At 44.6% G+C, this 142638-nt stretch overlaps 8 protein-coding genes and 1 long non-coding RNA gene across 13 annotated transcripts in view; 4 read left to right on the top strand and 5 right to left on the bottom strand.

The window, feature by feature from the left end:
- LOC134017521 (probable ubiquitin carboxyl-terminal hydrolase FAF-X) overlaps nt 1–15547 on the bottom strand; it is a 32436-nt gene extending 16889 nt beyond the window's left edge. For 3 of the 4 annotated variants that reach the window (XM_062457210.1, XM_062457211.1, XM_062457213.1), the window contains exons 1-20: nt 15072–15547; nt 12755–13005; nt 11089–11234; nt 10754–10833; nt 10442–10554; nt 9842–10060; nt 7115–7230; nt 6692–6943; nt 6408–6546; nt 6166–6318; nt 5912–6016; nt 5579–5785; nt 5284–5420; nt 4734–4772; nt 3999–4132; nt 3227–3317; nt 1928–2041; nt 1535–1763; nt 300–395; nt 1–125 (exon numbers count right to left, since the gene is read on the bottom strand). The exon at nt 1–125 is cut by the window's left edge and continues 87 nt beyond it. In XM_062457210.1, coding sequence (XP_062313194.1) covers nt 1–125; nt 300–395; nt 1535–1763; nt 1928–2041; nt 3227–3317; nt 3999–4132; nt 4734–4772; nt 5284–5420; nt 5579–5785; nt 5912–6016; nt 6166–6318; nt 6408–6546; nt 6692–6943; nt 7115–7230; nt 9842–10060; nt 10442–10554; nt 10754–10833; nt 11089–11234; nt 12755–12838 — 2579 coding nt within the window. In that variant the 5' untranslated portion in view covers nt 12839–13005; nt 15072–15547. The remainder of the gene's footprint in view (nt 126–299; nt 396–1534; nt 1764–1927; nt 2042–3226; nt 3318–3998; nt 4133–4733; nt 4773–5283; nt 5421–5578; nt 5786–5911; nt 6017–6165; nt 6319–6407; nt 6547–6691; nt 6944–7114; nt 7231–9841; nt 10061–10441; nt 10555–10753; nt 10834–11088; nt 11235–12754; nt 13006–15071) is intronic. The other variant, XM_062457212.1, reaches the window with a different exon arrangement.
- Nucleotides 15548–17832: 2285 nt separating this feature from the next.
- Nucleotides 17833–32373, top strand: med14 (mediator complex subunit 14). 2 transcript variants are annotated; one of them, XM_062457207.1, is made up of 30 exons: nt 17833–18252; nt 18593–18619; nt 18744–18849; nt 19069–19242; nt 19377–19506; nt 19644–19772; nt 19919–20026; nt 20411–20543; nt 20647–20797; nt 21181–21292; nt 21551–21676; nt 21807–21885; nt 23016–23175; nt 23514–23708; nt 23943–24077; nt 24623–24699; nt 24786–24946; nt 25074–25220; nt 25351–25442; nt 25739–25891; nt 26511–26780; nt 27080–27320; nt 27738–27860; nt 28280–28459; nt 28561–28799; nt 29083–29262; nt 29398–29505; nt 29633–29758; nt 30093–30282; nt 31672–32373. In XM_062457207.1, exons 1-30 carry the CDS (start codon nt 18080–18082, stop codon nt 31743–31745), a joined length of 4299 nt encoding a protein of 1432 aa, XP_062313191.1. In that variant the 5' UTR covers nt 17833–18079; the 3' UTR covers nt 31746–32373. The 2 variants fall into 2 exon arrangements, with proteins under 2 accessions (XP_062313191.1, XP_062313192.1); XM_062457208.1 differs by lacking the exon at nt 27738–27860.
- A 14174-nt stretch (nt 32374–46547) lies between these two features.
- On the top strand, nt 46548–47231 carry LOC134016763 (uncharacterized). Its single transcript, XR_009929632.1, has 3 exons — nt 46548–46639; nt 46740–46988; nt 47092–47231. It is a non-coding gene; the product is annotated as an uncharacterized LOC134016763 (long non-coding RNA).
- A 10779-nt stretch (nt 47232–58010) lies between these two features.
- igsf3 (immunoglobulin superfamily, member 3) lies at nt 58011–111901 on the top strand. Its single transcript, XM_062457206.1, has 9 exons — nt 58011–59117; nt 69198–69578; nt 83910–84329; nt 91463–91849; nt 94459–94866; nt 96552–96965; nt 104861–105271; nt 108468–108923; nt 109680–111901. Exons 1-9 carry the CDS (start codon nt 59078–59080, stop codon nt 109928–109930), a joined length of 3168 nt encoding a protein of 1055 aa, XP_062313190.1. The 5' UTR covers nt 58011–59077; the 3' UTR covers nt 109931–111901.
- A 4314-nt stretch (nt 111902–116215) lies between these two features.
- On the bottom strand, nt 116216–119283 carry rpe (ribulose-5-phosphate-3-epimerase). Its single transcript, XM_062457205.1, has 6 exons — nt 119074–119283; nt 118353–118432; nt 118116–118255; nt 117854–117988; nt 117550–117636; nt 116216–117459 (listed from the first exon to the last, which is right to left on the bottom strand). Exons 1-6 carry the CDS (start codon nt 119193–119195, stop codon nt 117337–117339), a joined length of 687 nt encoding a protein of 228 aa, XP_062313189.1. The 5' UTR covers nt 119196–119283; the 3' UTR covers nt 116216–117336.
- A 3264-nt stretch (nt 119284–122547) lies between these two features.
- Nucleotides 122548–124085, bottom strand: LOC134016749 (NAD(P)H dehydrogenase [quinone] 1-like). Its single transcript, XM_062456063.1, has 6 exons — nt 123933–124085; nt 123621–123788; nt 123381–123511; nt 123181–123294; nt 122958–123059; nt 122548–122874 (listed from the first exon to the last, which is right to left on the bottom strand). The coding sequence occupies exons 1-6, from the start codon at nt 123934–123936 to the stop codon at nt 122575–122577; spliced, it is 819 nt and encodes a 272-aa protein (XP_062312047.1). The 5' UTR covers nt 123937–124085; the 3' UTR covers nt 122548–122574.
- Nucleotides 124086–126328: 2243 nt separating this feature from the next.
- Nucleotides 126329–127866, bottom strand: LOC134016739 (NAD(P)H dehydrogenase [quinone] 1-like). Its single transcript, XM_062456054.1, has 6 exons — nt 127714–127866; nt 127402–127569; nt 127162–127292; nt 126962–127075; nt 126739–126840; nt 126329–126655 (listed from the first exon to the last, which is right to left on the bottom strand). Exons 1-6 carry the CDS (start codon nt 127715–127717, stop codon nt 126356–126358), a joined length of 819 nt encoding a protein of 272 aa, XP_062312038.1. The 5' UTR covers nt 127718–127866; the 3' UTR covers nt 126329–126355.
- A 2243-nt stretch (nt 127867–130109) lies between these two features.
- Nucleotides 130110–131647, bottom strand: LOC134016726 (NAD(P)H dehydrogenase [quinone] 1-like). Its single transcript, XM_062456048.1, has 6 exons — nt 131495–131647; nt 131183–131350; nt 130943–131073; nt 130743–130856; nt 130520–130621; nt 130110–130436 (listed from the first exon to the last, which is right to left on the bottom strand). Exons 1-6 carry the CDS (start codon nt 131496–131498, stop codon nt 130137–130139), a joined length of 819 nt encoding a protein of 272 aa, XP_062312032.1. The 5' UTR covers nt 131499–131647; the 3' UTR covers nt 130110–130136.
- A 2428-nt stretch (nt 131648–134075) lies between these two features.
- On the top strand, nt 134076–137518 carry LOC134016715 (zinc finger protein 271-like). Its single transcript, XM_062456038.1, has 2 exons — nt 134076–134390; nt 134980–137518. The coding sequence occupies exon 2, from the start codon at nt 135179–135181 to the stop codon at nt 136457–136459; it is 1281 nt and encodes a 426-aa protein (XP_062312022.1). The 5' UTR covers nt 134076–134390; nt 134980–135178; the 3' UTR covers nt 136460–137518.
- Nucleotides 137519–142638: the final 5120 nt, after the last annotated feature.

Here is a 142638-nt window from a genome sequence, read left to right as displayed (position 1 = left end):
ATGCGGACGGCCTCCTGGCGGGCAATGTTGACGCTGTCCTTGTCCCCGTCTAGCACACACAGTGTGTCGTACGACGCCTTCAGACGGTCAAAACAGGACTGGATGAAATCCTCGTGGATCTCGACCTGCAGACAGCCAGATAGAGAAAGAGGTTAAATGATGGAACTTATAAAAATAAAGAATATTTAGGAGTTTAACACCAGAAATAAAAGGGTTTTAGGACTTACTTGACCCCCTTTCTTTTTAAGTATCTACAAAAGCTATGTTTTCCCTGTTAGTAACCAGATGTTTCTGTGTACCTGGTTGACTTGTAGTTTGGGTCCCAGGTTGGTGTAGATCTCCTTCAGCAGGTCTATGGCTCGGCTGGCGATGTCATCACTTCCCTGGATGACCACCTGTGGGGGCAGGGTGATGAAAGAGATGTGATGAAAGAGATCAGGACTTGTGTGTGTGTGTCTCAGAGTACGCGAGTAGGCTTAAGCTTTCATGGGTCATCAGACTAGTGGCCTGATCTGAAACAGGGCCATTCAACTTCCAGCCTGGAGAGTGAGTGAGCCACAGTGCGAGAGAGAAACAGGGACATAAAGGGCCATTGCTAGGAATTGGCAACCGCCAGCCATCCTAGATCCCCGAGAGGAGGTTCTAGACCCCTGACAGGAGGTTCTAGACCCCTGACAGGAGGTTCCAGATCCCTGAACGGGATGTGGAATCAGTACACATGCCTCCTTCCTCACTCTGGTGTTGTCAATGCATTTTTACACATAGAAGGATTAGAGAGCAATGTAGGTCAACCAAAATGCACAGCTGCTCTCAACTGGGCCAGCTCCTGCTTTCCTACAGCAGCAGGCTTGCAGCTAGCAGTTCCAGTGGTTGCTCTAAACAATCTAATCACCTCTAAACTCTCCAGCTGGAGATAACGTGCGGGGCATTCAGATGCAGCACTCAAGGAAGGTTTCTGAAGATTATTCCCTTGTCGGTTGTGTGTCAAGCCATAGCAGAGACGTCATCCGTTTATCAGGGTTTCCCACAGAAAATGTGTTAGTTAAGGTGGTAGGGTGGGGTTTGCCGTCAGACCGGGGGTCAATGCAGGGGGGTGGGGCTAGTTTGTGCGATAGACTAATGCATTCTGCAGAGAAGGGAGACTGGCTTTTTGGAATGGAAGGGAAAAAACTAAGACAGAGTAACACAGCGGATATCGCTATAAAAAAAAAATATATATATATATATTTTTTTTTTTTCACGATAGTGTTAAGGCGGCAGGCGTGTGTTGCTTAGGCGGTTGCCTTAACTGAAAAGTGCTGTGGGAAATGTTTCACATGGACCCTCAGAGCCTCATTAAAAGGTCAGTACTGTCGTCTGAAATGGTTTCAGTTGATTAAAGATTGATGAAGGTTGATTTCAGGTGATTAAATGTTACACAGGAAACATTTACAGAAGTTTTAGGTGAAATGGGCCTAGCTATATTGAAACTTTGCAACTGCAACACTGTAAACGCCGCAACAAATCTAAAGGCGTATGTGGGTGTCTGACTGACCCTCCAGAGGTAGTCCAGGCCGATGAGCTCCAGGTCATCCATCATGTAGGCCCTGCGCTTGGCCACCAGTTTGCCCTCGCGGCAGTTGACGGCCTTGAAGAACCTCTCGAAGCACTTCATACCATTCTCCGTCAGCAGAGACGGATCCAGCTGCAGAACGTTGTTCTCAAAGAAGTCCTTGTTGATGTCCGGGTCCAGATCAGGTTCATCCCCCATCAGCTTAGAGTACCTAGGTGGAGACATGGCAGCGTTTATCGGCCAGGCAGCTCCAGGACAGGAGGGTCCCTAGAATGGACTGTGTGGACTGACTCAACTGATAGACTTGGATGCGTTTCGAATAGACCAGAGTAGTATTTCCTGAATGTAGGTGTGAGCGTTGGGAATGAGCGCTACCATTTAAAGCAGGCCTCTCGGTCACAGAGGAACACAGCGTTCTCAGCCAGACACTTCCAGATCTGCTTGGCCTGCGGGGCGCACAGCCACAGCTGGCCGTCCTTCAACAGAAACCTGCACATACACACAGCTTCCATGTTATACATCATCACATACACACAGCTTCCATGTTATACACCATCACATACACACAGCTTCCATGTTATACACCATCACATACACACAGCTTCCATGTTATACACCATCACATACACACAGCTTCCATGTTATACACCATCACATACACACAGCTTCCATGTTATACACCATCACATACACACAGCTTCCATGTTATACACCATCACATACACACCGCTTCCATGTTATACACCATCGCAACACACCGCTTCCATTTTAACACACACAGCTTCAATGAGTATGTTTACATGCACACTAATATTTCATTCCGTCATTCCGAATATGACAATATTCCGAATTTGATACGGTCATGCTTAGCAACAGCATATTCCGTTTTGGAAATAGGGAATTAGGAAATGTTCAGAATGTTTGAATTTTCCCATTAAGACAGAAGAGCACACAATGTACAGTACTGTGCATAAGTCTTGGGCACCCAAGAAAAAATAAATTAGAATTATAGTCAATCTAAATTTAATGTTGTTGCATTTTTTCGTTTAAGTGTATCAGATTTGAATGCAACGAAAATATATGTGAAAATATATGTAATATAATTTTGTTATTTGTGCAGCAGTCTAAAAGTGCAATTTTGCTAAACTTTTTGTTAAATTGTTTAATTTCATAAAGCATTTTTCCTTAACCTTTTTTATTTTTACTGTGCCTAAGACTTTTTCACAGTACTGTATGTGCTGATATTATTCCGGTTTGGGAGCTTTACATGTATACAGGCATTCAGAATATGCAACTCAGCTGGGGGTTTTGCGCCCAGTTTGTGACACATGGCCTCGCAGTCAACTCTGTGTTGTACATAAACCAACAAATTAATCAGAGTGAGCTCGGCTGCATATAAAAACGGTTATATTCGAGAAATATTCATTTTTATTATCCATGTAAACAGATGAATAGGGATTTGGTATTTTTCGGAATAAGAGCCAAAACCGGAATATTTTGTGCATGTAAACATAGTTATTGTGTCACAGTATACATCTATACCCACACAAGATCATGATATCACACACATTATAAAGACATACCTTATAACAATAATTTTACCGTTAAACTATAAAATCTTGCACCTATAAGATCTGTATCTCAATTTCAGTTGATGGCCTGAAAATGTCATACCTCAGGAAGTTGAGTCTCTCCTGCACTTCCTGTACGTGGCTGTAGCGACTTCCAGGCCTCACCGTCTGAGGGTCAAACTCCGCCTGCTCCGCTACAGAACACACACATCAAATGGTTCATCTATGTACCATGCAGGAAGTAGGTTAACACACACACACACAGTATAGAAGGTAGGCTACCACATACAACCACACATGCAGGTCCACCGTGTACAAGTACAAACACCCCACTAATTAACACACAACCTACACACAAGTGCTTCCTCTCCCCCTAGATGCACTAGAGGCTACCTGGTCCAGACAAGCAGCAGCCGATCTTGAACTAGAGTTAGTTCTCGCTATCTGGGAGACCTATTACCCTATAACCCTATCTGGTAGGGGTGGTGAAAAAAATTGATTCGCATTCGGGATTCAGTCTTCTAGCGATTCACAAATTTCACAAATCGATTTCTTTTTAAAATTGTATATAAAAATGAGTTTACTAAACTGCAAGAAAAACTGTACATTTCAAGGTTTTGATGCATTGGGAGTTTTTCTTCAACACAACTGGCTATCACCGTCAAATAGAAACAAGTAACACTAAACCGCAAACTGAAATCAAATGTAAACATATATTGAATCGAAATTTGATAAAAAATCGTGAATCTAAAAAATCGTGAATACATTTTTTATCGAAATCGTGACCCCAAGAATCGATTTGAATCGTGAGGAACCAAAAGATTCCTACTATCTGGACCTTGCTTAGGGACCAACCAAGGGGAATCAAGACCAACCTTTGGAGAACAGCCTCATAGTGTCCATGTAGGCTGACAGGCTCTCGGCCACCAGGGTGACCAGCGCGTGGTTGTGCTGCAGCTGGTTGATCAGGTCGTGGCGGTAGAACACATGAGGACTCCTCTGGGTCTGGCTGTAGAAAGAGAGGAGGGAAGATGGAGAGAGTAAGGATGTGTGTATCAGAGAAGAAGAAAAAAATCAAATAAAAAATGATGACATTTGTACAAATGTACATCTCCCAATAATATATCCGATTACATTGATTTTAGACATGTTGATATTTACTATGCGTGTGTGGATATGAGTATGTGTGTACCCTTCTTTCTACCAAAAAGAACAGCAGGTGAATTTGGATCATTGAATCACTATGTTGTTTGTCTTAGGAAATGTGAGTAAGCCCCCGGAATGTGAACTGAAACATGTCTCAGCCTGATTGGAGCTGACAGGAGCACAAACAGAAGAAACCCACGTCAGTCTCAAACCACACCCTGGTCCCACATAGGACCCACCGACCGCCCTTTTAAGGGCTCTTTCTGGACAAGCGTCCCGAGGTCACTATGGGAGACAGGGTGCTGTTTGAGGTCTGAACAGAGGACAGAATAGCTGAAGCAGATCTATGAATGAAAGTTTACATTAGAGATCTGTGTTGCTAAAAATAGAATGAAATCAGATACACAAAATGTACAGTATAGAAATTGTCATAATAATATTCCCCAAATTAGCTGTCAACTTACCCCACTAAGTTCGTTTGTATGTTAATAGGCATTTTCTTTCTGAAAAACAACAGGCATTTGTGCTACATATTTGCTTAATTTACTTGAAACACTATTGCAGTGTTAAAAGTTGATCAGGTGCTATTTACACAAGTCAATGTCTATACTAGTCTTGGTTCTTTTGCTTTTAGTCCCCCCAATATTCATGTAATCTTGGTTTAACAGTTGCCATGTATGCCTGTTTCTAAGAAATAGAATGGATCAGCTTTTCTGGAGATTAGGATGCCATGGTAACCCCTAATGGAGAATAAAAGCCATGCTGTTGAAGACATTGTGGGGAAGAACATTGAATTTTAGAATAAGAAATGGCCCTTCTCTTGTGGGAAGTTAAAACTGTAGATGGATAGAACAATGTCATTTGAGAAACCAGTTTTAAACAACACATCTTGCCAAACCCTAACACCATGATGCGTTATGGCCTCATCTTTATGTTCCAGATCCCCATCAGTGACACCTCCTCTGGGCCCCTCCCTGACCCCAAGCCCAGACCACCTCAGAGCCCTCATCTTACCTGAGGTTCTGAGGAGCTTCTCCAAACAGGCTGCAGATCTCTCGGATCTGTTTCAAAGCAGGGATCACCCACTTGTCATTGGTTCGCAGCTCTTCAATAAAGCGATCGATCCACTGGATCTTTTGCGTGTCTCTGTCCTGAAAGCAAAAACAGACAGTTTGCACTCATTGTTGTGTAGGTCCACAGCAGCACACACACCTTACCAGACGCACACACACACACACTCTTACACACACACACCCCCTCCCCGACACACACCCTCCCACGCACACACATGCTCCCCGACAGGGGTTACCTGCGAGCAGCTGTAGTCCAGGATCTTGATGTGAGCGCTGAGGGCCTGGTCCATGATGTCCACAGGAACGTCATCACTGTGCGCCAGGTTCCACAGCAGGTTGAGCACCTTGTGCGCCATCACGCCGTCCTTGTCGTCCTCCGCCAGGCGCCTGATCAGCTCCAACAGCTTCTCACGCTGCTTCTTACTCGCGTTCGTCCAACTGGCCTGAACACACACACACAGTTACAATGGGTGTGTGTGTCTGAACTACATCTATATGCACGTGCAGGGACCGCCACACACATTGACTGTGAGCAAGCAAGACCTTGTCTAGCATAACAGCCCACTCACCTTGAAGCAGTCGAAGAGATGATCTAGCTGCTCGGGGGAAAAATCCCACGCCAGCTTGGCCAGCAGGTCGTGGACGTTCTTCACTATGGCCTCATGTTTACCAGCCTGGTTACAAGAGCAGCGTGTAGGAGAGTGTGAGATTTCAGAACCCCTCATCAGATCTCCTGTAACTAAACTAGAAGGTCTCCTGTAACTAGACTACCTCATCTCCTTGAACTAGACTACCAGGTACCATGAACCACACACACACACACCTGTGCAGCCCAAATGTTGTCCAGGTCCTGCATGGTTAGAGCCTTCTCCTTGATGACGAAGCGAAGGATTTTCTCCAGCTTCTCTACGTACTGGGGCTGGTGCAGGCTGTCCCTCAGAACAATGGTCAGGATGTGGTTCTGCTGGATCCACTCCTTAAAAGAGAAACATACAGAGATATAGAGATGAGAAGGGAGATGCAAATGAAGTACAAAATACACCCTGACAGACAGACTACACTTACCGCCATGCGTTCCGCAGTGAGCCACTCTTCCTCTTCTGGGTTCCCATGGCGATGTGTGTAGTAAGACACACTTGAGATGACCTTGTTGACCTCGTTTAATGCGTTCATCTTACCATTAAAAGAGGATATTTGCAATAACCTGTAGATTAGAGGATAACCTTCATTAGCATAAACATTTTATGTAAAGCCTGGTGATAAAATGCATCTGTATTGGACTAGGATCATCATCAATTACTAAACATAAATGGACAAAAATTACAGCTGCTTTATAGTTTCAAACTCACCTAAGAATCATTTTTAACCTAAAAATCTCTAAATTCTTCACTGTTTCCTCCTGCCCAGGAACCCTTGAGGCCAGGTTCTTCAGGGACTTGATTATCATGGACAGAGCGTCATTCTTGGCCTCATTCTTGGCCTCCTTCTTCAGCTCGTCATCCGTCAGGTTCTCCAGGAACTGAGGAACCATCTCGATCACCGGGAGGAAGAACTTCTTCACTGTGTGCAGCGTGAGGAACTCGTAACACTGGCCGAAAGGCCTGCAAGGCAACACAACACGGTCAGGTCAAGACATAGCAGTCAAACAAGAAGCACATATCACTACAATGAATAGAAATCCTCCTCCTTTTCCCATAACAGTATGTGGCGAGACTTTAAGACCTGGTTCATGGTAGTCTAGTTACAGGGAGACAGTGACTATTTTTACTCACTTTATAAGTGCAGCGATGATCTGGACGTTCAGTGCTTGGCCACTTATGAAGCGATCGTGCAATATTTGAAACCCGTTTAACATGCCAAACTTATTTATTAAATCCACTAACCAGCCCTGTGGAATGAAGAGGGAAACAGAAAACAGAGTCAAAATACAAACATTTGGATTCGAACTTGATTAAAACAGGCCTTTTACATTTGTGAAAATGTATACATTTTCCCAAAATATTTGTCGACATCGAGCAACAAACAATTATTGTAAACGTTTTTTTAAGTAGCTGATTTCTAGTTCAAGTTGTCATAGAACCTAGCAGAGTAATCCCATCCACCCCAGTAATTTCATCAAAACATACTTAAAAGGCATACGCTCCTTAGGTTTACCGGTCCTTCAGCAGTGTGAAAGATGCTCCAGACTCCTAAACTAACCACAACTCCATATTATACTGTCTGTGCATGATCGATGAAGATGTAACTGTTAATGTGATGGATGCACTACGTATATTAATATGTTTATTGCCTCGTGTTTAACAAAAATTATTATTATTGCTATAGAATAAATTCTATCAAATGAAACCAGTTATATTTCTATAGAATATTCTCATGGACATTCAATGCAATGTGCTGGATGACAGAACCAAAACAGAAAAAAGGCAGCAACTGCACTAAGAGCCAACCCTGAAGGATTTATTTATAGAATGACTTCAACCAGTCTGCCATCTGATCCACCAACACTGACTCAGGCGGTCCACAGCCAGTCAATGTTAGTTAGTATAAACATCATATATTCTACCTAGAGTAGTGTAGGTGCTGCACTTACTATGATTATTGTAAATATTTCTTGCAGAGGCATTGCACATCAAGCATGACACTCTACAGCTAACAATACAAAATAAGAAACCAGTTTTGATATTAGCAGTGTGTTTAGTGGATACGAAACTTCCTGTGGTGGGTCATTTTGGTATACAGTTAGGTCCATAAATATTTGGACATTGACACATTTTTCATCATTTTGGCTCTGTATACCACCACAATGGATTTGAAATGAAACAATCAAGATGTGCTTTAAGTGCAGACTTTCAGCTTTAATTTCAGGGTATTTACATCCAAATCTGGTGAACGGTGTAGGAATTACAACACATTTGATATGTGGCCCCCCCCTTTTTAAGGGACCAAAAGTAATTGGACAATTGGCTGCTCAGCTGTTCCATGGCCAGGTGTATGTTATTCCCTCATAAAGGGAGTTCGTTATTTCATTGACAAGGAGCAGATAAAAGGTCTAGAGTTCATTTCAAGTATGGTATTTGTGTTTGGAATCTGTTGCTGTCAACTCTCAATATGAAGTCCAAAGAGATGTCACCATCAGTGAAGCAAGCCATCGTTAGGCTGAAAAATCAAAACAAACCTATCAGAGAGATAGCAAAAACATTAGGTGTGGCCAAATCAACTGTTTGGTACATTCTTAAAAAGAAAAAACGCACTGGTGAGCTCAGCAACACCAAAAGACCCGGAAGACCACGGAAAACAACTGTGGTGGATGACAGAAGAATTCTTTCCCTGGTGAAGAAAAACCCCTTCACAACAGTTGGCCAGATCAAGAACACTCTCCAGGAGGTAGGCGTATCTGTGTCAAAGTCAACAATTAATAGAAGACTTCACCAGAGTAAATACAGAGGGTTCACCACAAGATGTAAACCATTGGTGAGTCTCAAACAGGAAGACCAGATTAGAGTTTGCCAAAAAACATCTAAAAGAGCCTGTACAGTTCTGGAACAACATCCTATGGACAGATGAGACCAAGATCAACTTGTACCAGAATGATGGGAAGAGAAGAGTATGGAGAAGGGAAGGAACTGCTCATGATCCAAAGCATACCACCTCATCAGTGAAGCATGGTGGAGGTAGTGTTATGGCGTGGGCATGTATGGCTGCCAATGGAACGGGCTCCCTTGTATTTATTGATGATGTGACTGCTGACAAAAGCAGTAGGATGAATTCTGAAGTGTTTCGGGCAATATTATCTGCTCAGATTCAGCCAAATGCTTCAGAACTCATAGGACGGCGCTTCACGGTGCAGATGGACAATGACCCGAAGCATACTGCGAAAGCAACCAAAGAGTTTTTTAAGGCAAAGAAGTGGAATGTTCTGCAATGGCCAAGTCAATCACCTGACCTAAATCCAATTGAGCATGCATTTCACTTGCTAAAGACAAAACTGAAGGGAAAATGCCCCAAGAACAAGCAGGAACTGAAGACAGTTGCAGTAGAGGCCTGGCAGAGCATCACCAGGGACGAAACCCAGCGTCTGGTGATGTCTATGGGTTCCAGACTTCAGGCTGTCATTGACTGCAAAGGATTTGCAACCAAGTATTAAAAGTGACAATTAGATTTATGATTATGTTAGTTTGTCCAATTATTTTTGGTCCCTTAAAAAAGGGGGGGCCACATATAAAATGTGTTGTAATTCCTACACCGTTCACCTGATTTGGATGTAAATACCCTGAAATTAAAGCTGAAAGTCTGCACTTAAAGCACATCTTGATTGTTTCATTTCAAATCCATTGTGGTGGTATACAGAGCCAAAATGATGAAAATTGTGTCAATGTCCAAATATTTATGGACCTAACTGTATGTGAGAGTGCATGTGTATGCGTGTGGGTGTGTGTGTGCGTGAGTGTGTGTGTGTGTATGCGTGTGGTGGTTTGTGTGTGACTGCGTGTGCGTCATACCTTGGGTGAGCGAGGATCCGGGGGTCTGGCAAAAAGCTCGTCTTGGGCCAGCGTGGCCCCAGCGGGGACGGTCTCGGAGGGGCGTGTTCCGTTGTAGATGTGGAACTTGCAGTGGGGGTTGGCGGCCATGGCCAGAAGCTCCAGCAGAGGGAACCAGTCCTGAGAGAGCTTGCTCACACACAGCTCCACTAGCCGGTGTGTGTTGTTGATGATGCATCTCTGGAAGGCAAAAGGGAGGCTTGAGTCAACCACCAATTACAGACCCCTTGCATTAACCCAATGGTCACAAGAGCGGTTTAACCTAGGCATGGGGTAACAAAGGAACAGGGTAACCGAGGAACAGGTGTAACCAAGAAACGGGCGTAAGCAAGGAGCGAAATCGATGTAACCGATCCAGCTAAGGCTCAGCATAGCTTTCCTGCAGGAAGCCGTGAGTCATATACATTACATCCTGTTACTCATGGATGCATGTGTGAGTGGCTATGTGCGTTAATGTGAGAGACGAGTCTCTCCTCCCTCCCTCCCTCCCTCCCTCCCTTTTTCTCCTCACCCTTACCCCTATCCTCCCTCCCCCAGAGCCAGACCGAGGACAAAACTTACATGGATCTCGAACTTCCAGCCACTGACGGCCTCGTCTGTAAGGATCTTGGTGAAGGAGATGGTGAGGCCGTCTCGAAAAAACCTCTGACACGCCTCACACCTGACATCCAGACCTTCAGAGATGACCATAAACAGCACCGACACGTCAAAATCTTATAAAGGGAAAGTGAAACTGAAATTTTTATAGACTTGCCATGAAGTCTGATAAATATAATCGAGTATCCCATTTAATTGCTGTGAACACAAAGGTCAAGACACAATAAAATAGATAAACCTTTAAATGACTTGGGAGCAGTGAGACAGTGTTCTTACCTTTCTTACTAAGATCTATAGCAGCTTCTAGAAGGACCTCCAACTCTCCTTTTGGCAGAACTGGAACAACCCAACGGGGCCTGGAACCACAAATATGTAAATGCAGAAACTTCCATACACACCAAACCTTCTCCTATCCAGCCTAAGGTAGAATTTCAATCCAACTCAATGTTATCCAATTCCTTGTTAGTTCCAAGATCAAATGCTTCGTCTCCACTAGCCTTGTTCGACATTTGTAATTTATGTTTTTTTTAAGAATTCGATGGCTTTCTTCCAATTTCACACCACAGGTCTGTGTGTGTGTGTGTGTGTGTGTATATGTGTGTGGTGTGTACCTGTTGATCATGTCGTCCAGCTTGGCCAGGTCTGCATGAGGAAAAGCAGGTTCCTCCTCCTCCAACAGAGGAAGGCCATCTCCCTGACCCTGCTCCTCCCCTGGGCTTACTGGAGAGGTCTCATTGGACGAATTAGGGGATGATGTCTACAACACACACACACACACACACACAGGTTCATTCTTAGAGCAATCACACACACACAGGGCTTTCAAAGCCAGAGGCAGACCATCACATCCAGATGGACTGGATCTGCATTCACCAACGTTAAGGGACTTCCTTTGGTGTGTCTTGCAAGTTGCAAATGCAGTGTACCTGCATTCTATGTGTGAGTAAAATGCACAGAAGCTTTAGCAGTTGTGAATATTGAGAGTAAAATATTTAATCATATTTTGAGTTTCTGTAGTTCAGATTGTAGCTAGACCATCCTTTTATAATTTAATTTACTCTCAAATGGAAGACTTTCTTGACATTAGCCTACAAATAAAAGCTAAGAAACTATAGACTAACCTCATAGCTAAGATGTTAAAAACTAAAACATGAATAATGCAGGTAAGTAAGATTAGTTCAGGAGGACAATAACGTTGATGACCTGTCAATTAAGGTAGAATTCTCAATGCATGAGAGGGTGTGAGGAGAAGGGACAGGTGTCTCTTGAATAAGCTCAGCTCCCATTTTAGAAGACGCTCCTGGAGTTATCCAGACAATATTCTCTCTAATATTCTCATCACCTTTGTCAAAAGCATTGAATATCCCTGAGCAAGTGTGTAAGTTTGTGAAATGAAGGTTGTGTGTAGCTCTTCCCCGTGTCTTCCTGCTCTGTGTTTATGACTGACTGTGTGTGTGTGTGTGATAGAAAGCAAGGCGAGTAAGGAGCAGAGCTGCATAACTTGGAAAATGTGGGGGTGTATGGACAAGGCTTCTGCTTGGCTGACCTACATAGAAAGCTTGCCTCTCACATCTCATCTCTTCCAAAAGACACTCGCTCTTACACACTTTTGCTTCCAGGGGCTTGTTTCATTGATGCCTTGCGCCATCCTCCCTTCCCTAGTCCCTCCCTGTGTATGGTAGGTTGGGGAACGGACTGTTGAATGAAACAGTGTTGCAGTGTCTTCCCTCCTCCCCCTCCTTTCCTCCTCCCCTCCCCTCCTCAATCACACACACAGCCTTCCAGCTCCTCCATCCTGCAAACACACACACACACACAGCCTTCCTTCTCCTCCATCCTGCACACACACACACACACAGCCTTCCTTCTCCTCCATCCTGCACACACACACACACACACACACACACACACACAGCCTGCCTTCTCGTCCATCCTGCACACACACACACACAGCCTTCCCATTCCTCCATCCTGCACAAACACACACACACAGCCTTCTAGCTCCTCCATCCTGCACAAACAAATACAGACTTCCCACGCCTTCATTCAGCACACACCCTTCACTGACGTGTCAAATTTGTCCAAATACAGTAACAAGGAACACAAGTGTGAAAAAGAGTAGAACTATAATGGCAGGAGATGGAGTGTAAGTTATGAGGCTAGCAGAGTGAAAGTGGCGGATGGTGATGATATAGAGCTAGCCAGTTAGAAACGACAGAATATGTATGTTTAAATATTATTATTGTATTTGCTCGGTGGGGAGCCGGATGTTCTGACCTGGTTCTGTGGGGGCTGGCTCTGAGCATCAGGCGCCTGGCTGTCGTTGCCCCCCACTGGAGAGCCACGTGTGGTGGCTGTCATGCTCGCCACCAGGCAGATCTTGGCAATCTTGGCCTCTTAGCGAGCACTGTGCCGGAGAGAAATAACTACCACCTCAGCCGGGGTGCAGAGGGAGGAGGGCCCGAGCACGAGAGAGTGGGAGACGAGCACCTGGAGGTCTGGACAGACCGCTGAGACCATTGCATTACCTGCAGACCAGAGAAGGAGATGGGAGAGAAAGGGTGAGTAGTGGATGATCCATGAGATCGGTCAGTTATGATGTTGACAGATAAACATCATGTTTTTCAACCTTAAAACTGACCAGATGTTATAATGTACAACTCATTCAATTAGGCTAACAATTTGGAGATTAACTGAAAAACAATACATACGATTAGAAACCCCTACAAAAGCGTAAAGGACTCTACAATAATCTAATTGTCTATTTCAGAAAACTGGAAAATGAATCTGTGGCCACAGCTGAGCAGAGAAGTAGAACAATGTCCCAGAGTGAAGTTCGATGAGATGGGAGTGCTTGCTAAGCAGCTATTGGTGAGGATGAAGCATAGCATTTTTACATTCATACCACCAGCATAGACACCTTACCAATTCTAAGACCTGTTGCACTACTTCACTCCACCTAAGTCTCTCTACCCCTGTACCTCAGCAATCAGCTGTGAACTTGGTGAGACCTAGCCTGAATTTTACAGATGACTGAAATAGGATATGGACTATTCAGCAGAAGTATACAGTCTTTGACCAGTAGAACACTGGTGACCTAGGGTTGTAGGACATGTGGAAGTCGGCATTACTGACCAGATGAAGGCCATGGCCACAAAAACCCTGACATTACATTTGAACTGACTTCACTTTTTCCCCACATGTCCATAATCACATCAATGGTGTCTAATTTCATCATGCTCTGGTGAGGGAAGAAAAATAGATTGTGTTACCTTTATAGAAAGCTAGTAAAAGACACTCAAGAACATACTCTACCCAGTTTTAACGTTTAGGATCGTTACCTTGTTTTTGTCTAACTGAAAGCAAAAGTCACTTGTAGATGCCATATACATCAGCATTCTTACACAGCTTATGTTAAATGTATTCAGTTCACATTGTGAACCTTGAGCTAATTGTTGCAGTGGCTACCCAGTCATTTGGCTTGCTAGCTAGAGCTAATGTTAACTTGCTAACTGATTTGTCACCTGGTCAGAGTAGGTCATTATTAAAAAGCTGGTTACACTACACAATTATGCGGGACCAAACACATTCAAATCGGCTATTACTGGTATCAATGCTATTCTGACCTAGCTATCAGTACAGACTGATACGCCCCTAAGGCCTAGGCTCATTTTCAAAGCGTAGTTTCGTGGCCTGTGTGGCCTGGCTAGTGCTGCTGCATTATAGCAAGATGGCTAACGAACTTTACGTATTACTGTACAACAATAAAAATCGTCCATCTACACCTTTAACATGTTTGCGAGCTAGTGTGATTCTCAGATAACAAGTAGCCTGACTTCTAATAGGTAAAGACAATATGAACCAGCTGGCTAACTAAGCCATGACCGTTAATGTGCTAGTTAGCTAGGTAGGTAGCGACTTCCATTGAAGTGACACTTGCTTGGAAGCAGCTAGCTATCTGTCAGTCATTAACACGGCGCACAATAGTGTCTTAATAGCTTATGGAAAACCTAACCATTTCATCCAATGTTGTTTGACATTCACAGCACGATGTTCTGTGAACAGTTAATGCTAGCTTGCAAGTATCTACGATAATAACACGCAGTAATCGCTGGCATCAGTCAGCTTTTACTGAAGTGAATCCATGTACATACCCGGCTTTCAGTTTCGGAGTAGACGGTAGCTAGACCTTGCTCTGTTTTGTATCCGCTAACAAGTTAGCTAGCAAGCTAACGAGGTAGTGACAGTCCGAAAAATGACGAGGGTGCGTCCCAAGTCAACTAGCTACTAGCTACGCATTTTTAACTAAATTAACACACTAGCCTAGCGACTGACAATACAGTAGATTGCAAATGTCGGCTACTATTAGTTCGCTAGCGGAATGTCTATGTTCCATCAGCTGACAAAAACATTAAATTACAAAAATGTAACTACGCTAGCTGAATGGCTAGTTTTCTGTCTGCACCAGCTGGCGCTTAACAAATACACTGAATGCTAGCCAGTTAGCTTTCTTGCCATAGTCATAGCTCGTACTGTAGTGTAGTTAGTTAGCTAGCTTAGCTAGTGCTACATGGCTACCTAGCTAACCACTTACCAGGAATTTGATATGACTTCCTTCTCTTTACCAGCTAGTCCAGCTTCGAAAGCGGTTGTGTTGTTGTCTTTTACTAAACTTGGCCTGTGTTGGAAATACCAGATCCTGGTTGTTTATTTGTCCGGTTTTGGGTGTTTTCCTGCGTCACTAGCACGGCTGCAGCACCACCTTACTCAAAGTAGTCTGATCTCTTTCTGTCTATCAGTTCAGACCCAGCCAGTCAGTCAGAACTTGCATTCCCTGAACCGCTAGAAGCCCTCAATATGGCGGAAATGCAGGCATGACAACAAATGTCGCTTGTCAAAGAGATGCCAAAATACTTTCAGAAGAACTCCAACGACCACTGTTACTTAGTGGCCAACAATACATTCTGTGAGAAGTCTGCAAATGGAACCTCGGCCGAATGGACAAAACCCTAGTTTAATTAATGGATCTCGATTCCAGGTCCAGTAACCTACTCTGGGCAGTTCCTGGAGTTTTCTCCTACACATAACGTAATGGTGACTACAGCTTCCTCTGTCTCGAGTCTGTCTCTTGTCCAAAATGTGTTGTATTGCGCATGGTGTTAGATATGTTCTACGTGGAGATTAAATAAATAAAATAAAAAAACGTTATCCTAAGTTTCTAATTATTTGCTCATTTCTGTATGCATTTTATATCAGGGAGATGGAAAGGCATTCATAATTTTGGAAGCTGATATTTCCATGCACTACTTAAATCCAGTTGCACCAGCTGATCATGGGCATCACATTGCAAGAAACATATATTGCTAGAGTCTGATACCACCACTGTGAGGCCTATACAGCCGTTCAGAAACAAACCAGTCATCAGAAATTGTGATGGGTCAGGTTTCTAATCTTATCTCTGACATCACACAGAAAGATGCCATACCATACACTGTGTGTCTTTTGTGCTTTCTGTCAGTGTTTGCCCCCTTCTCACAAACTATGAATTGTTTTTACATAATGACAGAGAGAAAGAGAACAATTAAGCCATTGGTTTTCTAAACACTAGCTAAAATCCCTAAAGCCCATTAACCTCACCTTGGAATGGTGAAGAATATGACTTTGGTGGTTGGTAATACAGTTTATAAAAGTATAAGCATATATAATTTTGAAACAAACAATTACTGAATGACTGAACAAACAAAGAACTGGGCAGGGTATGGAATAGAGAAAGACAGGAGCAAGCACAATGAAAAACCATATAGTAACACCCAGAGCCATCTAGTAGCATCCATATAGAATGTGAGACTGAGAGTCTGTGTTGCGTTTGAGAGTATGTGTTTTTCGTGTGTGTGTGTGTGACATAAGTGTGTTTGTGTATCTTGTGTTCCAGCACTTTCCAATTGGATAACTTTACAATTATCCATTTGCCTTTCTCTGTTGTGTTAATGGTTTGAAATGAAATGACAGAATAACTGACAGAACAACAGACACTGATGTTCTTAAAATGTAGGACTGGATGGCAGAGAAATTCTTAAAAAGGCTTACTGGAGGGTCTATATTCAATACATGATTTAATTTAACTACAATAGTGATTTTTTGTGGTTGCAATTTGAGTTGTGTGTTATTGCTCCCTCAAAAACACAACCAAATGTATTTAGGGATGTACAAATGTTTGTTTAATGCTTTTGCTACATTGTGTCCAGATGAGGACAATTGTGGGACACAAATGGATCATGGGACGTGGCTAGCTAGTAGAAAACTTCTCACTGACATTTTCTCAGATCCATGATTCCGAATCCACATTTTCTGTGTAACCACATAATTTTCACTTCCTGTTAGAGTACCATCCTCGATAGTTCCAGATAAAAGTATATCCGGTTTTGCAGACTCGTTTTCAAAATAAGAGCAAGTACTGGAATGTGCCGGAAGACGAGCCCTCGCTTTTAATATTGGCATTGTCCTATCAGCGAACCTCTTGTTCTGATTCCTTACCTGCTTGAATTCGTTTCACTCTCATGTTGAGTGGACAAGAACATATATCCTAACATCTCAAGAAAGTCCATGGAAGGTGCAGTCTTTCCTTAACCCTCGTGCTGCCTTCGGGTCACATGACCCAAAGTTTCATAACGAACCATCGTTGTGTTTACCCAATTTTACCCAATACAAAAACAAATTAAAATAATTTTCTTTTAACCTTTGCAATGTGGGGGGTCTGAGACAGCCCAACGGTTAAAAGAAAATGCTTCACTTTGTCTTTGTATGCGGTAAATCTGTCGCAATACGACGGTGGGTCACAATGACTGATGGGTCAGAATGACCCGAAGATAACACAAGGGTTAATTATGAATGTGGGAGGGTGTAGCACAGTGGTTAGAGTTCTTTACTTCATATTATTTGGTAGCAGGTTCAAATTCCCCTGTACTGTTTGTTGCTTTAGATAAAAAGCTAAATGAACACAATATTATTATGAAAGGAAGCTATTGTAAAATACCTCCCATTCCCATTTTGAGGATAATTGTACCAATATTATACGTATTCCTCGTATCTTCTGCATGAATGCAGAAAATACAATAGCATGTAGCATATCAGTACCTGTTTATATTTTGATTCCTCTCACATTCCTGAATCAGTTTCGCCCATGCTGAAGGGCCAGCCTCACTGTTTAAACTAGTATCTTGCCAGTTTCTGAAGTCTCAACAGTAGTGCACTATACCGTTGTGACATTTATAAATGTTCAAATGAAAAGTAAAAAAAACTAACAGTGGCCTTTATTTTGAACAGTTGTGGGGGGGAAAGAACGGAAATGACATTGCTTATTGAAGCTGGTTCACCCTGCAGCAAAGATGGCGGGTGAACAGTGTTAAATACATTTTCAGAATAAGCTGTAAAATAGTGTGGTTTATAACTTGAATATGGGGCGAAAACGTCAAGAGCCTTAATAATTATTTGAACGAAGGGAAATGTTTTAGCGTTCATGTAGATTTGGTTATCATAACAAGATATCGCGACCCGTTATCATTTTTCGGTGTCAATTGCAGAGGCTCGTATTGTCATTTTAAAATGGCTCCGGTGCAGATTGGATCAGATGGACAACTAGTCCCGGTCGGGGGTCCCACCTCGGCTCCCCAGCCGCCTCCTCCCGGGGCCCCAGCGACGCAGGGTGTACGCCTCAGTCTTCTCATCGAATTTCTTCTGCAGAGGACCTACCACGAAATTACCCTGCTGGCTGAACTGTAAGTCGGGGGACCTTGAATGAGTCAGCTAGCTAGCTTTCTTAGTGACTTTGGTAATCGTGCACCAGTAGTATGCCAAGTGTTCTTCTTAACGTGTTAGCAAAAAAACAAAAATAAAAGTATGCTGTACACACAGAGAATGCAATGTCGTGACTGCTTCATGAATTTGACTGAACCGGCCAGGTTGTACCTGGCTACAGTAGTATTGCAGAGTTCTTATAGAGCCGTGTGAAGTTTTACAGAGGGCTCCAAATAGGTTGGTTGTGTGGTCCGTGCTTCAAGAAGTGAAGCACGGACAAAACTTGTGTTGTTTTGACACCTGCTTCTGTTTGTGTCTTAGTCTACCCCGAAAAACAGACATGGAGAGGTGAGTTTCCCACACGGTTGATTCATGGGGAAAGTGTATTTTGATGTTGGACAAGGGACGTCATTATGATGCTTACGCCTTTATCTTTTCTGCTGTGTGAACAAATATCATTTGTCTTTGATAGGAAAATTGAAATCGTGCAGTTTGCCAGTCGCTCTAGACAACTTTTTGTGCGTCTCCTAGCGCTGGTGAAGTGGGCCAGCAATGCTGGGAAGGTGGAGAAATGTGCGGTATGTGGTCCACAGTCTTCTACATGTCCTGGGTTCTGGGAGGCTTACCTTGATGAAAACACTCAGTCCATTCAGCATACACTGTGTTTTATTTTACCCACTGTAATTTCTTGATCTTGATTTTCTGTTAAGATTTGATTGTTGTTTAATGAATGTATTGTTTAGTTATGTTTAGTCTTAGGGATACATACCTTTAACATCTAATTTCCATGGTAACAGATGATCTCCAGCTTCCTGGACCAGCAGGCCTTCCTGTTTGTGGACACAGCTGATAGGCTGGCCTCGCTGGCAAGAGATGCCCTGGTGCACGCCCGCCTACCCAGCTTCGCCATCCCCTTCGCCATTGACGTGCTGACAACAGGCTCTTACCCTCGGCTGCCCACATGCATAAGGGTAAGATGACTACTACTCCATTGTTCTGCCCACATTCCTCCATGCTACAAGCAGAGCCTTCATGCAAACCATTACATTAAGTTGCTGTTTAGTTGAATCCATCTTTCTCCCCCTCATCCACTCCTCCTCTGTAGGATAAGATCATTCCTCCAGACCCCATCACTAAGGTGGAGAAGCAGAGCACTCTGAACCAGCTCAATCAGATCCTTCGCCATCGCTTGGTCACAACAGACTTACCCCCCCAGCTAGCCAATCTTACCGTAGGTACGTATGTCTTGGGTTGCACTGCCTCATAAGGAAGTACACTGTGTAATCACTGGATTTCAAACTCACCAACCAGTTGGAATTACATGGTAATGCGTGTTCTCAAGTAACACAGTAATAACGCATTTTTGTGACAGCTAATGGGCGTGTGAAGTTCCGTGTGGAAGGAGAGTTTGAGGCCAGTCTCACGGTGATGGGAGACGACCCTGACATCCCCTGGAGGCTGCTGAAGCTGGAGGTCCTGGTCGAAGACAAAGAGACCGGAGGTGAGACAAGCTATCCTTTCTTTCTCAGATGTTATCCTTGCTTGCTTTACCTCTCTTCTTTCCATACTTTCATACTTGATCATTTCATCCATCCAGTTGTTCATCATTGAACTCCATCCCTCCCCCCTCCCCTTCCTCCTCCTTAGATGGGCGAGCGTTGGTCCACAGCATGCAGGTGAACTTCATCCATGAGCTGGTCCAGTCCCGCCTGTTTGCAGATGAGAAGCCTCTGCAGGACATGTACAACTGCCTGCGTATCCTCTCTGACTGTTCAGCCTGTTTGCTTGTGTCAAGTCTCAGGTTATTGTGGATGTTAGTGTGCTTAGTTCTAGACACAGGGCTGGAACAGTTACAGGGCAGTAGAAGTTAGTGTGTTACTCAACAGTATTGACAGTATGGGCAGCCAGTACATAGGTCCCAAGGCACTCGGGATAACGTGTACGACAAGTATATAACAAGTTATTATAGTGTAATAACAAGGGGGACTTGTATTTTACATAATGAGCTCCAATGCTAAGATATATATATATATAGCTTGGTGTACTTGGACATTGAGATGTTTGCAGGTTTATGCGTGTGTTTCTTTTTTTCTTATGTGTGCCACGTGCCTTTAGTTCGTTCCTTAGCTGGGAGTCCAGACTCGTTCTGCCTGTCGCTGCAGCTGGAGGTTCTGCACTCCCAGACCCTGCTGCTGATCAGAGAGCGCTGGGGCGACCTGGTGCAGGTGGAGAGATACATGCCTGCCAAGAGCCTCACGCTGGCAGTCTGGAAGTAGGGCAGACATCCACACACACCTACACACACACCTAGCCTCTGTAATTCTTTGTCTGGTTTCCTCACACATTTCTTGTTTTCTATTCTGTTCTCCCTCCAGTCAACAGGTGTTGGGTAGAAAGACAGGAACAGCCTCTGTCCACAAAGTCACCATAAAGATTGACGAATCAGACGGCTCCAAGCCCCTGCAGATATCCCATGAGCCTCCCCTCCCCGCTTGTGATTCCAAACTGATGGAGCGTGCTATGAAGGTAAAATAGTGTGGGGGGTTTCTGAGACAAATTTTAGTTTTTCATAATGAAACATGTCAGTAGGGCTTGATATAATTTTCAGGAGTGAATAATATCAGGTAGGCTAATACTAAGATATTGTTCAATGTTCAAATTTCCTACATAAGATTTCATAACAATAAAAAGTGGAAAATATGAATTTTAGAGCAAAATAGTCTTCAGAATCTTTTATAATGACATTTTAGGCGACCCCCAAGAATCAATGGTCATTTTGAACCCTGAACGAAGGTATAGCGAGGATGGCCAATCAATCAGACTTCTTCATGCACCTCAGTGACATATCTTGAGGTTTAATTGTTTGTGTATGTGACTTCATATCCTGTGTGGTCCTTGCCCTCTTGCAGATCGACCACCTGTCAGTGGAGAAGCTGTTGATTGACAGTGTCCACGCCCGCTCCCACCAAAAGCTGCAGGAGCTGAAGGCCATCCTGAGGAGCAGTAACCCTGGCGACAACTGTGAGTGACCTACCATTCTGCCAGCTACCCGCAATGTTCTGATCCTTGTTTTACAGCTGTAGATGTAAGCTGTAGATGTAAGACAGCTTATATAATAAAGCTTAAGAACAGCATGACTGCTTACCAAGCCGAAGACCAAGACAAGTAGAGAATAGAACTGTATTGATACCCGGGGAGAAAATGCTCTAGAGTTACTGTATATAAATGAATGATTTAGTTAATGGTCTTTTTCATGGTATGGTTGTCTCTGTGTTTCAGCGTTCATCGAGACAGCCCTTCCCACCCTGGTCATCCCCATCCTGGAGCCCTGCGGACGCTCAGAGTGCCTGCACATCTTTGTAGACCTGCATTCTGGAATGTTCCAGCCAATGCTCTATGGCATAGGTACACTGGGAAACACACACATAGATACATACACACACACACACACACATACACACACAGAAACACATTCATATACACACAGAAATACACACATGTTTACACTCATATCCTCTGTCTTCTCCCTTTCCAGAACAGTCCATGCTTGACGACATTGAGAAGACCATTAATGATGACATGAAGCGCATAATCTCTTGGCTGCAGCAGCTGAAGTAAGTCAACATCAGGACTTGTTCTCACTAAAATAGGCTCAGTTTAGAACAGCACCTGAGCTGAGTTCAGTGTAGAGCAGCAGCTCCCGAGGTAGCACAGAGCAGGAACCTGGTGACATTGAAAACATAAATACCGCATTTCTTCGAATAAACGCCGCCCTCAAATAAACACCGCACCAAAAATGAACATTGTGTAATAAACGCCGCCCTCGATTAAACGCTGCACCAAAAAAAACGGTTATTTAATTGGTAAAATTAAAACAGAAATTATAACAAAAGAAAATCACAAGTGTACAATATGAAATGTAATTCGCCACTCACGAATTCGCATTTCATCAACCCCAAGTTCGACTGCTACAGATCTGTTGTTGCTGGTGAGTGCTTTCTGCAGAGCTTTCTGTTTGAAAGCTAAAGTGTAAGAACGTTTCGGCATGCTGCTTCAGATTTCTACACAATGTGGAACACTTGTATTTGAGATAGTTAAAGTACTACCCACGCACATCTAATTGATAGCCAATGAGAAAGGGAGTTGCCGCACCCATACTGCACTTGTACTCCCGACTAAACGCACGGCTTCAATTTTACACTTGGCTTTGTGTTTGACCTCCTTGTCTATTCTTTGTTTGTTTATGGCCGCACTGCAGCTACAATTCACTAAATCTCTCTTACTAAGTAAACACCGCCCTCGAATAAACGCTGCACCAAAAAAGAACATTGTGTAAAAACGCTGCAGCGTTTAATCAAAGAAATACGGTATGGTATATCAATACAATGAACCACACCTCCCCTTATCTTTCTTTGCTAGTGACATGCTAGCACAGTGCTATGCCCAAATAATATAGATAAGTTTTTTAGAAAACTGTCTTGCATTACTAATTTGCGCGAAATGTGGTTATGACGAATTTGAAATGTTATCCAGCAAGTAAGACAAGTGTGTTCATGGTGCGATACCTGTCTAGAAGTGAACTTTCCTAGACTAGAGAGGCGGATGCCAGATAAAACGGGCATAAACAAGCATAAACGCCTTTTTAGCATAAACAGGATGCCCGCGGTGTCCACAGCTGCCCGTGGATGCATCAGAGTATAGCCTTATCTTTCTCTCTCTCTGCCCCCTTTCTCCACCTCTCTAGGTACTGGTTGGGTGAGCAACGTTGTCGTCAGTCTGTCAAGCACCTCCCCACTGTGTGCTCTGACACACTTCACCTCTCCAACGCTGCCTCCCACCCGGCGGGCAGCCTATCAAAGCACAAGCTCTTCATCAAGCTGACACGCCTACCCCAGTACTACATCGTAAGACCCTCCCCCCTCATAGACACCCAGACAATGGACATCATTAATGATTGTTGTCATTTTTGGGGAGATCAAACTGGAGAGGTTTTCACCAACATTGTAGGATTATCCTCCCTACGTTTGTTTTGTTCTGAAATTAACTCACTAGCATATGTCCTTGATACATGGTCTCCAGTCACAGCAGCCTACTCAGTCATTATATTATTCACCCATATCTCTCTGGCTGCATCCCCTCTCTTCCTTCATCTCGCCATTCTCCATCTTCTCTTCTTACCACCCCTCGCCTTAATCTCTCCATCTTCTCTTGTTTCCTCTCCCTACCCTCTCTCGCTCCTCAGGTTGTGGAGATGCTGGAGGTCCCAGGCTGTCCTACAGAGCTCAGGTACCAGTACTCCTTCCTGTCAGTGAGTCAGCTGGAGGGGGACGAGGGCCCTCCTGTGGCCCAGCTTCTGCAGACCTTTAAACCCAATCTGGAGCAGCTGGTCCTGGACACCATGGCAGGGAAGGGGCTCCGGCCTGGAGCCAAGAGGAAGGTACTATCAAATAGTGATGTATTCACTTCATTTAGCAGACACCTTTTTTCAAAGTGACTTATACCAGCAGGGATTTGGATATCTTGTGAAATGGTCTAGAACTGAGCTATAGCTAGCCCCATGCTCTACCACTGAGCCATACCCCTCCCACCAAAGAATAAGGCTTTCATTATCTGAGTTTTTGTTTTTTTGTTTGAGTGATTGTGTATGTGTGTGTATGTTCTGGCCCTGCAGCTGTCTGGGGACCCAGGTGCCCTGGAGCCGAAGAAGCCCAAGCGCTCGGGTGAAATGTGTGCCTTCAACAAAGAGCTGGCCCACCTAGTGGCCATGTGTGACACTAACATGCCCTTCATTGGCCTCCGTGCAGAGGTACGCTCACACGCCTTTACCCCTACACACCTCCACCCATATACCTCCACCCCTACACACCTCCACCCCTATACCTCCACCCCTACACACCTCCACCCCTATACCTCCACCCCTACACACCTCCACCGCTATACCTCCACCTCTCCACATCTCCATTTCTCCACACCTCCACCTCTATACCTCCACCTCTCCACACCTCCACCTCTATACCTCCACCTCTCCACACCTTCATCCCTATACCTCTACCTCTCCACACCTCCACCCCTATACTTCCACACCTTCACCCCTATACTTCCACCTCTCCACACCTGCAACCCTATACCTCCACCTCTCCACACCTTCACCCCTATACCTCCACCCCTAAACCTCCACACCACCACCCCTATACCTCAACCTCTCCACACCTTAACCCCTATACCTCCACACCTCCACCCCTATACCTCCACATCTTCACACCTTCACCCCTATACCTCCACCCCTACACCTTCATCCCTACCCCATACAACTCCACCTTTACACCTCCACCCCTCTTTTCCTATTTGTAGCTATCCAACATGGAGATCCCTCACCAGGGGGTGCAGGTGGAGGGAGACGGCTGCAGCCACGCCATCCGCATCCTTAAGTAAGATACACACACACACTCACACACACACATTTTTTGTAATCCTGAGTGTCCTGATGCTCAGCCTCCATCCTCTAACCCCCCAGGATCCCAGCCAGTAAGGGTGTGGGGGAGGAGACCAGGCGGGCGGTGGACCGCTCCCTGCTGGACTGCACCTTCCGTCTGCAAGGCAGGAACAACCGCACCTGGGTGGCTGAGCTGGTGCTGGCCCATTGCCCACTCAGCAGCACACACAGCAAGGAGCAAGGTGGGCTCTCGTTTACACACAGATACACACACATACTCACATACACACACACTCACTGACACACACAGCGCCAATAGTGAAGCACCAGGTCGAGGAACAAGACTTAACTTCCCTGTCCCCCATGCAGCCTCCACGCGGCACGTGTATCTGACCTATGAGAACCCGCTGTCTGAGCCTGTGGGAGGCAGGAAAGTAGTGGAGATGTTCCTTAATGATTGGAGCTCCATTAGCCAGCTTTACCAGTGTGTACTCAAGTTCTCACGCTCACTACCAGGTACGTGTGTCTGTCACTTATGTGCTGTCTGTGTAGATATCTATTTGTATTGTAACCTTGTTTGTCACTAAAGGTGTCTCTTTCTCCTGTATCTGACAATAATCCATGTACCCCTCCCCCTCCCATCCAGAGATGCCCTCCTACCTCAGCCACTTCTCAGAGGTGCGGCTCTATAACTACCGCAAGCTGGTCCTATGCTATGGAAGCACCAAGGGCAGTTCGGTAAGTATGACTGGAGGCACAGACCTTGCAGGCTGCTAGAAGTGGGACCGTGGCTTCAGATTCACTCTGTAATATTTAACTCTGGATTTGATGTTGTTAAAACATAAACAAAGAGAAAAGGAAAACAAATTATAAGATCAGTGTCAAAATTGAAAAAATACACTTGAAAGCTAAAAATTTTTTGGGTTGTAGAATATTGGTTTACGTCCTGAACTATTATTCTCCATTTTTTGGAACAAAAAGGAATTGAATCAACAAGGAAGTGTTGAGAATAAACATGCTATTACCTTCCCCAGGTTACCATCCAGTGGAACTCCAGCAGCCAGAGATTCCACCTCTCCCTGGGGACCATAGGACCTAACTCTGGCTGCAGCAACTGCCACAACATCATTCTACATCAGCTCCAGGAGATGTTCAACAAGACCCCCAATGTGGTGCAACTGCTGCAGGTACACACACACTCACAGATATTAAAGTCCGACCGATAAAGGATTTTTAAGGCCGATACCGATAAATATCACAAATATTTGGTGATTTAAAAATCCGATATATCGGCTGATGCATATTATAAAAATAAATCCAGAAACGCGTAACGAAACAAACAGATTTCCCTAACACTTTGCCCGACTCTGGCTTGATCAGCTGGTTGTAGGGTTTGTGGTGTTATAAACACGAGTGTTGCCAACAGGGACATTGTAGAGTGTCCTCTGGTGGACATACTCTGCAACGGCAACATTCATAACATAGTTGAAGGGTGTTTCGTCCATTTTTATATTAATTTATCGGCCATTAGGAGCCTTGATTTTGTACCTTGTGTATTTGTTTGTATTGTGAAGGCATAAAATAAAAGATAAATTCTGATACCGATAGTTTGGAAAATGCCTAATATCGGACGATAATATCGGCCTGCTGATAAATCGGTCTGGCTCGAACAGATATACACACATGCACAGATAAACACACGCACAGATATATACACACACACACACACACACACACACACACACACACACACACACACACACACTGTAGCACAAAGAGACATCCGGATCTCCTTGTCCCACCCAGGTGCTCTCAGACACTCAGGCTCCTCTGAATGCCATCAACAAGCTGCCCACTGTGCCCATGCTGGGACTGACCCAGCGGACCAACACAGCATACCAGTGCTTCTCCATCCTGCCCCAGTCGCCCACACATATCCGTCTAGCCTTCAGAAACATGTACTGCATCGACATCTACTGCCGTGGCCGAGGGGTGGTGGCCATACGGGATGGAGCCTACAGTCTGTTTGACAACACCAAGATAGTGGAGGGCTTCTACCCAGCTCCAGGGCTCAAGGTGAGCAGGAGAGGGAGGGGGGAATAGATGTATGGGTGGAGGGAGGGAGAGAGCGAATGAGAGGGAGGGATAGGGCTGGAGTGCTGTAGCTACTTACTAACCCTATGCCTCTAGAGCATTTCTCTGGTCACTTTTCAGGACAGGGTTTGAGCTCTGAAGTAGCTCAGAATGTTATTTTATTTGAAAATATTTCTAACTCTTCCCTTATTTTCTCTAACAATCCCCATCTCCTCCTCCTGAACCTCATCCCTTCCTCTCTTCCTGCACCTCATCCCCTTCTCTTTTTCTCCACTCCGCAGACGTTCCTCAACATGTTTGTGGACAGTAACCAGGATCCTCGCCGCCGCTCTGTCAACGAGGACGACAACCCGCCCTCCCCAGTGGGAGTGGATGTGATGGACAGCCTCATGAACCAATTACAAGCCCAGCAGCCAATAAGAGGGGGGGCAGGAGGAGTGTACCCTCCCCTTACTTCACCACCAACAGCGTTCCATACCAATGTGGCTCCATCGCCCTCCATGATGCCCACCCAGTCCCCAGGTTAGTCCCGCTACAGTGCAAGAGGGAGAGAGCTTATGCTTCATTTGTGCAACATGAGCTTTGGATTGTTCAACTGAGGAGAAAGACCATACCATGTCTGGTCTGCTCCATCATCCCCCAATCTCCTGGTTTGTTTGGTGCCATGTCATCATGTTGCTAACCCAAACCCCAGCTGTGCTACCATGTCATCGTGTTGCTAACCCTAACCTAATCTGTGCTCAGAAAGGAGACAGCATGCTCTCAGCCCTGCAGCCCCCCCTTACACTGCCCAGCTTTAGCTTGTGTGTGTGTGTGTGTGTGTGTGTATGTGAGAGCGTGTCGCTGTGAGCGAGACACTAAGATAAGTGAGAAAGGTGATCTTGTCGACCCACACCTGAGTCTGACAGTCCCCGTGTGGGTATGCGTGTGTGTATGCAGGGACCATCCATTCCTCCGGCTCCCCTAGTGGAGTACTGAGGGCGCCCTCGCCCTTTGGGCCCACCCCGTCGCCCTCCTCTCTGGGCATAGCTATGGGCCCCAGCAGCTTTGCCAGCCCGCATGGTAAGTGGTTTCAGGCTCCCCTGGAGCTGGAACTGGAGCTGGGACTGCGGTGGCAGACTGGGGCTGGAGGGCTGGGAATGGGGTGGGGTACTAGTGTGGAGGGCTGTGGCTGGGGTGGAGGACTGGGGTTGGAGAGCAGGGACTGGGGGTTTGAGGGCTGGGACTGGGAGTTTGAGGGCTGGGACTGGGGGTTTGAGGGCTGGGACTGAGGTGGAGGCGCCGGGCTTAGGGCGCCGGGCTTAGGGCGCTGGGCTGAGGGCTCTGGGCTGAGGGGCTCTGGGCTGAGGGATTTTGAAACCCTGTGTGAAACCCTGTGTGTATTATTCAATCAATCTTCATCATTATTGAGTCTGACTGGGTTCATAGACTGAAAATGGCCGAAGCGGATGAATCAACAATAGTGTCTTTGTGTCCTCCAGGGGCCCTGGATCCCAGCTCTCCGTACGCCATGGTCTCCCCCAGCCAGAGGGGCCAGTGGCCAGGCTCTCCCCAGGTGTCAGGCCCTTCTCCTGGGGCTCGGATTCATGGCATGTCCCCTGGGAACCCCTCTCTTCACTCGCCAATCCCCGACGCCTCCCACTCTCCCCGCGCTGGATCCAGTAAGCACTCCTCTGGTGGGCTGTTAGTAGATGGGTGATCCAATAAGAATGTTGACACCATAGTCATGTGTCTCTGTGTGTGTGTGTGTGTGTGTGTTCAGGCTCCCAGACCATGCCCAGCAGCATGCCTCCTCCACGAAAGCTGCCTCAGCGCTCCTGGGCGGCTTCCATCCCCACCATCCTCACCCACAATGCCTTGCATGTGCTGCTGCTGCCGTCACCCACGCCCTGCCTGGTGCCGGGCTTGGCAGGAAGTTACCTCTGCTCGCCACTCGAGCGCTTCCTGGGCTCCGTCATCATGAGACGCCACCTGCAGCGGATCATCCAGCTGGAGCCCAATGTGAGTACTCCATCCCTCCATCCCAATGACTAAATGAAATGAAAGCCCTCTCTCCTCTCCATTCCTCTTTCGTCTCTTCCATCCCTCTCTCTCCTCCATACATTGCTCTCCTCTCCTCAATCCCTTTGTCCTCTACTCCATCCCTGTCATCTCCTTTTACCTCCCTCTCTCCTCTCCTGTATTCCACCCCCCTTTCCTCGTCCTCCATCTCATCTCTCCTCAGCTCAGTGTGCTTTTACTGTCTGGCTGGAAGCATTCGTTTCTCCCTGTCTCTGTTCCCTAGCTGGCCATTGTGACCTCTAACGAGCCAGGAGTCATCATGTTTAAGACCGAGGTTCTGAAGTGTCGCGTAGCCTTGAACCCCAAGACCTACCAGACTCTGCAGCTCAAGGTCACCCCAGAGAACACTGGTCCCTGGTCCCAGGATGAGCTTCAAGTCCTGGAGAAGTTTTTTGAGACCAGGGTGAGAGGAAAATGGCCACCACTCACCAATGCGCACACACTCTCACGCATACTAGCATAACATACACACTAAGCACTTTTGTAAGTCACAGCTGTTGTCCTCAAGCTTGTTGTCCTTTGTCCTCCTGCCCACTAGGTGGCGGGACCTCCTTTTAAGTACAACACGCTTAATGCCTTTACCAAGCTCCTGGGGGCTCCCACCAACATCCTGAGGGACTGTGTCCGCATCATGAAACTGGAACTGGTGAGGGCTATAGGCTTAAAGGGATGAGGGGTTGGGGTGGGTTTAATGGGACATAGAGGTCGGTTAGTGTGGCTGTAGAAGAACTGTATATTTCCATGTGCTCATACCCTTCTGTCCCCCCCCCCAGTTCCCTGACCAGGCAGCTCAGTTCAAGTGGAATGTTCAGTTCTGCCTGACGATCCCACCCAGCGCCCCCCCCATCGCCCCCCCTGGCACCATCGCTGTGGTGCTCAAGTCCAAGATGCTCTTTTTTGTAAGTAAACCTCTGGATATTTCAACTCAGCTCCATCATGCCTCAATGATCCTTCCTGTCTGAAAACTCAGTAGTGCTGCACTGTGTCAAGGCCAGTAGGTCAGATAAGTCCAGGTAAAAATACCTGGTACACAAGGTAAAAGATGAACACTGTCTCTCAATTTTTACATCTCCCTCAGACCTTTTAACTAGTTGTTCGTTTTTAACTCAACAGAAGTCCTTTTGCGGCATAAATGGGATCTTCCCCTGAATCTGTGCCCATCTAACACTAACCCCTGGCCCCTAACCCTAACTCCAGCTATTCTTAACCCCAACCTGTCTGCTGTGCCCCCAGCTCCAGCTGACCCAGAGGGTCCCTGTGCCCCAGGACCAGGTGAGCATCATCGTGCCGATCGTTTACGACATGTCGACCGGCCTCACCCAGCAGGCTGACATCCCCCGCCAGCACAGCTCCTCTGGGGCCGCAGCACTCATGGTCTCCAACATCCTCAAGAGGTTCAACGAGATGCACCCTGCCAGACAGGGTGAGACACCAGCCTGTCCAATAAGGACACTTGATCTTTTGATTGTTATGATTTGGTCGTTTCCATTCAAAATCCCCCCCCCCCCCAAAAACAATTGCTTATGTTTCTGCCGTATCACAACCAATTGCACCCAACTCTTTTCTACTTAGAGGTCCCTTTTAAAATATTTAGCCTTCTGGCTAGCTCTATTTTGCACACAACTACAGCTAAAAGGCAGGAAGTCATTTGGTAACAATGCTAAGATTATCTTGATAAAATGGGATTCTAATGATGGCTTAAACTTGGAAGTTGTACCCGATGCTCCAGGATAGTTAAATAGCCACTAGCGAATCACATGAGCAACTAAAATGACATCTGCTTCCCCATTGTCTGATAGGCTTAAGGCAAGTTACCTGTTGAGAAGCTTCGTTCTACCGTTTTTACCTGAATAAGGAGGATAGGGCTACGGCCAGCCAGCAAACCTTTTCTACTGATCTAGCTAGTCAAGTTATCTATGTAAACCCGTTAGCCACGTTGTTTATCCAAGTTGATGCAAAGATGAGGATCTGTGCAAACCATTGCAACCCTCAGAGATTACTACTTAAAAATGTTAATTGTAAAATTATGCAGTTAGATTTACGCTGCTTGCCTCCTCACGGTAGTGCTGGCTGGAAAAAACCCTGATTACCTCCCTGGTTGTTTACATCCCAGGGTGAAACATGATTACTTCACCCGGAGGATCCTGATTCTAATTTCAAGGTTTATTCCACTACAAAGCTTTTTAACCTGTTACAGCGCTGTAGCTATGTTGATCTGTACGACATCATGCATAACAAAACACCTTGTTTGTGCCTCGGTTGAGTTAGGGTTGTGGTATTCATTTGAATACTTATTTTTCTTGTCTTTTCACAAACCATAACTATTAGGAAAAAGAAAAAACAATCATATGAGCTTTTAGCGTAGCAAACTGGGGTGCTTTTCATTAGACTGTAATGTCTAATTTCCTCAATCATAACTGACTCCACCAACACACCAAAAATAGTTTTTTTTACATATCCACATTGCTTGCTGATCCAGTGATGGAGGAAGTGACGGAAGGTACCCTCAAACTGTACATAGTTAGTATTCTACCTTAAGTCCAAAATCCACACACCCTTAAGTGTAACCCAATCAAGTTTGGCCTGGCAAAAAAGCCAAAAAGCCAGATTTTTCTCATAGCGATAGTTCAGTCTTCACACATGTCCACATATGTGCTTTGGTCCCTTTATCTCCTTCCAGATTTCTTTTTTTTATAATTCCTGTGTAGTAATCGCGTGGGGGGAGGAAAAGTGGAGTATGAATGTTTTTGGACGCAGCCCTGGATTATAAATGAGTTAAGAAACTTGACATTGTGTGTGTTCTTCTTTTCAGGTGAATGTACAATATTTGCCTCAGTGCATGAGCTCATGGCCAACCTCAATCTACCGCCTGGTGGTCGCCAGTAGCAACGGATGCTTGCTGGTTGGAACAGTAACCCAACTCTGGATCTGGGACAGATCTAAACTGTAGTCAAAGGATGTCACAATGTAACATACCTTTTCTTGATTCAGCAGTTGGGCACGTTTCTCCATCGGAAAAGGGAGTGGATAATGCTAAATCATGAAGCCTAATGTTTATTCTAAACATGTTTATGTGTTAATTCAAACACACATGTATGTTAGCAATTTGGTGTATTAAGGTGAATCCTCAGAGAGAAAGACGTGTTATTTTTCCCTCCAACTGTAAAGGGTTCACAAATTAAAAAGATGTTTGTTTACCAAAAGATGTACATTATTATATATTTCTGCATTAGGCTGAGTTAGGGTTTTGCTAGAAACTATTATTCACATTCATTTTGATTCTGTTGTTGTATTGGGGATTCTGTTTTAGTACAATATTTAAATGTATCTTCTTTCATTATGTTTTTCTTTCATGATGTTAAGCCCTAAAAGCTTCTTAGTTCAACCTGTCACTTTGAGAACTGTAAAACTGTGAGAACTTTATAAGCTGGCTGTATTTTATGACTGCTTTTGATTCCTACATGAAGAATCGTAGAACTATAGTCTGTCTTTATTTAATAAATAAGTAAAAACATGTCTTGAGTAAAAATGTGCCTTGATGGTACGGTGCTGAAATCCAAACCTATTATGCAGAATGCAGGGTGGTGCAGGGTCAGGACAGCAATTCTGGGTAATTGGGCCGCGTGTAACCCGTTTGCTGTTTTGAGGTGTTTGAGGCCTACTACCTGCCCTGTGCAACCTATCAAAGGCAGTCAGTCGCGTTGGCTAAGTATGCGCATGTTGCGGACGTGGAGTTTTTTGACCGTGGGAAGTAAGAGCGGAAAGTATTAATCGAGGGATGGTGTGCTGCTGCTGATGTTTTCTGATTGGCTTTGTATTCCGTCTAACTCGAGACAGCTAGCATCTCAGCATGCCTACGCCTCGTCCATTAATTGTATATAGCGGGACACCCTTACTTCTCAGCGTGAGAAATGGTTGAAATGCGTGAGAAATAGGTGTTGCTTGAGAGCGTGAGAAATGGTTGAAATGCGTGAGTCTCACGGCAAATGCATGAGACTTGAGAGCCTTGTAAGACCTGCAACTGTACAGTCTAGATCTGTGATCTCTACATCGTGTTATGGTATTGTAGGAGTGTTTTGCTGAGCCTGACTGTGACAAGGTCTTGGGCATCAAGAGTCTCAAATACGGACTACACAAGCTAGTGAAGAACATTTCCCAAGACTATCAGGTCCTCTGGAGCACGTGCAGCAGGACACAGAACCACAGGACCGTAGAGGAGCAGATTAGAGAGATTAGAAGAGCAGAGAGACACATGAAGAAGTGAGGAGGGAAAGAGGGATGAAGGATAGGGGATACTATATTAAGTCAGGATATATAATATTGAACAAATATAGTATTGGGTAAAAGTAAGGCAAGTGAGAGAAAGAAAGATAAAGTGTGTTGTAGAAATTACATTTATTTACATCACTTCAGTTTGTTTTCAGTATTGGTGAAGAACTTTGTGCCTGTTTTGATACCAGGAACTAGCCACAGCACAGAGTCCATGTCTCGCAGACAAACCGCCTCTGCAATAAAGAGAAGGAGTTTGTTGTCTTGTAGCTATGTGTGTCCAGAGAAAATGTTTTAATTTCCAGTGAAAAAGAGACAGAGGGAAAAATAATCCGCTCTGAGCCAATCAGAAAGGTTAATACTAAGGTTAGGGCCTACTGAAAGAAATTAGCTGGATTGTCTTTGCAAAGAAGCACACAAAAAAGTTTTTCGACCACAATTCATGATGTGGACAACTCATTCCTCTACACTTCTCCTCACTGTTGTTTGTGTTTCTCACTGGGGCTCGTATCTAACCCTAACTCTTATCCAACCATTCAAGGTCGGAGGTCAACAGCTAAGGACAACAGCAATGTTGCTGAAGTGTCCAGGTCCCAAACTATGGTGACGACAATGATGGAGAACCGGTCAAGCAGGGATGATGAACACAAGACCAAAGACTCCTGAGTATGAACAATTCACACTCCCTGACACAAAGTTGTTTTCAATAGTTGTCCGATCAGACACACAACTATTGACATGGGAGACGATGATGTGACAGAAGATTCTGTGACCGAGTCTTGACGGCAACATAACAACCCGCTGGTGTCCACTGCTTTGTTTAATCCAACAAATAGTATTTCAAACAGTTTTTTTAACACCCAGAACTCGCTGGAGGAATTATAAATCTCATCTAGCCTGAGGACACCTCTGGATCCCCTAGGAGGAGCTGGAAAGCTTTGCAGGGGAAAGGGACGTCTGGAATACCCTACTTAGCCACCTGCCACTGCAACCCAACCTCGGATAAGCAGAAGATGATGGATGGATATTTGGTCACAATATCGACGGTGGGCTATGGTGACGTTATGGTCACCACCACCTCAGGACGATTTTTTATTAGAATACTCATCGTCCACTGTTTGGTAAAACCCTCCCCACCTGCCACCTTCCTCTCTCTTTCCGTTTACATACCTACATGGAACGATATTCATAGATTGTAATTGTTACTTAAGAAAGCCACTAGATGGCACTGTGTTAAGTGGTCTGGGATCGATACTATGCGATGAGTCACAAAGAAGAACCACTCTACAGAACGTGTGAAGAAGAAATAAAGAACAGACATGTTGAGATTGCACAGAGGTATTATATTCTGAATAAAACAATACATACTGGCACGCTGTCGCTATCACAGAATAAATAGTCGGCACAGCATCACACCATAACCGTCATTTCACGAGAAAACACATTGACTTTTGCAAATGATTTTGGAAACATTCCTTACTGAATTGACCACAGCAGATATGCAGTACATCCAAGTATGTTGGCAGAGGCCGATGTCTGTCAAATTCAGCCATTTTAGAAGCATTGTGGGATTTTGTTAGTGTAGCCCCAGGGTCCGGTTCACACCCCAAAACTGCGAATAATATTTTTGCTGTTAAACCTTTACCTTAAGCTATGCTAACTGTTTGCAGCATAGCCGATAGTCTATGGTTGGCAGCTATCGCAAACCATAACTAAAAAGTCCACTCTTGCTCTGCGCTCGAGTTTCTGGGTTTGTTTGCATCATTTGCATATCACTAGACGATTTGGTCGAATTTGTGACAACAGAAATCCAATTTGTATAGGATCGTTTCAATCTCAGACTTTTCAGAAGTGCAGTAGACTTCCAACTTCAGTAGAGGATTATGACAAAACCTTTCTAGTGACAAACTTTGCACATATACAATTCAGTTTAGTCATGGTCAGACACTTTAGGGCACATAAATATAAGAAAAATTCAGGGCAGAGGGGTCTTCAATCTCTTACTATCTTTCTTTCTCTTTCTTGTCTGGTCATCTGACCAGCAGCATCCACAAACATGCTGCTCAGGCTGGTTTGAGATGTCTGAGCCTTAGAGTGGAACAATGCCCAGCTAAGTCAGAGGCCTGGAGTTTGGAGCCTGCAGCAGACAGCCAACAAGTCAGTCATTCAGTCAACATGTCTGTTAACCAAGTACCAAATATCACCTTCAGCTAGTCACCCAGCATGTAGCCAAGCAGGCCATCAAGCTTTTCATTGCACTGTCATCATGTTTGGCATGTATATTCTTCAGAGTAGCTATTTAATAAATCATTGTGCAGCCCTACAAAAACAAATTCAAGTGACAGAAACATGGGCCCAGTATTAATAAAGCATGGGGCAACATAAGCTATTAATGCACTGGGACTCTACAGGCTTCGCACTGGCTGGCAAAACAAATGATACATTGCCAGCGACCAAAAATGTCATAACAACAATAGAACTCTAAACTGCAGTTAGTGTAGAGAGACGTTTGGGTTTGACACAATTGGGCTTGTAGACTGAACTCAAAAAACATTTTTCTATTCGTTTTTCAGTTTTAGGCTTTAATGTCTTCTGGTGAGCAGATGATTGCAGCATAGAGTAGTCTTTATAGCACCTCACCTAACAATATGATATTACCTTTAGACTAATGTTTTGATAACGTATTAATTTTTCCTGCAACTGTTGACTGTTCAAAGATGATGGAATAGTGTAAGATTGGTGTATCTTATATTACAGTAGAGATAGGATGTTTACTGGGACTTGCATGAGGGAAGAGACCTTTCTGAGATGGATAGCCTGGTAAAAAAGTGGAGGATAAAAAGACCATCTCCTAAAACAAAACAGACAGTAGCCTCAACTCAAACACATCCACACTGCATGTGTCAGTAAAATCTCATTAAAATCTTCACATTGGTCAAATCTCAACTGTGAAACTAAAATGAACTAAAGTGCATATGCAGTATATGCAGGCATATGTTGCTTTTTCTGTTCTGTCTCTGCAGTCAGGTTTAGTGTTTAGTTAGAGTAAAGTCTTCATGTAATCACAGTATGTTATTACATTATCAGCTGGCACAGCTCTTGGATGAGGGGAAGCAAAGCTGTCAGCCGGCCAACTTTGTTATCCATCCAGCTGTGCTATCACAAATTACTTACACCAACACAGCTCATATCTAACCCTTATATCAGCACATAGCAGACCAGTCTAACTTGGTATATGTCTGTCCATCATCCTGATAGTGCTTGAGGCCTAAAGTCACATCAAGCAGTCCATCATGATTTTGGCAACAAAACCTTTTCCTATGCGAAAAAATGGGGGAGGATGATAGGCATAGAGGAGAGGAGGACACATGGAAAGTTGAGAATTGTCACGCCCGTTGTGATCTTAACCGCACGGCAGCCCGTTGCTGATGCTGTCTCAGTGTGAAAGAAGAGGACAAGGGAAAGAAACAGAGTGTTGATCGAATCTAGAAGGAGGGAGGGAGGGGGTATCGTGACAAAAAGAGGGATAGCCAGAGTGAGAATTGTGCGGTTGCCATCTTTTTCTTTCTCTATATCCAGTTGGAAGTCAGGCTGCTTTTCTTGCTATTTGCTGTCAGCATGTCTTTATATATGTCTCAGCTTTTACCTCTCGCTCTCTGTATATAATAGCTGCCTCCTCCTCACTTAACCCTGTCTCTTTCCTTCTCTCTTCTCTCTCTCCAGCTCCCCTCCTTATCCCCCCACTTTCCACTCCCACTCCTTTCCATTCCCCTTTTCACTTGACTGACAGGTATTTTTCAGTGTTTATCATTGTAGTATGTGCTTCTTTCACCTTCCAAAACACAGGTTGGAATTGTCCTATTATCAGTACGTGTGTGTATGTGAGTAAGGTGCGTAACACTGTGAGTCATTTCTGTCACATTGTTCTAATCTCTCTGTTCTCTCCTATAGCTCTCCATTTTACCATGTCCCTGACCTAGCATATCATAATAATGATCAGCGGTGGGGTAATGGAGTTTTCTTCCCCTGAGGCCTCCAGATCCCCATGATAACATGTACAGGACAGGGAAGGTAGAAGAAATATTAACCATTTTCAATGAACCTTTTTCTGAGATGAATGTTTCCAACGGTGTCTCCGAGTTCCTGAGATACAGAAATGCAGACAGAAATACATAGAAACAGACAAAATAAAGAAACAGCGAGACAGGCAGACGGAGCTGTGTTGTGGGCCTGGCCCTGCTCAGCTGGTTTTCTACTTTCCATGCCATTCACACTAATGTGTCAGTTTTGATGGCTGCCTGGGACTCTGTCAGTGAGATGAGGTCTTCATTAACCCTTGTGTTATCTTCGGGTCATTCTGACCCATCAGTCATTGTGACCCACCGTCGTATTGCGACAACTTTACAGCATACAAAAACAAAGTGAAGCATTTTCTTTTAACCGTTGGGCTGTCTCAGACCCCCCACATTGCAAAGGTTAAAAGAAAATTATTTTTATTTGTTTTTGTATGGGGTAAAATTGGGTAAACACAACGATGATTCGTTATGAACCTTTGGGTCACGTGACCCGAAGGCAGCACAAGGGTTAACACGGTTTAGTAGCTGCAGACACCCTCGCACATTTGTTTTTAGTCCTGTCGCTCCATTGCACACTTCACTTCTTGTGTTTCAGAGTCTTTGGTGGGATTGTCGTCTCTCGGCGTATGTTGCTAATTAGCCGACAAACACTACTGCTCGCTATCAAGCGTCTGATCCACTTAACCCTTGTGTTATCTTCGGGTCATTCTGACCCATCAGTCATTGTGACCCACCGTCGTATTGTGACAAATTTACCTCATACAAAAACAAAGTGAAGCATTTTCTTTTAACTGTCGGGCTGTCTCAGACCCCCCACATTGGAATGGTTAAAAGAAAATTATTTGTATTTGTTTTTGTATTGGGTAAAATTGGGTAAACACAACGATGGTTCGTTATGAACCTTTGGGTCATGTGACCCGAAGGCAGCACGAGGGTTAAACATGGGGACACACGCACACACACACACACATAGTATGTCAAATACAAAAGTCTCTCAAAGTCAATTACACACCAAAACATACTGTTCGTTCTCATTATTGTCTCATTGAATGCATAGTTACTACTTTTAATTAAATTATTTTCAGCACAATATACACATTGAGAAAAAAGCGTCTGATCCACTTAACCCTTGTGCTGCCTTCGGGTCACATGACCCAAAGGTTCATAACGAACCATCATTGTGTTTACCCAGTTTTACCCAATACAAAAACTAATAAAAATAATTTTCTTTTAACCTTTGCAATGTGGGGGGTCTGAGACAGCCCAACGGTTAAAAGAAAATGCTTCACTTTGTTTTTGTATGAGGTAAATTTGTCGCAATACGACGGTGGGTCACACGGCTGATGGGTCAGAATGACCCGAAGATAACACAAGGGTTAAACATGGGGACACACACGCACACACACACATAGTATGTCAAATACAAAAGTCTCTCAAAGTCAATTACACACCAAAACATACTGTTTGTTCTCATTATTGTCTCATTGAATGCATAGTTACTACTTTTAATTAAATTATTTTCAGCACAATATACACATTGAGAAAAAATGGGCATGCTGCCATAGCTGCCTCTCCCTGCAGTGTCTGTTGATGACACAGTGTGTGTAGTTAACTACTCACATGCTTCTCTGCATTGCCCAATTAACTTCTCCCCTAGCATCCTTCCAGCGATCCCCTGCATCGCTGTAAAGAGAGAGGGAGAAGGAGGAATGAGAGAGAGACCTGGGATGGGACAGAGGAGAAGAGAGAGATGGAAGAGAGAGGGAGATACATAGGGCAAATAAGATGGAGACAGATTAGAGATCTTTCTGAGGTGAAGTGTTACGGCTGAAGTGTTACGGCTGATTAGTGGACCCAAATGCATGACACATAGCAAACCGATCAAACTGAAGAGATATTTAATCAGGGACAAGGTTAGGGGCAGGCAAGCAGGACAGGTGGACTTAGGCTGAACCGGTAGGGCAGGGAGGGCAGGCAAGGAAACCAGGCTGACGTGGCAGGTGGGACCAGCAGAGCTGTCAGTCAGGTGAGTAGGTGGGAACCGGAGAGACTGCACACGAAAGAAAAATCGGTAGAAAAAATTGGGGGAAAGTTACGATGTAGCTATAAACACAACTGACATAATGTTCAACAACGACCTGGCAGTGAGTGAATGGAGAGCCAGAGTAGAAATACTGATGCCAATGAGGAGGTTGCTTCCTCTTCCCTCACCACCGAAAGCATGCAGGGTTTTGGAGGGATAGAGAAAAGAACATATAGTACCTCAAGTATGTACTGTATGCACAATATATTTTCTAGATTGTAAAACGTCTGTAAATGGCAAACTTCTTATGTGTCAACTAATCACATTTATGTAATTGATTTGCCAGATATTAATATTATAATATAAGATGTATATTATAATTGTAATTACTATTCAAATCATTCAAACATTATTTATGAATAATGTAACGTCCCTTAGACTCTACCGTCTCGGCTGGAGCAGCCAAGTGCGCTTCTCTTAAATTGATGGAAATTTTAATCAAACAGAGAGGATAAGGCGGTCAGGGGCACACCTCACAAAGCTGTGGGGTGCGCCCCTCTGCCTCCAATCAAACCCAGCGGCAGGAGAAAGTGGACACAGCCTTCCTGGGCCCGGCACAGACGGAGAAGTGCTGTATGCACAACCACCGGCTCACCAAGTCCAAGTGGCATTCATTATGCATGGCAATATTGTACTAAAAACACAATTCCAGAAAGGAAGCATTGGATTTTGGATGACTGTGTTGTAGTTTACCTTCCCCGATCCATCCAAAAATCTGAAACAGGTTTTTATGGAATTTGGAGTTGCATGTCATGCCGAAATGGCAAGACCTCTGCCACACACACAGCTTCCTTGACACCAGTGCTTGAAGTTTAGGGTCTATATCGTAGCATGGTTTGAATCAGCTCTGCCTGACTGCAGTTATGCCATCACATAACATGGACTATTTCAGTAAGTGGCCTGAAGTGGCTCCAAAGTAGACAGGGCTGCTGTAATTCGGTTCCTCCATCTTCAGCTGGAAAGGAAATGCACATGAGCTGGTGTCAGATAATGGACCCCAGATCATTTCCTATGAGTTCAAAGTTCCTTAAGCAAAGAGAAATTAGGCACCTTAAAGCATCTTTGTACTACCCTCGCTCCAACAGAGAAGTTGAAATACTTAACAGAGTTCTGTCAAGACACTCACGTATTAATTGAACCATTTATGGCAATGGAAATAGGTTTGTCTTTGGCGATATGGTTCTATCTAATGGGACACTCCCTGCCTTGGAGCATAGCTAGTATAGCACAAGTACATACATTAAGAAGGAAGGAAGATCCCCCAATGGACAGGAATAATTTCAGACATATACTAACAAAGTATTTACTTTTAAAAAATTAAGTTAAAAGGCATTAACTATGTCATGTAGTGACAATACAGAAGGCTGTATGGAAGAGCTGGGGATGATGCAGGCTGCAGGTACATAGCAACGCATGATGTGTGAACGTGTCCGGATTTGTGAATGCATGCAGTATTCAAGTCCTCTAAAGGGGAGGCCTAGGCCCTAAACCTTCAATTAGAACACCTGCAGTCGATAGCTTGAATGACATCAGCTGATGACATGACATGCAGCCCGAGTGCCATGCCAGAACTAGCTCAGCCAATTTCTTATAGACTGTCTACAAACTGCATCCATCTGAAGACTTCACTCTGAAGTCCTGATGGACTACAGATCCAAGTAAAACTGATATCTACTTCATGTAGATCTTATGTAGAGCATTAGAAAAAGAAACAAGAATATGCTACAGTTTTTATGAAAGGGATATTTTCAGTTTTTCTGAAAATTTTCTGTGCTTACATTGCTAAATGTCAACTGCAATTTATTTTGATTAGGCTGCTGAAGTAATTAGTTGTTACAATATTACACAAAACATAAGTGTTGTTTTTTTAGGAGAAGGTGTGCATTGTAATACAATCTCATTCAATAGGTGGCACTGTGATTTCTGAAATGTTTAGTTTGAGAATTACTGCGCATGGATAGGGGAAAAGGAAGTGTGACAAGGTGAAATGAAATGCAATGGAGCGTGTTCAGTAAAGTTGAAGCTGACTTTCTTTACAAACCCAATAGCTTCACACATGCCCTATGTCTATACCCATGACCAGATTACCTATTCCATAACCTTTAATACAAATAATAATCATATTGAGTATAGAGTCAAAAGGATAAATTAACAACTACAAATAATAAACACTAAATAAAACAATTATAATATAATAACTACAAAGCTCATGAAAGAGCTGAAAAGCGAGTTGAAAGACACATGTAGTAAACTTGACACTTGACCAGAAGAAGAACATGGCTATGACTGGACGGATGGAGGTGTGTGTGATTGATGGAGTTAATGACACCTGGATTTTGAATGAGAGTTTAGAGGGGAGAACAGTTTCTCTATCCTCACCTATCCTCTATTTGCTCCCTGCCTCATGTTTAACGAATACAAACTACATTTTACCATTCTGTTCCTCACTCAAATTTGTCCTTCTCAACTGAAGGACAATTTTACCCTTCTGTTCCTTCAGTTGAGAAGGACAATTTTGAGTGAGGAACAGAAGGGTGAAATGTAATTTAAAAGTTCATATTTTGCCGGTGTCCTCTTTATAACCAAGTGCAGTGCCCCAATTGACGTTGTTTGGATAAGAATTTTGACAGAAAATAATGAAAAAACTATTCACCACATCACTGCTGGTAACGTAGGAAACAGCAGACAAATGAAGGCTACATTATAATTTGCATATGCCATTTGGAAATTTGCAATTTGTTTAAAATAATGAGATATTGCTTTTATGATGTGCATAAGTGACTAGAAAAGATGAGGTTGAACAAGTACTTCAGAGATGACAGAAAATTTCATTTTTTGTGATCTGAGAAATATAAATACCAAAGTCACTGACCACTGCACTGTGCCCTATCTATAATTCCAGGAATCTGTGTGTGTGTGTGGTTTGTGTGTGTGCCACCAATTTTATCATTTTATCATGGGCACTGTGCACTATCTATGGTTCAGGTAATCTGTATTTGTATGTTTCACTGACATCTTAAGCACCAACTGCATCACAGGCACTGTGCACTAGTAGTATGAATGTAGATATCATCTACCATTCTAAATAGTATGTTAGTCCATACTAAATAATATTTCAATATGAGTATTGGGATGCACCAACAAAACTTGGGCATAACAAAATACCAATATCAAAGCTGTTTGTGTGTGTGCATGTATGTTTCTATATAGTATATACATTTGCATTATACATTTATAACATATTAGCATGGTTGTCAAGCAACATTTGCAAACTGAGTCTGGATGTAAAGAGTCAGAGAGGGTAATGTAGAGACACAGAGAGAATGTGACGCAAGAATAACCAACAAGACTGAACATGACAAGTTGAACGATTTAAGCAGTACCCAGGACACTGAGCAGACAAGTACAAATAGTGCTGCTTACCTATCCTCACCTTTTGAGCACCATGCACCAGTGATCCCCCACCCCACCTCTTATCTGGCCCCACACCCTTCTCAGGGACATGGGGGCTCAGAGGTTTTGACAAAAGGATGTTCTTTGATATGTAAATTTGTCCTTTTGATTTCAGCAGGCACATTTTAATGGTGAGAGACATTCCCAACAGCTAATGCAAATCAATTCAAAATGTTTTTGCCACCAGCTTGGTTTGGTGTCAACTTAGCTACAAAGTACCAAATTCTCTCTTGTTTTTCCAACGCATGTGTTACCCAAATTTGGCAAGCTGCTCTTTTCGGGGGGTTGATTAAAGTTTTCCCAAAATAACACTGTCATAGCATTACAGTCCTTCAAATATGCTGATTAACACATATCTAGTTTTCAGTTTGTTTGTTCTTTATTTCTCTCAATAGATTACAAAAGTAAGCTTCAGACTTCATCATATTCTACCAGGTAAAATTGCCAAAACAAAATACTTATTATTGTAGTGACCTAATTTCGAACAACGTTTTTTCATTACCCTCATTAACTACACCTGTGTTAGCCTGCTTCAAGCACATTGGGCCACGTCCGATATGGCGGCATTATAATGCCGCACGGATATTCCTACAGTCACTCCCGGTTGTTGTATTATTGTGCTGCTGCCACCCTCCACCATCCCCATCTCCCCTGTGTTGTCTGTATGTTACTATCCATCAGGGGGGATTATTTCTCGATTTGCTCCCTGCCTCATGTTTAACAAATACAAAATTGTCCTTCAGTTGAGAAGGACAATTTTGAGTGAGGAACAGAAGGGCACAATTTGCAGTGGCATCTTAAATTGTGCCCTTCTTTTCCTCAAATTTGTCCTTCTCAACTTTTATTTAGTTTTTTAAGAAAAAGGTGCATTGGTCTCTCAATTCTTTCTAGAGCTGTATGTTGCTCGCTAAAGCTAGAGAGGAAGGAAGTGCTTCCCCTAGATAAATCCACTCTGCCAAAGTCATGCCTATTTCCATGTTTATGGTTATCAATAAATGCTCAATTCAATCACGCCAGTGTCTTGACTGAACTGTAATGCTAATTTGTTATATTAATGTTATATATTTTTACGTTTCTAAAAAAAATCCAGAATGGGATACAGAAACACTGAAACATTGCTTTGTATGTCTGGTACTGGGCTATCGTCATGGTGTTTCCTAACTAAGCCCTGTGTATACACTTAGTTTTTTTACAGTACATTTTATTCATTTAGCAGATGCTAAAATCCAAGGCAGCATAGAGTGCATAATATAGAAAGTATGGAAGAAGGTCAATGATCAGAAGGACATAGTTCTGTTTTGGTGTCAGGGTTGAAGAATGGTCTGTGTTTACTAAGCACAACACAAAGTAACCACATCTCAGCTGCCAGGCACAGTGGACACAAAAAATATCTATTAAACAAGAAAGACATTTTATTCTGAGTGATTTAGTGTGTTACTGCAATTTCTCATGTTCTATTATTGAATATCACTTTGGAATGCTTGAAAGCTGACTAGTTTAATTTGAAAAACAACTTTTTCTCAACAATGCACACATGAACATGATGTCAAAATGACATATTGCTAAGGGATTGGGGATTCCCAATTATGATGTCACATGTACAACTTTAGTTTTAAGTCATTGTTCCAACATTTTCAGACAGTCTGAAACAGCAGTAGTGAACAACTTTCTTATTACAGATATCAATTAGTTAACAGTTACAGCAATAGCTAAGTTAGCTAATAATTGTTTTACATTTGATAATCAAAATAAACATTGGCTCGATGGGTTCAGGCCCAAAGTGACCCAGGGATCTCTTCGGAGAAACCTAAAAGAGAGAAGGGGAAAAAAAATAAAAAGAGGAAAGTCTCTTGGAGGATTCCTCTGCCTGTTCTCGATGCTGAGTTGTGTTGGTAGACCTCTGAAAAAGTCTGCATCCTCATCGAACGATGACACGAATTCTGGTAAGTGTTTGAAAGAGCCCTTGGACTGAACTAGTTGCTGGTTGACTGACCAAATTCATGATATAGTGCTAATTCCATGCCGTTTTCTGTTAAAACTATCAGAAAGTTCCATATCAGTTGATGGCTTTGTTACACACCATCTGGTGAAGGGAGAAAATAAATCAAACAAACACAAACCAAAGACATTGAAACATGTCTTTAGATGGTGGAGGAAGAGCCCGGAAAAGACACCCCCCACTGTAAGGGACAGAGACTTTACAGTTGAGCAACAAAACCTACTAGATCATATCCTATTACTGGTTATAGTTTATAACTATTTTACTTCTATAATGCTTCTAAACCTCCTCTACTGTACTCTTCCTCCTCAGGTCATGGAGGATGATGAGGAGCTGCTGCTCCCTCTGTCTGGACCTCTGAGGCCTGTGTGGCATCCTGTAAGTCTGTGACTAAATGTAAATGTAAGAATGACTAAATGTCTGTCTTGGGGTTAGAAGACCGGACTCTACTCAGAGGACAGGTAACATAATTCAGAACAAATTCAGAGTAAATATTATGGAAGACCCACACTGCTTACACCATTTACATGTATCTATAAGCCAAACAATTCAATGAAAAGAAACATTTTAAGACTGATTTAAAAAAATATATAGCCTATATATAAATATGTATGTATATATATATTTTATCCAATCCTCCTCTACTGTACTCTTCCTCCTCAGGTCATGGAGGATGATGAGGAGCTGCTGCTCCCTGTCTGGACCTCTGGTCCTGTACATGCCTGTGTGGTGTCCTGTAAGTCTGTCTTGGGGTTAAGGGTTTGAGAGGGTGCATCAACGTATCACTAAGAACATGGGCTCATAACAATTGCTAGTAAATGATCTGAAAACTCTGACAATGTCTACTCTGTACAAATAATTTTTATTTGTACAGAGTACAAATAGATTTTACATAGAAGTCCTGAGATTCTCTAATTTTCCTCTCTGCCATGAAGGCTCCTTCATCCACGCCTGTTCTCCAGCTGACATACTGGAAAACTGCTTCTGAGTGACTTGATCATTCTGGACACTCTGGTAACTATTCACTGCACCTTCCATGTTCTTCATCCACTATTTACTGTTTGGAGAAAAAGACACTGGGTTAAACCTACAAGTCAACCTCAATGACGATGATGTGCTTGATTCTGTCTCCATATCTTCCCTGCCAGACGTTTTTCATGGTGTACCTTACCCTGGCTGGGGAAATTAACTTTGAGGACCCAGCCCTTTCCAGAGGACAGGTAACCTTATATCATCAGTGAACAGAATGGGAACCTCACACTGTTTGCATCTGTACTTTGTCTGCCATGGGAAATACAATGAAAGACAAAAATAATTGTTCAGAGTGAACAGTTTGGACATAAATTCCAGAAAGTCAGGATGACTGTTTGGTTCTTGTTGTGCAGCCTTTCTTGATACCTAAGCTTGATGCAGAGAAGGAGGCATCCCTGAGTGAGGAGGAACCTGAGAGCTTCCACATGGAGGAGGTATTTGAGGAAGACCTACCCCTGGTGGATCTGTGGAATGCCTCCGATTTTCATTGCACCAGACGCTCTGCTTGGCGACTGCAGGTAACTCAGACATCTCTGTCTTGAGGACTTCTCTGACTCTGTATCAAACACTATACACACACACACTCACCCTACAGTAGTGGTGGTGTGGAAACACACTTGTAATGAGTCAGCCCTGTCAGTAAGTTACAAGCTCTAATGTCAACCTTGGAACAAACAATGTCCTCTAGGTCGATTGGTCTAGCAATTGGGAGGCTGAAGTTCAGTCCCCAACATATTGCATTTATACCAAGGAACTTTTCTCTTTACAGACCCTGGAGGAGGTCTGCCAGCTAATCTGGATCGTGATGAACAACGGGACCCAGCTGTGGTGGAGAAAACATCTCCACATTGACCTCCTGAACCCAGAGGTGAGAGAATACTGAGGACAGAACAGGCCAATCACCAGAGGTCTGGTTGATCCCACTGTTCCTGGATGAAACTGAATGTATTCCTGTGTATCTTTCTTAGGGCTCGGTGGCTGTTTCCACTATTGAACTGGAGGTCACAGGGGTTCAGGTCAGTCAAGCACCTAATGTTCACAAGCCGACAAACGCAACTTCAGGGTTTTCAGCTTTACACTCAGACTGTGTGTCAGTTAGTTATGAATGATGAGTTCTGTTTTGTCCTCCCTAGCTTCTAGGTGGTAGAAAGACAAGCCACGTCATGTCCCACCATATAAATACATGGAAGGAGTTCATGTACTTTGAGGAAGGCCAGGTGCACCACATTTTCCTTGATGAAACATCACATTTAGTTGACAGTCGTCACTGTTGAACGGTCTACCAAACATCTAAAGATGTTCTGTATTTTCCAATCACAGGAGGTGGACGTGATGACCACCTTTGAGGGTTTTGTCGAGGCAGGGGCTGAGACTCAGGCAACAAGTTGGTCATGCTCCAACACCGAGTCCACCTTCACTGACCCTCCTCCTCGTTCTCCTCACGCCTCACCTCCTTCACCCCCTTTTGAGGAGGTAAATATCTCCACACATCCATGTCCTTATACCTATGCCAATGATCTCACTCGCCACTGAGTGAAAAGCGCCTTGAGATTGAGACCAATGTTGCTTTTATGTTGTAGGATTTTGAGGATGATGTTGTGGAGGAATCAAAGGTCCAAGTACCCCTGATGCAGTAAGTACTGTAGAAACACCGGTTGAAAATAGTACTGCTACTTTGCTGTGGACATAATTAAACAAAAGGTTACTTCAGCACACCTCACTATATCAAATGTTCTTGATACAGGAGCTGTTTTGCCTACAAGGGGATAAATGACTTTGAGGGTAAACTGGCTTCCCTTCGCGATGCCTTTGAGGTAAAGAGAAGCAGTATTTGTCATGAGTCATTGCATTTTACTTTGTGTACATACAGTGTACCGATGGTTTTCCCATATTTTTTCAATGACCAGCTAACTACAGAAATCACAATACTGAGAGGGAAAGAGACAGGGTAATGAGTGTTACAGCATTTTGTAGTCAATAGGATGTTTGAGGTTTGAGTTTTATGATGTTTCTGTGAGGATGTGAGGGAGTTCCAGCAGGCCTATGATCGCCTGGTCTCCTTTGTACACGAGCCAGGAAACACACAGGCAATAAGGGAGGAAATTGACCAAGCAGGAGTAGGTGTAGCCAGACATCAGATCAGATAGTGATTCCATAGAAATGAATGAGGTTCTGATGTAAGATTATGATATCCTTGTCATCTGGTGTTACTTTGTTCTTTAAAATATGTACTTTTTTGATTTCAGATCACACAGATCAATTTCCTGAATCAAAGTGTAGTCCCCCCTTCACATGCTCTACCTGGATAGTGTTAACTGGTAGTGTCTTTGTAGAATTATAATACTAAATGTTGTTGTGTCAATGTGTTGTCTCAGAGCCAGATGCAGTCATGGATGGACGCCATCTTTGATTTTGAGGACCATTTATGTGGCTGTTCCCAGAATCTCTCTGGGGAAGTTCTGGGGAACCTGGAGATGCAGGTCGAGTACCTTTTGTCCTCCTTGGACTAAAAGACGTCAGACTCTACAACCTCCAGAGCTAACCAGAGCGACAGGCAACTACTATAGGACTAACACCATTGATCGTCGTATGCATGAATTGAACAAGTTATCCAGCACGTGGTCAATGCCTTCTTGTAGATACTAGTTTTCAAAGATGATCAGAACTCAGAAATGATCAGTACTCAGGAGTCAGTGGGTATTGCCCAGTGCAGAGATTTTCCTTAATTTACCCCAGCTTCTACTTTGTTTTTGTTTTTTCTTTAACCCTTGTGTTATCTTCGGGTCATTCTGACCCATCAGTCATTGTGACCCACCGTCATATTGCAACAACTTTACCGCATACAAAAACAAAGTGAAGCATTTTCTTTTAACCGTTGGGCTGTCTCAGACCCCCCACATTGCAAAGGTTAAAAGAAAATTATTTTTATTTGTTTTTGTATTGGGTAAAATTGGGTTAACACAACGATGGTTCGTTATGAACCTTTGGGTCATGTGACTCGAAGGCAGCACAAGGGTTAAATATTGTTTTCTCAAATTGTTTTCATCTGTGCCTGTACTACACAGTATATTATTGCACCGGAGCAATGTTTTCCATAAATTAATAAATACACCTGGTTTGCATCCCTGGACTTTCAATCTTATTTTTAGGCCAACCTTACAGTACCATTCTCTTTCTCACTTTCTCTTACATACACACACATTCACATATATGGTTTGTAAGGGTTTTTGTAGCCTGACTGGAAGAGGAAGTATGTTGTTAATAAGGGAGTGTGCCCAAAGCTGAGAGGAAAGAACTGAAAGAATAGAAAGAGAAAAGGCTGAATGATTATATCTGATCATTCCTTTCTTTGCACAAGATGTGTTAATGTGTCATTGGGAAGCGCTATAGTATCACTTGGTATAGAAATAGAATACAGTAGATAACATTTACATTTATTCATTTAGCAGACGCTTTTATCCAAAGCGACTTCCAAGAGAGAGCTTTACAAAGTGCATAGGTCACTGATCATAACAACGAGATAGCCACAAAACATTGCGAGTAGCCAAAACATGAAGCACACATTGTGAACAACCAAAATAAGTGCCAAAGGGAAGAACCATAAGAGCATGTAGTTAAACAAGTTACAATTAAACAACATGAACTGCTATAAGTGCAAGTGTACCTGTGGAAAAAGCAAGCAACAATAATAAAAACAATATATCACAGCGAGTACAAAAATTTAAGTCAGTTACCACTAACCACAAGAGCAACAAGTCTCTAAGCAAGAGTCATTGTGATCCTTGAGGAAACTAACATCGGGTCAAGCGAACCATTCCTAAGTACCGTTGTACTCCCGGAACAAGTGCGTCTTGAGCCTTTTCTTGAAGGTGGAGAGACAGTCAATGTCTCTGATGGAGGTGGGGAGTTGATTCCACCACTGGGGGGCCAGACAGGAGAAGAGCTTGTGTTGGGACTGGGCGGTCTTGAGCGGTGGGACCACCAGGCGGTTGTCTGAAGAAGACCGTAGGTGACGGGTGGGGGTGTAAGGCTGCAGGAGAGACTTGATGTAGACGGGTGCAGTCCCGTTCACTGCTCGGAAGATCAATACCAGGGTCTTGAATCTGATACGGGCCATGATAGGTAGCCAGTGGAGAGAGATGAGGAGCGGGGTAACATGGGAGCGTCTGGGTAGATTGTAGACCAGGCGGGCCGCTGCGTTCTGAATCCTCTGAAGAGGGCGGGTTGCACATGCTGGGAGACCAGCGAGCAGCGAGTTGCAATAGTCCAACTTGGAGAGGACAAGTGCTTGGACTAGCAGCTGGGTGGAGTGCTCAGACAGGTATCTCCTGATCTTCCGGATGTTGTAGAGGGTGAATCTACACGACCGGGAGACCGCAGCAATGTGGGCCGTGAGGGAGAGCTCGTCGTCCATGGTAACCCCAAGGTTCCTGGCAGAGGATGAAGGGGTCACCGTCGCAGATCCCAGGGTGATTGAGAGATCGTGGGAGATGGAGGGTTTAGCCGGGATGATGAGAAGTTCTGTTTTGGCGAGGTTCAGCTGGAGGTGGTGCTCGGTCATCCAGGCGGAGATGTCTGTGAGGCAGGCCTCAATCCTAGCTGAGATCCCCGGATCGGTCGGGGGGAACGACAGGTACAGCTGCGTGTCGTCAGCGTAGCAGTGGTAGGAGAAGCCATGGGAGGTGATGATTGGTCCAAGTGAGGTGGTGTACAGAGAGAAGAGGAGGGGTCCAAGGACGGAGCCCTGTGGGACACCAGTGGAGAGCTGGCGAGGGCCTGACAGTTTGCCTCCCCAGGAAACCTGGTAGGATCTTCCCGACAGGTAGGATGAGATCCACTGGAGTGCAGTGCCAGTGATGCCCATCTCAGAAAGTCTGGCGAGCAGGATCTGGTGGTTAACCGTATCAAACGCTGCAGAAAGGTCCAGCAGAATGATGACGGATGACCTGGAAGCCGCTCTGGCAGACTGGAGGGCAGTGGTGACTGAAAGGAGGGCAGTCTCTGTGGAGTGGCCAGTCTTGAAGCCCGATTGGTTGGGGTCAAGCAGGTTGTTCTGAGAGAGAAAGTTAGACAGTTGGTTAGATACAGCACGTTCAATTGTTTTCGAAAGGAAGGGTAACAGTGATACCGGTCTGTAGTTCTGGAGAACGGCAGGGTTAAGGGAGGGTTTTTTGAGTAGAGGGGTAACTCTAGCCTGTTTGAAGGCAGAGGGGAAGGTGCCAGAGGTAAGAGAGGAGTTTAGGACATGGAGAAGAAAAGTTATGATGGAGGGGGAGATGGTTTGAAAGAGAGGGGAGGGTATAGGATCAAGGGGACAGGAGGTGGGGCAATGAGAGAGAATGAGGTCAGAGATCTCTGCCTCAGACAGGGGAGAAAAAGAGTTTAGACATTTAGTTGGGTCAGTCATGGAGGGTGAGAGGGTAGGAAAGGTGGGTTTAGGGAACCGACTGCTAATGTCGGCGACTTTCTTCTCAAAGAAGGAGGAGAAGTCGTCGGCTGTCAGGGTGGAGGGAGGGGGTGGGGGAGGTGGGTTAAGAAGGGTGGAGAAGGTAGAAAAAAGTTTGTGGGGGTTTGAAGCAGAGTTAATTTTGTTCAGAAAGTAGAGGGTTTTAGCACCAGTTATGTGAGAAGAGAAGGATTTGAGGAGGGAGTGATACTTATCAAGGTCCAGACCGCCTTTGGACTTGCGCCATCTCCTCTCAGCTGCCCGAAGGGTGGACCGTTCTTCACGAATAACATCCGTAAGCCACGGGCAGGAGGGAGAAGATCGCGCAGGCCTGGTTGACAGGGGACAGAGAGAGTCAAGTGATGCAGTTAAAGTGGTTAACAAGGTGTCGGTGGCAGTGTTAGTGGGGTGGGACGAGAACTCGTCCGATGTTACAATAGACTCAAGGATGTTACAATAGAGGAGAAATGGGAGGGGGATAGGGAGCGGAGGTTGCGTCGGAAAGTTACAAGGGGAGGGGAGGTAGAAGGAGTTGGAGGGAGAGAGATAGAGAATTGGATAAAGTAGTGATCAGAAATATGCAGTGGGGTTACAGAGGTTAAGTCAGTGATACAGTTACGTGTCAGGATGAGGTCTAGCTGTTTGCCTGCCTTGTGGGTCGCCGGTGTGCTCAGCAGCGTCAGGTCGAAGGAGGTCAGGAGAGACAAGAAGTCGACGGCCTGAGTTCCTTGGAGGTGGATGTTGAAGTCCCCAAGGACTATCAGGGGGGTTCCATCATCCGGGAGGACGCTGAGGAGCATGTCCAGCTCCTCCACAAAGTCGGCTAGCGGGCCTGGTGGGCGATAAAGAACAATTAAGCATGCTTTGATAGGATCAGTTAGCATCGCACAATGGTGTTCAAATGATTTGGCAGTAACAGGGAGTGGTGTGGATGTGTATTTAATATGTGGGGAAAGAAGCAACCCTGTCCCACCACCCCGCCCGGTTGAGCGGGGTGAGTGAGTGAAGGAGTGGTTGACGGAGAGAGCAGCTGGAGTTGCAGTGTTCTCAGGGCGGATCCATGTCTCTGTCAGCGCAAGGGCATGAAGAGAAGCATGAGATGCAAACGCTGGGATGAAGTCTGCCTTGTTCACAGCAGACTGGCAATTCCAGAGCCCTATAGAAAGAGAGAGGGCAGGTGGAGAAGATCTGGATAGGTAGTGAAGGTTAGAAGTTGACCGTATATACTTTGTGATATATCTACGTCTACGGGTAGTGTAATGAACGGGAATGCTGAAGAAACACATGCTAGCCATGAATATGTTCTAGGTGGATTAGAATACAGATAGGGTGATACTTATCAGAAGAGGTGATCCACCACGTCGGCCATCCTCGGTGGACTCCCGCAGGTAGACTCCCTGTCTTTGTTCGACTCCCGCAGGTAGACTCCCTGTCTTTGTTCGACTCCCGCAGGTAGACTCCCTGTCTTTGTTCGACTCCCGCAGGTAGACTCCCTGTCTTTGTTCGACTCCCGCAGGTAGACTCCCTGTCTTTGTTCGACTCCCGCAGGTAGACTCCCTGTCTTTGTTCGACTCCCGCAGGTAGACTCCCTGTCTTTGTTCGACCGAGTCTTCGTGCACCGAGGCTGCCAGACGAGGCTGCCTCTGCAGTGCTAATCGCCTAAATATGCTAAAGGCGCAGCTGACAATGGCCCTAATTTTGTAAACAAAGCCAGGGTCTCACAAACTCTGGTTACTTACAGTCAGATGGCAGTCACGAAGTACACTCAGTAAGACACTATTAGCTCTGAATCTGATTACAGAAGTCAGGGCTGATTTAACCAAATTCTACAATGGCCCTAATTATGTAAACAAAGCCAGGGTCTCACTCGGCGGCAAGTACCCTGAAACTCGATCTCTAGCTAGCTACCTATTGACCAATTTAGCTGCTATACCCTTACCCTCTGTCCTTGCGGCAAAGTTTTAGCAAAACACAAATGAATGAAACAAACTCTGGTTACTTACAGTCAGATGGCAGTCACGAAGTACACACAGTAAGACACTATTAGCTCAGATAAGGTACATAATTATTTGGAAAAGCAGTATTTATGAAGGGGTATACAACTGAAGTTTATTGGCAGAAAATGTTTGCATGACGAAGACATTTTTTGCATCAGAGGACGTTTGTGTGTGTATGTGTGTGTCTCACCCTGATTTGTTTCACCTGTCTCGAGTTTGTTTCCACGCCCTCCAGGTGTCGCTCATCTTCCCTCATTACAAATTGAATATTTATCCCTGCATTAGCTGTTTGTGGGATTTCAGCTCACCTTGTTTGTCAAGCCTACCTGTGCCTTTTGTCTAGTTGTATGCCTCTTAGTTCTACTGGCTCTACCTGCCCCGATTCCAAGCCTGCCTGCTGCCTTGTACCCACCTGACTGCATTGTGAATTACACTCGCTTACCTTGACTCTGAGCCTGCCTGCTGCCCTGTACCTGCCTAACTACTCTTTTGTCAGCCCCTTGTATCAAAATCAGTATCTAAACAATGCTTTCTCATCATCTGCATTGGGTCTAGCTTGGGTTCTGATCATTTGAGTGAGCTGTATGATTTGGGGTAAGCAGCTCATATTTCCCATCACTCCAGATACACACAAACTGGCTGACCAAAAACAAGATGGCAGACCTGCCTAGTTCTGAAATCTGACCCTACTCTCATTGGTTTGATCACCATGGCAATATCTGCTCTTGTCAGAGGTATCTGAAAGCATGCCACTCCTCTGCTTGGTGCTGGTGTAGGAGTGTGTCAGGAACGAGTGTGTGTGTGTGTGTGTGTGTGTGTGTGTGTGTGTGTGTGTGTGTGTGTGTGTGTGTGTGGGGGGGGGGTCAGTCGACACTCATTGTTGAGTCACTCCACCTCCAAATGCCCTTTGTAAAACTGGCATGCCCACATGTGTGTTTGTACTTTATCATAGACAAACCATTAGCTTGATATTTGTACCTTTTTTGATTGTTCTTTTCTCCAGTGTTTCCTTTTCTGGCTATGCAGTTCATGTACAAACAAGGACCGATACACACAGACTAGCATTTCTGTGACTGTGTTTCCGCATATGCACTTATCAATAGCCCTGTTGTGAGAAGGCTGCCAGGAAAAGATAAAATCTGGTTTGTTATTATTGCTTAACAGCAGGGGGAACCGACCTAACCGTGAACTGTGTGTTTGATGGATTATACATGTGAGTGTGTGGATTGTCACGTAAACACACAGCCACAACCTTCCAAAATACCTAGTTCTTCTTTCTAGCAATAAAAAATGTGATTGAACAGAATGTAACATCCACATGAACGCAGAGAGAGATAGAGGGCATGAATACAAGGGCATGAGTCTAATGGAAAGATAGATATAAATGGTTGGGGCCAGACCTGGGTTGAGCAAGGTTATGAATGTTGCCAGTTGCCAGACAGTGACAGTGTGTCCACCTTTCTGGTTCATAATGAAGAGGGTGAGAAAGAAGAAGCAGTAGTATTCACCAGCTGTTGAAACAACAATGCTCTGCTCCTATTATTCCCCCAGTGGTCCTGTGACCCAGGTGCTGCAGTACGAGTGTGTGAAGTGTGAAACTGCAGGTTTTACAGAAGCTTTACTGGCTCACTTTAACAGGTTTGAGATATTTGGATCTAGACTGGAGAAAAATAACTGGAGTTAGAGATTGAGATAAAGAGATGATAGGTCTAAGATGACAGGTCTAAAATAAGTAGTGTTCAGTCATTTCTCATTTCATATTAATACTCTGCATTAGGAGTCCATAATTAATAATTGATGGAAAATATAGCAATGTGGTTGCTTCCGGTGGTCTACTTGAATGTTAAATCAGCTGTGTGTTTGTGTAAGTGTGTGACAGTTGTAAAACATGTGAGGGTATGTGTTGACTTGTGTGTATCCCCAACTAAACATTCAGCTTGTTCTTTACTTACATTTACATTTATGCATTTAGCAGACACTTTTATCAAAAGTGACATCCAAGAGAGAGCTTTATAAAAGTGCATAGGTCACTGATCATAACGAGATAGCCCCAAACATTGCGAGCAGCCAAAACACGAAGCATACATTGTGAAAAACCAAATAAGTGCCAAACATTGCGAGCAGCCAAAACACGAAGCATACATTGTGAAAAAACAAATACTAAGTGCCAAAGGGAAGAACCATAAGAGCATGCAGTTAAACAAGTTACAATTAAACAACATGAAACTCAAAAAGTGCAAGAGTGTACCTGTAGAAAAATCAACAGTGAAATATTTCACAGCGAGTACAAGAATTTAAATCCGTTACAACTAACCAACAAGAGCAACAAGTCTCTCAATAAGAGTCAGTCTTTATCTCTTCATCTTGATTGTCTGTTCCAGTGAGTGAAGTTAAGAGTTTGTTGCCATGGAGGGTGGAGTGGGGCAAAGGGGAAAACAATGGGAATTTGATGGGTTTGTATTGTACCAATACTGGAGAGAAGTAGAAGTGAGTCGAACCCAGTGAAACTGACAGGACTAAGGCCTGGACCAAGGCATAAAGGGTGTATAAGAAGGATACTAACATTGCGTGCTAGGGCAAATATGTATACATGTGTGTGCCTGTGTGTGTGTATACATGTATGCATACATTTTATAAGATGTAGAAAGAAAGTCTATATGTATCTATAAAGTATATTGAGAGAATGCAGTTTTCCAACATCCTGCTCTTTAACACTGACAAACTCCTGTGAAGAGGAGAGAAATGAAATGAATCATTTATTTACAATCTGGATGGGCTATGAAAAAATGTTAAAGTCAGAAGAAAATATGTTTAACAAATCATTTTTCTCTCGGCAATACCCAGTCTCAACCTCAACTGCAACCCAGAGGAGTCACATAAGTTTTACTTTCTCAGATGATGTTACTCTTGATTATAGGGCTTTTCTCACATGCAGGCAGATATATCATGGCTGGATATCATTGTGGAATGTGAGTTAAACGGTGACTGTGTGATCTCTATTTCCATGGAGACTGACCAATTTGGAGTACCTAGGTCCCCGCTCAATGGTGCAACCTGCCACTAAACCGACACGTGGTAGCTGTGTGTATGTCTGTGTGTGTTTGTGTATTTGGGTATTAAAGCTACCTGGAGCAATAAAGGGCTGGTAGAAGGAACATCCAAGTGTGTGTCTGTGTATGTATGTGAGAGCTAAACATTTTCCTATGAGGTTATTCTTGTTACGGTGCAACAATGTTCAGACCTTAAAAAAGGACTCGTGAGATGAAGGTTCAAAGGTGAGTCGCTCTGGATAAGAGCGTCTGCTAAATGTATTTAATGTCCAGGAAAGTTTGTGTGAAGCTGGGGTATGGGCTGCAGGTCTTCAGGCGAGAGCAGGGCAAGGCAAGTAGCTTACTGGAGAAACGCTGGAGTCTCGACCGGGAACTGAAAATCACAGGGAAAAAAGGTAAGTATGTATCCACAAAAATAGGTAGGAATTTGCAATACTCAGAGACTGAGCGGCCTCGTAGTTCACCATGTGGCTGATGTAACGATCTGGCAGAGTTTTGATGGTGAGCAGGGTTTAAATAGGTCATTGGTTGCTGATTTGCCACAGGTGAGAATGGTTGTCTGTTCCCGTAAGACTCCGCCCATACACACACACACAGGGAAAGTGAGGGAGGAGAACACAAGGAAAAGGAAAACAGAACCAGTGTCACAGCCAGGGGCATGACAATTCTTACTTGATTTGCACACACAGAAACCTGCCAATCTGAGTAGATATAGGATAGAGGTCTAAATATACTGACAGATACCCTGTCATAGTTATAGATGCCCATAGCAACTACTACAGACTTAAACTAATGCTGCACAGCACACTACTACAGCTTAACTGCATGCAATATTAAAATCCTTTATCCCCTGACCAATGATCAATATTTATAATCCCAAATGGATTACGCTAGTTTAACAATAAAGATCCACCTTTTTATTCTATCAAACATAGGCTATATTTTATTGCTTCCTCTATCGTTGTTAGCCAAAGTGTATGGAGACATGAGAGATCAGTAAGATGCCAAATCAACTGACTTGAGTAGACTTGAATAGAGCAGTGGTCTTCAACCCTGGTCCATAAGGCCTGTAGACAGTCCCGTATAGATCTTTCCCTGCTCTCACACACCTGATTCAAATGAATGGGTCGTTATTAAGCTTCTGCAGAGTTTCACAGCGGCATTCATTTGTGTGTTGAAGAAGTTCCTGTTTTTATGTTTCCAGATCATTTTAAAGTAGGCTACGTCTCACCTTTTCTACTATCGTCAGGAAGCTTAGCTTTTCTGAATTTCTTTACCACATTGTTCCTTAATCTGTCATGGCTCAATTTATAATATAATTAAATGCCGTTTTAAAGGCAAAATCCTGTTCTTTCATTAGTATTAAAATATCCGCATCTATGCAAGGAACAGTGTTTCTGTAATAGGGTATTGTGCCTACATTTGCAGTTACAATATTGAATAGCCAAGTGCTCTCTACTTGGTTTTAGAATAATTAACTAAGACTCAGAACTCGGTCGTAACCTACGACTGAGTACGAAAACAGACAATGTGAATTATTGGATTTTTGGGGAGTTTATTCGGCACCCTCAACAGAAAGTGTGCATTGATTTCAAGTCGCTGTCCGCTCTTTCATGGAGAGGTGAGGTGTTGCGCTTCACTAGGTCCAGAGAGGTGGAGCTGGACTTGGTCAGCTCCACCCATTTGGCTCTGCAGTGAGCACCACTTGGTTATTGGGTGGGACATGGAAAGTAGGCTAGCCCCACGCATTGGCCGCGGTGAGACTGTGGGGTGGGAGAAGCCTATGCTAAACGCTGCTTCGTTTTCAAATTACAAATAAGGAAAACAACAGTGGCCCATTCACGATTCGAGACTCATACCAGGAAATATCAAGAAATACATCCACGCCTGGAAATTCGAAAGAAAGGAAACGTTATTTGACTTTGAACTAAGGAGACCAACGACTGGCGAGACAGACGTTGGAGAATATACGCAACTAGTAGCCTTGTGTAGTTTTATTTTTTAGGCGGAATGCCTGCAGGTTACTCCGTACGCAGGAGACACTAAAAGCGTTCAATTGCTTTTACAACTCTTGAATTGTCCTTAAGAATCTGAAGAAATAATATTAGGGTTAACTATGGGCTGGATTTTGTGCACCATTGTCCACATTTAGTAATATACGGAATTAGGTTTATCCAACCCACCGATTTCCTTCCTAAATTGTAAAGGCTACGGTATTGATCCTTTATATGGCATCAACTGAATAGAGAACAAAACCAGTGTCTACCGCCGGAGTAAATTAGTGATTTAGGCTATATAGGCAGGTCAGTGCAGGACAGATTCGCGGAACTTTATATGTAGAACGATAGAGTTTTGGGGTCATTGTAGCTTAAGTCTGTATATGTTATCAAAGCTGATCCTCTTGGACTTCTTCTGAGACTGCTCACCAACCATTCTTTTGAGAATCGCCTCCGCAGTCTCTTGGATGCGTCGGGAAGGGATAATAGGTTGGGTCGCCGAGGCGGAGTTATAGGGGCATGTCGTCATTGTGAACAAAAGCTATCTGAAGGTGATAAGTGAAAGGAATACACGCGCTTCTCTAGTTTAACCTAGGCTACTTTACTATCTCACGGAACGTGAACGGAGGGCATCGCGCGGGCTGCTGGCTGGGCGACCTTTCTTCACAGTGGAAAAGATTTCACTCTCAAAGGGACTGTATAGGAGCTTCCGTCCCACGGTAGTTGGTCAACTGCCACTCGTTTTTTGCAACGAACCTTTGCGACCCGAGACGGATTATAGGCTCCTATAACATTATCTTTGTGGGACTGCAGACAATGGGAATCCGTACGCTCCTTATTGCGTGTTCGGTGCTTGGTAAGTCTCGCCTGTTTGAGTGCTTCTCTTCAATGTAGCCGTGTCGGTCGAAGATACCGATTTCTCACATTTTTACTGAATAAGTCTCTTTCGACACACCCAAATAAGAGCACACCTGGCTGTAGCCTATGTCGACAGAATCCAATCTGAGTAATAATGTGAGTAAGTGTGAGGGTGCGTCGGCCAATACGCCATTTAAGAGGTTTTGGGTGATGTGCAATTTTATTAGTCAATCAAATAACATGCCCATGACCAGTTGTTAGGTTGTGTATATGATATCGACCTGGATGAAAGATAAGTGTACGTATGTTTGTGTGGTATTCTAGGTTAATGTGATATTTGGACGTAAATCTCAGATTAACCCTCTGTGGACTGAGCTCCTCTGTTTAAGGATGAGCAGGATCAAACATGACAGGCCACATAACTGTGTAATCTTGATACACACACACACACACACACACACGCACCTACCTCCATGTCAGAGTGTGTGTGCATGTGTGTTGAATGTCAGATAGTGAGGCTCTCCAGGATACTTTGGCGATGCTGATATTGTCTCAGATATACGCCTGTAATGTTCTGTTTCACCCCTCACTTTTGCTCCCTCACACACACATGTGAATAACCAGTCTCACTAATTTGTCACAACACACACATACACACACAGACACTCATTGCGAACTGTTCCAAACAAACACCAGATGGCTGGTCTGTTTCTGGACAGGAAGCATGTCAGAACGGGTGTGCATGTGTATGTATGTGTGACCCAAGAATGGATCATTGCCCACTAAAGAGCCCTGGTTGGATGAAAGGATTAGCTGTCTTCTTTCAGACGATGATGCACAAGATGATGATGCTGATGATGATACGCACACTCACAAAATAAATACTGTATATGTGTGTGTGTATTTAATGACTGACTCGGTAATGGCCCTTTTCCCTAGGAGAAGGACAGGTATTCATACAATTCGTTCAGTTCATACAAGTCATTGTCCTAGACATGAGTAGAGAACAGCAGTATTCAGCTCTTCAGCTGTACCATTCAGACATGTCCTTTTCAGTCTTGCTGCTTTAGGTCTTATATAAATGCTGAGTGTTACACACAAAGTGGCTGGCTTGGTTCCTCCCATAAACGTATAGCTTTATAACATCAAATTCGCATTGTTAATGCACATTGACCACACTTTACCACCAATGTGGGCATCGAGTTTGTGTGTGTTTGTGTGTGCATTTATGTGTGGGAGAGGAGCAGAGAGATTCAAGTGTGGTTTGTGTATGGGAAAGAAAAGTGAGAGACTGTGTGTAGGTGTGTTCATTTGGTTTGTCTATGTGAGAGCCCAGAGTCTCAGCCATCAAGGTGTTTATAACTAAACAGAGCGTGGTGGGATGTATGACTGTTGGGTTCATTGTTAATGTTCACTCATTACTGTTCTCCTTGTCTCAGATCAGATCAGCCTCTCAAAGCCAGTCAGAACCAATAGATGTCTGATCTCAGACCTCCAAACTTAAATTTGTATTTATCATTTTGCATGCCATGGAAATATCCAGCTTCTCAGCTGTTGTACATGTAAATGTAACTCCATCTCTGCTTAAGCACAAAGTACATTATTTCAGTCTTCATTAGTTTAGGTGTTTTCTTTCTTTCTCCCACTCTCATTATCTATATGGTTACAGTTGTACATTTGTCAAATGCAGACTTTTTAAAGGATAACTCCCTCACATCTAAGCAATGCCCCTCACCCCGAGGTATGTCAGAATGACAGCTGTGTGTCACTCACAGCCCAATTGCCATGTGTTTTCCACACACACACGCACACCCACACACACACCCACACATGCGCGCGCACACACACACACTATCCCAGAACGGAAGGAATCTCATTCCTGGGTCAAGACAGAGAGCTCTGTAAACATGTCTCCATTAGACTTGCTAATGTTACTCTGATGCTACAAGTAATTGGTTCTCTACTATATTTTAGAGTCTGTTACATTTACCCAAAATGTTTGGCCAGTATGATCAAGGCAGTCTAAACTTGGATGGTAATGTGATCAGTCAGCCTTTGTATGTGTGTGGTCCTACATCTGTGTGCATTCTACGGCAGTCAAAAGTTATTTTTGGTTTTAAGTTTGCCTGAGTGTCTCTAGATTTTGTGTTGATTAATAGTTGTGTGTACATGCTGTGTGTATAGTCTGTTTATATCCATCACAGTATGTCTTCAGACATTTTCTTTTAATCAGGCTTGTTGTTTCACCTGTCAACAAATGTAACAGTCATTCCATTCAACGGTGCGATTGCTAGGGTGCTGATCAGCAGCTGCTTATGAATATTCACATGCAGAGCTAATTATTGGTCATTATGTTGTTGTAGGCTGAGGGTGGACAGTCCTGATTTGTCAGGGATTGATAGAGCTTTATGTTAGGGCCTGCATGGATGTCAGGCATGCCTGTCTGCCAACTGGCAATATAACACACAGTGGGTATGCATGTGTGTGGATAGGTGGGTGGGTTTGTGTGTGTGTCATTGTCATGCTTGCCCTGAGGACTGTTTACTCCCCTCCCAAATAGGGTTGTCTCTAACTCCCTCCTCACTCTACAGTCCTCACAAATTGTAGACTGGTCACAACTGACTGTATATCGTTGCTTCTAAAAATGACATCTGTATATATGTGTGTGTGTGTGCACTTTATTCCTGAGGACCAGTCCTGATCAAAGGCTGTAGAAGTATTCTGTTGGCTGCCCTCTCTTTCTCCACAGACACACACACTCCCTCCTCCACACCACTAGAAAGTGTATTGTTTCTCACTGGCTCTAGGAGCTAGCCTAGTTACAGAGCCAGACTTGTCCTGGCTTCTACTAGTTATTGTCAGGGCAGACAGGAGGCCTACTGCCCAGTCAATGTTTTTGTTTATTGGAACATATTCTTACCTTGAAAATGTGTTTTTTCCTGGTAGTACCCAAACACGCTTGCATATTACACACAAAGGCAGATGTGGTGCTGCACACTACAGCGCTGCACAATCTAAACAATGACGTGTTCATTGCCTTGCTTTAGAGTAGAATGAGTAGAAAGAATCTGATGGTGGGTTCGTCTGAGCATAATTTAGCATATTTAAGACTTTAGCTCCAACCAGTTTACAGCATGCTAATTATCTATGGACCAAGGGTAGACCAATATGTCTGTCACAACATACGTAGGGTGCTAAGTAGACAGCAAATGGAGAGATATAGAATAAGGAATGTTTGATCATTCCAAAGACCTCTGTCCATTAAGTCCAAGTATGTGGTACTAGAATTGGTACTTCTCTAAAATGACGCGTGACCCTATTGCAGCCCCATGGTCATCAGGCGATTGGAGTGTTCAAACAGGATCTGGGATTCACAGGGTTTTACTTTTCCACAAACACCCACAACTCTCTCTGCTTCTGTCTCCCACCTATATCCAGCCTTGCTGGTTCACACAAGACGCTGTTGCTATGGTGACAGCTCCCCCACTGCACCCACAACCCTAAAGCATTGTCTGTCTCTCTTTCTTCTCTTTCTATCTCTCTCTCTGACACACCACTCACACAGGCTTACTTATTCTCCTACATTTTAATAAAAACATAAATGATGTAACGTTTATCGTCATCCCACATACATCACCACTGTAATATTTTATCTTATTAAATCTTACACATACAGGCGCACACACACATGTCCATGGCAGCCTATTGGTGTGTGTGCTGCTGTTATTTTAAATATGGTTAAAAAGAAGAGCCAGTTATCATGGGAGTGAGCTAATAAGAGATTGATTGATGGATTGTGTGTGTGTGAATCTTAGGCCTGAAAGTACAATTGATTGACAAAGGCAGAGAAGTCTATTTGAAGAGACTAATTAATAGTTAATTAGTTTCCACTCCAAATCTGCAGCTTAATACACAAACATAAGGAGTGATTGACAACTAGCTAGCGTGTCTATCTCACCCACCAACACACACACACACACACACACACACACACACACACACACACACACACACACACACACACACACACATACAACAACAGAAAAGGACATCATGCTACTGTGTAGTAAATAAGTTATATATTTAATGAACCTATCCAGTGTTTGGGTAGTGTTTGTGAATTACTCTGTGGCCAATGTTCTGGTTCAAAAATAGAGTTATCCGTCGAGTGGTGTGTTGATGGTAGTGAGGTTGGAGAGCAGTGAGAGGTTCACACTACCTTAGTGCTGGATTATGATTTATTGCTCAATTGTTTTGGTGTCAGATTCCAATGTTAACTGGTCACAGTCCTAAACTGAGCTGCATGTGCAAAAGAACATAAAGATGTCAATGGCAGCACACTTCTGTAGTACGTAAGTCACTGAAGCCAGCGGTTTTATGTATAAATTGAAGTGCAGTGGAAGCCACCAAATGATGAGCAGATGATGAGGAGAAAGGGAGACATTTTTTTATTTGTATTCACTGAGGGACTCCTACCAGCATAGATTTGTGACAAATGTTAATCTACAGTTGCATAAAGTTGCAGAAATTCCGATATGATTGTTCAGACTGAAGGGGTGTTGCATAAAATCAGACCCTAAATCAGATTTGGGACCACATATGAAAGTGGCTCATATCCAAATTGAAAATATTAGATTCCATCAGATTTCTGCTATTCACACTGTACATTTTTTTTTATCTGAATCATGACCCAAAATCTTTGATTTGGACCACTTTTGCCTGCAGTCAGAATGTAGCCTTTGTCATTCAGTCTGGGTGTGTTGGATGGTGGATTTGGGAGGGTAAAGGGGGTGGAGACTAGGGAACACTGGGGGATGGACGGACAACAGGAGAGTGGTGTTGGGGTAGGGAGCAGGTGGCTTTAATGGAGTTAATTGACTAGGAGGGCGGAAACTCGTGGCTGAGCTGGGAGTAGATGAGAGAGAGTGTGTGTGCGTGTGTGTGTACGTGCGTGCGCGTGTGACTATAGTACACAGTATATAGACTGTGTGACTATAGTACTACAGTGTATAGACTATAGTGCGAAGCAGGATTTGGGGGTTGGCAAGTTAACTTCAGGCAAGTTAACTTCAGGCTATGTTTGAAATAACAGATCATGACACTTATGACAGCACTGCCTCCTGACCAATCAATTCTCAAAATGGCATCATCATTCTTAGAAGATCCAGTGAATAGTGAGAGGGTCAAAGGTAGGTTAAGAGACCGACAAAATCCTTTGATTATGGCTTTCCATGGTAAGTATCTAGAGATAGACCTACGACCTACCCCCCTATATCTGTAGACATAGATTTTCAGCAGAGGAAATTACTTATTTGTCAGCTTTTTGATCCTTTTAAGCTTATTACCTTACTTTAGATTTGAACGTATGCGTTTTTATATTTGTACTTGATTTGCTCGCAAATCCTGTTAACACTACCAGGGATGCTGCTGAAAGAATATGGCATTGTAATTATTGTCAGATCAACTTGTGATTGGGTAGTGATACTGATAATATAAATGCCTAATAACTTGGTTATTTTTAACAGTCGGTCACTTTTTGCCAACTTTCCATCCTGCCTTTGGCAGCAGCAACTGTTTTGCTTTTAGCCTGGATGATATTTATTTATATATTTTTGGTAAAAATAGCCTATTCCTTTTAGAGCTTTCTCATCTTGTGTAAAATATTTGGCTCTGGTAACCATGCCCGTGTTTGATATTGGTCATATGGTGCAAACACCAACCCTTTTACGTAAACCTGCTCTGATATATGAGGGAGAAAAAGAAGCAACGCTACCCATCCCTGACTCCTCTCAATTATTTATTAATTATAGGATGGCTACAGTGTGGCCCTAAGCATATGTAAGCACACACCCATGTCCTGGACCGCCCCTGCTGCACCTAGCCTGGCCCGAGCATCTGTGGCTGATGGGCCTGCTGGTGTTTTGTGTGAATACGGATGCCCTGAGGGGACATCTTTCAGTGCCGGCTCATAGAGCACCGGGTCTTACTCTACTGTCTCACCGCTCCACTGGAACCACGGCGAAAGACGAACTGCACTCTAGTAGATAGATGTGTGTGTCAAAGAAAGATGGATGTGTATTTATGCTTGTACAGCATGTGAGGGAGGGATACCGGGGCAGTTTGTGTGCATTGGTAAGAAAGAATAAGATAAGGAGAGAGGGTGTGTGCATCTGTGTGAGAGAACGTGTGTCTGTATGAGTGTGTCGGCAGGATTTTACTCCGCTCTTGTGTAACAAAGCTGTCACGTAGGTAACACTTTTCATGCCACCACGGGTGTGTTTGTGGAATTTCTGGAAGTTTGACCAATATTGTCATGGGTAATGAATGCCACTTGGGTATTTTAATGGAGACACCATGGGGCTGTAGGCAACGTGATGGACAGCTAAATGAGCAAACAAGGGAATTGCCACCAAGGTAAAATGGGGACCCTTAACCAAAATGCAGTTTCCTTTGGTAAGTGAATCCCCATAGAAGTAGAGTGGGCATCTTATGTTATTTTTTCCAATAAAGGTGCTGAAGTAGTACTTTTCAAATGGTACCACTGCCTAAATGGTCCCTGGACCAACTTTCACAAACTCTTTTTAAGTATTGTTATAGTATAGTATATATTTATATAGTATAGTATATAGTTAATAGATGAAAAGGCCCTTGTAAGATGCTTATTAGTGTGTTTGCTATCAGCAAGGCATACTATTGTTATCTCAAATATTCTTATTATTAGGGTTCCTCCATCATAAGGAAACCTATTGTTACTGTATTAATAGGTTTCACCGCCAGGTGATAGTAGGCAATTAATAATTGTACTGTTGTTGAGGCCTTTTGAGGCTATGTTCATTTTCAGTGCTTCACTGCTAAAACGTAATTTTTTCATAGAGATTCAGCATTGGTTGAAGGACAGAAACTACAGAGTAGTTTCTCTCTCTCAATCTCTCTCAATGTCTCTCTCTCTGTGAGTGGCCGTAATAGTCAGTAGTTAAAGTTCTCTGCACATCTTTTACTAGCCTTTAATGTCTGCAATTACTGCTGTCCTCTCGTCTCTCCACTGTTTCATTCCACCCTCTTCTTTGTTCCTCTTGTCTCTGTACTCCTCCCTCCCTTCTCTTCTTCCTCTCCTTCTCATTTTTGATTCCACTATTTTCTGTACTCGGAAACGGTTTAACCTGGGGTTTGTAGTGTACAGAGGAAAATGCGCGTGTGCGTGCACGCACACACAGAAGTTGTGTACACCAGTCCCTCAGTGTGCCTCATGCAGTACCCTTGAGACTGGCTCGGCCGCTCTGTCTCTCCTCTCCTCTTCTTCACTCCTCCTCCACTCCCTCCCTCTCTCCCTCTGCCTCTCTGATGATCTTTACAAGACTTCAGTTCTCAGATGAGAGTGAGGCTCCCACTGGGAGGGAGGACACTAGCTCGGTCCTGCTCTTTATTTCCTTCTTTTTTTATTTTAGTAGTGGATGCATATTTCACCACCTTATGCTGCCTTGTCCCCCGGAAAGTATGAGGGTCTCGTTCAGATGAGCTTCTATCCTCCTGTGTGGGTGACAGAAATTGCCCCTCCTGTTGTCTTTTTTGAGGGGAAACAGGATATTACTGTCCTCACTAGCTATTCACATGGACTGCACACATCCCATAATAACAACCTTCGACAATGGTGATTTTCCATGACGCTGGAAAAAAGCATTATGCAAAAACACCACCCATCCCACACACCCAGTGACATCACATACAAAAAGGCAGATGATTGGCCACGCCTCAGGGTCTGATGGGACTCGGAAGTTGAGCCCTGAGATATTGCAATAAGAATGTGATTAAATAAATGCCTTTTATAATGGTCAGGTCACGTAACTTGTCCAGACAAAAACCTTCTGTCAACACAAGTTTAAAATAAACATCAAAAAGGAATGCAGAGATTAACACAATTGAATGTACATATGAATTTACTTGCACGTAAGGTGTAAAGTGGTTTGTAGACCCTGTTCAACTAAAGAGGAATGGGGAGGGGGGGGGGGGCGAGAGAGGAGAGAGAGATCCCAGCTGCTGCATACACAGAGACAAGAGAAGTGGTTGAAGTGAGTGTGCGAACATACTTGCATGTCTAAACAGTGTAAGGTGATACAGATAGTAGGTCCCTTTCCAGTCCAGATGTGCTGTGTGTCACAGGCTAAACTAGTGGTGTGTGTGTGCTTCCTGCTGTTTTAACTCAGGACGAGACACCAACCACAAATGATTGGATTAGTGTTTAACCCCCCCCCGCTCTTAGCATAATCCTCTTAGTAGCTTCCGCTATGTGTGTGTATGTGTGCGTGTAATTCTCAAATCTTCCGTCCCTGTTGTTTGATGGTCAGTATCAGCCGGCAGTGAAGCACAGAGGTCATAACAAAGGTATTTGTGCGAGTGTATACTTTGTGTGTATGTGTGTGAGGAGACAAAGGCTGAGGTTTGTAGACACAAAAATTGGGGGGGGGGGGGGGGGTCTCCAGCTTGATAGATGAGTGGTTGTTTTAGGGCTTTAGCCTGGTAAATGCAGTGCAGCCAGCCAGAGGTGACGAACAGAAGTGAAAGAGGGATTATGATGGAGGGATGGACAGAAAGTGATCAGTTTGAGGTCTGCTTTCGGAACGTCATTGTCAGACTTCCTCAAATAGCCTTCAGAGAGACGGGAGCTTTGAAGTTCCGAGAGCCGCTTATATCCGACACTAAAAGACACAGAGAACCGCAAGGCATGGAAGAGACAGCAGTTTACTCTGGGGTGTGTGTGTGTGTGTGTGTGTGTGTGGGGGGGGGGGGGGGTTGAGAATGAAGAATTTACCCAGAGGGAGGGAGTGGGGGAAGAGAGATGGAGGGAGAGTGTGGCATGTGGAGTGTGAAGAAAGCAGCGAGAGAAGACTGGAGGAAGGCACTAAGAAATAAGGGGGGGGGGGAAGGAATGAAGATGCCAGCAGAGAGAAAGTGAGAGAGAAGGAGGGAGGGACGGATGGAAGATTATTTTTTTATTATTACAAACATACAGTAGTGTACAGTTTCAGAAGCAAGAATGTGGATGATGTCAGTCTCAGGAAATGACACTACTGCTATCAGTAATATGAACAGCCGTTATTTGAGAAGCAGAAATGTAGCAGCATGACTGTGCTGTATGTGGTCAGACGGAGGGGCTCCATGCAAGCACTGCTAATCCTGTTAGCCCTGCTTTTCAAGTTAGCCCTAGCTAGCATTATTAACCATGCTAAATGGCATTGTGACATTAGCATACTGCTACATTAACATCACAAAGCAACAGAGAGCAGGATGCTTCTTGACCTCATACATGAGTTTGTCCCTCTTTTTCCCTTAAACGTCTCTCTTCCTCTTTCTTTTTCTCTTCTTCTAGTTGTGTTCATTTCAGACCAGTTAGTGTGTTAGTAGTGATCCACTGGAATCAGCTGACCAGAGAGTTATTTATGTCTGTTAATTCTTCACTCTTATTGACTGAAAATCCTATTGAGTTGCGTCAGCCAACAACAAATCAGAGATTTGTGACGCTTTGTGAGCGCTTGATCAAATGTGCCAGCAAATAAAATAGAGACAAGTAGGAATAAGAGTATAAAATGGGGAAAATGGAGGCTTCACTCGTAGTGTGGTCAGCCGAAACACTGACCACAGATGTTGTAACTGAGATGTTCCTCTAAGAGAAAGAAAAACTGATCAATCCTGATCCTGGGTAAGGGTTATCCTGATCATGGTGTAATGGTCATTGTGCCGTAACAGACAAAAACCCAGTGACCTCACCCACGCTATACACCCCTTTTTCGATCTCTATCTCCATCTCTCTCTCTCTCTCTCTCTCTCTCTATCTCTCTCTCTCTCTCTATCTCTCTCTCTCTCTCTCTCTCTCTCTCTCTCTCTCTCTCCTTTGCTCTCTCTCCTTCCCTCTCTTTCTATGTCTCTCTTCTCCAGGGAGGCTGCGGGAGCTTCAGTTGGGCTGGCAGAAAACATGTTGACACCAGTTCTGTAACCGCCGTTCTATGACACCTGTCCCTCCTCCCCCAATCTCTCAATGCATCTCACCCTCTGCCCCCCTTGTCTTTCTCTCTTCGCTCCCCAGCTGGAGTGGGCCTGGCCCAGAGGGTCGTGACGGTGCAGAGTGGGCCGCTGGTACGGACGGAGGGCTCCCACGTGACCATCTGGTGCAACGTGACTGGCTATAAGGAGGGGGTGGAGCAGGACTTTGAGTGGTCCATGTACCTGACGTCGGTGCCAGACCGGGAGATCCGTATCGTCAGCACGGCCCAGTCGAACTATGCCTACGCCGTGTACGCCCAGCGCGTCAACAGCAAGGAGATCTACGTGGAGCGCCTCAGTCAGGATTCGGCCCTGCTCCACATCGCCAAGGTGCAGACCAGAGACCAGGGCCTCTTCGAGTGCTACACCCCCAACACCGATGGCCAGTACTTGGGCTCCTACAGTGCACGCACCAACCTCACAGGTAAAACTGTTAGAAATGACGCGCACACACACAGTGAGAGAGCTGGCACCAGTCCTAGAAAAATCGTTCCTCACTGTCTAACCCCCTAGGGTTGTTTTAATGAATGTGTGTGTGCATGTGTGTGTGTGCATGCTTGCATGGGTGTGTGTTAGCCTTGCATTTTGCCAACATCTGTTCCTATGTGCCACTCCCTGAGACACACAAACACATATGCCCACACTCCAATGCCATCTGAACTTTTATAGAAATTCCAGGGGCACAGCTGGTGTGGTTGGATATCCTGCCCCCTTCCTGTCATCATTCTTGAGATGCTGACCTTGATACGGGTCAGGGGTTAAACCCTTGTGGGATTATGGTCACTTAGTTGGGAAGAGTCCTGGAGCAGTCTCTGGTAACAGCATCCTGAAAGCAGTATGAGGGAGACAGGCTTCTTACTGTTGTGCTGCATTAGCTTGTGTTACAGTAGCTTGTATTACTGTAGCTTTTGTTACTGTAGCTTGTGTTACATTAGCCTTTGTTGCATTAAGATGTGTCACCAGAGGCTGTGTTACAGACAGTGTTGTAGATATTTAAGATGTAGACACCGTCTACATCTTAAATATCTACGACAGTATATTATTGTAGTGTTACGGGAATACATGGTACAGTTGTAGTCAATTGTCGTATGGTATTGTAGGTGGTTTTTGTGGTGTATATTGTCATGTTATGTTTGTGTACACTCGTGTTAAGGTACTGGGGTTAAGATTAGGGGAGCTGGGAATCCAAGCTGTCTGCTGTATGAGAGCTATGCTGTCAATGTGGGCCATGGCTCAGATGTAAAATAGTGCTGCAGATAGCGTACCGTATTTATAGACCTGTGTGTGTGAGTTAGGAGGTGTTGAGGGACTGCCTTAACTCAGCCCTTCTATGTATCTCTAACCTCTTAACCCAGTTCGGGGGGGAACTTGCTCTCCTCTTTCGCCCCCAAGCAGCTGCACATGTCCAGACACACAATACCCTTTCTTCTCTCTCTGAGTCTCTCTGTCTCTGTCTGTGTCTCGCTCTCTGTGCGTTTGTACAGAGGACCCTGTCTTACAGCAGGAAGTGTGTACGCTTCGGCTGTCACATGGCCATAGGGAAGTTAGGGGAGAGGTACCGACAGGAGGAGAGGGTAAGAGGAAGGGAATGAGATAATGTAATAAAAAAGGAATTCATTTAGCAGACTCTTTTATCCAAAGCGAAGTACAGGAGAGAAGATAGGAGATCTATCTATCTAAAAAAAAACTGTCTGTGTGTGTGTGTGTGGGGGGGGGGGGGGGGGTGTATGCTGAGTACCAATGACACACACAGAATCTGAACGTGTAATGTGTCATTGGTATCTGTACGTAGTTGATTGATGATGAGGGGAACCTTACACCTGCCGCACTGACAAAGGTGTAAGAAATACAGAAGCACACCTGGCTCCAATCTTGCCTGAAACTGTGTCTACGGTGTATCAAATTGACTGAGTCACTGTCTATTGTTTGACACCTCAGCGGTGTGTGTGTGTGTGTGTGATGCTTCAGGAGATTGATACTGTTCTGTTAGAGCTTTTATTGAGAGACAACTGAGACAACCATCAGTCAACAACATATGTTTGTGTGAATGATGTATTATTATGAGGCTGGCCCTTGGCCCAAGATATGCCCCAGAGATATTATAAGTGAACCTATTTTGGCCTCAGCCTCCATTTCTAGTTCCTATCCCTGCATCTCAAACCGCATATTTCCTTTTTCTTTTAGTACGTACTGCAGCTTTAATTACGAAGTAAGGGCTGTGAGGTACATGCAGTATGCATACATCAGAATCAGAATTCTGATTCTGAGGTACATGCAGTATGCATACATTTGGGACATACTACTTTGTCATTACATTGCACCTTGTACTTGGCCCTCTTGCATCCATCACAGTTCTTAGTGCAACATGTAAATATTGTTGAAGAAATGGTTGATGCTACATCTTTTACAGAGGAGTTGACCAGAGATGCGCATACTGTCAGATGGCAACCAGAGCTCTGCTGTTGTTACTTTGTAATGTCTGTAGTTCAGTTGATGTCACATATCTTCTGCTATGCTGAGGATTGTGGATCAGAATAGCCCGAACAGCCTGCTGGCTTGCATACTGCAAAATGTGAGCGGATGCAGTCGGACATCCTGGTATTGGTTCTAGCATACTAGTATGGTAGGGTATTGACACGCAAGGTATGTTGAAACTGTACATCTAAACAGTTATTTGATAAGCTTTGGTTTAAGATCTTCACATGGCCTTAGTCACACACATACACACACACACACACACACACACACATACACACACACACACACACACACAGAAGGAGGATTCATGGGCAGCTTGTGGGAGACAAGGACAACAGCATGACATGGCCATGAGGACGGTGCTCGTCCTACGCACCAGCCTGTGTGTGAGGCTGTCCAACCCACACCAGACTGTGTGTGTGTGTCTACATGTGTGTGTCTGTGTGATGGAGAAAGATTCTGTCCAGGCTCTGTGAGAATTGAAACAAGCAGCAGACTGCTCTTACACATTGTACCACTCACAGTCACCATCACAAGGGAGCTGCAATGAGTCAGACTGAATTACAGAAGGACAGCCTTCTAGTTATAGACAGGGTACTTTACTGTAGGAAAGGGGAGAGAGATAAGGAAGGAGAGAGGGGGAATGAGAAAAATGAGAGGGTAGTGGAGAAGAAAGACCAAAGGAAGGAAGCTTGCATATGAGGAAAAAGAGAGTAAGAGGTGTGTGTGTGTGTATGTATGTATAAACAAGCATCAAGTACTCCTGAAGGTGTCGGCATGCCCATTCATTTTGTTGAAATATTTAGCCTTTAAATTGAGAAGCAAATGTGTGAGTGCGAGAGGAGATACAGCGAGGGAACACATTGTGGGATGGATTGGGAAAGAAGGATTCAACATGGAGTTGAACAGTACAGCAGATGCACAGGACAGATTTACCGACAGACAGTGATGGAAAGAGAGGATAACGGGTGGTCTTGATAGGGAAGCTGCAAGAGGACGAGAGCTGAGAGAGAGAGGGAAGATGGAGTCGGGACGCATAATCTGTCTCATGTTTGTGTATTGATTACAAGTGCAAGTGGACTGCCTTTGACTGGAATACTTTATCTCTCTATCTCACACAGACACACACACAAACGCACACACTTCCGCTATCTTTCCCGCTGACACTTACTCTGTTGTTCCTTCCTTCCTTACATCCCTTCCTGTACCTTCACTCTCTCTAATATGTTGTGTTATGGGGATATTGTATTTGTACTGTATATGTAATCTGTAATGTATGTGTGAGGCTCTGTACAGACTGTGGCAACAAATATCCATGGAAAAGGACGAGAATCTATTTATGCATCTCACTATCTCTCTGTCTCTCTTTAAATCAAATCTAATTGGATTTGTACAAGCAGTGTCACAGAGGACTTCACATACACCCATAGTACTGCACTTAAATTAATCAACAACAACTCAACCACTCACACACTAATACAGTCCCTAGCAACATCAGCTTTTGCAATGGTGATCTGCCCACTTGTCTGCTCTGAATCCTTCTCTTTATTCTTTAACTCTTGCCCTTTCTGACCACACCTTCTCATTTTCATTTGCTACCACTTCTATTTGACTGTGTATGTGTATGCCACATTGAGCTTGTGAACACTTGCATGGAAGAAAATATTATTAGTCCAGTACTCTGCCATTTCCCAGCAGATCTCATCTCCCCTAACAGACAGATCTGCCTGCTCAATGGCATTACCACTGGTCTGACTCTACGCAGGCACGGAAACACACACACACACACACACACACACACACACATCCATCCACTCTCTCTTTCTCACTCACGCACACACACCCTGGTGGGCTGTCAGTAAAGACAGATTTTCCACCAGTTATTGACTCTAGAGAGCCAGTGTTGAAGAGCTCTCATTGGAACACATTCACGTGAAGCATGGCAGAACATTAGAAAGGGCACAATGCACTCATACACACATGGGCCCAGTAGAACAGGAGAATAGAATGTCTTAAATCAAAAAAACAAATGCAATGCCCGTGCACATGATGCGGGTGATAAAGATGTTGGTTAGTTGATTCGGTTTTATCTTCCTTGGAGTTTGTGTGCATGGGTAAAACCTTTTCTGTTTTATTATAGATCTTTCTGTGCGTCCACATGGATTATCAGTAAATGCATTAATTCGACATAACAAAATTCACTGATCTATGCGAAAATATTCAAATATATGGGGAGTCAGTTGGCTGAGCGGTTAGGGAATCGGGATAGTAATCTGAAGGTTGCCAGTTCGATTCCTGGCCGTGCAAAAATTACATTGTGTGTGGGCAAGACACTTCACCCTACTTGCCTCGGGGGGCATGTCCCTGTACTTACTGTAAGTCGCTCTGGATAAGAGCGTCTGCTAAAATGACTAAATGTAAATATATATATTGCTGTTAGCTAGTCAGCATTTCATCCATAAAAAAACCCTTTTGAAATAAGCTGATTCAAACGGTTGTGCCAGAGTTATCAATGAGCACTGTTTATTTGGCCTCATCTCGCTGTAATACTGATACAATAACGAGCTTCTAAGTAGAACCCGATAATGTATACATTTCCTGGAACTGTAATAATGCTTTCAAATGTAATACATTTGTAATACAATAACATTTGCACTAAACCTTCCTCTTCACTCTCTACGTATATACCACGGATTTTCAACAAAACATTCCTCACAAATACATCCGCAAACCAACAAAACAACATTCAGTACAATGCATTCAAAAGGGGTCTACATAAGCACTCATAACACCTATGTAAACGCTACATAATGCCTGGCAGCATACATAACCTGTCATAAATGTTTGTACCATCTTGTCATAAAGTGTTATCATGCCACTTTCAGTGTCAAATTGTGCCAGTGACAGAGGACAGTTGACATTGACTGTCATATTGATATGTTATGACATTTTCAGCAACAAAATGACAGTACTTTACGACAGTTGACATTGTCGTTCTGCATGTTCCTCATTTAAGGGACCAATCACCCAAACATCTCAAATACATATTTTTCCTTTTACCTGGAGTGCCATTTATCTATCTAGATTGTTTTGGAGATGTCAGTCGTAGAGATGTCTGCCTTCTCACAAACATAATGAAACTAGATTGTGCCTGTCTTGTGGTGATCAAAGCAACAAAAAATACATACTAAAATCTCCTTCGTGTTTGTGTGTCCCAGGGATCCTGGGAGTTGTGTTGTCAAGGGCAATACCCCCTGGTAGGGTCTCCCAAGGCAAATGCACAACACATTTACACCGCACCCACTCAATAACTACACCAATACTCTCCATGGAAATATGGGCTTTTACGATCATGAAATGAATGTGAAATGAGAAGGGATTTAAAATGCTAGTATTATGAGGGTGTTATCCATGTGTGTATGTTTAAATATGTTTCAAAATAAAATAGAAAATGGGCCAGAGAAGCGCCAGTGTTCCTCCGTGTTGATTAGCTTAGCTAAGTGCTAGGCTAACCCTCAGGGCCTTGCTGCCTCCTCTCAGTGGGAGATTAACGCTACACAGCGGCACAATGAATATGAATGCTCCATGAATATGAATAGAAATAGGAAAACTAATGTTACCAATGTGTGCTTTAAAGTGTATATCTGTTAATAAGGCTGTGAGTGTTGGTTTGAGTGTCTAAAGTGAGAGAATGGAGGAGGGAAGTGCCACGTGTCTAGGACAGCGTAGTGTTCTGATGTTTGCTGTTTGTTTGGGCTAAAAGGGAAGCAGGATAAAACAAGGGGTCTGGAGTTTTACTCTTTCTGTCTCACTTTCTTTCATTTATCTCACAATCTTTATTTTTCTCTCTTTTTCTCTGTCTCAGTCTGTCTTTCACTCTCAGCTTTCCGTGTCACTCTCTTTTTCTCTCTCCATCTCTCTCTTTCTCAAACACACCCACACGCCCTCACGCTTGCACATACACACCCGGCCATGTCAAAACCTGTGAGTGTGAACACACACTTAGAGTCTAAAAGACTAAGACTGAGACTAAGACTAAGTCTTTCAGTCTCCCTACAACCTTCTCTAAGGGACTTGTGGATGTTCAAACTCTCTCTCTCTCTCTCTCTCTCTCTCTCTCTCTCTCTCACTCACTCACTCACTCACTCACTCACTCACTCACTCACTCACTCACTCACTCACTCACTCACTCACACTCTCTCACTCACTCAGTATCGCACTCTCTCACTCACTCACACGCACACACACACACACACTCATACACTTTCTCCAAGACAGACGGAAGACATATGCTGCCACCTGTGTCTTAGTGCAAGGGTTGCACCTTGCCTGGGGGGACTGTGAAAGAGAATTGAGAGTGTGTGTGTCCGTGTGTGTCCACATATGTGTGTGTGTGTGTGTGGAGGAGCTCCCCCCTCTCGTTTGCTTCAGCTCAGACAGACAGAAGCTGTCCTCATTTGCTACCCTCCTTGAATGGTGCCTCATCTGCCCACTCATGCAATCCCCATCCTGTGTGACCAACTTCCCAGTCACACACACAAAGAGACACACACAGCATAACAGCATTTTCTTCTTTGTCAGCTAACACACACCGTCCCTAGTCAAGCCCGGCTTGCCCGTTGTCCTCGTCCTCTTCGTCTGACCAGATGAGAGATGCACAGCCTGCCCGGTTTAACACTAATACATGACTCAGTGCTTCCATACCACACACACACACAAACAAACACACAACCACCTTTGAATATACTGACAGCACCTGGTATTGCCTTGGAGACAAACTGATGAACACGTACACACACACACGCAGAAACAAAGCCATGGTCAGATGTCAGGTCTATTACTGTCACCAACCCTCGGGATATCTTTAATAGTTCACAGTTCCTGACCATCTGCGTTTGGGGAGATGGAGAGAGAGAGGCAGCATAGAAGGATGAAGGAAGGAGTGGGAGCGTGGGGAACGTTGTGAGATGGGAGGGATGAGTAGGAGGGGATGAAAGAAAGGAAAGATTTGGGAGATTGAGAGAAGCTGTCAGCTCATTTAACAATGTATTGGATCTGAACATGCTTATGCATCTTCATAAAGGTGACAGGTTCTGATATTTTTGTCCGCATGTAGGTTGTGGTCATTTTTATCAGATCAAGTGCTTTCAAATTATGTTTCATGCATTGAAATCTGAAATGTTTTGAAGGGGAGATATGAATGAATGCTGGTTTGAATGTTGGTACCCCTTAAATCAACGAGCAGAGAAAATCCCCTTGAAAGATGTTGACTTTTTCCAGGAAGGTAATGGGTGAGAACAATAGCTGGTTAACTCAACCCCCCCAATCCCTCCCCATCCCCCTCTCCAAATGGACAACGATGTAGCAAGTGCGCTAGCTAACATAGCTAACAACTATTTGACTAAGGAAGGCACACAGACGCATGGCTATCGATTCTCCGCATGTTTACCACATAACAGCTTCAGAAAGAATATGCAGTCATTTTATTCAGCACGTATCACAAATGTTTCCCTCATGCTCAAGCTTTTTAATGCCACTTAGATGGATATTTAAAAAAACTCACGTTGATAAGCATCTCTGGGACGGTACAGACCCATACACACATGATGAGGAATAGCCTACATCCCTCAGTCCTTTCTCTTGGCTGGCGTATTCAAATTGTATTTACAGTTCGACAATTGGGTGAGACAGGAAAAAGCAAGCGTGGAATTAGGAGGTGGATAGAGTAGAGGGAGATAAAAAGGAATAGAGAGCAAGAGAGAGACGAGTGACAAGGGAGCGTGAGATGGGATAAAATGGAGGGTGAGATTGAAAGTAAATGACGAGGAGACGTGAAGAGATGCAATATTCTATGTTTTTGAGGTATTGATGAGGGTTCCTTTGATGCAATCAGAGGATTCAAGGCAGTGATTGCTTTTCTCCTAACACTCTTCCATGCTCTCAGGGAAATCTGTCTTTCATACACCCACCTCTTTCTTCAAACTACCAAACTACCTCATCTCCCACCCCTCCTTCTAATTGTTCACTTTTCTGTCTCCCATGAATCTCTCTCTCTCTCTTGCTCCTTCCCAAGATGGGGTTCTGTGAGAAGGAGTAGGGTGTCTCTAGTGTGTGTTAGCTGTGTGTGTGTGTTCATGTATGCGTGTGTGTTGTTACACCTAATTAGCCCAGGCTAGTCCAAGCTGGTGCACACACAAGGTTGAATCCAAGGGCCACACCTGAGCTATTTTAATTACCTAATCATGTTAGGTTAAAACAACACAAACGTTATAATTGTAAGAAATGGGGCATAGAATTGACGTGAAAGAAGTGTTTGGCTGTTGGTGTCCTTTTTCATTATACTGCAAAATGTGCTCAATATAATGTATTTGTCCATGAATCCCTCCTATCCCTCTAGTCAGCCTGCTAACTCAACTCCACCACCCCATATCACTCCGTCTATGTTAATACACAGCCCACTGACACTCTCTATGTCTGTCTGATGCTCTCTGTCTGTATTTTTCTCTCTCACACTTTTTTATTCCAATCTGTCTAATACAAACACTGCCTTTTTGTGACCTCTTTTTCTCTAACACTTCCTTACTCGCACTCTCTCTCCCTTATTATATGCACACACACACATGCACTGGCCTGAGGTGGTCCGGCTGTCTTCCTGAGTGCTTGGGTTTGGGTGTGTGTCTGTGTGTTGTGAGTCAATGAGCAGTCCCTCTCCTCCCTATCACTGGCCTGTGGGCAATGGAGGAGAGCGGTGGTGGTGGTGGTGGTGGTGGTGGTGGGGGGGAGGGAGGGAGGTAGTCGAATGGGCTGGGAGGGTTAGATTTCTCTGTGTGTCAGAGCAGCTGTCCCCTTTGGGCTCCCTGCTCTGTGTGTGTGCGTGTTGAAGAGAGGCTTATTCTCATTCCGCCATCTGCCTTGAGGTATAATGAGCGGTAATATCTGCAGGGGTTCTCCTGTCATACAGATACGCGCAGAAATACATTTTCACACTCACCATAAGGCCAGTTCTAAATTCAGTAACGTTGTATTTGGAACTCTTTGAAGTGTGTGAGTGAAGAGCTTATCACTTCTGGTTGAACTGGGCTGGGTAGTGTAGTGTGAGAGGACACAGACCTGCACAACTCTCTCTGTGATAAACCATGGGAAAGGGAGGAGGAGAAGACAAAACAATACAATAACACTTTATTATCCCCAGGCGGGGACATTTATTTGTTATAGCAACAGAGACAGGCGACAAATATGAGTAAAACATGAATAAAATATATATTATTTATATATCATAAGAATATATATAAAAATCCAATGGACAAATAATAAACATATAATATGAACATGTAAACAACAACAACAACAGTATAAACATATAAGCAAACAATATGAACATGTAAACAACAACAACATCAATATAAACAATCTAAAACATGTGACATGTAAAGAAAGCCTCTCCTACTTCACTTTATCTTTCTTTCTGTTCCTCCTCTCTGCTGCACTCTCTCTCTTTTCTTGTCAGATTATAGGAGATTGGACATGGTGTATTTTTATAGAACTGTGTGGGAGACTGAGAGATGGCTAGGTGTATATGTGTCAGAGTGAACACACACACACATGGAAACGTGCAGAATGTGGAGCTGTTCACTGCATCTTAAGCAGGCACACATGTACACACACACACACACACAGATATAGAGTATCAGAGGCATGGCTGGGAGAAAGGCTCATATGGCTGTGTGCGTTGTATTATAGATGCCTCCCTGCTGTGTGGGGGGAGGGAGAGATGGAGAGGGATGGAGAGGGAAGGAGGTAGAGAGACACAAACAGTGGGAGTATGTGTCATCCTCCTCTCCCTCTTCCTCTTCGTCCTCCCTCACTCTCTCTAGAGGGCTTATTCACCCTTTTCTCCTACTCATCATCAGCCTTTTAGAGATGGAGGGAGAGACAGACAGACAGACACAGACAGACAGACAAAATACTTTCCTTCAGAAGAACGGTTTTGGTAGTACAATTTTTTTGGGGGGAGGTTTCACTGAACAGTAGATGACATCATGTAAAATGCTAAGCTACTTAGATTCACGCGCATACCGCCACACTTTGATAGTACTAATCAGATAGTATCGCACACTCTCTGAGAGGGTATCGCCCACTGCTTTTTTTCTCAGCAGATCTCTTTATTTTCCACTGTGCAATTACTGCCAATTGCTCTCTCGTGCCACCAAAGGACCATTCCTTGCATGCACACATGCATACCCACTCGTGCATTCTTTGGGTCTGCATTGGCTCATTTTGTGCTCCCTCTTTTTTCGTGTGTGTGTGCAACTGTGTGTGTGTGCTCAGGAGTACCGAGGGCATGTTCAAACGGCGGCGACCCAAACGGAGCAGGAGTTCTTATGGCGACACAGTAAACAGGATGTCAGATCTCTGACCTGTCTCTCTCTCTCTCTTACGCACACACACACACACCGACTTGCTGTATTTTATTTGTATTTATTTCTTTACTTTTATTGTGAATCACACTGACCATTTTGACCGTAGAACCACCAGAGTGCAGTACTCTTCTGCAGTACCTCTGTTGACTAACCTATAGGTGATGTGCAATGTTCTATATAAGGACTCCTAAGGTCAGCTGAAGGCCCCACCAGCTGTTCAGTCAGACGACGAAACAGACATGACTTACTTTTGACAAGGTTGACCACAATCACTCTAACTTTCAGTTGTAAAGATGGTGGGGCAGAGGGGGAGCAGAGATGTATAGAGATGTTACAGTAATGTTGTGACATGGGGTGGGGGGGGAAGTGTTGTGTAGGAGGGTCGTAATTGCAACAGCAAGCTGTTGCGTAGGTGTGTTGTTATGGCAACAGCAGTGAACCATCTTCTCTTAAGCTCCTTTTCATACAGAAACCCCTTAATATTGCCGTAAAGTAGTCCCGTCATTACGCCGGCATTGCTCGTTTACATTGAAACAAACAAAGCCAGAACCGTGATCAGAGGTGCAACTTCAACGTTGTTGTATATTGTGCATAGTCCCTCCATGCCGGTTCTCTCTTTTACACAGACTTCGAATCAGCTCTGTGACTACCTCCATTGCTGGCTTATTGCAGGGACAAAAATGACCCGGCATTCCGTTTTCGTAGCTTTTATACAGACCTGTGAGGAGGCATAAAGGCGCAACATTCCTATCTTGAACAGGCGTTGTAAAAGGGGCTTTAGATTCCCTAATCTCCTCCCACTCCCACTCCCCCTCTCCTCTACTCTTCCCTCTTTCCTCTCCTCTCTAACAGCAGTGAGACAGTATTCCTTCCCCCCCCCACTCCCTCTTCTCTCCTTTGCCCTCTGCCGTCTCTTTTGTCCCATGCCCTCTCTCGTCTTCTCACCCCTCCTCTCGCAGCACGAGCCTGGATCTCTTTCCTTCCCCTGACCACTCCTCCCTTTCACGCATCTTCTCTTAGTGTCCCTAATCTCATCTCATCTCCACTCCTCTGACAGGACCACCTTTCACAGCCTCTTCATACTCTAAGTAAAACCTTTGTCACGCCTGTAAGCCCCCTTTCCCTTCTGCTGCTGTCAGAATATGTCTGCCTTGCCACTCCCGTCGGTCTGTAAAAGAACACCGAGTCTCACACTGAACTGCTTGCCTTCATCTAGACTGAATCCCAATGTGACATCCGCACAACTTCCCCAAATGTTACTCTCTGCTATTATTTTGGCCCTATGCAACGCTGACATACATTATGCACATATACAAACCAAATAATGACACTATACACTGGTTTGGATCTGTTTCTTAATATATTTTTGTCTTACATGTTTGTTTGTTGCTCCAGAGCATTGCACACTACCTGATTTTGGTCAGAGGAAAATTGAAAGCGGGGTGGGGAATGAGCCTGTGTTAAGTTGTAAACTAAGCAGTTTGCGGACTGTCTAATGTCAACTTACTGTTGTTATACATGGGAAGGAGGATGCAAATTGTATTTGTTAAATTAAGATAAATGGTAAATGTAATTTAGGGTTTAATGTTTGTCTTTCCCCATGTCTCTTGTGGTTTGGCCAGCCTGTATAAAACCCTCATTTTGTCTCATTAGAGAGGAGAGTTCTCTTATGCAGACCCGCTCTTCTCCCATGCATGTGCGTTGTTTGGGGAAATAAACCCTTCATTTGCCGAATTCCACCTACGACTGTTTGGTCCCTCACACTCAACATGGTCAACTCTTCTCCCCCTGGCCTCCATGCCTCACCTCACCTCTCCTTTGCTTTGCTCCTCCCTCCTCCTGTCCTTTTCTTGTCTCCCCTCTCCTCCTTGCCTCGCCCCTCCTCCCCCTCTTCTCCTCCCTTCCTTTTCATGTGTCTCGTTATTGAGTGTAGCTTGTTAAGCAGACCTAACCTGATGTCATCCTCCTCCTTTTCGATCTCTTCTCCCTGATCTCTGTCTTTGTTCCCTTATCTTACTAGCTGTCTCTTTTCTGCTCCCGCTATCTCTTCATGTTGCTCACAAGCGCGTGCACACACACAGACACACAAATGCATGCACGTACATGCTCACCATGGACCGCTGCTTTTAGCATCTGTCCAAAGAGCTGACTTCGGAATTGACGCAATGTGGCCTTAGACATACTGCTGTGTCAATAGAATCCTTTACAATCATCTAAGAGCTTCTGTAGGCTAACACACAAACAAACACACACACACACACACACACACACATGCACACACACACATCTAGACAAAGCACTTCCAATTCCCAGCATGTAGACAGAGCTCAGCACAGTGTTACAGAAAGGCATGATGGCTGAAAGGCTGCCTGTTGTGTCTCTACCGTTGATGCCTTTATACACGCTGTCTGTTCTACATGCGTGTTAACAACTGCATGTGCCTGTGAGTCACCCGCCAGCCAGACTGTGGTCCCCTTCATTAAAAGTGAACCACATCCGAGCCCCAGTCTCTGGCCAGTCCAGTGATGGGCCACTTCCTAATGAGATAATACACACAAAGGAAATGAGTCAAAGACACAGCCAGGCAGGCAGATGTTCAGCGGGCTCGCACGCACACACACACATAGAGAAAATTTGGTACATGTCATCATGCTCCCTCACGGAATAGTCTTGTAGTCAGCATAACCTCGTCTCCCGAGCAACCACAATGTGTTTAGAGCTGTGTGGGGCTGACACGTTTCTGTCCTCATTCTCTCCTCTCGTTTACACTTTCCTTTCTCTCTTTTCTCTGACCCTTTCTATTAATCTTCTGTTCTGCTGTCCTCGTCCCTCTGTTCCCCCCGTCTTACATTCTATTTTTCTTTTCATCATCTCTCCCTCCCCCCCCCTTCTCTCTCCACTCACTCCATCTTCCTTCTGGTTTTACAGCCATAGATAAATAGATGACACATGTCCTCTCGTGCTCATAAGATCATTGCCTGTATATTTAGAACATGTGATCTTTTCAATCTTCAGGGGTGGGTGTGGGAGTGAAAATGGATGGGGAAGGGAGAGAAAGGTGGAAGAAAGATGTTGAAGGTGTAAGATGTGTAGAGAGAGTGTTGATAGGAGTTGTCCATTGTGTGAAGGTGCTCTGTTTTTTCGACTGAGAAAAGCAAGGGGTGGGGGGGGGGTCTGTGTGTGGTGGTTACAGGGGGTGGATGTAATGCGAGTGTTCTACCTGTTTCAACAATATCCTGGGTTTGTACCTGCCGTAATACATTACATTAACACCCCTCGGTAAACATCCAATAACATCATAAATAGCCCTTTATACGAGAACTGTCTCATAGGGCTTCACAGATGGCCATAGATCTGCACCTTTAACCAACCTAAACTCTCAAAAGAAACATTGAAGGAGTATTTCAGTGAGGGATCCTCCTCTAGAGACGGTTGGTGATGCAGAGGAGACCATGTGCAGACCACAGGCTCAATACAATACTGCAGCACAAACAGAGATAACAAAAGTAAACAAGGGATTGGATGGTGAAGACAAGAGTTTTTAATTAGCAGAGCCTTCGTAGTGGTATGGTGTTGGGCAGTTTGGGCAGGGGTCAGCTCCAGGGTTATTAGAGAGACCGGTGTCGACGAGGTCCAAACACAGTTGGAGATAGTGGAGGAGCAAACAACGCTAACCGTTGAGGTTCACGCCTCCTTCCTTCTACCTCCTTGAGGTCCAGCCTCGACAAAGCTGTTATCTATCCTGTCATGTCAGATCTGGGATCTGGAGGTGCTTGAACAGGAACAGAATCACTTGCACTGTGTTCATGTCTTTTTGAACTCACCCGTTTCTCTGTTTCTCTCTCCTCCATCTGCAGTCATCCCCGACTCCCTGTCCGTTACCGCGGCAGCCCAGACCCTCTCAGAGGTAGAAGGCAACACCCTCCAGCTCACCTGCGAGGTCTCCAAGACAACCGCCCAGCACACACACCTGTCGGTGGGCTGGTACCTACGCTCAACCGAGGATGCGGCGGCTCCATCCCAAGAGCTGATCACCTTATCACGGGATTTCGTGCTGCGCTCGGGAGGGCCTTACAGGCAGAGGATGGCTTCCGGGGACCTGCGATTGGACAAGACCAGCGCCACTGCATACAGGCTGACCATTCACATGCTGCAGCCAGTGGACCAGGGCCTGTTGTACTGCCAGGCGTCTGAGTGGATACAGGACCCAGACGGAAGCTGGTTTGCCATGACCCGCAAACAGGGGGAGAAGACACAGCTACGCATCCAACCCACTGGTAACTCTCTCTCTCACACACACACACACACACACACTCGCACACACACACACACACACACACACACACACACACACACACACTATGCGTCCAGCTTACTATGGAGAAGGAGACTCATACACTGTTATGTATTCCACACCACTAGTGAGTAGGGAGTCACACACAGGTATATTCCATACCACTGGTTAGAGGGGTAGATCTGGGAGGGAGAGTGAGAAGAAGCCTTGCCTGTCACTCGGCTACTTTTAGAGACAGAGTCACAAAGACAAAAGACCACCCTCCCGACACAAACACACACAACACGCACAACACACTTGGTCTCCGAGTAATGATCTCCATCTCACACTAAGCTCATTACAGTACTAACGAGGACTTAACCAAACCCCCACAGAGCACCCCTTGTTTTGTGTGCGCACATGTGAATCTGTGAGTGGGTTTCCTGTATAAAGCCTGTGTTTGTGCGTGCGCGCGCAAACAATCATCATATCCTGCAGCTGTTTAACCTGCAGGTCAGGGGTGAAACGCCTCCTCGTCTCCCAGCTTCTTGCTCACAGATTAAAGCTTGTCTCTATTAGAGTCAGTAACAAGGGACGACTGGAGGGGTGAAGGAGAGGAAGAGAGAGATGGTGGGAGGACACCCACCACCCATATTTATTTATCTATTATGCATCATGTTCAAGGTGGGAATGTTGTGCCTTTACCTTGCCTCGCAGTAATGTATAAGTGGTACAAACACGGAACGAGATATCACTGTTATACCGGAAATAAGCCGGCAGCGGAGGTAGTCACAGAGCTGAATTGATCTCTGTGTAAAAGGGAGAGCCGGCATGGCGGAACTACACCCACTCGATGTGACGTCATGCCTCTGATTCCGGAACGCTGGCACGCAATTTAAAAGCACACATGGTGCGGCATTATGCTGACTTTGGTTCAGTGTAATCAAGCAAAGCCAGCATAGTTATGGGTCTTATTTATGCCAATAGGGAGCTCTGTATAAAAAGGGTTAGAGATAGGGAGGGAATGGTGTAAAGAGCAAGAGAGAGTGAGGGTTGGAGAGAAGTAGGGTGAATCAGCTTATGATAATGATCTGGAAATAAGCTGCCAACTTCTTACCCACTGGACAAGGACACACTTACATACTCGCACAAACGCCATAACAAACACCTGTATTGCATAAAACTGTACAAAAGACTCTGCCAAGACTCTCAAGAACACAGGCATATGTGTGGTGCCTGAGTATTTGGAACTCAGTGAACTCAGCTAGCTAGTGTTCACCTCAGAAAGAGCAGCAGGCCCTGAACCAAAGGCAATCTCTCAGCCGATTCTGATCAGGGAGAGGGAGAGAGAAAAAGGAAATCAGACGGAAGAGAAGACAGAGGGTTATAGAGAACTACAGAGCCAGAAGGTGGTGGTGGGGGGGGGGGGGGTAAATATGAAGACACTTACACAGACGCGTGCATGCTAGCTCTTCTCTCTCTGCCTTGTTATCAGTCCCCCATCACTACCATGCTCTCCTATAATCTATAATGAATGAGAGTGTTGTAGCGTGACAACAGGAACAGTGTGTGTGAAAGTGTGTGTGTGTGAATGAGGAACAGAGAGCGAGAGAGAGAGGGTGTCTGTGATAGATGTCAGTATATTTGTGCATGCAAGTGTCTCTGCTTGTCGTGTCTTCAAGTGTTGCGTATATGTTTGTGTGCTTGTGTTACGACCACATGTTAATGTACACTGATCAGCCATAACATTATGACCACTGACAGGTGAAGTGAATAACACTGATTATATTGTTTTCATGGCATCTGTCAGTGAGTGGGATATATTAAGCATGAAAGTGAACATTTTGTCCTCAAAGTTGATGTGTTAGGAGCGGGAAAAATGGGCAAGCGAAAGGATTTGAGCAACTTTGACAAGGACCAAATTGTGACGGCTAGACGACTGGATCAGAGCATCTCCAAAAGGGCAGCTCTTGTGGGGTGTGCCCGGTCTGCAGTGGTCAGTACCTATCAAAAGTGGTCCAAGGAAGGATGAGCGTGCACTGGTGACAGGGTCACGGGCGGCCGAGGCTCATTGATGCACGTGGGGAACAAAGGCGGACAGGGTCCGAACCAACAGACAAGCTACTGTAGCTGCAATTGTGCCAAAAAGGTTCTGGAAAATGCTGGTTCTGATAGAAAGGTGTGAGAACACATAGTGTATTGCAGTTTGTTGTGTACTGCCTAGCCGCAAACCAGTCTGGGCCCTGCTGGCCCCTCTCCACTGCCCAAAGTGCTTACAGAGCATCAGAACTGGACCACGGAGCAATGGAAGAAGGTGACCTGGTCGGATGAATCACATTTTCTTTTACGCCACGTGGATGGCGGGGTGCGTGTGCTTCGCTTACCTGGGGAACACATGGTGCCAGGATGCACTATGGGAAGAAGGCAAGCCAGCGAAGGCAGTGTGACGCTTGGGCAACGTTCTGCAGGGAAACCTTGGGTCCTGCCATTCATGTGAATGAATTACATGTGAACACGTACCACCTACCTAAGCATTGTTACAGACCATGTAAACCCTTTTATGGGAACGGTATTCCCTGATGGCAGTGGCATCTTGCATCAGGATAATGCACAATGGCACGAAGCAAAAATGGTTCAGGAATGGTTTGAGGAACACGAGCTCAAGGCGTTGACTTGGTCTCAAAAATTCCCCAGATCTCAATCCAATCGAGCATCTGTGGGATGTGCTGGACAAACAAGTCCCGATTCATGGAGGCCCCACCTCACAACTTACAGGACCTACGACTGCTGCTAACGTTTTGGTGCCAGATACCACAGCACACCTTCAGAGGTCTAGTGGAGTCCATGCCTCAACGGGTCAGGGCTGTTTTGGCGGCAAAAGGGGGAGACCTACACATATTGTGTAGGTCTCCCCCTGATTCCCCACCTGATTCCCGGTCTGTAGGGAATCAGGTGGCTGAGCGGTTAGGGGATCGGGCTCGTAATCTGAAGGTTGCCAGTTCGATTCCCGGCCGTGCCAAATGACGTTGTGTCCTTGGGCAAGGCACTTCACCCTACTTGCCTCGGGGGAATGTCCCTGTACTTACTGTAAGTCGCTCTGGATAAGAGCGTCTGCTAAATGACTAAATGTCTAAATGTCTAAATATTAGGCAGATGGTCATAATGTTAACTTATGGCTGATCGGTGTATATATTTCTGTCTGTAAAGTTGTGTTGTATATTATTTTTCTCTCTGGTTCTCTTTCCTCACTCTCATTCATAAATTGAGGTGCATATGAAATACATTGGTATTAACGCTGCTGCTGGTAAAACCACTGACAAAGGAAATCTAATAGACATTTGTCACGGAGTACAGTACATGAATAATCAAAATGAAACGACTACTCCCGTGCATAGGTAGGGACAAATGTAGGAAGAAGAAAATGGCAACAAGAGTTTGCTCACCCAGATGATACCCATAGGTCTGGCTCATGGACAATAATACACCTCTATTAACTATCCTTCATCAACCTACCTCCCTCCCTCCCTCCCACTAGCTCTCATCTTTCACTGCATCTCATCAACTGTTCTCTGTCCCTCTCTGCAGGTTTGAACATAATCCTAATCAGGTCTCACTCTCCACCTCTCGCTCTGTCTACATGTATTTTTATTTCCTTCTCTCTCTCTCTCCATCCATTTTCATCAGCTCTCTGTGGCTTCTGGGAGAGTTGAGACTGCATGTCCTTGTCGAAATAGGTCAGAGCTCCTTCAGCTTAGACCCTGAAAAACAATCTTGCATGAATATGTGCACAAACGCTAACTTGAACACACACAGTCCTACAGCCCCCAGGCCCTCAGACAAGCTTAGATGTCACAATACGATCTCCTGCCGGTCCATTGGACAGTACAGGACAGGCCGCCACTGGCCTTTGTTTTGGCAACTGGGTTTCTGCTCTGTTCCTGCTGACCTGTGTGAGTGTCTGTGTGTGTGCATGCGTGAGAGCACGAGCAAGATCTACTTTTTTTGTGATGGGTGTTATTATAAGGCTTGCTGTGTGTGTGTGTGTGTGTGTGTGTGTGTGTGTGTGTGTGTGTGTGTGTGTGTGTGTGTGCGTGCGTGCGTGCGTGTGTGTGGGGGGGGGGTTGTGTGTGAGTAACATGGCTCCTTTCCCACATCCCTTTTGCGCCCCTGTAGGTAAAGTTTGACCATAGCCATGGCAGGCTTTGAACTTTTCCACACCAGGCAGTCAGTTTACGGTGTTTGTAATTATAGCCTGGGGCAGGACTTCAGTCTCTGGTAGAGAAAACACACACACTCTCCATGCCTACAGGGCTACACACACTAGGGATGGTAAGATTCACGCATTTGCATCGGTACACCGGCATTTAAATTCACAAAGCAATTGCCCCGATTTAAAAAGTGTGCATTGGAGACAATTTGGAATGAACTCTGGTTAGTTAAAGTTGCAAGGAGGCAGGTGTCTTGCTCAGGCCCCAAGGACTTGCAGTGTTGACTGTTTGGTGTATTTTGAATAGAGTTCATAGAATTCAGAACGAGACGGGTGCCACAATGGAAATGCACTACCATGCTCCCCAACCTTGCAACTCCTCCCTAGTACCCTGCAGCGACGGACAGTGTGTTGGCTTCCACAGGCTGGTAGAACTCCAATGGCCTGCTGCACACGCCAAAGGACCCAAGCCTCCTAAGAAAGAACAGTCTGCTCTGTTCTGCCCGATAGAGGGCCTCAGTGTTGGCGGTGTAGTTTACTGTTTATGTGCACTCCCCGGAACTTGTACAAGTTTACCATCTCAATCTCCTCCCTGTTCGTTTCGTACATACATTCATACAAGTAGACACTGATAAACTTCCCCCCTTCATATCGGTCGCTGAACTAAAACTTTGCGCATGCCTGAGACCGCGAAAGTGAGCCAGCTTGAATACTTCCATGTCCTTTTTCAAGATTCAGGATCATTGCCATTTATGGCCCACTACTAACTCATTTGTTTAGTATACATAGAACTGAGAGTATTTCAGACAAAATCTCTCCATAACATTGTTGAGTAGAGTGCTGCTTTTCCTGTCATAGTTTATTGCAACATCTCTATGAGCCCCAAGAAATGGGGTGAAATAAAATCTATTGACAAAATAAAGAAAAAAATGAAATATTGTGATGCATATGTATCCCACTATCAAAGCATTACTGTAATTGATGGAAAAACTTGTAAATGTGCATAGTGATGCCTAGTGGTTGGATTGGTAACATTACAAGCAGACACAGATTTGGAAATGATTGAAATTGATATTGAAATCGGGATAAACAGTATCATCATGGTCAAGTTAACTGCAAGCACTTAAGGTGAGCCATGTCTTAGCCAAATACACTTAAAATTACACTCCAAAGAAATCCGATTGCACTAGGTATTTGAGAACTGTTGGAAAGGAGTTCAGGTGATGTCGGTACAGGGCTATTTTCATATTTTTTTAAATACAGGAATGAATAGTGTAGGCTGGGAGGCACCCCTGCCACGACTCTTATGCTAAAGACTAGACATGCGGGGTGAAGTCTTCAAGTCTGCTTGATGGTTCTCACACCTCAACTCCTCTACAGACATTACAAAGTAACAACAGCAGGGCTTTGATTGCTTTCCAAGAATATGTGCGTCTCCGGTCAGGCCCGCTGTAAAAATAGAAATTATGTGTTAACATGCATTAAATGCGCTAATGGCCTTCCATACCTAACTAGATTAATTTCTCTTTCCATGATTTAGATTTGTAGATTACACATCTCCAAAGATTATAATAATCCCACTACATTTGGACACGTTTAGAGGAGAAACGTTAACAAATTATACCATTTAATTATACATTTAATAGACTGACATTTCCCCTTATTTCAGTGTAACTATATGGTCTGGTTTGGGAACTGCACAATAGAAAGCACACAAAATCAGTTTATTTAGAAGAACTAGCAATCAGTCAGTCACAGTCTGAAATATACAGTATACCACAGGCACTGCATGTTATATTTCTCCTCTCTAAACTGTTTCTCAAGCCCCCTCTCTCGTTCCCACAGCTGTCAGTGGTCAATTCTCATCAAATCTCTTGGCCAAGTCTTGCAAAAATTCGAGGCGTATCCAGGCCACAGATTATCATGGAGGACAAAAGAGCTACACGTTCCACCGAATTGCTACAAATCAAATGGTTGGCGACACTTCAGTTAAAATAAAGAGGGGGACAATTCGCATGCAATTTGCAAGAAGTACACACTAGAGAAACAAATATGTGAAGAAGAAAAGCACTCTTTATGAGCAAAATGATGATTTGTGTTCTGCTGGAGAAGAACTGAAGAAATTCAATTTGCAACTTTTCAAAACTTTCCTTCTGTACCATATTGAATAATGAGTCGCATCGTACCATGTTCAATTGCATTGGGTTGAATGAAATCGTGTTGAATCGCACTGCCTCACAAAATGGGTGAAATCATATTGTGTCGCGAGAATAGTTACTTCATATGTATCTTTACAGTATCGGATTGTTCGGAGTGCATCAAGATGTGTGTTACATCGGCCTCAGTGGTGGAGATGCACATCCCTATCACACACCAAGCACACACACACAGATGCAGCTCCTCTTGAGCATATTAATACTGTAAATAACAGCATTCATGAGAGGCATCTGCAGGGAGAGGAGGTGGTCTTTTAAGACTGCTTTTAGGGAATCATAATAAGATGTGTGTTCTTGGAGAGGTCAAATCAAGGGGAGAGGAAGGAGCTATGTTTTGGAGGGGAAGGTTTACCTTAAATCCTCACTAAAACCCCTTGGCCATGGATATTATTGAATATTTTGCATATTTATGTCAGGAATATTTCATTAGTTCATTCGACTGGTGAGGAGCACAGCCATGCACGTTCAGCTAGAGAAACATGATGTTCTTTTAACTCATAGTTATTTTATTTCATAATAAATTATGGAACCGATTTCAATATGAATAATGAACTGCTTTTGGTAATATAAAGGATTTAACAAGGAAAGTTTTCTCCTACAAAATAGTTCTCTATTTTGACTTTCTCCCTCCACTCCTCTTCTCCCTCGCCCCTTCTCTTAACCCTCTCTGACCTTTCTCTTATCCTCCCCTTTCTCTTCTCTCCTCACCAACAGACCGTGACTTCAGCATACAGGTGAATGTGGAGCGTCGCTCCTTCACAGCAGGTGAGCCCCTGGAGCTGCGCTGCACCATAGAGGCCCAAAGCGTTGCCGAGCGCTTCTTCTCCGTGTCCTGGGTGTTCAGCAGCTCGCCGCTTGCCCTCATCGGACCCAGCGCCGTGCCTGTCCTGGGGCCCAACTATGTGGCCCGTGAGGCCGCCGGTCACATGACCATCCGCAAAGAGGCTCCCAACGTGCACCTGCTGAAGCTGCAGCGCCTTCGCCCCGAGGATGCTGGGAAGTACCTCTGCCGTGTCATCGAGAGGGAGAGGACACCGACAGGAGATTTTATCGACCGCAGCAAGAGGTCCCGTAATGTACAGATCACCGTCCAGCCCCTCCGTGAGTAGAAGCTTCCTATTGGCCTCTGTGGTAGCAACCTAGCCTCTGCCCGTCTGACTGTTACACTACGCCTCATTGATGCATTGGTTAAAATAAACTCTGTTTTAAGTTTTATCACCACTTCTCTCACTCGCTTGTTTTCTCGCTCTCTCATCGCTCTGTACCTCTCTCTCTCCTCCTTTATCGCTCTCTGTCACAATAAAGAATCTGTCTTTATTTCAGTTTGCTGGTGATAGTGATGCGATCTCTCTTTGTACTCCTCTGTTCTGCCCTCCTTTGTGTGTATAGGGCCAAAGGTTGGTAATGCTCTATTATGTTCTCCTCTTCCCTGGATGAGCCAGGGGCTGGGGCCAGGATAATGGAGGGAGAGAGATGGAAAGTAGCAATGGCTGGCAGAGGCAGAGCTAACAGCCGTGAAATGAGAGCGTAGAGAAGTGAGAAAAGCAGAGAATGAGGCCTTACTCTCCAGGGCAAGCTAATGGATCCCCAGGCTAAATTAATGTGTTCTGCTGGGTCAGAAAGGCCCCAGCTGGGCAATGCGATGTTTCCAGTAGGGCGTGGAGAGACTAGGAGATGATTGAAACTAATTTCCTATAAAGGCTTCAATGCTACTGCATAATCTCTCACTACACTCTCTGTCGTCTACAGCTATCCACTCTCTCTCTTCCTCTCTCTGCTCCTCTCTCCCCATTAGTACCTAGTTCCTGCTATCTCCGAGTCCCAGAGAGACTGTAGTGTAGGTCTCTCTTTTGGTCACTTTCTGGGGCGGTGTTGGTCTTCCCTAACAAAGACCCATAAGGCAACCCCTCCAAAACACCCCCACCTCTATCTCCCCTGCCCCACACCCATCTCTACCCCTCCCTACCAGCCCTGCCACACCACCAGACCAAACAATGCCCCTGCCTCTGGAATTCCTGGCGAACCATGTGTTTGTCTAACAAAGAGCCTGACTGTCCCATAACAGCTGTTTAATATGGTCCTGTGAATGTCTAATAACTATGATTACAGAAAGCGACGGTCTTGTAGGTTGAGTCTGTTAGAGTTGGTGCTGTAGGTTTAGACCGAATTTTTGGGAGGAGACGAACAGGGGAGACGGGGAGTGAGGTGTGGGGTTGGACAGGGCTGGTTGGAGGAGAAGAGAGAGATGTAAAACAGAGTTGACACACCAAACCTGATGGATGAGTTTATCTTGAGCTGCACGTAAAGCCCCTCGCACACTGCTGTGAATCCCAAACAGAGGGAGGACGAGGGAGGGAGGGAGGGATGGAGAGAGGGAGCGAAATTCGAGTTGAAACGAGAAGACTGAAAAAGGGACTGAAAAAGAGAAAAACAGAGATGGAAGAAGGCGAGGAGAGAGAGAAACGCCACTATAGAGTGAGACGAGAGCCGGTAGTATAAAGTATTTAGCTTGCAGGGAGACATGAAATGAATCAGATGAGACTCCGAGCGAGGGATGAGAGAAGGAAAGAGGAAGGGGAGAAAGAGAGGGACATCCTTTTGTTCAGTGCGGTGTGAAAGAGCTTAAAGGAAGCTTTACTCTGTATTTTAGGGGAGAGCCGTGTCTAGTTACCGAAGGTTTCACTGTGAACCCCTCTTCTATCACACCCTGAACAAAGAGAGAGAGGGAGAATAAGGGTAGGGGTGGGTTACAGAGGCTATTAGGGGCCTGTCCGTTCCTGTCTTCACCCCTTTCCCTTCTCTTTCTTTCTCCTCTGCTATTCTCTTCTCCTCTCCTGGGTCTGATCCCTGCTATGTTGAGTCGGACATGTAAGCTAGTGTACACCAGCTCATTCTTCTGCAGGTGTCAGGAGAACCTTAACTCTCTCCGTCGGTCTGCACAGCTGCCTGTCTGCACAGCTGTTTGCCTGCACAGCTGTCTGTCTTATCTGCTCAGCTGCCTGTCTGTCTGCACAGCTGCCTGTCTGCAAACCTGTCTGTCTGCTCAGCTGTCAGTGCCTGGAGACAGTATGGGTTGACTGATCTCTGCAGACAGTCAGTCCCCGTCAGAAACATGCATGACCTGCTGGTCTGCCTCAGGTTCTGTCAGTCGGTTGGTTCTTCATATTGTTAAATATCTCATAAATGTACATAGAAGTACATTGGTTTCCTCTCCAGTTTCTACCCTTGACCCCTATACTTTCTCTCTTTCCAGTCTGTTACATCTTTGTACACCTACATTTCGTACATCCATCCTTCTCCTCAAAATTGATCTGGCCCATAAGGCCATTAACCAGCATGTGCTGAATAAATGCATTGCAATTATATTACAGACAAAGAAGATAATTATGTATCAAGGGGAAGGTCTAGTCCTGTGGTTAGGGCAGTTGAATTCAGACAAAGAGGTTTACAGGATCATATTCTGTGCTGTTTGTTGTTTTGGATAAAAGTGTCTGAATGATTATTATTCATATTACAGATCATAAGCAATATTTCTGCATTAATTCTCTACCGTATATTCATCATCCCTTACTTCTTCCCCTTTACTCCACATCTCCACCCTCCACCCCTCTCCTTGTTTCCTCCCATTCACCGTCTCCCTCCATTCCATCCATCCAACTTCTCTCCCTGTCTTTCTCCTCCACCCATTCCCCTCTCTCTTCCTCCCTCAGAAAGCAACATCACCATCTCCTTGTCCACAAACTCCTCCGAAGTTCAGGAGGGGGGCGTGGTCCAGTTCACCTGTACTGCCCGCTCCTACACCGGCCCTCTCTCCATGGGCTGGCAGTGGACCGACCAGTCGAGCTCTGAACCTGCCCAGGACCTGGCCACAGTGGACCAGGACGGCAGCGTCCGACCCGGCCCTCGGTACATGGAACGAGCCAGCTACGGGGAGGTGCGGGTTGAGCGCGTCCGTCCTGCCACCTTCATCCTGTCTCTGTACAACGCCGGGCCCGGGGATGAGGGTCAGTACCGCTGCTCGGTGTCGGAGTGGCTTCAGACCGGGACCGAACCAGAACTGAGTTGGGAGAAGATAGGAGAGAAGTCTGCCACCAAGAGCGTCACCGTCAAGACTGTCGGTAGGTCCACACGAAGACCCACACGTGCACCCTCGCATGCGGTCTCAGTAGGATTTCACGTTTTCACAGTGGCAGTAAAGGTGTGATGAAGAGAGAGAAAGAAAGCGAGGGAAAAAGAGAGCGGTGTACAGAGGGAGGGAGACAGAGAGAGCGAGAACGGCATGGTTAATTCATAGGGTCTTCTGAGGGAATGTGCCAACACAATGTCTTTATCCTAACAGAACAAACAAGAACACTCAAGAACGCTGAATAATATTGGACAGATTAAACAAAATAAAGCGTGTACAAGGTGTACTCATTCGAGCACTCTCTTTTACCGCTGCACACATTCACACTTGAACAAAAACTAACACAAATGTTCAGAATGCCAATGTAGTAAAATGTGTTTAGCAGTTATGTGGCTGCTGTCTGTCAGAGCAAGCTGGATGCTCCTCATGTAAAGCCGAGTTCAGCTACACACACAGCTGAACAGCCATGTACATGCTGGGGAAGTCACTGAAGCTGTACTCTGAAGGGCTAGAAAGCCAAGAGCTCAGCTCAGCCCTCACACACACGCACACACACACACACACACGCACACACACACACACACACACGCACACACACGCACGCACACACACACACACACACACACACATACTCTTTGCTGGGATTTGGCCCTGTAGCATGCCACTGGGAAGTAGGGAAGACAAGACATCAGCTTCTATGTGGCCATTTGTTGAGACAGAGCAACAACAGCTACATTATGTAAATACAGTATGATGGAGAGTGCTGTTATTGTGAGAGTGTTTTGGAGTAAGGGATGGAGACAGAGACATTGAGAGAAGGGACAAAGAGAGCTGGAAGGGTTGAGGGGCCCCCTGCTGGGGTTTTGTGTCGCCTTCCTCCATCTACGTCATATTGAGTATGTATATTGATCAGAAAAACATTTCTGTATATCCTCATTTCATGTATGTCTCCTCTCATACACAGTTACTCATACGTGCACAAAGCCTCACAAGGTCTGAAACTAGATCCCTGTCAGGTTCTGTTCCTCAGTACAGACGTACAGAGAGGGAGACTTATGGGAAGTGGGAGAGGGAGATGGGCTGAAGGAGAGATGGAGGGAGAGAAGAGATGGATGGATTGAAGGAGATACAGAGGGATGGGTTGAAGGAGAGATGGAGGGAGATAGTTTTAGTGTGATAGTGAGAGGAGAGAGAGGAGAGAGAGGAGAGAGAGGAGAGAGAGAGAGAGAGAGAGAGAGAGAGAGAGAGAGAGAGAGAGAGAGAGAGAGAGAGAGAGAGAGAGAGAGAGAGAGAGAGAGAGAGAGACTGAGTCTGTCAGTCAGTCAAGGAAAATCCTCCCTTCAGTCTTGACCAGTGTATCACCATTATTTTAAGCCTCACACACATGACAATTGTGTTCCTTGTGTTGTATCTCCACCCCTGGGGAGGCAACACGGATCTAGACAGCTTTCAGGTGCATTAGAGCAGACTCTGGAACCAACACCTATGCACTCTGGGTAAAGAGGAGTAAGGCTGTATCTCACTTTCCTGTGATGGGATTACGTCTTGGACTACTATCTTAAAAATGGTAGTCAATTAACTAATCAATGTGTTTTATGAGGCCAAATATAATTATTTGACTTTGGTTGGACACTAAAACTTTGTAAACTCTAATCTAATCTAACCTTGCCTTCCCAGAATCTTCCTTTGTTGTGTCTGCCTCGTCACGAACGCCCAGCGTGACCTATGGTGAATCGTTCGACCTCCAGTGCCTGGTCAAGCCTCGCCACAACCCCCGTGTGCCTGCCTCCGTCACCTGGCGCTTCCTTCCTGCCTCGGCCGGCGAAGGGACCGAGTTCCGTGACCTGGTGACCTTCACACGAGAGGGAACCCTCCAATGGGGCGAGCAGCTACTGGGCCTGGGCACGCGCACCACTGTGGACCGTTCCCATACCAATACCAACTTCCGCCTGTCTATCACACGGGCAGGAAGGCGGGAGGCGGGGACTTATCAATGCTCCGCCCAGCTATGGAGAAGAAACTATGATGACACCTGGAGTAAGATCGCCAACCGCACCTCCAACCTGCTGGGGATCAGTGTTCTACAGCCTGGTAGGATACCCTTACACACACACACACACACACACAGCATGAATCCTGTATAGCTTCGGGGAATTCTCTCAGTTCTAATTGCTTTCAGTATCTGGGGTCAATTGGTGTGTGTGTGTGTGTGTGTGTGTGTGAGAGAGAGAGAGAGAGAGAGAGAGAGAGAGAGAGAGAGAGAGAGAGAGAGAGAGAGAGAGAGAGAGGAGAGAGAGAGAGAGAGAGAGAGAGAGAGAGAGAGAGAGAGAGAGAGAGAGAGAGAGAGAGGAGAGAGAGGAGAGAGAGAGAGAGAGGAGAGAGAGAGAGAGAGAGAGAGAGAGAGAGAGAGAGAGAGAGAGAGAGAGAGAGAGAGAGAGAGAGAGAGAGAGAGAGAGAGAGAGAGAGAGAGAGAGAGAGAGATGATGTCATTTGAGATGACAAATGTTTTTATAGAACTGACATGGTAGCAGGTTTCTGATCTTAAGCAAAGAAAAAGGTTTCCATGTAATAATGGGACGTTGAGTGTTCTGCACACTCTTTCTCTCTCTCTTTCTCTCATACACGCACACACACTCACATCAAGCTGGTCAGTCGGTAGAATATGTTCATTCTTGGTTCACTCTTTTTCTTGCTAATTCCCCTACAGTTATAAGCACGCACATGTATATGTTGCCACTACTTACAAGAGGTGACACATGCACACACCTACACACACACACACTGGTGTTTATCAGTGATTACCCCTGGAAGCATGGTGTGTAGAATTAACTGGGAGGCTCCTTTCTGTTTGTTTTTCTGTGTGTGTGTGTGTGTGTGCATGTGTGTGTGTGTGTGTGATAGAGAGGGTGAGTGGGTGGGTTCCTTTGAGGTTTTTTCAGGTGAGGAGGAGGACCTGCCCAACCGTGAGATTAGGCCAATGACTACTGGTCAATATCTGTCTGTCACACACACAGACACACACACTCTTCCATATGGCCTAGCTACCTCTGTTGATCTGGCTTACTTTAACTCACACAAAGATACACACACACACACAGACAACTGTGCTTGATTGGCTGTCTGACCTCAGCATCTCAAGAAGAGTGATCAGTCCGTCTGCACCCTTCAGGAGGCATTTGACCATCGACTTCTCATCCTGAATGCTCCTTTAGTTTCCCTTATGTGCTTCTTGCTTTGATTACCTTCCATGCAGACCAGCAGGGAAAACACACTCTTTTTCTCTCTCACACACACACACACACACACACACACACACACACACACACACACACACACACACACACACACACACACACACACACACATAGACATTCTGTCTCATTCCTTTTGTTGTCTCTGAGCACCCCTGGGGAAACATGATTTATCCAGCTTTCTGATGCATCAGAACAGACTCTGGAACTAACACTAAGGCACTATGGTACCGAGGAGTAAGGCTCTATCTCACTTCCTTGTGATGGCGAAAAGGATCGTCTTGGTTGAATAAGGACCCTATGTGTCTTGTGAGACCAAATCATTCACTCTGGTTGGGCAATAAAGTTTGCAGTTCAAATAAAAGAGAAAGAAATAGAGCTCTTTTCTGGTCCAATCTCTGTGACTATTTGATCAGTTACTTTCGAGATGCGTGAGATAAAAGTTCCTGAGGCAACGATCAGTTATCATGGCGAAGCCATCGGTTACGACAATTTCAGGATTGTTCAGTCCTTAAACCAGCATGTTATTGTCAGTTTCCACTACACACACAATAGCATGTTGTTTATCTCATAGTTCCTGTGTTTGCTTCAGAAAGGTCCTTCTGTTGTCAGGCCTTCACTGATGATTCATCTGGCTGAAAATATCTCTCATCTCATCAGTTTTTTTTGTCTTTCTCTCTCTGTCTTTCTCTGTCTTTTTTCCCTCTGTATATTTGAACCACTCATGGCTACAGTAAACAGTTTAATGGCATTTGCAGTGTTCTCTCTCAAAGAAGCAGAAAGGCTCGCTGTGTGGTGGAGTGTGAACGGCAGCATCTGACCAAATCTATTATTGAGAGCCTTTAAATCCTGCTTCCAGAGGCTCTTGCTCATTATGCATGTATTCGTCTGAATGCCTATGTGACATCTGCCTTGCTTGCTTATACATTTAAAAGCAACTGCTTGTTCATGAAGAGGAGGTAGACCTGGACCCAAACCACTCATCTCAGTCCCTTCTTGGGTCTATCCCTATTCCTTTGTTTCTTTAATCGTGGTTTAGGCTGGGCAGGGCTAAAATTGGGAGGTGTACACATGTGATGTGGTAATAATGTTTGCATAACCTCATACAACCTATAAAATGAGTACTGAGAGCACTACCGTAACCCCAGCTTTCTCCCAATCCCCCAAGCCCCCAGAGCACCATAACAAGCTACTGCATATTGCTAGTCCTCTCCAGAGGTGTGCTCTTTTGTAGACCCAGAGTGTCTCTGTTTTTCCTCCATTTCCTCCAGAGCTCCATATGTTGGATAGTTGTACAGAACACACACACACACACACTCTCCTCTCTCATACACACACACACAAACTCAATGTGCTGAATCTTTGTAATGAAGATGCTGCGCAGAGCTGCTGGTTTTGGGAATTGAGTACATTTTCATCTGTGTGTGTGTGTGTGTGTGTGTAGTTGAGGAATAGGATATTAATGATCACATTTTATTGGCTCTGCTGGAATGGGGAGGATGTGAGATGATGATTATGAGATCCACATTATTACACCCTTCATAATATTCCCTACTGTACATAGCAGACTGTACATGATTAAACACATGTACTTAGACTGGAAGTTGTCCATCCTCTAAACCATCCTTATCTGTCATTGATCCCTCAGTGACCGTCTCTCTCTCTGTCTTTCTCTCTCTTTCTGTTTACCTCCGAAGGATAGCAGACTGCAGCAGCAGCAACTTACTTGTGTCCACACTCCCTCCATGCTACTCAAACGTCTCTTCCTGACCCTTCCTGTTGTTTGTGCTGTTACAGTGACAAGATGTCCCTGCTTATCAGAGAACGTATTTTCTCTGTCCATTGCCATTAGTCTCCTCCTGCTGATTCACTTTCTCACTCTCTCTCTCTCTCTCTCTCTCTCTCTCTCTCTCTCTCTCTCTCTCTCTCTCACTTTCCGACCCCTACCTCTTCCCCCGTCCCTACCCATCCCTCTATCAATCTTCGTTTCCTTCCTTCCTCACTCCCAGATTGCCTGTGGGCTCTTCCCCAGTCAGTGTTAGGGGAGATTCTCAGAAATGCTGCCAGGCTTCCTCAACATGATGGCATCGAGGTGCGAAGCCTATCAGTGTTGTGTTCTTATGTTACCATGCCACGGTACCATGCCACATGGTGTGCCCTGTAGTGTGCCCCAGGCACAGCGCTGTCTCCTGTCTGAACTCCAATCCACTCTCTCACACACACACACACACACACACACACACACACACACACACACACACACACACACACACACACACACACACACACACAATGTGTAATATATATGAAAAGCCTCTGTCTAACTAAATAACCTCATGGAAGGCCCTTGATTAATAACAACACATTCTCACAAGGTCAGCCCATCCCCATTGCTCCACTACTGCACCCTCTGCCGTTCTCTGACTTACTCCCTCTTTCTCGCTCTCTCTTTCTAGACACGTCCTCTCTCCATTTTGCATAGGCACATATCCTACATCCAATTGCCCTGAACCCACACCCTGCCATCCTTCCCAGACTCCTTCAGCTATCCAATCTTGAGTTAATCTCTTTGTCTTCCCCAAATCTGCAGACACAACCATATTTTCTCGTCGCTTTCTCCATCTCTTTCTCTCGGTTCCTACTGCAGACTGTGTGTGTGTGTGTGTGTGTGCGCAACTGTAATTGAAACTCAGGGTGAGAATCTCGCTGCTTGTGCTCCTCATGAGCTGTGTCATATAGAAGGAGAGGGGGATAAGTAGCAGAAGGCACCATCAATGCCAAATGGTTTGGGCCAAATGGACAAAAAATTGTATAGAACTGGCTCGTCTCCTTTATAACTGGCTCATCTCTTTCTCTCTCTTTCTCTTTGACTCTCTCTCTCAGTACTGTGGCTCTCGCACGCACAGGCACGCCCATGTAATACAAGGGCTACTTTCCATACTTTTTGTGGTTGCTGTGGTCATCAGGTTCCCATCATCCGTGTCCATCCTCAACCCTGTACCACCGTCATCTCATCTGAGCCGTGTTTTTTCCTCCCTGATTTCCTGTTCTGCTGCTCTGCAATCAGTGATCAGACAGAAAGAGGCAGCGTGTGTGTGTGTGTGTGTACGTGGTTGGAGCTTCCATGTGGCACTCCAATTCCATAATTAACCCAATCGTAATGCCATTGCTGGTGTGAGAGGAGGTGAGGGGGTGGGGGGTGGAAAGCTATCTCTGATACAAAAGGATCAGAGCTACATGACCATCATTAGCATCGAAATTAGGCTCTATTAGAGGCTTTTCGAACCCAGAGACAGCCCCATCCTTCCTCTTTCCTCCCTCCCCCCTCAGCCAGGAACAGCCCTTCCCCCTCCATTCCTTCATCCTTCTTTCCATTCATTCATCTCTTGTCACCACGGACAGCCCCCTTTCTCCTCCGACCGTCCCGCATCCCTCTTCAGTCAGGGATAGTCCCCTCCCTCTGCCCCTCCTGTCCATCTTCCCTCTGCCGAGGACAGCCTCTACTTACAATCTCTCCTTCCCCTACCCTTCCATCTCTTCATTCCTACATCCTCCTGGAAGATCTTCCCACAGTGACAGGGCTTCACACCAGTGGGGAGTTTCTGTGGGGTCACACCCAGCCTGAGTGAGCTGTACCTGGAGAACGGGAGGCGCTACAGCCCTGGCTCTGACATGCCCTGGGGCGAGGGGTGGATTACCTTGTGGCTGGGCTGATGCTAATGCTAGCAGAAAAGCAAGTGGCCTGTAAGGCAGGATAAGCCCTCTGGAGAGGAACCGCAGAGATGCCTGCCGTTCTCTAAGCCTCAAAGAGAAAATCCTGGGAATATTGTCTGTACATGTCTCCTCCTCTTCCCTCTTCCCTGAATGTCTCTTGCTCTGTCTCTCTCGAGTTTCATCTAATTGTCTGTCTCAGTGGTGGAGTGGTTCACTTTAGTTTACTTTTTACATTTAAGAAGATATTTCTACCATTAGAAGAACTAGCACTACCAACTACCACTACCATTTAAAGCAGTACCCTCACATGGCGTCTTCATTTTAGTTCATGAATAATCATCAGGCATCAGATGAGCTTCCTGAATATTCATGAGTTGGCAAGTGACAAGGCGACCGGTGATTGGTAGAGCCACATAACCTGTCTGGCACAGCAGGGGTGAGAGAACGGGTGAGGGAAAGAGGGTTGAGAGTGTCAACATAAAGTGTGAGAGAGGGAGGGGGCAATAGACAGACTGAGGAAGAGAGACGTGTGAAGGAAAGATGGAGACGGAGGGAGACCATTCATTTATGAAATATTAGGTCGCCAAATACTTGCCCTCTCTCTGTGTGTGGTTGATTTGGGTGATTTTAAACGTCTCTTAGAGTTTCGCAGTTAAAAGAGGGGGTGGGGTCTGTGTGCCCTTTATGCAAATGTTACATTTAAAAGAATAAATGCTTCTTCATCTCAGTTCTGCAGCTGCATTTAGAGGCATCAACACCAAGTTGGATACACATGATGAGGGGGGACCCAATCAACTTCATAGAGAAGTGGTTACCGCTTGGTCAATACACTCCACACGCACACATATATACACTGACAAATGTACACACCCCTGCAGAGAAGTGGAAATATTTGATGATGGTGGGTGGGGGGCTTCCAGTCCTGTAAAAACACCTCACACAGGTTGATTTACTTTCTGTTTCTGTGTTTGGGGTGGAAAACGAGCAGAGCAGCAGAATCTTAACAAACTGATCATTTGGTTGTGCCTGGCAGCATTTAATCAGATCTTCTTCAACTCAGACCGTGATTCACAGCGGTGCACTCACAGGTATGCCGTCGTCCTGGGAGACGGGGTTACCGTGGTAACAGGAGTTGCGGGGGTGGCAATGGAAAAGGGGGAAGGAAGGAGGTGGGTGTGATGGCACCATTTGTGTTCAAGGTTAACTCCTAAATGATAATTGTCTGCGCCCTGATTGGCTTCCAGCTCCCTGAACATTTCTTCCGTCTGACTTGAGGTCTCGGAGGGACAAGTGGAGCAGGATAACTTATCTTGTGGAGAGAACAAAGAGAGAGAGGAGTACTGACTTGAACCTGTTGTTCTTGCTCACACACATGCAGGATTCTGCACTGTAAGTGAGTTTGGTACCAACTAATGCAAAACTGGGATGACAAGTGTTTCCAATTATGGATCTGTCTTATTCTAGGTTGACACCCCTGAGACTCATTAAAGAAACACACTGCACAGAACATATAACAAATATTCTAGTATCAACCATCTCTCACTTGCTCTCTCGCTCTCTCTCTCTTTCACACACAAACACACGCACACACAAACAGCTAGCGCCTATGCATGACAAATGACCTGGTTGAAAAAGTATGATTGAAAACTGCAGAAATACATAGTGTACATGCAGTGATTTCCCAGCACAGTGTACAACTCTCATCAGAAACACACACACACACACACACACACACACACACACACACACACACACACACACACACACATGCATCCCTATCCCTACTCCATGCTCTGTCCCTCATGTCCCTAGTCTATGTTCTGTGTGACTGGCTTGTGTTTGCTAAAGTGTATGTATGTGCACTGGGGTTGGAAGACCTTTCTTTTCTCCTCTGTGGATGTAAACTTGTATTATGACCCAGGCCCACAGAGGCGTAGTGCCTCAAGTCAGTCCCGTCCAACATGGTTGCACTCTGGGGGCTTCTATGGGTAGCTCTCCCTAAGAACCATAGCCAGTATACTGTAGCTCTGTTCAGGATTCTGGTCAGGGTGATTGTCAGTCTCTGGAGATGTTGTTGCACTGTCAGAAGCCCCAGTGCGGGTGAGCTTAAACGCCGCTAAGCTGTGAAAATGCTTCTCATAGCATTGCAAAACACAAGACCACACACACAATCACACACACACAAACACAAGAACCAATAGTTGTGGCATTCACCAGTCTGTGAGTTGTTAACATTATCTTGGCAGGTAGCTGTGCAGGCAGTCAATCCTATCACGGCTTAGTGTGTGTGTGTCTGTAGAAAATGTGTGTGCGGGCATTTATGTATCCCATGGCCCAGTGCAGTAAGGAGCGTGAGCTGAACCTGTGACATTCATTGTCATCATGATGTGCTGTACCTTATCCATGTGTTCTGCTGTTCCTGTGTGCTAATCATTCCTCTATGTATGTGCTGTATGCCTGTCCTTCTGAACTTGGAGCATAACGCACATTAGGTCTAATCCTTCATGTGTGCGTGTGTGAGTTTGTGTATGCCTGTTTGTGTAGATGCTTCATCCCCAGGGAGCCAGCAGGAGATGTGTGTGTGCAGTCACACCTAGTAAACCTGCAACTAATCCCATGTTACACCTGGTCTCTCTGTGACCAATCCTGTCGCAGTGCCCTGAGCAGGCTAAAAAAACACAGCTCCTCCCTGACGTCTTTTTCCCCCCGTCGACTCTACACTTTCTTTCTCTCTTGCTTACTTTTTCCGTCTCTGCTTCTTTCTTTCTGTCAATAGCCTGTCGTCTGACATTTGTCCCTCTTTCTGGTTCTCGCCTACACACGCACCCACAGGCAGACACTCCCCCAAATTTCTCCAATCATATCACTCAACAGAAATGGTGTAGTGTAACTGTACCAGTCAACACTTACTTCTGGCAAAAAGAAGGACTGTTCTGTTAAAATTTATGTTTGTCTTTTTCTTCTCTTTGACCCCTCCCCTCTCTACCCTCCCTCCCTCCCTCCCTCTTTCTGTCCATCCAGTGAACAAGCTGCGGGTCCAGAAGTCCAACCAGTCTCTGGTCTACCTTGAAGACAGCAGAGTCCGCGTCAACTGCTCCGTCACATCCCAGACCAGCTCCGACTCCCAGCATGCTGTGTTGTGGTACGTGCGGCATGCGGCGGGGGCGGAGCAGGACGAGCTCCTCCTGAGGATCGAGCGTTCCGGTGCGTTCCAGTACGGGGCCTACGCCGACGAAGAGTGGCTTCGCCGGCGTGTGCAGGCCGAGCGCCTGTCTCCACACATGTACGCACTGACAATGAACAGGGCAGAGGCCAGCGACTCCGGAACCTACTACTGCCTTGTGGAGGAGTGGTTGACCGACCCTGAAGGAGCTTGGTATCGGCTGGCTCGAGACTCTTCTGGCTACACTCATGTCCTCGTCCAACAGCCAGGTACTGGTGCAGGCTAATTCATTTCTGGTGTTGCAGATTGATGCGACGTGGTGCGTAATGGGTGTAACAATGCTAAGAATGTGTCACCCATCAGATCGATCCTGTTACCGGTCATGGTTATTTTTGAGACCGTTAACTGGTCGGGAAATACAGACAATGACATTGCGTACAATTAAATACACTGGTTTGAAACGTATGTGCCTTCTGAATTCTCTTATACTTACATTTTTTATTATTTAATTTTGTTTTCCTTTTCTTTCGTTGATGTTTTGACTATAGCCAAAGGCCAGTACCTCCCCTCCTGTAGGAGCGTTAATGTTAGCATAAAGGGGGTCATCATATCGATCATTGAAACTCTCCAACCTTTCAGACACAACTATCAGTCCTATATATAACTATAACCGTTATTACAAGACTGTTTCTTCTGTTCATGTTTTTTATGATGAAGAGTTGCGGCACCAACAAAAGAAACAATTATTTTTATACACCTTTTAATGTCTGTACACACAATTTCTGCCACCTACTTTAATATTTAAATATACAAACACGCTCTCAAACCATAGGCCTAGGTGTAGTGTCAAGTTGATTATTGACAGGCAAGCTCTCGACCCTCATCAGGAATCTTACATTAATGTAAAAAAAAACATTACTACCTTTACACACCTAGTTCAAACAGTTCAGGTTTTAAAAATCCAATAGTGATATGAAGGTGTTATTTTTCTCATTTTGACAGTTAATGTAGGGGGTCTTTTGTCTGTTATTCACACTCTCCAACGAGAGTACAAAATGTCAACTGTGGGTTGCCTGTCATTTTACAGTGTGGGGGTAGGGCGATTGCAGTGTAGCCAGCTGTGACTCCTCTTACATTTACATGTAAATAGGTTCACTGTCTTGATAATAGCCCATTTGGGATTAGATAGCAATTGGCCAGTTGGTAAAATGGGACTAGCCACCAACATTTTGGCAAAAATAGACGGCATCTGAAATGAAATGTAAAAGGTTGCCTGTATTTGATATAAAGTTATCCAAAATCTCAATTTAGGGCTTTTGATTTATTTTAAATGTATTTATTTTTTAAATTATATTTGTTAAAAGGAATAGGCCTAAACACTCTCACTGTGCTTCCAACCTGTGAGGGCAGTAAAGGTAGTTTGAGCCATGGCTGTAAATTACTTGTGTACAGCAGTGAGTTTGTTTCAAAATATCTCCATGGTATGCCATCTAACCCTAGGCGATAAGTGTAAACATGATTACATCTTTATTCCAGTTAATAAAGCTAAGAAATTAGTTAAAAAATTACCAAATAAATTGACTAGTTAACAGGCAATAGAAAATGTTGGCTAGAAGTGAATTGGTTCCCACAGTGACCACACTCCCCATCCCTACTTTGCCTTTCTTTCTCCCCCACTGACTTGGAGGCTGTCTTGCACCGATGACCTCATCATGTCTGGCTGTCCCAGGCAGGGCTCAGGTGGCAGAGCAGGGCACAGGGGTGGATTGAGCTCTGGTTCCAGCTGGAGCACACACACACACACACTGACAGGCATGGTCTGGCAGAGCTCTGGAGCCTCATCCATATGTTCCCCCACAAACCCCCTAGTGTCCCTGACCCACACTTTATCACCCATATCATCAGACCTCAGCCTCAAAGCAAGACCAACTGCCCTCCATGCAAGACACTCTCTCTTGCCCCCTTGATGTCTCCAGACCCCATACGGTATTAAACACACACACAGTCTAGTTGTGCCAACACCAACTGATTCACACCCCAAGTGCACCTGGAGCCCCTTTCTAGCTGAAAGTGATGGCATCCAGATACAGTGGGTCCCTCCATTGACCCTCTCCTTCCTTGAGATCTGAGCATGTTTAGAATGCAGGATGATATCCCTAGGTGTCTGTGGCATTTGCCCGAATTGAACATGAAAGTCAAACGGAAGGGCTTTAGCAGGGCAAGGTTACACTCATCTTTTATTTAAGGAACAAAGTGGACACAGTTCTGTTGCACAGAAAAGTCCCATGGAAGTACATGCTTATCTTTGTGTGTGTGTGTTTTACTTTGAGCTCCTTCTCTTGTTTTCCTAGAGTGTGACACCTGGGCGAGATGGTAGAATGTGTTTGCGTGTGTATGTGTGTTTGGATGATTGTGTGTTCAGGAGAGGGTAAGGTGTGCCTGCAGGTACCAAAGCTCACCTGTGGATTAGGTTATTATCAAATAGGCCACAACCACATGAGATAGCTCTGCCTCCATATCTATTTATAACCATATAAATATAGAGTTATGTGAATATATAAGATAAACAGCAGACTGGGGTTGATTTCCCTCAGGGGCGTCATCGGGGGGCGTTGTGTGTGTGTTTTGGGGGGGTTCTCATTAAGGTGCACTCAGCTAGGAAGGCATAATATATTAAAGGGATCTCTCTGCCTATCTGTAAGACTGAAAGGGAAGTGGAAAGGCTATTGCTGGCAGCTGACACCTTATGTTCCCCTGCTCTCCTCTTCTTATTTTCTTCTCTCTGTTATCCTCTTCCCTGATTTTGCACTGCATTTAAGTCACTGAGATATTGTTATCGCACGGTTCAATTATTTTTGGTTCACTATGCCTTAATTAGCTAGCTACTGTAAATAAGATGTTATTGATGCACTGTAGTTCATTGTTGTACTAGTATTTTCTTTTACCTAACTATGCACTTCTGATCCTTGGTCTTTTTTTGCACGTTGCTTCAGATAAGTGTCTGCTTAAGACTAAAATGTAAACAGGAACTCTCATTTGGCTCTGATGAAGTCTCTCTACTTAACTGGATTGTAACCAGATGCTACCCGTCAGACAGACAGCCTAGTTCTGGGCAGCTCTTTCTCTGTGTGACAAACTGAGAGGCCAACAACCGCTGGTGGCATCAACTAGCCTGTTAGCCTAGTTATCTAGGATACAGTTTTAGCCTTGGGCGTTTTGGAGTTTGTTGTGCCTCTATGTTAGCAGAGGCCAGGGAAGGAGGGGAGTAAATTCATTGGAAACAGTGTTCCATTATGTTTGGATTGTGTGTGTTTGGTCATATTTTGAAGTACAAAAGATATTAAAGAGCTGCAGTTTCTTAGGAGGAATCAAATGAGAACAATGATTCTGCTGTTAGCACCCAGTAATGGATTTTCATCTAATGACTTATCCCCTTGCCCCTTCTCTCTCTCCCTCTGTCTATAGAGGTGCGCCTGCAGATAGAGGAGGCGGAGTCTAATGTGACAGTACACGAGGGTGGTCCTTTCCGTCTGGGCTGTAGCATTCTGTCCCAGTCCTCCCGGGATTCCCGCTTCTCTGTGTCCTGGTATGTCCAGCGTTCCTCTGTAGGCCCCGAGGAGGAGGAGGAGGGTGAGGAAGAGGGGGAAGAGGAGGAGAAGGAGTGCGTGTTCTCCATCGGCCATGACGCTGTGTTTGGGAATGGGAACTGCAGCCCAGCGGAGGAGGAGGGGCCAAACTCCCGTCTTCAGTTTGAGAGGACGAGCTCGGACCTGTATAGTCTGGTCATCCAGGTGGCGCAGCCTAGTGATGCGGGCCGGTATTACTGCCATGTGGAGGAGTGGCTTCTGAATCCCCGCAATGCCTGGTATCGCCTGGCGACCAATAATTCCGGGGTGACCCTCATCAACGTGCAGCAGCAGGGTAATTTCTGAATGTGCTCCTTCCCTCCTTTCTTCGTTCTCTTTCCGTCCTCCATTTCTGTTCCCCCTCTGCTCCCTCTCTTCTCCCGCCATTATCTCTCTATACTCCCTTTCACCATCGCTGCTCATTTGGTCCTTGACCCACCCTGACATTAAGTACACCCTAATTTCGTTGTCACAGATATGCCCCTTGGCTCAGCTAACTTGATAGTTATTTCCACAAGTACATTGCTTATTCACTGCCTGTTTCCTTCATATTCTCAAAAGTAAGATAATCTGATTTATTGTCAACGCACACACATATACCACACAGTCATTATTTATTGTGAAATATGTGCATGCATACATACTGTGCAACATCTGCATTTATACACATGCTACCATGGGTATTAAAGCATATACTACAAACAGAATGGCAAATGGCCCATGTCTCTCTGATGCTGGAGGCTTTGATTAAGAGCTCTCAGGTTTTTGATTTAGTTTCGAGCCCCATGAAGAGATATAGGGTAACTGCCATAAAAAAAACATCTCTACGTATCCCTATTCAAGGATATTCTCCATTCCCTCCTGGTGCCATCACTTTTATATAACCACTCAGACGTTCATGGATAAGAGAAAAACATGTCCCCCCCATGTCATCCTTTTTTACCTGTTATAATCCTACTCTTACTTGGGTGTGTTGAGGTGCAAACAAATATTCTTGAGCGTCTGTGTAACCATCAGAATAACTTTCTCTCTTTCTCACTCTCCTCCCCAGTCTCGACCCTGCAGTCGGTGGTGTGCTCCAATGACTCTCTCTTCTATTTCGTCTTTTTCTACCCGTTCCCTATCTTTGGGATCCTGCTCATTGCCGTGCTCCTGGTTCGCTACAAAAGCCGCAACAACAGCAAGAGCCAGGAGGGCAAGAATGGCGCCCCCTTGCTGTGGATCAAGGAACCGCACCTCAGCTATTCCCCAACCTGTCTGGACCCACCTGCTCTCAGCCTGCACCCTGGCTCTGTGGAATAAAACAAATGCGACCACAAATGTGCACACATACTGCGGACCAGATCAATTCCAAACCATGAAGGGGCTTTTAGCTCTCCTCTGGACCTCATCTGGCCTATAACCATTGTGTTCAATTAGTCAATCAACCAAATCAATGAAAACATGTTAACCCCGCTCTATTCACCGTGGCTGTGATTGGATATACTGTATTTACAGCAAACGTGCTGTGTGTGTGTGCCTGTGTGTGTGCCTGTGTGAGTGTGTGTGTGTGTGTGTAAAGGGCAAACGGATGTGTGCGCTATTTCGTTTGTAAGAGAGACGTCTAGAGAGTGTGCCAATATGAACACTTGTTTATAACCTCGTCCTTTTAGTCTTCTTTTCCCCCTCAAAATGATCTCCTAGTTCCTAGCCTGTTGTGTTTCCTCTCTCCTAACAGTTGTCGGTTCTTCACTACATGTGTATATCAACGACAGCTTGTGTGGACAATTCTAGGAACTCTGGTACTGTATCAAAACGTCTAAGGATGAAGTTTTACTCTGGATCTGAATTCTGATCAGCCACTTCTCGCCCCCGGACTTTGTTACCTTGAGGACAGCTCTGCTACCATTGACTCTGGATCCGTTGTCTCCTGCACAAAGACTTGCTGTAGGCTGAGATGAGGTGCGTGTGTGTGTGTTAGAGAGGGACGGTAGAGAAATGGGAGAAAGAGACAGTATTTGTTGAGCTCACTTGTTTGCCCTAGCAGACATGAAGAGAGACGTGGCAAGAGACTTGTACACATACATGCACAAATCTTAAATGTGGCTGCTTCCCTATTCTCCTCCTCTCCAGAAAGGGAGAGGGAAGGAGGGATGGAAGGACTGAACTGCTTTATCCCACTGTGGAAAAACCTGAGGGAAGATCTTCTTACTCCTTTCTGTCCTCTGCTACCAATGGCTGAGGTCTATAGCATGGGCGGCAAAGCCGATTGGCTCAGAAGCAAGCTGTAAAAATGGCTGCCGACCTCCTGTTGAGGGATTATGGGACAGAAAGGGCGATATGTACGCTTCTGTTAAATCTGTTGATTTGTTCTGCATAAATGTATTGACACAGTGGGAATTATGTGCTGAAAAGAAAATAGATTCTCACACATTTTATACGTTTCACAAATATTACATCCTTCTACTGTCTGTAAAATATATGAATTGATCCTACAGAATTCTACTAAGTCGCTAGAGATCACTGCTAGAAATGAATGCACTGGAGCGGTGGTACAGAGACACACTCTGCTGAATCTTTTTGGACTTTGCTTATGAGAAGAAAGAATAACTTAACAGTAATGTTATAGACAGTACAGAAAAATGTTTGTTTTAGGTGTTTTCTTATTTATTTATGTGATACTATTGCTTTTTTATTTAATTTTTTTTACAATTCGTATTTGCTCTGAAATTCCTTAAGGACTGCAATGCTGATGTTGCCAGGCAACCGAGTCAAACAAATCATTCGCCTGTGCTTTGTGTCAATGGCAACCCAACAACTGGTGGCGACGTAGTAGATGATGAGTAGAAATGCTAGATGTGTCCTCAGAGCTGTTCCACAAAAGGTTTCATTCATTCAGGACTCAGTGGAACACTTTAGAAGTGCTTATAGACATGTGCAAAGATGCCTAGCCGCTTTACATACAGTGTAATGTACAGTTACACACAGCCACACACTAACATGGAGCCTCTGCTAGTTTAGTTTATTTATTGAAGAGTGCTGTGTGTGTATCACTAGTTAGGATGTCTGAGCTGTGTGGAAGCCTAGGAAGGACTGAGACTGCCCTCTCTGTCCAGCAGTTTTGAACTGGGAATTGGAGAAGTGTAACATTCCCGTGTCGGACGTCGAAACTAACCCTGTCACTGCCAGACTGACAAAAACCTTGTCCTTCTCTTCTCAACAATCGTGTCAAAGTGTATATTTGCATGACAGTGTTGCAGGAGGTGTTCTATGTTTTATAAACTTTTGAACTCATCGTTGTGTTTTTTTTGCCAGAGCAAAGCTACACCCCCACTTCATGTGCCAAACCATATGAGGCACCAGGAAGAGAATGATCTCTTGTCAATCATACTTTACCTTTTATTTTCCAGTACAGCCTTGATCGCTGGTAGGCAGTATCGTCTCCAAATGTGTTTGCTACAGCTATTGGTTAAGTTGGATCTATAGCAGACAATGATGATAAATGAGTTCATACTTAAACTTAATCCATACATCAGAGGCTATATTGGTGTATCTCAACTCGCACAAGATAAACTGTCTAAAGGGCAGAGTGCATCCAGTACAAGGAAATGGAGGGACTGCCACTGATGTGTGATGTTCCACCATGATTGGCATGATTGGCATCCATCATTGGCAGAGCTGTACAGTTGACATCTGAACCCTGAACTCTCCAGTACATTGTGTTTCCGTATGGAAGCCATCCCCTAACCGCCTCTCGACGTGTCCTCAGCATTCTCCAAACGTTCCACAGACGTTCCGATAGTATTGTGTCTGCGTTCTGAGGCGTTGCGTTGCATGCAGTGTTTAGTGCTGCCTCTAGGTTCAGCTGTAATGTAATAATACCAACGTGGTGGTGATAATGATGAAGAAGATTATGTTTGCAGTTCGGCAAGTGCTGCTTTTTCCAGTGATGTCTTTTTTATGTTCTTTTTTTATCTACAAAGTGCACTGATAGTGAAAAGGAAGGCCATAGCTTTTTAATAATGCTTACTGTGTTTTGTTGTATAATTACAAGTTTTATTTTTTATTTTAGACATATATTCTATAATAGTAACCTTTCAGACACATTGCTATTCTGTCACGTTAATTGCAATAAAACATGTTCAGTGCAAACCAAACTTATGTACGTTCTCTCTAACTTTTCTTTTTTTGGAAACCCTAGTTCGATCCCGGTTAGCCTGCGAGCTTGGGGGGTGGACTAGCACTCCCCTCATAAGCCACCCAGACACAAGTACTTTTGTTTCCTGTCTCCCTATCTTTCACACTTACAAAATACCATAGTAGGTACATACTCACTCTATGACAGTGGCCTTGTGGCACTCTGTCTAGCCTGCTTTGTCCCTCTCTCTGTCTCAATCACATATACACACAGTAGCAACAGTAGGACTTATCAACCTCCTATCACCCTCCTAAGAACGCCACCAAAATGTTCAATAGAAGTAATCCTATTCCTCTTTGTCACATTGACGTAGTCTGTTAAGAGATCCCACCCAGGGCTCTGGAGCTGCAGATGCAGGTGTGGATCTGTCAGGGATGACAGCATAACCCATACTGATGGGCCTGCTGATAATTCTGTCACTGATCCTGACAATTCTGATGATTCTGTTGATGTTGTCAGTCTTCACAACATGGCTGACTGAGACTAAAAGGTGTGAGGGGAGCCTCTGTCTCGTTTAATCTCCCTCAATCAATTTTTCGGATATCTCTGAATAGTCTCTCTGGTACACTGAATTCTCACCCTTCTCATAACCACAGCCCTCAACTATTGCTGTCAATCCTTCTTGAGTTCTCACCGTACTGTACTCTTATTTCCTCCTCATGTGCAGAAGGAAAGTAGAGAGCTGTTTGGATTAGCTGTAAATAAGAGCCAAAGTGAAGCTGGATGCCTGAGGACACTCCGATGCACAAACACACGTATACAGGCAGACAGCTCCGAACCACCAGGGCCAGCAGGCAGGCCAGTTAGATAAAGACATTACCATTCCTTGGAGAAACATCTTTGTTTCCTGCAGATGGACAAATTCACTTCAGTATTCAACACACATAGTTTACCATCAAGGGGAGAGGCCTGGCGTGGTCACAGAAGCACATGGTGTACAAACACCCACACACTCCAAAACGCCCACGCTCCTTCATTCATAATGGCCCACTCAGACACATGCAGGCCCTGTCCTAGCTCATCCATAATAGATAACAGATAAGATACCATGTGTGTACTTCCGCTGGCTCTCTGCCAAAGATAAGAATGAGGTAAAGGGGTCAGCATACCCTCAACAACAAGCAGTATCCAGGAAGTGGAATGGGCCTGGGAGGTCAGGGTCAATGTAACCGCGAACCTTCATTTAAGTGTTCCGAGCAGTGCTCTTCACCATCAGAAGACCTCTGCAGACGTAATACTGAGCTTTCCATTCAGCTCTCTTCAATCAGCCTATTATATTTTAGTTTATCTTTCCTGTTATTTTTCTTTTGATCTATTCTGGTATTTCAGCTCAAATAAAAAGATGTACCCCGAGCTTTGCTCTGAGCATTACAATCAAGAAAATCTCTCAAACAAATCTCTCCAGATCCCCACAGCATAGATTCTGAGTACGTAGTATTTAGTAGTGTAGTAGTATTCAGCCTGAGGGCAGTGCAAAGAGATATTTTGTAATATTATTCAAAGCAATTAAAGTTGTTTTTTAAATTCTTAATTAGACTACGCACCCTCAATCAGACTAGGAGTTTGTTATGCATAAGTAACGCCTGCTTTGGCAAGGAGCTAATCAGTACCACGCTTCCTGCTCTCTTGAGGGATTCTGGGTAATTATGAATGAGCTCAGAGTGAAAGATGTGCTTTTTGTACTGATGAGAACAAGGAAAGAATGGAGATGGGAAGTGTTGGGGGAGAGAGGAGCAGACAGGTAATGTAATTTTGCTACCGTTGAGGAGTGGAGGGGCAAAGTTGGAGAGGAGATTAGGAAAATTGGGGAGAATGGGGGGGAAAGCAGTAATGTGATTGTATACACTGAGGAGAGCAGAAGAGAAGAGGTGAGTGAAGGAGAAGAGATCAGAGGAAAGAAGAGGGGTTTCGGGGTGAGACATTAAGAAGTTAAAAAAACAAGTCAGGAAAAGAGTAACCATAGGGCACCTTAATAAAAGTAAGGGATTCGGCACTCTATATGTGCTCTCCATGTGCTCTGGATATGAACAGCCTCGATATCTCAGGATTGCCTTCCGAATGGATGACGTTCTAAAAGCAACTCTGTATACATGTCTCTCGTCACTCCCTACTGGTGGTGCAAATTCAAATGCACTCCATCATGCAGTACACATGCACACACACAGGTGTGCTCATGCTGAAGCTCGTAGACAGTGCGTTCCTGTGAGAGGCCCCCAGGGGCCCTGCTTCCTCAGCAGCTGCTGACTCAATACAAGCCAGCTCAGGAGGGGCTGGGCTGAGTAGCTGTGTGGGTGTGCGCTCTCTGGCTGGGTGTCCTACTCCTGCTGCTGCGTTTCCTTCGCTTCCATACCATGTAACGACACACAAACCCTTCACACTACATTAAAAACTCATCCTTTCCTGACTCATGATTAGTGGTATGTGCACGTCGGGGGTTTGGTCTGTTATTATGTGAGCGTGTGTGCATGTGTTATTTGCCTGTCTGCAGTTAACGTTCTCGTACCGTAAGAGCCTGCAGACATGAAGTAGAAACATGTTGACACCACACACACATACAGTATATGCAGAGGTGTGTGCCTGTGTGAAATTGTCTGTCCTGTTTTTACTGCATGTCTACATTTAGCTGCCATGGCACCAGTGTAATACATTCAGCATTCCTTTGGGTAACAACTTTATGAGTCGTGCCCATTAGAGTGTCTGTGAGAGAGGGCCTGCGTGTGTTAGTGTATTGGAGTCAGGGCTGGGGAACTGGGCTTGCATCACCTCCATTACTGCTGCCGTCAGGAGTATTCCTATGTGAGAACTACTCACTAGTTTCACCTTCTTAATGGCTGTTCCCCATTAATACACAGGTTCCACAAGGCCAGGGCAGACCAATCTGTGGTGTGAAAAATTCTCTGTCTCACACTCATTTTGTATGTGATCCATAAAACCTACAGAGCTATTAGTGCATGGAAGATCGGATAAGTAATCATCTCATTTGACAAATGATCCCCAATGGTGCAATGTGATACCGAAAGGGAAAATCCAAATTTCCGACATTCATATTTTAGCGGGACATGAACACCCTTTCAGATGTGAGATGCTTTATTGAAAATGAAGTGCTCGCAGCTATAACTATGGAATGTGTTCTTGTCGGGAGGTTTGTTCTCAAAGGGGGTGATATGAAAGAGTCCTGCATTCCTCCCATTTATGCTCTCCCTCTTTTCTTTATCTGCTCCCTCCCTTCGTCAGAGATCTGTTCCTGCATGTAGTTTTCTTATTGGCTTTGATCTGACACATTTTGAGAAATTTGTCTGAATTACCTGGAACCTTGTTTTTTGTTTTGAGGAAAAGATAATATACAGAACACAATTTCCCAATTAAAACTGCATAATAAATTACTGAAATTAAAGGTAAAGTTCTTGAAGTTCATTTTGGAGAAGGCATTTATTAACATACAAGCATTTCACATATAGTTATCATTCAACATATTGGTTACTATTCTGAATGTATTTGTCCATGCCTGCCACCTTGTGTCTGGTCAAGAACATCCTACTGGTGAGGAAACTGAAGGGGAAGACAATTTCACGTAGAAAGGCTAACTGACTACCTTTCAGAACTCGTGACAACTCACATGGCTTATCTAAGAGATGGTACAGATCACTGACCATGCTAAATCTTTAGACTTTGTGATCTCCCCAGACAGTAAAGCCTTCCCAGCTCTCCCAGCTGGATCCCCACTCAGCAAACGAGCTGCACAGCTGCGACCCATTCGCTACTTAGCAGCCCGCTCCACAAAAACCGAGCCGACAGGGCTCACAGGTACCAACCTGTAACCTCCAACGCAAGTACTGTAGTCTGATTACTTGAAGTGCGGGGTTCTGTGACTCACAGGTTGGGAGGGGCCAACCCATATGGAGTGAGGTTCCCTGTGGAGAGGCACTGCGAGATGGGAGTACTTTTCAGAGTTTCGGTATCCTTTGTTAATTCAAATGCACGCAATGCAACCGTCCCAGACCTCCTGAATTGTATACATCTCAATGCTCTGACACTGTGGTTTTCACAACTTCCTGTAAGATGACCATCAGTCTACTCCACCCCCACCCCTCAAGTAACACACTAAACAGGTAAATTTTAACACATTTAATTGAACATATTAAATGTTATAATCATTTAGCAATTTTTCTAACTCACCAAAAATACAATTTAAAAAAAATTACCGGAATGTTTACAATTCAAGTGTGAAATCATATATAACCAAGACTCCTCTTGTATCAGTTGTCGCATAATTGTTTGCAGGCGTACGCTGCTGGTGGTGGATAACCGTGGAGTTAACTGGAGGGGTGTTGGTGAAGGTGTGGTAGATATGATGATGATTTGAAGAGGGTCTAACTTCTGTGACTTCAGCACCCAATCTGCAATCCCCAACCCCCGGTCATATACTGTGCACACAATCACCCCTTGACCCTCCCGACAAGTTTGTCAGCTGCTTTGATAGAACAGGCTGCAGTGGGCCATTTGTCACAGGGTCATTCTGACGGTAGATGAGTCAACGATCCAGCGAGCGTTTCTGGATTGCCTCAACAACCACAGTACGCAGCAGAGCGATGACAGAGCGAGGATCGGGGCTGCTCACCACTGCACTGCCTGACACAATCATGTTAGCCCCCGCCTGGAGAACACACACACAAACAATTGTTACATTGGGGATCATGCCCCGATGGTGGTGGTGATGAGGATTTTGTGTGTGTGTGTGTCTTACCTCGGCACACTTGTGGATGGTGTCAGGGCCCACTCCTCCATCCACCTCAATGTCCAACGAAGGGAATTGATTCCTCAGCCATGCCACCTGGGAACACACACATGGTACTGAATAAGAATTAGATCTCATGAGTTCTCAGTGTCCTTTATTAGGTAGACATCTCTTCACAAATGTCCTCCCACCACCACCTGAAACTAAATGCTGTACTTTCTACACTATTCGATGCTTTGGATGGAAGCATCTGCTAAATGGACTAAATCAAATAAATGAGATAGTGTCTCACCCACTCTCACACACTTGTTACCTTGGGCATCATGTCCTCCATAAACTTCTGTCCCCCAAAGCCAGGTTCCACAGTCATGACCAGGGCCATGTCTATCTGTCCTGCCCAGGGAGCCAACTCCTCTACTGTAGTACCAGGTTTGATGGCCACGCCCACCTAAACACACATTTTAAGGATGTTTTAAGAGGTTCAGTACACACATCTTACAGCCATGGTTCGATGTTTACACCAACCCAACGTCTACCTTTTGCATTTCTCTCTCTCCCTTTCCCCCCCTACTCACCTTCATCCCACTCTCCCGGATGTCTTTAATGAGGTTGCCAGCGTTGGTGGTGGCCTCCAGATGGAAGGTGTACTGGTTGGCCCCTGCTGCTGCCATGGCCTTGACCCACTGCTCCGGCCTGGACACCATCATATGCATGTCTACATACATACACACGTACACACACGTTTAGATCAGCATTAAATTGCTGTGTGGCTGTGTGTGTGTGTGTCGGGGGTGCAACTTGTGCTGCCTCACCAAAAAAAGGGTCCAGTCCCACAGACTTCCTCAGGCACTCCACCATGGGATGGCCAAACGTGATGTTTGGGACGAAATGCCTGTAGGGAGTACAGTTTAACCCTTGTGTTATCTTCGTGTCATTCTGACCCATCAGTCATTGTGACCCACCGTCGTATTGCGACAACTTTACCGCATACAAAAACAAAGTGAAGCATTTTCTTTTAACCGTTGGGCTGTCTCAGACCCCCCAAATTGCAAAGGTTAAAAGAAAATTACTTTCATATGTTTTTGTATTGGGTAAAATTGTGTAAACACAACGATGGTTCGTTATGAACCTTTGGGTCATATGACCCGAAGGCAGCACAAGGGTTAAGAAATGTATCTGGGCCTTTCTTAACATGGGTACCAATAACCAATTAAGTTATTTAAAATATACACGCACAATGTCGATTTGCTTCCGTCTACTACATACCACAACTTGATAGCCAACGCACTAGCTGTGTGCACAGAGGAAGTTTAAGTAAACAATGTTGCAATGTTGAGCAACCTTAAGTTGCTGTGGACTTTACACACAAAACAAACCAGGGTTGCTTAATTAATGCAAGCATAAGCCAAGCAAGCTAGTTTCCCCTCTTGTTGAGTTCTTGACATCTTGGCATCTGTCAAAGGGTTAGTCAGCTCGCTAACAAGTTAGCTACTAGCTACTACAAGCTTGCCAATGCGTGTTAGAGCAGCTCACCCGTCCATAACGTCGAGATGGAGGTAATCTGCCCCGCACTCCATCATCCGCTCACACTCACTACCCAAGCAGGCGAGATCACTGCTTAGAATGGATGGGCCGATCATGGCACTGTAAGCCATGGTGGATATTGTACTGAAGTGCTCTGATGTCTTCTACAAGTAGGCTAGAAGCCTAATGTTATCTTCCCTGCGGTAGACTTCCGCTGTTAAACGGACTTTCAAAATAAAAGTTTGAACAAACTACTTGATTTCACTACTTGACTGTCCACACAAAACGTACGGAATCCCGTTTCCACCACACAAGAAACGAAAGGTTTTTCTTAATTGCGATTCATAATTCCAAATTCAAGCAGTGTTCAACATTCAATAGCAAATTCCTCAAATACGGTCCACTATTGCAAACATTTGTAATTTTCCGAGGGAAGAAATCAATAAATCTAAACCGGCCAAGATCAATTAGGCCTATAGTCTCAGTAGGACTTTTACTTGGTCTTCTGGTAAGTCTTTCGTTCATTCTACATGTGACAGTTGCATGGGCTCAGTAGAGGAAAGAATAAGAAGAATATTAATAATATAGCAATAATTATAATAATTGACTATTAACAGTACTAGTACTAACAAATGTACTATTTTTTTTTGCTAGCAGTTACAAAAGGGAGTTAGATTAACTAACTAAAGTTCGGGAGGAAGATAGCGCACCAAGACTCCTCCTCTACTCCAATCAAGCAAATCGCAAAAGCACGGAAGAATGCGCACCAACGCCAATCAACTTCATACGCATCAGCCTAGCGAAAGCACGGAAGACTGCGACCAAACTCCCCGTATCAATTACGAGGCTTGTATAAAGTGTCTTCCGTTGCTCTGATCCTTGTGCTAGCATGTTTTTGTCACCCTCCCTCCCTCCCCTTTTCTCTGCTTCTCCCTGTCTATCCAGGCTCCCCGGGGGATCCGGTTGAGCCGCTGCTCGGCCGTGACCCATAAGGACTCTTCGCCACACCCCGAGTCCATACCCGGTAACTATTCGTGAACCATCCCCATCACCTCCCCGGTAACTATACATGCACCATCCACATCACTTCCACCATCTCTGCATCCCCTAATCACACTCTCATCCTCCCAGGAACCCAGGCCCGGCTCTGCTACCGGCCTCCATCAGCACCAGGCTCGGCCCTGCTACCAGCCTACACCAACCGCCTCAGGCTCGGCTCTGCTACCAGCCTGCGACACCCTGCTTTAGGCTTGGCTCTGCTACCAGCCTCAGGCTTGGCTCTGCTACCAGCCTGTACCACAATGCATTAGGCTTGGCTTTGCTACCAGCCCAGCTTCAATAAAAGCTATCTATTCAATCGATGGTGTGATTACTGAACTCGTGAACAAGAGCTTATGGTGTGTTTGTGTGTAGACAGACCCTTTTACACAGCCTGTTAAAGCCAGGAATGTGGCACCTTTATGCCGCTTCGCAGTTCCGTATAAAAGGTAAGGACATGGAATATGGGGTCATTGCTGTGCCAGCAGAGGGGGCGATCACAGAGCTTAATCGATAACAGAGAAGCTCAGAGAAGCCCAGGTATACATTTGAAGTTGCCGAATAATTTTGAACTCCCCATTGAGCAAAAAAATACTGCTTGGAAGGGTTACTGATTTTACATGGAGACCCACGTAAATAATGTGGGCTCCAGTGTTTTGATCCCAGAGATAATAGATTATTGTTTATGTAGTCCCTGACAGAGTGATAGGATATACATGGCTAATATACAGTATATCTCCTTCAGTTCTCAACCTTTAATCTCTATTTTCCTATTCTATCTTTCACTCTTTCCTTCTCTCTTACTGTCAACCTTCCAGTACATACTGTAGTTACAAGTTAATGTCTCACTCTCTTTTTGTTCTCTCTCCAATCACCTTTCTCCTCCTCTTCGTTTCTCTCTCCATCTTTATTCTCTCTGCTCCCCCTCAACCCCCACATCTCTCTCTGCTGACACCCTGCTGTGAGTTGTCATTTTTAATGACTGACCATAACACGTCAGACCAAACACAATCTAATTCACTGGCCTGTCAAAACACCAACCAGTTAGCGGGGAAACAGATTCATCACCTGCTTTTTACTGGCTCATTATCTGAGATGCTTTATCTAGTATCTAATAAACAGATATATACTGCTGTAGGCTGCAATACATCCTGTACCCACCTCTCATATGCTAAAACCTGTAGTTGCTTTTGCATGGTGGTTTTCACACCTCATTGTGTGACTTGCATTGGCAGTCATATCTTGATAAGGGTAAAGATGTGGTCTGTTTGGTTGTTCTTACAGATATTAGTTGGATATAAAAGGGAATGTGGAGCATTGTTCTCTAGATTCTTCTGAGGTTGTTCCCCTCTGCTCCTTCTACTTCTACTAGCTCTTACTCTCTACAATTTATAATAATCATGATCAAGATTTACATTTTACATTTTTTGTCATTTAGCAGACGCTCTTATCCAGAGCGACTTACAGTAAGTACAGGGACATTCCCCCCGAGGCAAGTAGGGTGAAGTGCCTTGCCCAAGGACACGTCATTTTGCACAGCATGGAATCGAACCAACAACCTTCTGATTAATAGCCCGACTCCCTAACCGCTGAGCCATCTGACCCCCTAAGATTTAAAACTTTTGTTTTGTATCATGTTTGCCTTGTATTTGTTTGTTACTTACTGTAATTATTGTTATTAAATATCTATTTCACCCAACTACTTAAGACTATTCTTTTGATTTAACCCAGTTAATTCCAGCATATTTGGTCAATAAAAAAGTATCCAAACCAGTTTACCTCTTCCATTATATCAAGGGATATTGTTTGGCCAATAAAACCCCTACACCGCTCTGCTGTGTGAGCAATATGAGTTATAGAACTGTAGATTTTTACACCTAAAACTGCTTTTAAATGTTCAGAAGAGTGGGCTCCCCCATACTGCCCATTATTTTCCCCATATAAAACGAAATGCTCAACCTTGGGAATAGGTGCTACCGGAAACCAAGTTTTGTAGCATGATGCACGACATAACAATTCAACAAACAATGTCAAAACCTATGGGCCCCATCAGCCTATAACTCCCCAGAACATCCATGGCTGCACTGGTAAGGCAAGTCTGAATTGTGGCTGTTGAGGTGGATTTCTGAACCCTGGCTCAGGGAGAACAACCCTTTGTAAAGTGGTCAGAGATTTCTAACCCTTGAGGATAACTTTAAAACCTCAGGAAGAAAAATTCTCCCCAGTAACATGTAATCAAGTTGTTTACACACGTATAACCAGTTTCCTTCCCTTTATTGGAGTAGGCCTGTCCAGGATCCATCCTCTTAGAGAATGGAATCTGAAGCCACATCAGGTTCTTGATCACTAACAGAACTAGCATGCAAAAACTGCATGTCTAGAAAGAACATTCCATGGCAACAGTTCATTTGTAGGTCTAATGCAAATGAAGCACATGAGCCTGGATAGATTTGACACGTTTTATTTTAGGACTCAAACCCCAGCCTTGATCTGGTTGTTGGGAGGGAGGGGTTTCCCCAGATGGGTTCCGACCGTCAAGCCAAACTCTTGGTGTGCATGCTTCAGCTGAAGCTCTGGTTTAAGCTGGAAGCCATGCTCCCCGTCAAAACTATCCGAAGGTACAAAGGACAGCGGAGTTTCTCCTTGCAGCCCCTGAAGCCTGGTTCGCCAGAGCTCCAGCATTGTGGTGCGGGCTTCAGAGGTGATACCAGATGGAGCCCAGAAAATCTGAGGAGCCAGAACTTGAAAGCCACAGTAGTGAAGGATCCCATTCTACACAGGGAGACAATAAGTACATGCATCAGTAAGTCTTCCAAATCTCAAAGCAAAAAGGCATAAGGCTCAGCAACTCCCACCTGTAGAGGCCACAGGGTTACATTCATGTCTCCATTGATGCCGTTGGAAGAGAACATTGACTCCTGAGAGCCAGTGGTGAAGGATAGCATGGCTTTCTTCTCCTGGGAAAGGGGAAGAGTCGTATGCATCATTTTAGACTAGCTTGTAGAAAGTTGACATCCTTAATCTCTGGAATCAGATGGACCATGGGAAACAGGTTTGAAAACAAAACACAGTTACTACCTTGAAGATACCCTGGGTGTACCTCTTCTCTGGGGTAAAGGCATAGCCCAAAGTAAGCACACGGTCAATCCATCCCTTCATGATGGCAGGAACAGAAAACCAGTACATGGGGAACTGAGGATACAGCAAGTCAAATCACCAAATTAGGGTGAAAAACAACCAACACCATAAGACAGAAATGGTGTTTGTAATGCAACAACCTGGAAGATGATGATGTCCGCTTTGGTGAGTTTGCGGTGCTCTGCCATGATGTCATTAGAGAGCCGGCCCTCCTGCCAGGCTAGTTTGGTTTCTTCTGCATAAGAGAAGTGCGTAGAGTCCTTCACCTCTCCTGGATGAAGGAGAAACTAATGTCAAGGAAAGCACCAAGAAGCCGAGTATAGCTTCCAACAAGCTAGGTCCGCTTAGTCTCCATCAAGCAGTTAAGACTTTTGCCTCACCCGTGATATCCTCTGCAGTGGCAACAGCTGTGAACTTCATACTGTAGAGGTCAGACACCTCTACCTTGCAGCCCTGTGCAGTCAGAACCTCAACAGCCACATCTTTAGCTGCGGCATTGAATGAACCAGCACTCTGGTGGGCATACACGATCAGAACATTCTTCTCGGCTGGAATACAACAAGACTTCAAATCAGTTCCTTGACGTGGTTACACTGTTCAAAGCCCTTAAAATGCTAGGAATCATATGAAGACATCAAGTTGTTTCATCTTAAGCAAAGGCAAACCAAACATTTGACAAAATGACTACTCACCCATTCTTATCTGTGTGGTGTCTGCAAATTATGTTGGGCTGAATTGTAAATAGCTTGACTGGCCAGACAGCTCATACTTGCTCTGAGCTGAGGCTGCTGTTTTTATACTGCTGACCTGTTCACGCGTGTTTGTGCAGCACCCACTCACACAGCTGCTTATCAATCAGCAATCAGCTGAGACTTGATTGCTGATACTTGATGAAATCCATCAAAGCCCTTTCTTTGGCCCACACACTTGCTCAACTTCCGTATAATCATTGTTTTTTTCAAACAATCAACTTAAAGTAATTACATTTCTGAACATTTTCTCGTGAGTTATAAACAAGTGTGCCAAGCATGGTTAAAGCTGGCTCATGTAGACCAACAAAGTATCCTAACCAGTTTACCTCTCTTCCATTATATCAAGGGATATTGCTTGGGTTGTTTGGCCAGAATACATTTTCAGAAGTATACAAATGGGCTCCCTCCATACTGCCCATAATTTCCCCTATATAAAACCAAAAGCTCAACCTTGGGAAGAGGTGTTACTGGAAACCAAGTTTTGTAGCATGATGCACGACAAATGCATTCAATAAATGAGTTCAATCATGAGTTCAGTAACACACCAGCGATTGAATAAATGATATGTTTTTATTGAGGTGGAGGAGGCTGGTAGCTGAGGTAAGCCTGATGCAGTTTGGTGGAGGCTGGTAGCAGAGCCAAGACTGATGCGGTTGGAAAAACTCATTAGAGGAGAAAAAATGGAAGAAACCTTGGTAGGAGCTATTCATTGAGGGATAACATCCTCCAGAGACGGTTGGTGAAAGAGAGGTGCAGAACACAGGCTAAACATAGTCATACAACAGGAAAGTGTCAATGGTTGTTGAAACACCAAAATCCAGTGTTCAACTCGGGTCAGAGTTGGTAAATGTCAGTTTAACCCTTGTGCTGCCTTCGGGTCACAATGGCGAGTTGGCTGCGACAACTTTACCCAATACAAAAACAAATAAAAGCATTTTCTATTAACCTTCGCGCTGTGGGGGGTGTGAGACAACCCGACGGTTAAAAGAAAATGCTTCACTTTATTTTTGTATGAGGTAAAGTTGTCGCAACATGACAAGCAAGAACAACTCCCTGATGCACGAGGGAACAAGCTCAACCATTTTTTGATACTTGTGTTTCAATTGCACTGTATAAATATATGCTGGGGAGGGACAGATAGCCAGTTGGACTTCGTGAACCAGCCCAAACTCTGTTGCGGGTAGGGAAACTTAGACAACTTGTTGATTTCCAACTGCTGCATTAAAGCTGATATTATTGGACCTCTGAGACTCCAGACCACTCTTTCTAGAACACAGATTTGTGTCATTGAATACTATCATTACATATTGGAATAGACACACAATATTTATTAATCCTTCACATCCAAGTTCTTATCCCAGAAAAACATGTTTCCAGAGCGGTATTTCTCCAGGCTTTAGGGACATGTATAGCTGGGTGTCATCTGCAAAGCAGTGGAAATGTACTCCGGAGCTTCTAATTATGTCCCCTAGAGGCAGCATGTAGAGATATTAGCAGAGGGCCTAGGACAGAACCCTGCGGTACTCCGTATTTTACAATGGAGCTCCTGGATGAGCGGCCGTCTTAGTGGACAAATTGTGATCTGTGATACAATCTAAATTACTGGAGTGTGGTACCAGAGATCCCAACATGGTTCTCAATACGTTCCAGGAGAATTTGATCCAGTGTCAAATGCTGCACTTGGTCCAGGAGAACCAGGAGAGATAGCGCCTGCGTCAGAGGCTAATGGTTCATTGACTACCTTGAGGATGAAATCCAGACTGGAGGGGTTCCTACAAGTGATTTGAGGAAAGGTGTTCAGTGAGCTGTTGTACCACAACTTTTTCCAGAATCTTTGCGGAAAAAGCCAGGTTTGAAATCGGCCTGTACTTGCCCAGAGACCCGGGATGCCGTTGGTTTTTAAATAAGGGCTTAAATGGTTTAAAATCGTCAGGGACTTGGCCAGTTATGAAAGATTCATTAATATGTACCATGGGTGAGCCAATAGGGAGTTCCTTACGAAGTTTGGCAGGAAGGGGGAAGGGGTCATGAAGGCAGCTGGTGGTCAGAGGGATTTCTAGTCCTTGTGGATAACCTCAGGAAGAGCAATTCTCCCCAGTAACATGTAATCAAGTTGTTTACCACAATGAGGTTACGTACATGTATAACCAGTTTCCTTCCCTTTATTGGAGTAGGCCTGTCCAGGATCCATCCTCTTAGAGAATGGAATCTGAAGCCACATCAGGTTCTTGATCACTAACAGAACTAGCATGCAAAAACTGCATGTCTAGAAAGAACATTCCATGGCAACAGTTCACATTTGTAGGTATAATGCAAATGAAGCACATGAGCCTGGATAGATTTGACACGTTTTATTTTAGGACTCAAACCCCAGCCTTGATCTGGTTGTTGGGAGGGAGGGGTTTCCCCAGATGGGTTCCGACCGTCAAGCCAAACTCTTGGTGTGCATGCTTCAGCTGAAGCTCTGGTTTAAGCTGGAAGCCATGCTCCCCGTCAAAACTATCCGAAGGTACAAAGGACAGCGGAGTTTCTCCTTGCAGCCCCTGAAGCCTGGTTCGCCAGAGCTCCAGCATTGTGGTGCGGGCTTCAGAGGTGATACCAGATGGAGCCCAGAAAATCTGAGGAGCCAGAACTTGAAAGCCACAGTAGTGAAGGATCCCATTCTACACAGGGAGACAATAAGTACATGCATCAGTAAGTCTTCCAAATCTCAAAGCAAAAAGGCATAAGGCTCAGCAACTCCCACCTGTAGAGGCCACAGGGTTACATTCATGTCTCCATTGATGCCGTTGGAAGAGAACATTGACTCCTGAGAGCCAGTGGTGAAGGATAGCATGGCTTTCTTCTCCTGGGAAAGGGGAAGAGTCGTATGCATCATTTTAGACTAGCTTGTAGAAAGTTGACATCCTTAATCTCTGGAATCAGATGGACCATGGGAAACAGGTTTGAAAACAAAACACAGTTACTACCTTGAAGATACCCTGGGTGTACCTCTTCTCTGGGGTAAAGGCATAGCCCAAAGTAAGCACACGGTCAATCCATCCCTTCATGATGGCAGGAACAGAAAACCAGTACATGGGGAACTGAGGATACAGCAAGTCAAATCACCAAATTAGGGTGAAAAACAACCAACACCATAAGACAGAAATGGTGTTTGTAATGCAACAACCTGGAAGATGATGATGTCCGCTTTGGTGAGTTTGCGGTGCTCTGCCATGATGTCATTAGAGAGCCGGCCCTCCTGCCAGGCTAGTTTGGTTTCTTCTGCATAAGAGAAGTGCGTAGAGTCCTTCACCTCTCCTGGATGAAGGAGAAACTAATGTCAAGGAAAGCACCAAGAAGCCGAGTATAGCTTCCAACAAGCTAGGTCCGCTTAGTCTCCATCAAGCAGTTAAGACTTTTGCCTCACCCGTGATATCCTCTGCAGTGGCAACAGCTGTGAACTTCATACTGTAGAGGTCAGACACCTCTACCTTGCAGCCCTGTGCAGTCAGAACCTCAACAGCCACATCTTTAGCTGCGGCATTGAATGAACCAGCACTCTGGTGGGCATACACGATCAGAACATTCTTCTCGGCTGGAATACAACAAGACTTCAAATCAGTTCCTTGACGTGGTTACACTGTTCAAAGCCCTTAAAATGCTAGGAATCATATGAAGACATCAAGTTGTTTCATCTTAAGCAAAGGCAAACCAAACATTTGACAAAATGACTACTCACCCATTCTTATCTGTGTGGTGTCTGCAAATTATGTTGGGCTGAATTGTAAATAGCTTGACTGGCCAGACAGCTCATACTTGCTCTGAGCTGAGGCTGCTGTTTTTATACTGCTGACCTGTTCACGCGTGTTTGTGCAGCACCCACTCACACAGCTGCTTATCAATCAGCAATCAGCTGAGACTTGATTGCTGATACTTGATGAAATCCATCAAAGCCCTTTCTTTGGCCCACACACTTGCTCAACTTCCGTATAATCATTGTTTTTTTCAAACAATCAACTTAAAGTAATTACATTTCTGAACATTTTCTCGTGAGTTATAAACAAGTGTGCCAAGCATGGTTAAAGCTGGCTCATGTAGACCAACAAAGTATCCTAACCAGTTTACCTCTCTTCCATTATATCAAGGGATATTGCTTGGGTTGTTTGGCCAGAATACATTTTCAGAAGTATACAAATGGGCTCCCTCCATACTGCCCATAATTTCCCCTATATAAAACCAAAAGCTCAACCTTGGGAAGAGGTGTTACTGGAAACCAAGTTTTGTAGCATGATGCACGACAAATGCATTCAATAAATGAGTTCAATCATGAGTTCAGTAACACACCAGCGATTGAATAAATGATATGTTTTTATTGAGGTGGAGGAGGCTGGTAGCTGAGGTAAGCCTGATGCAGTTTGGTGGAGGCTGGTAGCAGAGCCAAGACTGATGCGGTTGGAAAAACTCATTAGAGGAGAAAAAATGGAAGAAACCTTGGTAGGAGCTATTCATTGAGGGATAACATCCTCCAGAGACGGTTGGTGAAAGAGAGGTGCAGAACACAGGCTAAACATAGTCATACAACAGGAAAGTGTCAATGGTTGTTGAAACACCAAAATCCAGTGTTCAACTCGGGTCAGAGTTGGTAAATGTCAGTTTAACCCTTGTGCTGCCTTCGGGTCACAATGGCGAGTTGGCTGCGACAACTTTACCCAATACAAAAACAAATAAAAGCATTTTCTATTAACCTTCGCGCTGTGGGGGGTGTGAGACAACCCGACGGTTAAAAGAAAATGCTTCACTTTATTTTTGTATGAGGTAAAGTTGTCGCAACATGACAAGCAAGAACAACTCCCTGATGCACGAGGGAACAAGCTCAACCATTTTTTGATACTTGTGTTTCAATTGCACTGTATAAATATATGCTGGGGAGGGACAGATAGCCAGTTGGACTTCGTGAACCAGCCCAAACTCTGTTGCGGGTAGGGAAACTTAGACAACTTGTTGATTTCCAACTGCTGCATTAAAGCTGATATTATTGGACCTCTGAGACTCCAGACCACTCTTTCTAGAACACAGATTTGTGTCATTGAATACTATCATTACATATTGGAATAGACACACAATATTTATTAATCCTTCACATCCAAGTTCTTATCCCAGAAAAACATGTTTCCAGAGCGGTATTTCTCCAGGCTTTAGGGACATGTATAGCTGGGTGTCATCTGCAAAGCAGTGGAAATGTACTCCGGAGCTTCTAATTATGTCCCCTAGAGGCAGCATGTAGAGATATTAGCAGAGGGCCTAGGACAGAACCCTGCGGTACTCCGTATTTTACAATGGAGCTCCTGGATGAGCGGCCGTCTTAGTGGACAAATTGTGATCTGTGATACAATCTAAATTACTGGAGTGTGGTACCAGAGATCCCAACATGGTTCTCAATACGTTCCAGGAGAATTTGATCCAGTGTCAAATGCTGCACTTGGTCCAGGAGAACCAGGAGAGATAGCGCCTGCGTCAGAGGCTAATGGTTCATTGACTACCTTGAGGATGAAATCCAGACTGGAGGGGTTCCTACAAGTGATTTGAGGAAAGGTGTTCAGTGAGCTGTTGTACCACAACTTTTTCCAGAATCTTTGCGGAAAAAGCCAGGTTTGAAATCGGCCTGTACTTGCCCAGAGACCCGGGATGCCGTTGGTTTTTAAATAAGGGCTTAAATGGTTTAAAATCGTCAGGGACTTGGCCAGTTATGAAAGATTCATTAATATGTACCATGGGTGAGCCAATAGGGAGTTCCTTACGAAGTTTGGCAGGAAGGGGGAAGGGGTCATGAAGGCAGCTGGTGGTCAGAGGGATTTCTAGTCCTTGTGGATAACCTCAGGAAGAGCAATTCTCCCCAGTAACATGTAATCAAGTTGTTTACCACAATGAGGTTACGTACATGTATAACCAGTTTCCTTCCCTTTATTGGAGTAGGCCTGTCCAGGATCCATCCTCTTAGAGAATGGAATCTGAAGCCACATCAGGTTCTTGATCACTAACAGAACTAGCATGCAAAAACTGCATGTCTAGAAAGAACATTCCATGGCAACAGTTCACATTTGTAGGTATAATGCAAATGAAGCACATGAGCCTGGATAGATTTGACACGTTTTATTTTAGGACTCAAACCCCAGCCTTGATCTGGTTGTTGGGAGGGAGGGGTTTCCCCAGATGGGTTCCGACCGTCAAGCCAAACTCTTGGTGTGCATGCTTCAGCTGAAGCTCTGGTTTAAGCTGGAAGCCATGCTCCCCGTCAAAACTATCCGAAGGTACAAAGGACAGCGGAGTTTCTCCTTGCAGCCCCTGAAGCCTGGTTCGCCAGAGCTCCAGCATTGTGGTGCGGGCTTCAGAGGTGATACCAGATGGAGCCCAGAAAATCTGAGGAGCCAGAACTTGAAAGCCACAGTAGTGAAGGATCCCATTCTACACAGGGAGACAATAAGTACATGCATCAGTAAGTCTTCCAAATCTCAAAGCAAAAAGGCATAAGGCTCAGCAACTCCCACCTGTAGAGGCCACAGGGTTACATTCATGTCTCCATTGATGCCGTTGGAAGAGAACATTGACTCCTGAGAGCCAGTGGTGAAGGATAGCATGGCTTTCTTCTCCTGGGAAAGGGGAAGAGTCGTATGCATCATTTTAGACTAGCTTGTAGAAAGTTGACATCCTTAATCTCTGGAATCAGATGGACCATGGGAAACAGGTTTGAAAACAAAACACAGTTACTACCTTGAAGATACCCTGGGTGTACCTCTTCTCTGGGGTAAAGGCATAGCCCAAAGTAAGCACACGGTCAATCCATCCCTTCATGATGGCAGGAACAGAAAACCAGTACATGGGGAACTGAGGATACAGCAAGTCAAATCACCAAATTAGGGTGAAAAACAACCAACACCATAAGACAGAAATGGTGTTTGTAATGCAACAACCTGGAAGATGATGATGTCCGCTTTGGTGAGTTTGCGGTGCTCTGCCATGATGTCATTAGAGAGCCGGCCCTCCTGCCAGGCTAGTTTGGTTTCTTCTGCATAAGAGAAGTGCGTAGAGTCCTTCACCTCTCCTGGATGAAGGAGAAACTAATGTCAAGGAAAGCACCAAGAAGCCGAGTATAGCTTCCAACAAGCTAGGTCCGCTTAGTCTCCATCAAGCAGTTAAGACTTTTGCCTCACCCGTGATATCCTCTGCAGTGGCAACAGCTGTGAACTTCATACTGTAGAGGTCAGACACCTCTACCTTGCAGCCCTGTGCAGTCAGAACCTCAACAGCCACATCTTTAGCTGCGGCATTGAATGAACCAGCACTCTGGTGGGCATACACGATCAGAACATTCTTCTCGGCTGGAATACAACAAGACTTCAAATCAGTTCCTTGACGTGGTTACACTGTTCAAAGCCCTTAAAATGCTAGGAATCATATGAAGACATCAAGTTGTTTCATCTTAAGCAAAGGCAAACCAAACATTTGACAAAATGACTACTCACCCATTCTTATCTGTGTGGTGTCTGCAAATTATGTTGGGCTGAATTGTAAATAGCTTGACTGGCCAGACAGCTCATACTTGCTCTGAGCTGAGGCTGCTGTTTTTATACTGCTGACCTGTTCACGCGTGTTTGTGCAGCACCCACTCACACAGCTGCTTATCAATCAGCAATCAGCTGAGACTTGATTGCTGATACTTGATGAAATCCATCAAAGCCCTTTCTTTGGCCCACACACTTGCTCAACTTCCGTATAATCATTGTTTTTTTCAAACAATCAACTTAAAGTAATTACATTTCTGAACATTTTCTCGTGAGTTATAAACAAGTGTGCCAAGCATGGTTAAAGCTGGCTCATGTAGACCAACAAAGTATCCTAACCAGTTTACCTCTCTTCCATTATATCAAGGGATATTGCTTGGGTTGTTTGGCCAGAATACATTTTCAGAAGTATACAAATGGGCTCCCTCCATACTGCCCATAATTTCCCCTATATAAAACCAAAAGCTCAACCTTGGGAAGAGGTGTTACTGGAAACCAAGTTTTGTAGCATGATGCACGACAAATGCATTCAATAAATGAGTTCAATCATGAGTTCAGTAACACACCAGCGATTGAATAAATGATATGTTTTTATTGAGGTGGAGGAGGCTGGTAGCAGAGCCAAGCCTGATGCAGTTTGGTGGAGGCTGGTAGCTGAGCTAAGCCTAATGCGGTTTGGTGGAGGCTGGTAGCAGAGCCAAGTCTGGTGCGGTTGGTGGAGGCTGGTAGCAGAGCCAAGACTGATGCGTTTGGAAAAACGTATTAGAGGAGAAAAAATGGAAGAAACCTTGGTAGGAGCTATTCATTGAGGGACAACATCCTCCAGAGACGGTTGGTGAAAGAGAGGTGCAGAACACAGGCTAAACATAGTCATACAACAGGAAAGTGTCAATGGTTGTTGAAACACCAAAATCCAGTGTTCAACTCGGGTCAGAGTTGGTAAATGTCAGTTTAACCCTTGTGCTGCCTTCGGGTCACAATGGCAAGTTGGCTGCGACAACTTTACCCAATACAAAAACAAATAAAAGCATTTTTTTAACCTTCGCGCTGTGGGGGGTGTGGTGCGAGACAGCCCGACGGTTAAAAGAAAATGCTTCACTTTATTTTTGTATGAGGTAAAGTTGGCGCAACACGTGGGGGGGGGGTCACAATGATCCAAAGATAACACAAGGGTTACATTTACATTTAGTCATTTAGCAGACGCTCTTATCCAGAGCGACTTACAGTAAGTACAGGGACATTCCCCCTGAGGCAAGTAGGGTGAAGTGCCTTGCCCAAGGACACAACGTCAGTTGGCATGACCGGGAATCGAACTGGCAACCTTCGGATTACTAGCCCAATTCCCTCACCGCTCAGCCACCTGACTCCCAGGTTTTGCCCCCTGGAGTAAGTTCCGCCAAGGTCCTGAAGACTAAAGCGGTCTAATTTCTGTGGACTTGGATGACTTTGTTTGGAGAGATGAGAGTGAATGACAGTGGTCTAAAATACCAGTCATTCTATGCATTTGTTCTTTGTCCGTTCCCGGGCTATAATAGGATTGATGGGTCTGTTTAGGCCCGGGACATCAACATCTTCGCACTTAGAACTGTCAGAGACCCAACCTTCCTCTCCGCCCCCTTCTCTGTTTCTCTCGAAATCGAACATGTTTGGGGGGGGGGGGGGGGCTTTAGCTGATTCAAAATCAGCATTACCTGTAGAGGAAGGAGGAGAGGTAGCTTGCTCAGAGAGGCAGAAACAATATACTGACAGGGTCAGGGAAGAAGCCGAGGAAGAGGAGAGTGACCATGACAGGGCCATGGGAGTGAGTGAGAAAAAGATGGAAGAAAGAGTAGCCTAGTTGACGACGTGGTAAGGAGTGCAAATTAACAGGGACTCAGGAAGGGATGGAGGCTGTGTGTGTGTTTCTGTATTGTATTTAGTAGACACTTCTGTCAAAAGCGACAACATATGAATCTTACAATAATTAAAATGAACAGTAAACTGTTTTAAAAGTTGCTAAGCCTATATTAAGCAAAATAGTAATAATAACAATACAATATCAAATATCAATAGGCCTATGTATATATTTTTTAATACCATACACCATACACCATCCTACCATACTGGAAGGATCCTAAACTATCACATGAACGCAGAACACTAAGCAACTCATATTATAGAATGCACGCATATTTTAAGGACTGTCTGCAGGGAATGTGTCTGACCAGTCACGGTGGGCGTGGGCCGTCTGGGCCACGATTTTTTGTCCCAGTCCAGCCCTGACCATATATCTATGCCCTCAACCTGCACCTACCCACCCCCCCTTCCACCCAGACGCAATCAGGACGGGCGATATGCACCTATCTCTACCAGAAATGAACAATGGACAGTCTCTCGCTCGCTCGAAATACAAAATCCCCGATTTGCGGGAGATTGTACAGCATTTGCGGGCGTCCGGGAGCCGCTATTAAAATCCGATGTCTGCAAATGCATTCCAAAAAACAATTTGCCAGCGCAAAAAGACACTTGAGGAACTTTCTTTTGGGGATTCTGTTTCCGTCAGTTAAAAGTTATTTGTAACACAGCTAAATACAGCTCAGCCTGAGCTCAACAGTTAGCCTGCCACTGAGCAGCCTATGTGATACAAGTTACCCTAGTAGTCACTGCGCTGGGAAACCAATAAACCACGGCAATGGAACGGATACCTCTCTGAAATGAGCTCGATTTATCGAAATAAATCTGGATTTTCCTTAATTTACGTTGATGGAATACCACCTGGCCAAACATTCCAGATGCGGTGACTGAGTTTTCTATCCATCATCTGGGCTGATGGATATGTGCCCTATCGCTCAATCTACACTTGTTTCTCATGCCAGAGGTACGTACAGTTAACAGTGTGCCTCAGGTTTTAACATTCTTTTAGAGTCCTGATGTATTTTAAATTCAAAGTTGCAAATCTGACAGCTACCAAAGTTAGCATTTAATGCGTTGCTATTGACACCGTTGTGTCCCGAATTTGTGACTTTTTACTTAGTTTTGACTCTAAACTTTTGAGATCACCACGTTGTTGTATTCTACAGTGGGGAGGACAATTTGACATGTTTTGATAATTATTCCAGAGGGAATTGTTGATTTACATAACAGTTATCTTCTACAAAACATGTGTGTGTGTGTGTCATCTACTTAAGAACAGTGTAGTTTTATTGTATTATTTTGTACTATTATCATTATTTGATCTGAACCTTAGCAGTTGCAATACAATGTCATGTTATTGTTCATTTGCAAGTAATGCTTAGAGTGTAATCACATTGTATTGCGTGTTTCTCCAGAAATAATAAACCTAAATCACACACTTTTCTCACCAAATGATCAACATTACATATGCAGAGTAGACATTAGGACAGACAAAAGATTTCCTTTTTATGTGAAAGCTTGAGTTCGTATTCACTTGGAACTGTTTCTTCCAGATCTCCTATTGGCCAATCATACTTGATCGTGGGCGGAGACGAGACAGAGAGGACATCTTAAGGCTCCAGAGAGACTCAACCAGAGAGAAACAAGCTCTGGATAAGAGCGTCTGCTAAATGACCAAATGTAAGCTTCCAGAGGCTAGATACCAGACAGGACCCAGAGAGACCAGACAGAAAACAAAGAGAGACCTGAGTTATGGAGACACATCAGTGTGACACCTGTGGGAAGAGCCTTTCCTCATCCAGTAGCCTCAAGCAGCACGTGATGATCCACACTGGAGACAAGCTCTACAACTGTGAGCTCTGTGGCTGTAGTTTTACAACAAACGGCAGTCTGAAACGCCACATGCATATCCACTCCGGAGAAAAGCCTTACAGCTGTGACCTCTGTGGTAAAACCTTTAGCCACTCTAGCCAATTAACAGTTCACAGCAGGATCCACACTGGAGACAAGCCCTACAACTGTCACCTCTGTGGCTATAGTTGTACAACAAACAGCAATCTGAAAAGCCACATGTATATCCACTCCGGAGAAAAGCCTTACAGCTGTGACCTCTGTGGTAAAACCTTTAGCCACTCGAGCCACTTAACAGTTCACAGCAGGATCCACACCGGAGAGAAGCCCTATTACTGTGACTGTTGTAATACATTATTCTCTACCTCTGGTGGATTGAAGGAGCACAGCAAGATCCACACTGGAGAGAAGCCGTACAGCTGTGACCTCTGTGGCTATAGTTGTACAACAAACGGCAGTCTGAAAAGCCACATGTATATCCACGCCGAAGAAAAACCTTACAGCTGTGACCTCTGTGGTAAAACCTTTAGCCATGCTGGCGGTTTGAAAGATCACTGCAGGATCCACACTGGAGAGAAGCCCTACAACTGTGACCTATGTGGCTATAGTTGTACAACAAACAGCAAGATGAAACGCCACATGTACATCCACTCTGGAGAAAAACCTTGCAGCTGTGATCTCTGTGGTAAAACCTTTAGCCATTCTGGCCAATTGACAGTTCACCGCAGAATCCACACAGGAGAGAAGCCCTACAGCTGTGACCTCTGTGGTAAAACCTTTAGACAGGCAAATACTCTCACTCTTCACAGCAGGATCCACACAGGAGAGAAGCCCTACAGCTGTGACCTCTGTGATAAAACCTTTAGCCGGGCAGGTACTCTCACTCTTCACAGCAGGACCCACACTGGGGAGAAGCCCTACAGCTGTGACCTCTGTGATAAAACCTTTAGACAGAGAGGGGAATTCACAGCTCACCGCAGAATCCACACAGGAGAGAAGCCCTACAGCTGTGACCTCTGTGGTAAAACCTTTAGACAATCTGGCCAATTGACTGTTCACAGCAGGATCCACACAGGAGAGAAGCCCTACAGCTGTGACCTCTGTGGTCAAACCTTTCGCAACTCTGGCAATTTGACAGTTCACAGCAGGAGCCACACTGTACATAGAACCCTACAGCTGTGACCTCTATGGTAACACCTTCAGAAAGACTGACCATTTAATAGCTTACAGCAGGATCCACACAGGAGAGAAGCCCTACAACTGTGACCTCTGTGCTAAAACCTTTAGCCACTCCTGCCAATTGACAGTTCACAGCAGGATCCACACCAGAGAGAAGCCCTACAGCTGTGACCTTTGTGGTCAAACCTTTAGCTAGGCTGGCAGTTTAAGATTTAACAGCTGGACCCATACTGGAGCCATACAGCTGTGACCTCTGTGATAAAACCTTTAGACGGAGAAGGGAATTCACAGTTCACCACAGAATCCACACCGGAGAGAAGCCCTACACCTGTGACCTCTGTGGTGAATCCTTTAGACAATCTGGCCAATTGACAGCTCACAGCAGGATCCAAACTGAAGAGAAGCCCTACAGCTGTGACCTCTGTGGTGAAACCTTTAGACAATCTGGCCAATTGACAGCTCACAGCAGGATCCAAACTGAAGAGAAGCCCTACAGCTGTGACCTCTGATGTCAATCCTTCAGACAAGCATGCACTTTCAGAGTTCACCTCACAAGGAAACACACTGGAGAGAAGCCTTTTCTGTGACTGCTGCAATAACTGCTTCTCTACCTCTAGGGAATTGAAGAAGCACAGCAGAATCCACACAGGAGAGAAGCCCTACAGCTGCCCACACTGTGACTATTCAAGTAAAACAAATGACCATCTGAAGAGTCACCTGCATATCCACAATACAAAACAAAGCACTGATGTCTGGGGCCAAGCTGTCCCAGCTGTCACCACCTGAGAGAACTTCTGTATGACCCACAGCTGGAAGAGCTATATTACTGATACGCAGAATGTCTGTGAGAGAGAGGCTTCTCTCCTTTTCAGGTCAAGAGGTCATGTTGTGGCACTCCCAGGGTCTCACTTGTCCAGACTGACTGAAGTCAGTGAGGAGAAACTATGCTGGAAAAGGCTTCAATGAGTTAAGATGCTGTCAGGTACAGTGATGCCGGTAACGCGTTACTGTAATCTGACCACTTTTTTCAGTAATGAGTAATCTAACGCGTTACTATTTCCAAACCAGTAATCAGATTAAAGTGACTTGTCCAGGTGACTGTGCGTTACTATTTTGTCATTAATAGTAAAATATATATTTGATTTCTTCTTGCATCTCTGGGATTTAAGCCTATGCGACAATTAAAGATCCTGTAAAGTAAATTCCATGTTTTGCTTCTAAGTACATTATATACATGTGAAATGAGTTCCTGAAAGCATGTGCAAAGCGCTAAAACTTTGTCACACTGAAATGTGGAGTTAGACCATAGAGTTAATATAACTAGAGGAAGCAACTTTTGTCTTCCAAGATGGCGTCCCCATTCATTTCTATGAAAAGTGCTCAGTGGCGCAGTGAGGTAAGCGAGAGTACAAAACTGGACCGCGCCATCTTTCCACTTCCGACTCTTCCGGTCTAGCTTTAAACAGTGGCTCTTTTTTCCCCTAGCTCCGAGACCTCGTGCACACTTGCAACAAGCTGTACACGTCATACTTTGCGACAACCAGTCGCGAGCATAGATTTATATGGTTGCGAGCGTGTGAGCTAAAGGCATTGCAGTGGCAGAATGGGGTACAAGTCCGATAAGAATCAGAGACATTATGCAAACTTTACGGGAATGTATGCTGTCATGTATGCTGTCACTGTATAGTATTCCTTTCACTTGTTTTTTAGAAATAGGCTATAGGGCTAAATATAGGCTATTCTAGATGGAACTCATCACATATGTTGTTTTTTTTTCTTCGTGATTTGAGTATGATTTCCAACGCATTGTATCGGATTAAATAAACTGTTAACATGAACACTTAGCTCCGTCGTTGTTCTCGCCAGGCAAAGAAAGCTTAATAGTTATTTTTGTAACAGAAATCTTCCATAATGCAGACTTACCATAGCTTACTGTCAACTTTATATTCAAACGAAATGACACGAAAATCACACTGCCTTCAATTTAACATCAGTGTAGAAATGTGGCTTGTGTTTTATATGTTCAACTAACCCTAACCCAAACGTTAATGGATATAACGTGATCTAACAAGACTTGGTAATAATGTAATAAATTGAGAAGTGTGTCTAAAATATAATCTACTTTATTGAACGTGCCTTTGAAAGGGGCATATTAACAGAACTATATACAAGACGTTTCCATCAGATATAAGTGGGGGTGAAACATAGTCACTGAGGACCTTCATTGTCCCACAAAAGCAGTCTGGCTTTGACACGATCAAAAAAAGAATAATGAGTGTGTTTAACAAAAGCTTCTGAAGGCAAGACTAATATTATTTAAATATATATATATCATTTCCTATTGTGGTTATCAGTTAAAGTACTATTAATATTCGTCTTTGCTCCAGATAGACATGTCAACAATCTATGCTCACGCTTAACATAATATAATATTTGCCATCATGTCATGAACGTTTTTACGAAAAATCTAATCTATTTTAAAATAACGGGAATAAACTATATTAACAACATTTCGTGTGACAACCATTTGCTAAACTTGCTACAACAGGGCAGGCAACTCAAGCCATTTCTTTCAGCTCCAGGTAAATCGACAATCGGTCAATGTGAACTTTTGTGCTCGTGCCCTGTTAGTATCCGCGAGCACATTTGCAGGCAACTTTTATTGACGTAAGCAAATACATGGGGTGCTAGTTTACCCATTTCGGATTGGTTTCAATCTTAGCAAAAATCAGGAAAAAATATTCTATGAAAAAGTTAGTAGTATGAGCCAGGTTCGAGAATTGAACAAAAATGATTGGGGGAGATAGTTTTGTAAATGTTGACTGGAGTTAATAGAATAAAAACGACCGGAAGAGCCGGAAGTCTAACAAGAAATGCAATACCACCTACATCCACCGGGGCCGTTGCTTCAAGCCGAGGGATGGGGGGTTGAGTTAGACCGAAGAACAGTTTCTCTTCCGTTTTCAGATCAGGTTTTAATGGGCGGAGCCCAAAAATGCCCTATCTACGTCATTTCGCCCCATCTACGTCAGATCACTGAATTGCTGCTCCTGCTGTCAAGAACATGCCGACCGCATGCTGTGCCATGTAAGGAAATATAGTAAGGAAACTATCTGAACTTGTCTACTTCATGGTATAAAGGCTGATTGTAATCCATGCCTCACTCATCTGACCACTCTGCCTTGGACTGGTTAACGTTAAATGATTCCAGCTCGTTCTAATAAACCAAGTCAACTCTTTTTAATTGTCGTTCATCTTTCCGGCCACCGATTGACATCATCCTAACAGCTAACCAGCCAACAACATATTATTGCTTGTGAACAAGGCTAGGAAACATCTACATAGCCTACACAAGACTCATGTTGGCTGTAAGCGACTGTTAATTGTTTTGAAATATACAGTTCAGTAACCTTCACATTAGCCTATTTGTCCTTTCTGCTCATCTACCTTACTGATGTAGTAAACTTGTGTCATTTATTTTTGTGTTTGACAGCATAATCACCATTTGGAAATCCACCGATGGCAGTCAATTAGTCCATGTGCCAAAAGTGCAGTTTATTCAGTTGCCCATTCTGCCAGGCATCTATTTTCAAGCCACTTGACTATGCTGCATGTGTACACACATTGAGACTCACAAATTAAATGCTGTGCAACAGGAAAAGCTCAATAATAAAATTATAATATATCCTTATTTGATTCAGCTCTCTTTAATCATAGGCATGTTTAATGGTTGTATTTGTGTCATTTAAGTCACATTATATAGGCATATTGGACTCAAGCCATTCAGCACATGTAGCCTATAAATAATGTTACTGAAAAACCTAGACCAAGTTCAGGTGTGTATGCTGTAAGATTCTGCTCATGACTAATGCTTTAACTACATCTGTTTACCCTAACACATCTGTTGCTCACTCCACTGCAAGCCCAACCTCTCCATGTCAGTCTGGGACTGAGCTGAAAGTAGAAATACAGACTGTTTCTTGACTAACCACCAAAATACTGTTAGAATACTGTTAGAACTTGTTAGTATTTTCTACTGTACTTTCTCTGCCCTTCTTGTCAGTACCTCAGTCTGAGATCAGCCTTTGACCACATCCCTCAGTTCAATGGTAGCATCACAAGCTTCACGTGTTCTGTCGAAATTGACTGTATATTATCACTGTCTATTATTGGGGCCCTGCCAGATTGTGCCAATATTTTTCCTGTGCCTTTCCAATGTTTGCTAGTGTCAGATTCCGTACAGACAGCTAGGCTATATATTTTTGACCCTTATTTTGCCAGTCATTTAGCTGTTTGCCTGTCCCTGTAACCTGTAACATGACTAGACGCATTGCTGTAGTTTAAGTTTATGTCAATTAACCAATTGCGTTTGAAAAAGGTTTAACGTGTTTATTTAAATTATTTTTTTCTTTGGAGATAAAGTAAATACGCAAAGTCATGCTGGTTCACATTGTGAGAAAAAAGTCTGCAGCAGCATTTATGAACAGCGCTTTCTGAAAACGGACAGGACAAGAGCCCTGCTAGGGCAAAAATACACTTTACGGAACTGTCTTTTGGGGTTATGTTTCCGCCTGTTGAAAATGCTTTGTAACACAGCTCACTCTATGGTCCAGAGCAGAGCCATATAAAACGTTTTTTATATAGGTTATTTTTACATGGGTCTGGTGGTCCAGAGCCATCGATAGAAACGTATGGCTCTGGCAGGGTCGTGCAAAAGGAGGGTGGGCTGCGGCAGTTGATAATTTGAGAGATGCTTTCAATGAAAGCACATCAACGCCCTCTAGCGTTGTATTTCACGCCTCTTCCTATCCCCACCAGAATCCATTCTGAGCGATCGCATGGGGGAGTAGGTCAGCCTTTTAACGACGATGTATCAATTGGTTCTGCAATTTAGGTGAGCCCAGCGGCAACGCGATTCTGACGCACCCAGGTGATGGAACATATCTCCATATGAAGGTGAGAATGCAATGCGGTGCATTTGGGATTTTGAATTGACTATTCAGATTCGCCGACCCCGTCGTTATCTAGATAGATTCGATGCTTAATGTAATGTAGCCTAACGGGAGAAAGGGTGCACTATACACCGTATTGAGTGAAGTTCAGTGCTGCCGAATTCTGCTTTTGTTTCTCCGACAGACATGATTTGCATTGTGTTTTGTGGACAGATATCCCCATTATTTTATATGCTAGGGCTACTGATCACTAGGTAGACAACATTGTAACATTACGTTGTATGCCCATGGGCTCGGTCTATGTCACAGATGAAGACACGTTGTGTGTAGATTTCCCAAATTGTTGGCAGTGTATGCATCCTGTAGCTCTCTCAGGCAGGGTATTTCTCGCAGGCCTTTGCTTTGAACCTACTAGAAATTCACCCTAATTGGTACACATCTAGTAGTCCTGTAGCGGAAGACAGTGGTGAGAGATTGGAAGGAGGAGGGGGGCACATCTGGATGGGTCTGGAGCACAGGTCTGTCAGTCATGGTGGTTTGGGGGGTGGGGATCTGACAAGATCAATGCTTCCATTTATGAAGTAGTTGCAGGAACCTCATCTTTCTGCTTTCAGACTGTATTGGGTCAGAACTCCTTATTGCATTTTCTGTTAAACTATTAGTATTGTTTTTTTTTTGTTTTTTTTTACCTTACCTAGGCTGGGGAACTGGTGTGCTGCCTTCACACAAAATAAATGGAGATTTAAAGCCACTATAACTGTACATGTGCTACTGGTATGTGCTATATGTAGCCTAGCACATGTATGCTGTGCAAGTAGAAATAGGGACATACTATATGTACCCCTGAGCCCTACCCAAGTCTGCTTCAGGTCTCCCGTAGCAGAGTTATAATTGTAAAGACTAAGGTGTACAGGCTATATGATTTTATTATTCCTTTTTGAAAGATTTGCAAGGGAGTTAGCATACCAACAAAGTGGGTCAGCTCTCAACTCTGTGTGTGTGTGTGTGTGTCTGTCTAGGCCTATGTGGGTGTTTTGTTCAGTACTATAGTCATGTGTTAATCAACAGCTGTTCTACAGGGTTAGGTCCAGTGCATGGACAGATTGCAGATTACCCATCCCATAAATAGCACTGGAAGGGTTTCTGTCCAAAAACTTAATTCGCTTAAAAATGTTTTGTTTTAAAAGTTGAAAAGACACTGTGTGTGTGTGTGGGTGGGTGTAGGTATGT

Source organism: Osmerus eperlanus, chromosome 3 (genome assembly GCF_963692335.1).
Source record: "Osmerus eperlanus chromosome 3, fOsmEpe2.1, whole genome shotgun sequence".
NCBI classification, from domain to species: Eukaryota; Metazoa; Chordata; class Actinopteri; order Osmeriformes; family Osmeridae; genus Osmerus; species Osmerus eperlanus.
Note: the sequence above shows the minus strand (reverse complement) of the source record. Positions and strands in the feature narration are given on the sequence as shown.

Bases quoted from the DNA above. Each gene is read 5' to 3' on its own strand.
- med14 (XM_062457207.1), top strand. From the start codon at position 18,080: ATGGCTCCGGTGCAGATTGGATCAGATGGACAACTAGTCCCGGTCGGG. The intron at 19,507-19,643 runs GTACGTATGTCT...TTTTTGTGACAG, and splicing joins GCTAGCCAATCTTACCGTAG to CTAATGGGCGTGTGAAGTTC. The intron at 29,506-29,632 runs GTGAGGGCTATA...CCCCCCCCCCAG, and splicing joins GCATCATGAAACTGGAACTG to TTCCCTGACCAGGCAGCTCA.
- igsf3 (XM_062457206.1), top strand. From the start codon at position 59,078: ATGGGAATCCGTACGCTCCTTATTGCGTGTTCGGTGCTTG. The intron at 59,118-69,197 runs GTAAGTCTCGCC...TTCGCTCCCCAG, and splicing joins TATTGCGTGTTCGGTGCTTG to CTGGAGTGGGCCTGGCCCAG. The intron at 69,579-83,909 runs GTAAAACTGTTA...CTCCATCTGCAG, and splicing joins TGCACGCACCAACCTCACAG to TCATCCCCGACTCCCTGTCC.
- rpe (XM_062457205.1), bottom strand. From the start codon at position 119,195: ATGGCTTACAGTGCCATGATCGGCCCATCCATTCTAAGCAGTGATCTC. The intron at 118,256-118,352 runs GTGAGGCAGCAC...GTATGTATGTAG, and splicing joins GGGACTGGACCCTTTTTTTG to ACATGCATATGATGGTGTCC. The intron at 117,637-117,853 runs GTAACAAGTGTG...GTGTGTTCCCAG, and splicing joins TGGAGGACATGATGCCCAAG to GTGGCATGGCTGAGGAATCA.
- LOC134016749 (XM_062456063.1), bottom strand. The intron at 123,512-123,620 runs GTGAGGCAAAAG...TCCTTCATCCAG, and splicing joins CACTGCAGAGGATATCACGG to GAGAGGTGAAGGACTCTACG. The intron at 122,875-122,957 runs GTGGGAGTTGCT...CTCCCTGTGTAG, and splicing joins TAACCCTGTGGCCTCTACAG to AATGGGATCCTTCACTACTG.
- LOC134016739 (XM_062456054.1), bottom strand. The intron at 126,841-126,961 runs GTAGTAACTGTG...CCCCTTTCCCAG, and splicing joins ACACCCAGGGTATCTTCAAG to GAGAAGAAAGCCATGCTATC. The intron at 126,656-126,738 runs GTGGGAGTTGCT...CTCCCTGTGTAG, and splicing joins TAACCCTGTGGCCTCTACAG to AATGGGATCCTTCACTACTG.
- LOC134016726 (XM_062456048.1), bottom strand. The intron at 130,622-130,742 runs GTAGTAACTGTG...CCCCTTTCCCAG, and splicing joins ACACCCAGGGTATCTTCAAG to GAGAAGAAAGCCATGCTATC. The intron at 130,437-130,519 runs GTGGGAGTTGCT...CTCCCTGTGTAG, and splicing joins TAACCCTGTGGCCTCTACAG to AATGGGATCCTTCACTACTG.
- LOC134016715 (XM_062456038.1), top strand. From the start codon at position 135,179: ATGGAGACACATCAGTGTGACACCTGTGGGAAGAGCCTTTCCTCATCC.